This window comes from Tachyglossus aculeatus, chromosome 6 (assembly GCF_015852505.1).
Source record: "Tachyglossus aculeatus isolate mTacAcu1 chromosome 6, mTacAcu1.pri, whole genome shotgun sequence".
NCBI lineage: Eukaryota > Metazoa > Chordata > Mammalia > Monotremata > Tachyglossidae > Tachyglossus > Tachyglossus aculeatus.
In genome coordinates, this window is record NC_052071.1 from 12,042,539 (window position 1) to 12,185,427 (window position 142,889).

Below are 142,889 nucleotides of genomic sequence, written 5' to 3' on the forward strand. Positions count from 1 at the left end.
TCCACCCCAGCCTGGCTCAAAGGAGACCTTTAACAAACACTGTCATCATTATTATTATTCATTCATTCAGTGGTATTTATTGAGCGCTTTCTGTGTGCACAGCACTGTACTAAGCTCTTGGGAAGTACAACCCGGCAACGGATACAGACAATCCCTACCCAACAACAGGCTCACAGTCTAGAAGGGGGGAGACAGACATCAAAACAAGTGAAGAGGCATCAATAGCCTCAATATAAGTAAACAGAATTATACAGATATACACATCAAAACAAGTAAACAGGCACGAATGTAAATGAGGAGACTTGTAGATATGTATATATTCACAAGCGCTGTGCGGTGGGGAGGGGGTGTAGAGCAAAGGGAGCGATGCGGGGAAGCTGAGGAAAAGGGGGGCTTAGTCTTAGTCTTATTCAATGAATACGACTGAATGAATGAATGAATGAATGAATGAGGTGGTGTCATTCATTCATTCAATCGTATTTATTGAGCGCTTATGTGTGTGCAGAGCACTGTAGTAGGCCTTGGGAAGTACAAATCGGCAACATATAGAGACAATCCCTACCCCACAACAGGCTCACAGTCTACAAGGGGGGAGACAGACAACTTCCCAGCCTGATTTTAGCAAAAACTCAACTCCTCCTCCACTATCTGGATTCCAAAAATAGCTTTCATTTAATCTATGGCATCATAAGAAAAGCCTCTAGGCTGTAAGCTCATTATGGGAAGGGAACGTGCCTGCTAATTGCGTTGCGCTCTTCCAAGCGCTTAGTAGGGTGCTCTGCGTATAGAAAGCGCTCAATAAATACGATTGATTGAAACCTTCCATTCCAAATCCTTCTGAGTTCCCGGTAATCATGAATTGACAGCAGGAAATGAAAAGCATGAGACCCAACAGTAAGAAGAATTATAATCTCAATAGTTTGTGCTAATATCATCATCATCATCATCATCATCAATCGTATTTATTGAGCGCTTACTGTGTGAAGAACACTGTACTAAGCGCTTGGGAAGTACAAGTTGGCAACATACAGAGACAGTCCCTACCCAACAGTGGGCTCACAGTCTAAAAGGGGAGTCTAAAAGGGGGGAGTCTAAAAGGGGAGTCTAAAAGTCTAATATATTAAAATTGGAGGTTTGAACTTCTGATGTTTTATATTCATAGAATATTTTAGATTGGGTTATTTTGTGGAGTTAGTCACTGAAGCTGTTCCATGTTCAGTGCTTAAGAACAGTGGTCAGCGCTTAGAACAGTGCTTTGCACATAGTAAGTGCTTAATAAATGTCATTATTGTCATTATTATATAAAGTATACTACTTTATATACTGCCCTGCTCCCCTCCTCCAGGAGGCCTTCCCAGACTGAGCCCCTCTTTTTCCCTCTCCTCCTCCTCCTCCTCCCTCTGCCCTACCTCCTTCGCCTTCCCACGGCACTTGTATGTATTTGTCCATATTTAGTACTCTATTCATCTTATTTGTGCATAGTAGAGAAGCAGCGTGGCTCAGTGGAAAGAGCCCGGGCTTTGGAGTCAGAGGTCACGGGTTCAAATCCCGCCTCTGCCCATTGCCAGCTGTGTGACTTTGGGCAAGTCACTTCACTTCTCTGGGCCTCAGTTCCCTCATCTGTAAAATGGGGATGAAGACTGTGAGCCCCACGTGGGACATCCTGATCACCTTGTATCCCCCCAGCGCTTAGAACAGTGCTTGGCACGTAGTAGGCGCTTAACAAATACCATGATAATAATAATTTAAAAAATAATAATATTTATTACTGTATGTAAGGGGGCGGGGTCAAAGGGCGGGGCCAGGGGCGGGGCCACGTGACGGATTCAGGGGGCGGGCCAGGAGGTGGAGTCACGTGACGGAATCAGGACGGGGCAGGAGGCGGAGTCACGTGATAATGTCGGGGGCGGGGCCAGGAGGCGGAGTCGCGGGACGTAATAGGGGGCGGGGCCAGGAGGCGGAGTCGCGTGACGCAATAGGGGGCGGGGCCATGGCCAGGGGTGGAGTCACGTGGCGGATTCAGGTGGGGGCAGGGGGCGGAGTCACGAGAGGAGTCAGGGGGCGGAGCCACGAGGCGGGGTCGGGGACGGGGCTAGGGGGTGGGATCCAGGGGGCGGGGTCATGGGGCGGGGTCAAGGCGGTAGCAGTGGGGGCGGGGCCACGAGGCTGAGTCACGGGGCTGAGTCAGGGGGCGTGTCCGGGAGGCGGAGTCACGAGGCAGCGTCAAGGGGGCGGGGTCGAAGAGACTGCAACGGGGGGCGGAGTCGGCAGGGGGAGGGGCCACGAGGAGGTGTCGAGGGGGCGGGGCCAGCAGGCAGCCCCAGGGGGCGGGAGGTGGATTCAGGGGGGCGGAGTGGTGGAGTTAGGGGCGGGGGTCGCGAGGCGGAGTCAGGGGGCGGGGCCGGGGGCGGGGTCAAGGGGCGGAGTCATCATGGGGCGGAGCCACGAGGAGGTGTCAAGGGGGCGGGGCCAGGGGGCCGAGCAAGGGGGAGGATTCAGGGGGCGGAGTCAAAGAGGCAGCCCCCCCAGGGGGCGGAGTCAGGGGGCGGGGTCACGAGGAGGCCGCGTCTAAGGGGAGGATTCAGGGGGCGGAGTCAAAGGGGCAGCGCCAGGGGGCGGGACGGGGATTCAGGGGGCGGGGTCACGAGGCGGGGTCCTCGGGGGGCGGAGCCACGAGGAGGAGTCGAGGGGGCGGGGCCGGGAGGCCGCGTCTAGGGGGCGGGGCCGGGAGGCGGAGTCGCGAGGCGGAGTCAAGGGGGCGGGGTCGAGGAGACGGTGGCGTCAGGGGGCGGGGGCGTCAGGGGGCGGAGCCACGAGGAGAAGGCGTCGAGGGGGCGGGGTCACGAGGCCTACTCAAGGGGGAGGTTCGGGGGGCGGAGTTAGGGGCGGGGTCAAGGGGACGACACCAGGGGGCGGGGTCAAGGGGCGGGGTCACGAGGCGGAGTCCTCGGGGGCGGAGCCACGGGGAGGCGTCGAGGGGGCGGGGTCACGAGGTCGCGTCCAGGGGGCGGGGCCGGGAGGCGGAGTCGCGAGGCGGAGTCAAGGGGGCGGGGTCGAGGAGACGGTGGCGTCAGGGGGCGGAGCCGTCAGGGGGCGGAGCCACGAGGAGGAGGTGTCGAGGAGCCTAGGGGGAGGATTCAGGGGGCGGAGTCACGAGGCGGAGTTCCGAGGCGAAGCCCTGTCGAGGGGGAGGAGTCAGGGGGGCGGAGGGAGCGGGGCGGGGCGGGGCGGCTTGGGGCCGGCGGCGGGGCCGGGCCGGGGCCGGGGCTCGGGCCGGCGACATGGCGGCGGCGGGCCGGGGCCGGGGCCGGGGCCAGGGAGCGGGGCCGGGAGCGGGAGCGGGAGCGGGAGCGGGAGCGGAGGCGGGGCCGGCCGGGCCGGGGGGGGGGCTGGGCCGGGCGGCCGGCCCCATGGACCTGCTGGTGACCGTCCGAAAACTCGCCTCCGTCTGTACCATGGTGAGTGACCCACCGGGGGCGGGGGGGGGCCCGGCAGGGAGGGAGGGCGGGCTGACGGACGGACGGGCTGACGGGGCGGGGCGGGCCGCCCACCCACCGCCCGGCCAAGTCATTCAACCGCCCGCCCCCAGCGCCCCCCGTGTGCGGACCCCTGCGCCACGAATCGAGGCAACCCCCCCCCCCCCCACACACACACACACAGCGGGATCACCATAGTGTTAAGCGCTTAATAATAATAATAATGGTATTTGTTAAGCACTTACTATGTCTTCCTCCCTTCAAGGCCCTGCTGAGAGCTCACCTCCTCCAGGAGGCCTTCCCAGACTGAGCCCCTTCCTTCCTCTCCCCCTCGTCCCCCTCTCCATCCCCCCATCTTACCTCCTTCCCTTCCCCACAGCACCTGTATATATGTATAGATGGTTGTACATATTTATTACTCTATTTATTTTACTTGTACATATCTATTCTGTTTATTTTATTTTGTTAGTATGTTTGGTTTTGTTCTCCGTCTCCCCCTTTTAGACTGTGAGCCCACTGTTGGGTAGGGACTGTCTCTAGATGTTGCCAATTTGTACTTCCCAAGCGCTTAGTCCAGTGCTCTGCACATAGTAAGCGCTCAATAAATGCGATTGATGATGATGATGATGCAAAGCACAGTTCTAAGCGCCGTGGAGGTAACCAGGTGATCGGGTTGTCCCACGGGGAGCTCATAGTTTTGATCCCCATTTTACAGGTGAGGGAACTGAGGCCCAGAGAAGTGAAGCGACTTGCCCAAAGTCACACAGCTGACAGTTGGCGGAGCCGGGATTTGAACCCATGATCTCTGACTCCAAAGCCCGGGCCCTTTCCTCTGAGCCACGCTGCCCGCTTACTGTGTGCCGAGCACCGTACTGAGCGCTGGGGGAGATACAGTAATAATGATGGCATTTATTAAGCGCTCACTATGTGCAAAGCGCTGGTCTAAGCGCCGGGGAGGCTACAAGGTGATCAGGTTGTCCCACGGGGAGGGCCCACGGTCTTAATCCCCATTTTACAGATGAGGTAACCGAGGCCCAGAGAAGTGAAGCGACTTGCCCAAAGTCACCCAGCTGACAAGTGGCAGAGTCGGGATTTGAACCCGTGACCTCCGACTCCAAAGCCCGGGCCCTTCCCACAGAGCCACGCTGCTTCCGTCGAGGGAATCAGTTTTCCCCACACGGGGCTCACAGTCTTAATCCCCATTTTCCAGATGAGGGAACTGAGGCCCAGAGAAGGGAAGTGACTGGCCCAAAGTCACCCGGCTGACAAGTGGTGGAGGTGGGAACCCAAGACCTTTGACTCCGGGCTCTTGCCACTAAGCCACAGTAAAATCAGAAAATACGATTCCTGCCCTCAAAGGGGTCAACTTCTCTGGCCCAGTCCAGGGAAACAACCCCCTTCCTCCTGGGGTCCCCCCCCACCAGCAGAACCATCACCCAAAGTTTCCCCTCCACCTGCATCTCCCATCCTCCCCCGCCCGAGAGTACACTCCGACCTCTCTCCTCCCTCTCCTGAAACCGATTCTTGAGAATCCTGATTTATGAGAATCAGATTCCTGAGAAAGCGCTTGGTACAGTGCTCTGCATACAGTAAGCGCTCAGTAAATACGATGGAATAATGAATGATTCGCCCATTAGGCGATCCCCACACCCACTCCTCCCTCCTGAGAGTGATTCTCACACTCACTCATTTCATCTTTCCTGAGAGCGATCCCCACACTCGCTCCTCTCTCTCCTTAGTGATCCCCACACTCGCTCCTCTCTCTCCTTAGTGATCCCCACACTCGCTCCTCTCTCTCCTTAGTGATCCCCACACTCGTTCTTCCCTCCTGGAAATGATCCCTACCCTCACACCTCCCTTTCCTGTCTCCTGAGAGTGATCCCCACACTTGCTCATCTCATATCTCCCCTGAGTGATCCCCACACTCGCCTTCTCTTTCCCAAGAGGGAACCCCTTATTGCTCTTCTCCTGAGAGTGATCCTCACACTCGCTCCTCTTCTGTCTCAGGAGAGATTCCCAAACTACCTTTTCTCTTGTCTCCTGAAAATGATCCCCAAGCTCACACCTCCCTCTCCTGTCTCCTGAGAGTGATCTCCATCTCCTCTCTCCTCTCCCACACTCGCCTTCTCTTTCCTGAACGGGAACCCCATACTTGTTTCTCTCCTGAGAGTGATTCTCACAGTCGCTCCTCTTCTGTCTCCTGAGAGCGATCCCCCACTTGCTTCTCTCTTGTCTTCTGAGAGTGATCCCCACACTCACCTTCTCTTTCCCGAGAGTGAATCCCTTACTTGCTCCTCTCCTGAGAGTGAACCCCACACTTGCTTGTCTCATCTCCTGAAAATGATCCCTACACTTGCAACTCCTTCTCCCGTCTCCTGAGAGTGATCCCCATCTCTTCTCTCCTGAGAGTGATCCGCACACTCGTCTTCTCTTTCCCAAGAGGGAACCCCATACTTGCTCCTCTTCTGAGCGCTACCCCCCTACTCGCTCCTCTTCTGTCTCCTGAGAGCAAACCCCACACTTGCTTCTCCCTTGTCTCCTGAGAGTGATCCCCACACTCACTTATCTCATCTCTCCTGAGAGTGATCCCCACACTTGCCTTCGGTTTCCCGAGAGTGAACCCCATACTTGCTCCTCCCTCCTGAGAGTGATTCTCACACTCGCGCATTTCATCTCTCCTGAGAGCGTTCCCCACACTTCCTTCTCCCTGGTCTCCCGAGAGTGATCCCCTCACTCATCCTTCTCTCCTGAGAATGATCCCTACACTTGAACCTTCCTCTCCTGTCTCCTGAGTATTGATCCCAACGCTGGCTACTCTCCTTTCTCCTAAGAGTGTTGCCCCACTCACTCCTCTCTCTCCTGAGTGATCGTCAGCCTCGCTCCTCTCATCTATCCAGAGAGTGATCCCCATAGTTGCTCCTCTTCTATCTTGTGAGAGCGATCCCCACCCTTGCTTCTCCCTTGTCTCCTGAGTGTGATCCCGACACAGGATGCTCTCCTTTCTCCTGAGAGTGATCACCGCACTCACTCCTCTCCTCTCTCCTGAGAGTGATCCTCACACTTGCTCCTCTCTCTCCTGAGAGTGATCCCCACACTCACTCCTCTCCTTTCTTCTGAGAGTGATCCCCATACTCGCTTTGTCTCACCTGAGAGTGGACACCATACTCGCTCCTCTCCTGAGAGTGACCCTTCACTAGCTCCTCTCTCTTCTTTTTCTTGAGTGACTCCCCCCCTTCAGGATTTAGGCTGCTTTGTTGTTCATCCCCTCCACCCTTTAAACCTCAAGTGTCACAAACTTCACATTGCTAAAGATGAGAAAATTAAATGTGTCCAGCAAGACCAGGCAGAGATGGAAATGGGTGTCCGGGAGCTGGCTCACAGCTCAGTTTCCCTTCTGAGGAGGGGAGTGATGATAATGGTCACATTTGTAAAGCACTTACTGTGTGCCAAGCACTGCACTAAGCTCTGCGGTCGATACAATGTAAGCTGAACAAAGACCCCGTCTGTCACGGGACTCACAGTTTTAGAGAGTGGGTTCAACTTTTTTTTAGCTGAACGAGTGTGGCTATGAAAACTCAGTAACTATAGTACTACCTGATCATGTGTCTGTATTAAAAAAAATAATTTTTGAAAAAATATGTAATAGCATCTGTAGCCAGCTGGAACTTCCCCTCAGTCCCAGTATTGATTAATTGATGGCGCAGCCGTTACCTTCCGAGCACTGTACTAGATGCCAAGGAGGGTACGGAAGAAGAAACTAATGTGGTTCCCCAGCTGTTGAAGACCAAAACAGAGACTATTTTGATCAAGTTCGTTCATTCATTCAATCAGTCGTATTTATTGAGCGCTTACTGGGTGCAAAGTGCTTGGAAAGTACAGTTCGGCAACAGATGGAGACAGTCCCTACTGAAACAACCCAGGGTGAACCGTAGGAATTGCTTGGGACACCTGAGGTTGTGGGGGGCCTGGCCCTAATTGGGCGCTCCCGAAGAGCGTTCCTCTTCTGTTCTTCGGTCAGTTTTGGGGCATTCGATCATTTCTCTTTCGGTCACACTAGACGGGTCAATTTACTTTTACCTCCGTGTCCTGAAAGGTGCTATGACCCCGGTTAGAAAAATGATGCAGGCTTCCGATTCCCTGTCGCGCCAAAGTCACAGTCCGGGGACCTTTCAACTCACGGTCCAGTTCTCGACGGCTTGTTTCAGAATTAACGAATGTTGTTGTTCAGCCCCTGGAGTAAGCTAATTAAGGCCAGTTCCCAACAGATCTCTGTGTAATTGCAGTAAGGAAAAGAAGCCGAGTCTTCCTTCCTGGAGAAGCAGTATGGTCTAGTGGTTAGAGCACAGGCCTGGGCGTCTGAAAGGCCTGGGCGCTAATTCCGTCTCTGGCACCTGTCTGCTGTGTGACCTTGGGCTAGTCACTTCACTGCCTCAGTTACCTCATCTATAAAATGGGGATTCAAAGTGGGACGGGGACTGAGTCCAACCTGGTTAACTGATAGCTACCTCTGATCTTAGAAAAGTGCTTGGCACCTGGGAAGCAGCGTGGGAAGCAGTGTGGCTCAGTGGAAAGAGCCCGGGCTTTGGAGTCAGAGGCTGTGGGTTCAAATCCCGGCTCCTCCACTTGTCAGCTGTGTGACTTTGGGCAAGTCACTTCACTTCTCTGGGCCTCAGTTCCCTCATCTGTAAAATGGGGATGAAGACTGTGAGCCCCTCGTGGGACAACCTGATTACCTTGTATCTACCCCAGCACTTAGAACAGTGCTTTGCACATAGTAAGTGCTTAACAAATACCAACATTAGTAAGCGACAAGTATGATAATAACAAGGGTGATAATGATAATAATGATCACTATTATTATTATTATCATAGAAATCAGCCCAGGACTAAGGTTTGAAATTTCCAGAGGTATAAGGAGATATATGAAGCAGCGTGGCTCAGCGGAAAGAGCCAGGCTTGGGAGTCAGAGGTCGTGGGTTCTAATCCTGGCTCCACCGCTTGTCAGCTGTGTGATTTTGGGCAAGTCACTTCACTTCTCTGTGCCTCAGTTCCCTCATCTGTAAAATGGGGATTAAGACTGTGAGCCCCACATGGGACAACTTGATTACCTTGTATCACCCTCAGCACTTAGAACAGTGCTTGGCAAATAGTAAGCGCTTAGCAAATACTACCATTATTATTATTATTGTTATAAGGGAACCAATTAGACTGTACTTTGAAACCCGCCATCGAGACAGATAAACCCAGACAGCGTCCATCCAGCTCTGCCACCGTAAGATCAGTTTTGAAAAAATCACAGTTGTCAGTTCTGCACCTATCCCATTAGTCCTCCGTCTACCCTTCGACATCTGTTTACGTGTCCTGGGCTCTCTTTAATCCATCGGGAGCAGGTGCTCTTTCTAACGTGGGCTCTGGCTATTCTTAGCTCGGCGTTCACACAAAATACGAGCAGCCGGGAAGGCAGGTTGTAGGAAAAAGAGGGAAAACCAAAGGTGGAACCCGATCTTTACGATGATCTATTTACAGGAGGGGCGAAAATGAGTCTGACCAGTAGGTTGCTACTCAGAGACTCTGAGTTACTTGACACTTAGAAAGGAAGAGGTATGTCAGACGTTGACGGGAGTGGGGAATATAGTAAGCAGGAAGGAGGGAGGAAAGAGGAATTTGGGCCGCTAATGATTCTGTCACTCGGTGCTCATGTGACTCTGAAAAAATCCCCGAACTTGTCCTCCTTGGCTTTAGCTGCTCAGCTACTGTTGTCCTGTTCAGAGAGCACCCTTATTCAGTGTCAGCAGGAAGAGAGCGATGATGATGATGATTAGAGAAGCAATATGGCATAGTGGACTGAGAGTCAGAAAGTCACGGCTTCTAGTCCCGGCCCCTCCACATGTCTGCTGTGTGACTTTGGGCAAGTCATTTCACTTCTCTGGGCCTCAGTTGGAAAATGGGGATCGGGACTGTGAGCCCCATGTGGGACGGGGACTCATTGACTTGAATCTACCCCAGCGCTTAGAACAGTGCCTGGCACATAGCGTTTAGCAAGTGCCATAATTATTACTATCATGATGATGATGAGATCTCGCCGTCGTAAATGGCGGGCGAGCACAAGTCAAGTCACAAAAACTAAGAGACCCAGAACTGTAGAGGTTCCTTGGGGATCACTGGGCACTTAAAATAGACACTGCAGAGAGAACTCACTTATCAATCACCTGCTCCTTTTTCTATCATCTGGCATTTTTGTGTTCCCAACCCGGTGGTAAAAATCTACCCGGAGCAAAAGTCCGAAACAACAGCGTGTGGGGCTTCGGGATTGGGTTGGCGCCCCTCGGTTAGCGCAGTAGCCACAAAGAGATGGAACTTGAGCCGATTTTCCTGCAGCCATTTATCCATCACCCAGCTGACAAGTGGCGGAGCCGGGATTTGAACCCATGACCTCTGACTCCAACGCCCGGGCTCTTTCCACTGAGCCACGCCGCACGTGGGGCTCACAGTCTTAATCCCCGTTTTGCAGATGGGGAAACCGAGGCCCAGGGAAGTGAGGTGACTTGCCCGAGGTCGCCCAGCTGACAAGTGGCGGAGCCGGGATTTGAACGCATGACCTCTGACTCCAAAGCCCCTGCTCTTTCCACTAAGCCACGCTGCTTCTCATGTACTGAGCGCCCACCGTGTGCAGGGCACTGGGCTAAGCGCTCAGGAGGCCCAAGGCGGCCCCACAACCTGTATATATGTTGGGCACGTATTTATTACTCTATTTATTTACTTATTTAATTTGTACATATTTATTCTATTCATTTTATTTTGTTAGTATGTCTTGTTTTGTTGTCCGTCTCCCCCTTCTAGACTGTGAGCCCGCTGTTGGGTAGGGACCGTCTCTATATGTTGCCAACTTGGACTTTCCAAGCGCTCTGCACACAGTAAGCGCTCAATAAGTACAATTGAATGAATGAATGAATGATACATGCACCGTTGGCATTCCCATAGCTGTTCTGATCCGAGGCTCGCATCGTCTGCTATCGGACTACTAATTTGACAACGCCGGCCTTGGAAAGCATGTATTTTAGGGTGTCCGGGCCAGCACTGTGATCATTTTTGCACCTGCAGGAAATGTACCCCCGTAGGAAGTTCGTTTTGCAGGGGTTGGAGGGGGCTTTTAGGTAGTTGACAATCATCCGGGGCAGTGGGCAATCAGCATGTTCTGAGGATCCTTTTAATATGGCAGGCAAGCCATGTGACGAACATTGAGGCCTCTAGTGATAATCTCCTGGTTTATTTGCAGCAGTGGGGAAGCGTAGCATAGTGCCTAGGCTTAAGATGCGCGATGCCTCTTGATAACCTTGCCTTCCCTAAAGTTGCCGCAATTGAGGGCTTCAGCGGTGGCTCGGGTGGGCATTCTCGACCACCACAGTGGGCTTGCGGGCCGGTCAGTCAGTGGCACTTAGTGTGTGCTCACTGAGCACAGAGCGCTTGGGAGAGTACAGTAAAACAGAATTGGATTACGCGATCTTTCCCCCTGAGGAGCCTACACGGAGCTGGGTGTTTGGACCGTCGTTCATTCTCCTCTCCTTGACTAGGTTTCCACTCCCCAGGCCCTGAGGTGAAACTACTTCGTGCTTTCTTTCCATTTAAATTTCCGAACGGCGCCGTAGAATAGAGAAGCAGCGTGGCTCCATGGAAAGAGCACGGGCTTGGGAGTCAGAGGTCACAGCTCCGCCGCTTATCAGCTGTGTGACTTTGGGCAAGTCACTTAGCCTCTCTGTGCCTCAGTTACATCATCTGTAAAATGGAGATTAAGACTGTGAGCCCCATGTGGGACAACCTGATTACCTTGTATCTCCCCCCAGCGCTTAGAACAATGCTTGGCACATAGTAAGTGCTTAACAGATACCGGAATTATTATTACTTATTATTATTATCATATAATAAAAATAATTGTGGTATTTGTTAAGCACTTACTACATGCCAAGCACTGGTCTAGGCACTGGGGTAAATGCAAGATAATTGTGTTGGACATACGAGTTTTAATCCCCATGATACAGATGAGGGAACTGAGGCACAGAGGAGTGGAGTGACTTGCCCAAGGTCACACAGCTCGCAGGTGGTGGAGCCGGGATTAGAACCCACGACCTTCCGATTCCCAGGCAGCCCATCCTGAACTCTCCCAAATGTCGCCTTTCATTTTTCACGGACTGATAATATTCCCTTGGGTTCCGGGTCACTCTTTGGCCACCCACAAGGTCAGGCAGAAAGCCCAGGCACTTACCCACAGATGCATGGCTCAGTGGAAAGAGCACGGGCTTTGGAGTCAGAGGTCATGGGTTCGAATCCCGGCTCCACCACAAGTCTCCTGTGTGACCTTGGGCAACTCACTTAACTTCTCTGAGCCTCAGTTACCTCATCTGTAAAAATGGGGATTAAGACTGTGAGCCCCACGTGGGACAACTTGATCACATTGTATCCCCCCCAGCGCTTAGAACAGTGCTTTGCACATAGTAAGCGCTTAACAAATGCCATTATTATTACTATTATTATGCTAAAGCTACTTCATTTATTGCGTCGATCTTAGGGCGAATGCTGAAAATCAGTCGGGGGTAACTTATTGAGGGCTTATCTTGAGCCGAAAACCACAGAAGGGCCTGAGGATGTTGTGGAGGGAGATCAGTGGTCCTGTCAGCCCGGGATTCTTTCTCCCAGCTGTGATGATAGGATGCCCGGAGAAAGTTAATCAATCAATCAATCGTATTTATTGAGCGCTTACTATGTGCAGAGCACTGTACTAAGCGCTTGGATGTTTGTGATGTTTGTGATGTTTGCCTTTCTGGACAGCGATGGGAGGTGACGGTCATCTTCACGGTCAGGAATAGAGCACCATTTTCCCCGTAGTTGTCCATTGTGGCTCTCGTGGGCACGATTTTAGCCATGCAAACCTGACTTTGAACCTATAAGGCGACCTTAACAACTCTCCTCAACCCGTGTTCTAACAGTAATAACTTGGGGTATTTGTTAAGCGCTTACTGTGCTTAATATTCGCCGTGCCTCAGTTACCTCATCTGTAAAACGGGGATTAATGGTGGTATTCAGTAAGCCATTGCTATGTGCCAAGCACCGTTCTAAGCGCTGGGGTAGATAGAAGTTTATTAGGTTGGCCACAGTCCCTGTCCCCAGGCTTAATCCCCATTTTACAGATGAGGAAATTGAGGCAGAGAGAAGTGACTTGCCCAAGGTCACTCAGCAGACAAGTGGCGGAGCCGGGATTAGAACCCGGATCCTGCTGGCTCTCAGGCCCTTGCTCTATCTGCTACACTTCGTTGCTTCTCTTAAGGACTGTGAGCCCCTTGTGGGACACAAACTGTGTCCAACCGATTCGCTTGTGCTTACTACAGTGTCGGAACATAGTAAGCGCTCGACAAATGCCATTGAAGAAAACAAAAGCAGAGAAGCAGCATGTCCTAGTGGATAGAGCACAGGCCTGAGAGTCAGAAGGACCTGAGTTCTAATCCTGACTCCGCCACTTTGTCTGATTTCAGTCAGTCAGTCGTATTTATTCTCAGTCAATAGTATGTATTGAGCGCTTACTGAGAACAGAACACTACAATATAACAGTTAAAGGCGCATTCCCCGCCCACCACAAGCTTACAGTCTAGAGGACTGTAACGTGTGTAACCTGTGTTACCTTGGGCAAGTTATTTCACTTCTCCGGGCCTCAGTTACCTCATCTAGAAAATGGGGATTGATTGTGGGATATGGGCCTAACTGATTTCTGTCTACCGTAGTATTTTTTTAATTGGAATTTAAGTGATTTTTCTGGGCCCAGCACTGTACTACTTTCTAGCTAGCAAACATTATCTCTGGTCTCTTGACATTGGAGGACGATTTGAGAGGCAGCGTGGCTCAGTGGAAAGAGCCCAGGCTTAGGAGTCAGAGGACGCGGGTTCTAATTCCGGCTTCGCCACTTGTCTGTCGTGTGACCTTGGGCAAGCCACTTCACTTCTCTGCGCCTCAGTTACCTCACCTGTAAAATGGGGTTTAAGACTGTGAGCCCCATGGGGGACAACATGATTACCTTGTTTCTACCCTAGCGCTTAGAACAGTGCTGGGCACATAGTAAGCTCTTAGCAAATCCCATAATTATTATTATTATTGTTATAGGATCCAGAAATCCTTTGAGCACGTGCCTTGCCAGATCTTTTTCTAAAAATTCCATGTACATTAATATGATTTACATGTGGCGACTGCCATCTTCCCTTAAAGAAATTTGTTTTACCAATAAAGGTTTTTCTCTTTCCTATAAAATTAGGAGTAGATCAGAGCCCCTCATTCAATGTAGACACGTGTGTGCGTGTATGTAGACATAAAGCGAGAGTAGCATGTGCTATAGATGTCTTTGGTTCATGCCTACACTTCCAGAGAATCAGTCAATCAGTCGTATTAAGTACTTACCATGTTCAGAACAATATAGTAAGCGCTTAGGAGAGTACAATATAGCGGAGTTTGAGCACTTACTGTGTGCAGAGCACTGTACTAAGCACTGGGGAGAGTACAATATAACAGTTGGTAGACACGTTCCTTTCCCACAAGGAGTTTGCAGTCTAGACAGGGAGACAGATTTTCAAATAAATTACAGATAAGTGCGTTTGGGCTGACGGTTGGGTATTTATCCAAGGGCGAGGGTGATGCAGAGAAGGTAAGATTTATCTCAGACATTTTGTGTTCCAACCAAGGCAGGGCGTCCTGAGTGGATATTGCCGACTTGTACTTCCCAAGTGCTTAGTACAGTGCTCTGCACACAGTAATCGCTCAATAAATATGATTGAATGAATGAATCTCCAGCCCAGATGCCATTCAGGCCCCACGATGAACGTACTTTGCCTTTAGAACAAGAAATCTCGCATCTCGAACACCACGCCTCCAAGGGCCCCACCACCCTGGTCCATAAGGAAGTTTCTTAGGTGTCATTTTGAACACCGAACATTTGTGCCTCGAGAAAGGAAGGGAATTGTGAGGCTGCAGATGTGTCTTGAAAGTGCAGCTGCTGTTGGGTTCACACTGTGGAAGTGAAATCGGAGGACAAGGACCTAGAAAGGAGCGCAGGCAGCCGCTCACGGGGAAGATTTTGGTGGGTCGGTGCCCACTGTGGTGATTTTTATGCTCCAGATTCACTTTCATAACTTTTTTTTCCGGAGGCGGGGGAACTAGAATAAGAAGTCGGCTTCCAAAGGAAAGAATAAGTCACAGAAGGCCTCCCCCCGCCCTAAACGTTCATGGTGAGCGCTTGCCTGCGTGGCAAAAAACTATAAAAAAACTGGGAGTGAAAAGTAGAAAAGAAAAAGGCAGTAAAACGATTGTGATCAACTTATGCTCCTGTTGCTCCGATGCCAGTAACATTTGTGCATGTATGATATCCATTAAGATCTCTTCATAATGACACCGAAGAAGCCGATTTTCAGGAACTTTTTAGGCGTGGCTATTCGATTAATTAGCGGGTCCCCAGGACCAGTGGAAAAGTTCGTGGCATTTTTATTTTGGAGGCGTTCATTCTGAAGAGTTTTGTTGTCTTGGTGTAGCATGCCACTTTAAGATGCCAAGGCAGCGTTAGTATTGCGTTGACCCCCTGAACGGTGGCAAATGATACGTTGTGGGCATTCCCTAAATATTAGCACCACCACAACAATGCTCTTTATTTCCACACAAGAAGCGTCTGTCCTGGGACGCTGCTATTCATAGCAGGATATGGCTCTTTCTTCAGTAAGCTTTTCACCCACGCCATTTAAATGTTGAAAACCAACAGCCTGCTTTTCCATAGATGCAACTGAGTGGAGAGCCCGATTCAAATGAAAAATCCAAATAAGACTGCCAGCGTCAGCCCCCAGATACTTTGCTTGTGAGCTCTTTGTGGGCAGGGAATGTCATGTCGTGTTTGTTGCTTTATTTTCCTGAGCACTTAGTACAGTGCTCTGCACAGAGTAAGCACTTAATAAATGCGGTTGAATGAATGAACTTTAAAGGAGTTCCTTCTAAGGCTTCACCTGTGAGCTCCTCCTCTAGACTGTGAAATCCCTCTATAAAGACAATTGATTCTTCCACTGTACCCTCTCAGCCCGTTGTATTGATTACGCACTTACTGTGTGCAGAGCACTGTGCTAAATGCTTGGGAAAGTACAATATAACAGAGTTGGTAGCTGCGCTCCCTACCCAGAAGGGGCTTACGGTTCCAAAGTTTTATCTTGTCATCAGAAGCTTTGGCCTCCTAATGAACCTTCCAGACACAGAGTAATCATCAGGAAAGAGATGTCCCTATTCTCTTTCTCCTTTTATTTTTCTTAATGGTATTTAATAATAATTATTATTATTATGGTATTTGTTAAACGCTTACTATGTGGCAAGCACTTTTGTAAGCACTGGGGTAAATACAAGGTAAGCAGGTTGTCCCACATGGGGCTCACAGTCTTAATCCCCATTTTACAGACGAGGTAACCGAGACACAGAGAAGCGGCTTGCCCAAAGTCACACAGCAGACAAGTGGCCGAGCCGGGATTAGAACCCATGTTCTTTGGCTCCCAGGCCCGGGCTCTTTCCACTGAGCCACGCTGCTTCTCTGTTGTTAAATGCTATGTGCCAGACACTGTTCTAAGTGCTGGGGTAGTTACAGAGTAATCAGATTGGACACAGTCCATGTCCCACGTGGGGCTCACAGTCTTAAACCCCATTTTATAGATGGGGTAACTGAGGCACAGAGAAGTTAAGTGACTCCTCTCCCAAGGTCACACAGCAGACAAGTGGCGGAGGCAGGATTAGAACTCAGGTCCTTCCTACTCTCAGGCCCGGGCTCTCGATCCACTAGGCCAGGAATTCCTTCCTCCTCCCCAGAAAGCTCAGTCTCTAGCTTTTCCAGACTATGGACTGTAAGGTCACTGTGGGCAAGGAACGTGTCTACCACCTCTGTTGTACTGTACTTTCCCAAGCACCTAGCACAGTGCTGTGCACAGTAAGCGCTCAATAAATACCTTCGATGATGATGATGACAGATTCCATTGATTGATTGATTCCAGATCTACGGTCCTTTCAGCGTAGCTGTGAATGACACATGGAGGTTTCGACCCAAAAGTCCCGGGGAGGAGGATAGGACTCGAAACTTCATTCTCAACGCCTCTATTTCCCCGCCTTTAAGTTTAAATAGAAGCAGTCAAATTTAAATCACACCGCTGTAGGTCCGCAGTATTGCCGTCGGCAGCAATGCAGTGGTTGCTTTCATCTACTTAATAATTCTCATTTCAACCTAAGTGTTGTGTGCAGTACTGGGCATTCAGCAATCACAAACTGGAGTTATGGAGCCCTCCAGTTCCCTGTGATATTTGTGATCTGGAACTGAGCTTCCAGCGTCCTGTTTGATTTGTCGTTTATCCATTGCGGAGTGCCGCGAGCTGGGGAGATCAGGAGGAGTCCTCCTTTCAACAGAAAAGAATCCACGGAATGAACACCCTCCCCCGCAAACCAAACATGAGAGATTTTGCCTGTAAACTTGACGTGAAACCACACTTCGAGAAGTGAGGGTGTACTTTCCAAAGCGCTAATTGATGGAATGCCGGAGAACGTGTCCTTCACCTCATCTCACCGTACATTCATAGGACGAAGCCTCTGTTGAATGCTTTGGGGCCGCATTAGTCAAAGCGCTCTCCAACCCCACTCCCCACCTCATCTGATTTTTTGGTGGTTTTTCTGCACTTATATGCCACGTGATCAGGGGACTGAGGGGCAAAAACCGACTTTCAACTCTGAACCGAGCTCTTCTAGGTGGCATATCTGACTCGCCAAGGCGTCTGTTCTTCCCAGAATAAATTTAGTAAAATGGAAAGCGTGGTCCAAAGGACTGTGGCTATTAACTTACCCTGCTCCTTTGGCAGGTTCCTTCCCCCCGCGCTGGGCCTCTCTACGACAGGGACGATGACAGCCGTCACCTCCCTGGGAACCTGCCGGAGCCGAGTTAAGCGAACAGAATCTGGGCACGAGCCTGCTAAATCCCTGTCATAACTCCTTGCCGTCCCTCAGGGAATGTTTCAACACCAGTTCCAAGACTTGACTGTCGAACCAGGGGAAAAACCCAGCAGGCAGGTCCAAGGCATTAGCGGCAGCCACGCGATAATGTGTTTATTGCCGAGGCTGCTGAGAATACAGTTAGACCATCCATTGTGCCCAGGCTTGGAATGGTTTCCAAGAAAGAGAGGCTCATCTCATCATTTTTCTGCTGAAAACTTGCAGATTGTACCATAAGAGGTTTGTGGGAAGGATCTGTTTGTTCGCTGCATTTGCAGAGTTATATCAATCTTAACCCTATGCCCCCTCACTACGTCCAAAAGACTTTCAGGCAAGCCCAAGTTCTCAGAAAAGGGGTATTTCTGTTAGTGGCAGAGAAAATTGTACTAGGATTCAGACTGTAAGCTTGTTATGGGCAGGGAACATTTCTGCTAATTGTTATATTACACTCTCCCAAACTATACGGTGCTCTGCACATAGTAAGCGCTCCATCAATACCACCGATTGACTGGCTGATTGATTTTACTAAACCGAATTTCAGGAAAGCCCATCAGAAGCTTAAGCATTAAAGTGTTTCCGGGTTGAATTTTGAGGTACCAGCCCTGATCTTCAGGTACGCTGAGAAGCGGCGTGGTTCAGTGGAAAGAGCCCAGGCTTTGGAGTCAGAGGTCATGGGTTCAAATCCCGACTCCGCCAAATGTCAGCTGTGTGACTTTGGGCAAGTCACTTCACTTCTCTGTGCCTGAGTTCCCTCATCTGTAAAATGGGGATTAAGACTGTGAGCCCCCCATGGGACAACCTGATTGCCTTGTATACCCCCAGCGCTTCGAACAGTGCCTTGCACATAGTAAGCGCTTAATAAGTACCATAATAATAATTATTATTATTAACCAAAGAGCCAACCTGAATCAGGGAATTGTAGAAACACTTATTGCCCTCCAGTTTAACAGAAGCCCAAGGAAACTAAACTCTAAGAAAGAAAGAAACTTGGCTCAAAAATTGAAGGATTGTGGATAGCAGGTTTATTCAGTCTTGTGGCAGTGTCATAAGATGTACCGTTTCTGAGATTTTATAAGGGTGGGAGAGATGGTGAAGGTGGGGAGCGGGAAGGTGAGGTTTGTCTTTTGAACATCTTGTTGTGATATTTGTTAAGCATCAAACACTGTTGGAAGCGCTGGGGTAGTTGCAAGGTAATTGAGTAGAACACAGTCCCTTTTCCACAGGGGGTTCGCATTCTCCATTCATTCATTCAGTCGCATTTATTGAGCGCTTTCTGCGTGCAGAGCACTGTACTAAGCGCTTGGGAAGTGCAAGTTGGCAACATATAGAGACGGTCCCTACCCAACAACAGGCTCCCAGTCTACAAGACTGTAAGCTCGTTGTGGGCAGGGAATGTGTCCGTTTATTGCTATATTGTACTCTCCCAAGCACTTAGTACAGTGCTCTGTGCACAGTAAGCACTCAATCAATACAATTGCCTGAATGAATGAATAAATAGGAGGGAGAATGGGCATTGAATCCCCATTTTGCAAATGAGAATCTGAGGCCCAGAGAAGAGGAGTGACTTGCCCAAGATCACACAGCAGACAAGTGGCAGAAGAGGGATTAGAACCCAGGTCCTCTGACTCTCAGGCCTATCCTCTTTCCAAGAGACCGCACCACTCCTCTCTGCAATGCAAGTTTTATTTTTGAAATTTGAAAATTGCCCTCTTCTTGAGAACCACCTTTAATGATTCGGAGAAATCATTAAATCGGTTGTTCAGATATGCAGATCGTTGAACAGCAGCAGTGATTAAGAGAGTGTAAAAGCAGCTCGGCATAATGGTTAGAGCCCAGGCCTGGACACCAGAAGGACCTGGCTTCTAATTCCGGCCCCGCCACTTGTCTGCTGAAGCACAGAGATGTTAAGTGTATCCACTGGGGTGGATACAAGCAAATCAGGTTGGACACAGTCCCTGTGCCACGCAGGGCTCACGAGTCTCTATCCCCATTTTGAAGATGAGGTAACATAGTAAGCGCTTAACAAATGCCATTATTATTATTATTATTATTATTATGCTGTATCCACTAGGCAACCTTGCTCCCTGCTCTAGAACTTCTGAACTGGCAAATGGTCCCTACCAAATAAGATGTCATCGTATTTTTTTATTTTTTTAAATGATATTTTTTAAGCACATATTATGCACCCGGCACTCTATTAAGGACTGGGCAGATACAAGCCAATCAGGTCGGACACAGTCCTTGGCCCACCGTCTTAATCCCCATTTTACAGATGAGGTAACTGAGGCCCAGAGAATTCAAGTGACTCACCCAAGGCCACAGAGCCGACAAGTGGCAGAGCTGGGATTAGGACTCAGGTCTTTCTGACTCTAAGGTCCGTGCTCTATCCATTAGGGCACACTGCTTCTTTTTTTTTATGGTATTTGTCAAGCGTTTACTATGTGCCAGGCACTGGGGTGGGTAGAAGCAAACCGTGCCGTGCCCTAGGTCTCACAGCAGACAAGTGACGGAGCCTTTTTTTTAGAACCCAGGTCCTTCAGATTCCCGGGCCCATGCTCTAGCCACTAGACCACACTGCTACCTCTCTTCCAAGGCAGGATAATACGCAGTCCATTGGCATCTACCTCAGCGCTTAGAACAGTGCTTTGCACATAGTAAGCGCTTAATAAATGCCATGATTATTATTATTATCTACCGAAACTTAACCGCTGCATGAAGCAGCCCTACTTTCATAGGCAGCTTCACCCTTCTCCCTCCCCTTCCCGGTTTCCCCGGCTCTCATTTGATCGGATTCATTTGTGTAGAGAAACTCTCAGGGCCTCTTCCCATATTACTAAATTCTCTTCTCACTGGGCCCCAGCCAGATGCCCAGGTTGCTTTGAGTGACTTCAGTTCCCTTCGAATGTATGTGGTGGTGTTTCTCTCTTTATTGAAAGAATGAACGAGCCATCCTTCAGCCCCCATTCTGATGTGACCCAGTTCAGGCAACTTGGGGTTGAATCCTGGGTTGGTTTTTATACGGCGGAAAATGCAAGTTTCTGCAGACTCGTGTGGCTACTACGAGATGAGGATTTACAACTGTCGAGGGGGGTGTTTAATGGTTTTAGGTTTGCTGCGGAGACCGGAATCGGGTGAAACTTGAATATTTCATGAGCGAAGGCGCTTATGTCTTTCCACACATGCCTAGGGTTATCTTGTTCGTGTAAGACGCTTTCTGTTGAAAAGGGTGGTGGGAAATAGCAATTGGAGAGAAAGTGGAGTTGCTTTATCCATTATTTACAGCAACTGCAGTGACCTCCTGGAGACGAGCTAAAAGGTGGGAGGAGGCTATTGGCAGAGAGAAAATGAGAATTATTTTGAGTGTAGGATTTGTGGGGCATCACAACCCCAAGCTGGGTCATGATTCAGGCTCACCTGACATCTGTAAATTCCTTATTGAACCTGCGAGAAAAATTCTTAGTTAGCTTCCAGGTATTTTTGTATTCTCGGGGATTTTTTTTCCCTATACCAGATGTTTTTCTTCACCTGGGTCTGGGGGATGGTTTCCTTTAAAGCCAGCTCGGTCAGTGAAGGATAATAATAATAATCATCATAATAATGATAGTATTTCTAAGCACTTAGTATGTGCCAGGCGCTGTACTAAGCACTGGGGTGGATACAGGCAAATCAGGTTGTACGTTGTGCCCAACTGGGGCTCACAGGCTCTATCCCCATTTTATAGATGAGGTAGTCGAGGCCCAGGGAAGTGAAGTGACTTGCCCATGGTCATACAGCAGACCAGTGGTGGAGCTGGGATTAAGACCCAAGACCTTCTGACTCGTAGGGCCATCCACTACACGACTTTCCTTCTTGAAGCTGCAAGAGAAATTCTTAGTTAGCTTCCAGGTATTTTTTATATTCTCTGGGTTTTTTTTTTTCCCTTTACCAAAAGTTTTTCTTCACCTGAGTCTGAGGGATGGTTTCCTTTAGAGCCAGCTCTGTCAGTGGAGGATGATACAGGAGCCCCATTTCATCACCTCAGTCCCTTCCAGATTCATACCCAGCAGTGGGAGTGGGGGTGTCTTCAGAATAGGGCTGTGGGGTGCATGATTTGGATGAAACAGGTCTGGGTGCCTTCACCCGCAAGGCGTGGCTCTGTGAAAATAATAGTAATGATGGCATTTATTAAGCGCTTACTATGTGCAAAGCACTGTTCTAAGCGCTGGAGAGGTTACAAGGTGATCAGATTGTCCCATGGCGGGCTCACAGTCTTAATCCCCATTTTGCAGATGAGGGAACTGAGGTACAGAGAAGTGAAGTACTTCTCAAGCGCTTTGTACTTCCCAAGCGCTTAGTACAGTGCTCTGCACACAGTAAGCGCTCAGTAAATACGAGTGATTGATTGAAGTGACTTGCCCAAAGTCACACAGCTGACAGTTGGCGGAGCTGGGATTTGAACCCCTGACCTCTGACCCCAAAGTCCGTGCTCTTTCCACCGAGCCACGCTTGGGAGTCAGAGGTCATGGGTTGTAATCCGGGCTCCGCCACTTGCCGGCTGTGTGACTTTGGGCAAGTCACTTAACTTTTCTGTGCCTCAGTTCCCTCATCTGTAAAATGGGGATTAAGACTGTGAGCACCATGTGGGACAACCTCATCACCTTGTATCCTTCCAGCGCTTAGAACAGTGCTTTGCACACCATTATTATTATTATTATTATTATTATTGTTATTATTAATCAGAGGCAAGCTCGCTAATGGCACCTCTTCTCACCTGCCAGAAAAATACCAGATTTCCGATAGGAGACCCTGTGAAATTTCTGCCGAGTTAAGCCCGGCCCTTGATTAGTCAGTCATTGGTGTTTATTGAACGCATTTATTGAGTGCTCATTGTGTGCAGAGCCCTGTATTAAGCACCTGGGAGAGTATAGTACAGTGGAGTTGGTAGGCACTATCCCTGCCCTCCCTGTAGTTAGGCTTACAATCTAGAGCCCTCCCTCCTCACCTTTCCACCTCTCCTCTTCTCTCCCCTTCCCAGCCCCTTTGAGAGATGGCTTTTTAGAAGGACATGGAAGAATCAATCAACCAATAGTCTTTATTGAGCATTTTTTCTCTCCGATTTACTCAAACTGAATTTATAATAATTATAATAATAATGGTATTTAAGCCCTTACTATGTGCCAAGCATTGTTCAAAGCACTGGAGTGGATATAAGGTAATCAGGTTGTCCCATGTGGGGCTCGCAGTCTTAATCCCCATTTTACAGATGAGGCACAGAGAAGTTACACAGCGTCACACAGCTGATAAGTGGTGGAGCTGGGATTATTCATTCATTCATTCAGTCAGTCAGTCACTTGTATTAATAATGATGGCATTTATTAAGCGCTTACTATGTGCAAAGCACTGTTCTAAAGTGCTGGGGAGGTTACAAAGAAATCAGGTTGTGCCATGGGGAGCTCACAGTCTTAATCCCCATTTTACAGATGAGGTAACAGGCACAGAGAAGTTAAGTGACTTGCCCAAAGTCATTGAGCACTTACTGTGTGCAAAGCATGTACTAAGCACTTGGAAAGTACAATTTGGCAACAGATACAGTCCCTACCCAACAGCAGGCTCATGGTCTAGAAGTGAGACACAGACAACAAAACAAGTAGACAGGTGTCCATATGATCAAAATAGATCCATAGAATTATAGATATATGCACATCATTAATAAAATAGAGTAATAAATATGTACAAATACACCCAAGTGCTGTGGGGGATTAGAACCCACAACCTCTGACTCCCAAGCCACTAAGTCAAGCTGTATCCTGCTCCCTCTTCCTTGGCTTTTTCCGATCGATCAGATGGAGAAGAATTTGTGGGATCACTTGCCGTCACTCTAGGCTTGATTTTTTGGGGTCTGTGGCTCTTGCCATAGGAAAGAGATGCTGGCTGCCTTAATCAATCAGTGGTATTTATCAAGCACTTACTATGTGCAGAGCACTTCACTAAACACTGGGGAGAGTACTTTAGCAATCGTTGTTAACGTGCCATTTCCCATCTAGGGATCTGGGCCACATTCCAGTGGGAAAAATGATCTGAATCCAAATGATAGCTTTTGATTTTTCTCCCTTAGTCTATATGCTCTAGCCTAGGTTTCCCAATTAATGGCAGCTGTCAAAGTTGTGTAACTAGAAGAAAAGCAGGGATGGGGAGGCTTAAGGGTCTTCAGTCACCTGCCACTTGTCTGCTGTGTGACCTTGGGCAAATCACTTCACTTCTCTGGGCCTCAGTTACCTCATCTGTAAAATGGGGATTGAGACTGTGAGCCCCACGTGGGACAGGGACCGTGTCCAACCCGATTTGCTTATATCCACCCCAGCGCTTACTACAGTGCCTGGCACGTAAGTGCTTAACAGTAATAGTATTAATAAGAAGGGTTTTTTTTAAATGAGAAAGATAGTATATTCTCAGAGGACCCCTATAGCGTATAAGCTCTCTGTCGGCAGGGAACATGATTGCCAACTCTGTTGTACTCTCCCCAGCGCTTAGTACAGTACTGTGCAACACAGTAAGCGCTCAGTACATACCATTGATTGTTGGAACAAGAGGAGGGGAACAGGTTTGCATGGACACAGTGTGCTCAGTGTTGTTAAACACTGGCCTGGGCTCCTGAAAGCGGCCGACAAATCTCCATCTGTGGAGCCCTCTTTTTTAAAGTGGATTGTGGTATTCTTACAGCACTGGGGTTCTGTCAGCGGTCCACGTAATCACAGAACTTGAGCAGTCGACTCTTCTCCACGCAGTAGCCTCGTTGAAATCCCGGGAATTTTGAATGCATTCCAGGAAATGTCCTTCAAATTCCCTATTAGCAGGATTTCTAAATCATAAACGGTGCCTCTATCTCAAACTATCTGATGATTCTTTTGGGGGTTCTGATTTTAGTACTTCACTGGGGAATAGTGCGTTTCTTCATATCCGACAGATGATCGCTCCTCCCAACCATCAGAGCCTTATTTAGGTAGTCAGTCATATTTATTGAGCGCTTTCTGTGTGCAGAGCACTGTACTAAGCACTTGGGGAGTAGAATATAACAATAAACAGATACATTCCGTGCCCACATCGAGTTTACAGTCTAGAGGGGGAGACAGACATGAATATACATAAAGAAAATTACAGATTTGTATATAAGTGCTGTGGGGCTGGAGGGGGCGGATGAATAAAGGGAGCAAGTCAGGCCGACACAGAAGGGAGTGGGAGAAGAGGAAAGGAGGGCTTAGTCAGGAAAGGCGTCTTGGACGAAATGTCCTTTCAAGAAGACTTTGAAGTGGGGGAGAGTAATTGTCTGTCGGATATGAGGAGGGGAGGGCAGAGGAGAGAGCCAGATTGAAGGAACATCTCCTCCAAGAGGCCTTCCCACCTAGACCCTCTTTTCCTCTTCTCCCACTCCCTTCTGTGTCACTATTGCGCTTGGATTTGCATCCTTCATTCACCCTTCCCCCAGCCCCACAGCGGTTATGTACCTATCCATAATTAATTTATGTGTATTATTGCCTCCCCCTCTAAGTAAGCTCGTTGTGGGCAGGAAATTGTCTACTAACTCTGTTATATTGTACTCTCTCATACGCTTAGTACAGTACACAGTAGGCACTCAATAAATACGACTGATTGATTTCAAGGATATAGTCAGTCGATTAAGTGGTGCGGCTAAGGCCTTAAAGAAATATTCATTTGCCAGAGCTTGCTGACTGCCCAAAGAAGTCGGATTCTGGACCTGGATAATAGGACTCAAATATGTTGCTTAGGAACAGCGCAGCCTTAAGTTGCGAGGGTGATTTCAAAGTTGCATATTAATTAGAAAGTTACAATAATTTGATTTTTTCTTCAAGAATTTTTAAGATAATAATAATAATTATGGTATTTTTTAAGCACTTTCTATGTGCCAAGCACTGTCTTAAGCCTTGGGGTAGGTACAGGGTAGGGCTCACGGTTTTAACCCCCATTTTACAGATGAGGTAACTGAGGCACAGAGAAGTTAAGTGGCTTGCCCAAGGTCACACAGCAGGCAAGTGGCAGAGCCAGGATTAGAACCCATGTCCTCTGACTCTCAAGCCCATGCTCTTTGAAAAAACTGCCACTCAATAATTTCATATGATCTAAATCAAATATGTCAAATTTGCAACCTCCCCCCTGCCCCTGGGCTGGTTGCAGGGAATTTGTATCAAAACATCAATAATTTGGGTAGTATAATAATAATAATGGTATTTGTTAAGTGCTTACTATGTGTCAAGGAGTGTTCTGAGTGCTGGGGTAGATACAGGTAATCAGGTTGCCCCACATGGGGCTCACAGTCTTCATCCCCATTCGACAGAAGAGGGAACTGAGGCCCAGAGAAGTGAAGTGACTTGCCCAAGGTCACACAGCCAACAAGTGGTGGAGCGGGGATTAGAACCCGCGACCCGACTCCCAAGCCACGCTCTTTCCACTGAGCCACGCTACTCAAGGGCCGTATGCCCGATTGCAACCTGAGGAAGCAACCTCAAAAAAGTATGTCTCAGCCTCTTTTCTCTCTCTACCTTGGATTCATTCATTCAGTCGTATTTATTGAGCGTGTACTGTGTGCAGAGCACTGTACTAAGCGCTTGGGAAGTACAAATTGGCAACATATAGAGGCGGTCCCTACGCAACAACGGGCTCACAGTCTTGGATGAACCAGAGGCCTGGAAAATCCTTTCCTTCCTCTCCCCCTCGTCCCCCTCTCCATCCCCCCCATCTTACCTCCTTCCCTTCCCCACAGCACCTGTATATATGTATATATGTTTGTACATATTTATTACTCTATTTATTTATTCATTTTATTTGTACATTATCTATTTATTTTATTTTGTTAGTATGTTTGGTTTTGTTCTCTGTCTCCCCCTTTTAGACTGTGAGCCCACTGTTGGGTAGGGACTGTCTCTAAATGTTGCCAATTTGTACTTCCCAAGTGCTTAGTACAGTGCTGTGCACATAGTAAGCGCTCAATAAATACGATTGATGATGACGATGATGATGAAAATCATGACCGCGGACATTGAGCTGCTACCGCACTGACAGATCCTGCGATACGCAGCCAATCTTCAATGCTTTTCCCATTTTGGCCATTGCCATGCCCAAACCCACTCCCCGACACCGCAGTCACTCCCACCCACTGCCTTCCTTTGGCTTACTTGACTGCACATTAACACCCTTCCTGGAGGGGAAGAAAAAAGAAATGAAATTCAAAACCATCAGGTTGCTTCTTCATTAGCAGTTCTGAGGAGAAAGTTTGGGGCCACTGGTGTGGTGCCGGATGGTGAAGCGAAAACTAACAATAATAATAATAATGATGGCATTTGTTAAGCGCTTACTATGTGCAGAGCGCTGTTCTAAGCTCTGGGGAGGATACAAGGTGATCAGGTTGTCCCACGTGGGGCTCACAGTCTTCATCCCCATTTTCCAGATGAGGGAACTGAGGCCCAGAGAAGTGACTTGCCCAAAGTCACACAGCTGACAAGCGGCGGAGCCAGGATTAGAACCCATGACCTCTGACTCCCAAGCCCGTGCTCTTTCCACTGAGCGACGCTGCTTAAAGCCAAGATTTAGACAACAGACCTCTAGACTAGAAGATCAGTGTGGGCAGGGAACATCTCTACCAGCTCATTTATTCTTTCAGTCGTATTTATTGAGCGCTTACTGTGTGCAAAGCTCCGTAGTAAGCGCTTGTGAGAATACAGTATAACAATCAACAGATACTTCCCTTCCCACAATGAGTTTACAGTCTAGAGATTGTATTGTACTCTCCCAAGCGCTTAGTACGGTTCTCTGTACAAGGTAAGCACTCTCTGCCGCTTGCCTGCTGTGTGACCTTGGGCAAGTCACTTCACTTCCCTGTGCCTCAGTTACCTCATCTGTAAAATGGGGATTGAGACCGTTAGCCCCATGTGGGACAGAGGCCGTGTCCAACCCAGCTTGTACCCGCTTAGTACAGTACCTGGCACATAGTAAGCGCTTAATAAAAACTATAATAATTATTGTTATAAATGCCAAATCCTCCATAATTTTAATTAGTTGTGTTTTACAGTACTTGTGAGTACTCTCCCCCTGCATAGAACGTAGAATAGAGTCAGCTTTTTGGTCCGTAAACGGTTTTCTTGCCAAAAGTCTTCTGCGCAGTTTGTGGAGTGGCTGTGGGGAAGCGAAGCCAGGAGAGGTGGGTTTCTGTAACAGATTCCTCTGCTAAACCCCATCTCCCTTTTAACAAAAACAAAAACAAAAAATCTCCCGGAATTCTCTTCTCAAATCTTTGGGGTGGTTTATCTGCCGAGGGGATTTTCATGGTTTTGTTGAAAATCTGGTGTAATTATTCTGCGCCTTCTATCAATCTCACGCAACAAACCTTGTCTGGTGTGTCTTGGGGATGAGTGAGCTGCTGTTGAGAGGAAATAGGGACGGAAAGTGCCACCTTTCTGAACCAACTCGCACCCTGAACACAACCCGTGGGCCTGATGTAGCTTGCCCCCGGATTAGAGGTTATTTTATTCAAAGATGACACTGTTGGCATTGTATACTCTTTTTTTCAAAATGGTATTCATTAAACACCTACCATGTGCCGGGGACTGGACTAAACACTGGAGTAGATCCAGGATAATTACATTGGGCACAGTTTCTGTCCCAGCTGGGGCTCGCAATCTTAATCCCCATTTTACAGATGAGGTAACTGAGGCAAATAGAAATGAAGTGACTTGCTCAAGTCCTGTAGCAGACAAGTGGCAGGGCTGGGATTAGAACCCAGCTCTTCACCCCCTCCACCTGCGCATCCCACCCCATCCCTTCACACCTAATCAGGGCTCTTGCCCCCTCTCTTCTTCCCTCTCTGATGGCCATCTCCAACTGTTCACACTCCATTGTTGTTTTCCCCACTGCTTTCAAACATGCCCACCCCTCCCCCGTCCTTAAAGAAATCCTCCCTGGACCCCACAACTCCCTCCAGTTATCGCCCCGTCTCCCTCCTTCCATTCCTCTCCAAATTCCTTGAGCGAGTTGTCTACACCCGTGATCTTAAGTTCCTCTCCTCCAGTTCTCTCCTCGACCCCCTCCAGTCATGTTTCCGTCCCCTTCGCTCCGCAGAAACCGCCGTCTCAAAGGTCACCGATGATCTCCTTCTTGCCAAATCCAGTGGCCTCTACTCCACGACCGCTCAGCTGCCTTCAACACTGTCGACCGCCCCCTTCTCCTGGAAGCATTAGCCAACCTCGGCTTCACTGACACTGTCCGCTCTTGGTTCTCCTCCTATCTCTCCGGCCGCTCATTCTCAGTCTCTTTTGCGGGCTCCTCATCTGCCTCCTACCCACTAACCGTTGGGGTCCCTCCAGGCTCAGTTCTGGGTCCCCTTCCATTCTCCATCTACTCCCATTCCCTTGGAGAACTCATTCACTCCCACGGCTTCAACTACCATCTCTATGAAGATGATTCCCAGACTTACATCTCCAGCCCTGATCTCTCTCCAGGCTCGCATTTCCTTCTGACCTCAAGACATCTCTATTTGGATGTCCTGCCGACACCTCCAACCTAACGTGTCCAAAATAGAACTCCTTATCTTCCCACCCAAACCCCGTCCTTCCCCTGATTTTCCCATCACTGTAGACAGCACCACCGTCCTTCCAAGCCTGTAACTTTGGCGTTAACCTTGACACAGCTCTCTCATTTAACCCACATGTTCAATCTGTCACTAAATCATGTCGGTTTAACCTTCACATCGCTAAACTTTGCCCTTTCCTCCCCCTCCGTACTGCTACCACGTTAATCCAAGCACTTATCCTGTCCCACCTTGATTACTATATCAGTCTCCTTGCTGTCCTCCCTGCCTTCTGTCTCTCCCTACTCCAGTCCATACCTCACTCTGTCGCCTGGATCATTTTTCTACAAAATCATTCAGTCCATGTTTCCCCACTCTTCAAGAACCTCCAGTGGCTGCCCATCCTCCTCCACATCAAACCAACTCCTTACTATCGACTTTAAAGCACTCAATCACCTTGCCCCCTCCTATCTTACCTCGCTACTTTCATCCTACAACCCTGGCCACACACTTCGCTCCTCTAATGACAGCCTTCTCCCTGTACCTCAGTCTCGTCTACCTTGCTGCCGACAGCTCGCCCACTTCCTTCCTCTGACCTGGAATTCCCTCCCTCTTTATATCCAAGAGACAATTACTCTCCTCACCTTCAAAGCCTTACTGAAGGCCCACCTCCTCCAAGAGGCCTTCCCTGACTAAGCCCTCCTTTCCTCTTCTCCCACTCCCTTCTGCATCACCCTGATTTGCTCCCTTTATTCACCTCCCCCGTAACCCCACAGCATTTGTGAATGAATCCATATTTTATTTATTGATCTTAATGTCTGTTTCCCCTCTGTACTGTAATTTAGTGGTCTGTCAAATCTGTTATATTATAACAAGCACTTAGTACAGTGTTCTGCACACAGTAAGTGTTCAGTGTATATGACTGATTGATGACTCCGACTCCTTACCCCTCTAAACTGTAAACTCCTTGTGGGCGGGGATGATGTGTTCCAACTCTACTGCATTGTACTCTCCCAAGCACTTAGTACAGTGCTGTACTCATAAGCTCTCAATAAATAGCAATGAGTGAATGGTTACCCCCTCCAGCCATCTTGCAGTGCATGCCGTCGACTGCATGGGGCCGCTTGGCATAGTGGATAGAGCACGGGCCTGAGAATCAGAAGGTCGTGGCTTCTAATCCGGGCTCCGCCAATTGTCAGCTGTGTGACTTTGGGCAAGTCACTTTACTTCTCTGTGCCTCAGTTACCTCTTCTGTAAAATGGGGATTGAGACCGTGAGCCCCACATGGGCCAAGGACTGTGTCCAACCTGATTTGCCTGTATCCTCCCCAGGGCTTAGTACAGTGCCTGGCACATAGTAAGCATTTAACCAATACCATACTTATTATTTTGGGGCCTGGATGAGAGAGCTTGGGTGACTCAACCCAACCCATCCCCCCTATGGCAGAAATAATAATAATGATGGCATTTAAGTGCTTACTATGTGCAAAGCACTGTTCTGGGGAGGATACAAGGTGATCAGGTTGTCCCATGGTGGGGCTCACAGTCTTAATCCCCATTTTCCAGATGAGGTAACTGAGGCACAGAGAAGTGAAGTGAATTGCCCGAAGTCACACAGTTGGCAGAGGCGGGATTTGAACCCATGACCTCTGACTCCCAAGCCCGGGCTCTTTCCACTGAGCCTCGCTGCTTCTCTAGGCCTAGCTGACGGTAGGATGTCATTTCTCCCAGTCTGTAAAACTAGGAGAGAGGACTGCCCCTACTCTAGGTGTCAGCAGAAAAACCAGCAGGGTCATTCGGCCGAAGTCCAGATGTGGGTGAAAGATTCTCTCATCATGCAGAAGTTGACCAGAGAAGAGACCCTTAAGGTTTAGCTGTGGGTGAAAGGTACTCCCATTGTGGACAAGAGATGCAGAGAGACCCCCCCAGCAGCATGGTATAGTAGATAGAGCATGGAACTCAGAACCAGAAGGTCAAGGGTGACCTTGGACAAATCACTTTACTTCTCCGTGCCTCAGTTACCTCATCTATAAAATGGGAATTGGGTGTGTGAGCCCCCCCCACCATGGGACGGGGACTGTGTCCAATCCGATTTGCTTGTATCCCCCCAGCGCTTAGTCCAGTACATAGTAAGTGCTTAACACATTCCATAATTATTATTATTTCATCTCATTTCTGGAAGGAGACCATTCCAAGAATAGAGCTCGGGCTCTTGTAGGCCGCTGATCCCTTAAAACGTAATGTGTTTTTTGGAAACTGATAAAGGACTCCAAATCAATGCAGTGGAAAGGAATAAACATTTCTTTTTAGAGCCAAACACAGTGTAACTGAAGAAGTAGAAATCTTATCGAATGCATCTAAATTAAGGATTTCATCCTGCTTTGGAAACTTGAAATTGATCGTGCGGGTTTTTGAAATTCCCACCAGCTCACCAGAAATGGAACCAAACCTCCTGTCACGAGACTTCTGCAGCCTCTGCCTAAACCATTATTATTATTATTATTGAGATTTTGTAGCCCCCTTTAGGTACTTGGAGGCATTCAGGCTCCAGTTCTCCCGGGAACCCTGGACTCCTGGGTTTGCTCGGGGCTGCCCATCGGTTATTTCACTCCCGATGGCTGATAGTAACTGCCTGCCCCTGAACAAAATACCCATGCAAATGACCATCCTAATGCTGAGATGCCACTTTTACAATAGCCAAATAAAAGCATGGAGCGAGCCTTTGATCGTCAAAGTTTGGCCCAGGGACAAATGACATCAATGGTTCACTCGTTCATTCATTCAATCCTATTTATTGAGCACTTACTGTGTGCGGAACACTATACTAAGCACCTGGAAAGTACAATTCGGCAACAAATAGACAATCCCTACCCAACAACGGGCTCACAGTCTAAAAGGGGAGAGACAGACAACAAAACAAGTAGACAGGCATCAGTAGCATCAATATAAATAAATAGAATTATAAGTATATACACATTAATGACAAATAGAATAATAAATAGAATAATAGTAATGGTATTTATTAAGCACTTACTATGTGCAAAGCACTATTCTAAGTGCTGGGGAGGTTACAAGGTGAACAGGTTGTCCCACGGCGGGCTCACAGTCTTCGTCCCCATTTGACAGATGAGGGAACTGAGGCCCAGAGAAGTTGAGTGATTTGCCCAAAGTCACACAGAGTCTTTCCAGATGCCACCTGGACAATTCACACCATTCCCTTAGGGCGCCAGTGGGAGACGTTTACATTCCCTTTCATCCGCCAGTTTGACGTCACAGTAGACTGGAGTTGTAGTAGCAGTTTGTGTATCATGGCCTGCTCTGTGCTCAAATTCATTGGCCTTCCTTTTTATCAATCAGTCAATCAATCATATTTACTGAGCGCTTACTGTATGCAGAGCACACAGCGTAGCCTATTCATTCATTCATTCAATCGTATTTATTGAGCGCTTACTGTATGCAGAGCACTGTACTAAGCGCTTGGGCAGTACAAGTTGGCAACATATAGAGACGGTCCCTACCCAACAACGGGCTCACAGTGAAGGAGCCGGGTTCTAATCCCAGCTCCACCATTTTGCCTGCTTTATGACCTGGGCAAGTCACTTCACTTCTGTATGCCTCCGTTACCTGATCTGTAAAATGGGGATTAAGACTGGGAACCCCATGTTGGGCAGGGACTGTGTCCAACCCGATTTACTCGTATCCATCCCAGAGCTTAGTACAGTGCCCGGCACACAGTAAGCATTTAACAAATGCCATTATTATTATTATTATTTGTATTATTATCATTACTACAGTGGACTAAAAAGCATGGATAGTGAAACGCCAAAGGGGGCCAGCCATACTGGGGAGGGGTTGGAGTAAAAATTTAGGGGTCTCTTGGGACCCCTTGAAGACAATTAAGTCAGGGCAGGAGTTTCTTTTCAGCGTGGCTTGGCCTCGTCAAAACCTATCACATCTCCTGAATCAATTAATAATAATAATAATAATAATAATAATTTTGGTATTTGTTAAGTGCTTACTATGTGCAAAGCACTGTTCTAATTAGTTGTAGTAGATCTGACAATCTTGTCAAATGACAGTATGCCTAGGAATCGCCTTCTGCTCTAGAAACGCAGCTGGGGTTTTTTTTTTCCCCAAAGATTTCTTAGGTTCGTTTAAAATCGAACAATCAATCACAAGCACCTGACTCTGTAGAGTACTGTAGTCTGCTCTTGGGAGAGTACGGTAAAGGCAGAAGACACGATCCCTGCTCTCAAGGAGCTTACAGTCAAGTGGGGGAGACCTACACTAAAGTAAAATTGTTGGTAAGGGAATTGGCAGAGTTTAAGGATAAGGACGGTGGTGTAATCATAATGATAGCATTTATTAAGCGCTTACTATGTACAAAGCACTGTTCTAAGCGCTGGGGAGGTTACAAGGTGATCAAGTTGTCCCACGGGGGGCTCACAGTCTTAATCCCCATTTTATAGATGAGGGAACTGAGGCCCAGAGAAGTTCAGTGACTTGCCCAAAGTCACCCAGCTGACAGGTGGCAGAGCTGGGATTTGAACCCATGACCTCTGACTCCAAAGCCCGGGCTCTTTCCACTGAGCCACGCTGCTTCTCTGGTGTAGTGGGTTATAGTGGAGAGAACCCAGATGTGGGCATCAGAATGTCATGGATTCTCAGGCCAGCTTTGCCACTTATCTTCTGGGTGACCTAGGGCAAGTCACTGCACCTCTCTAGGCCTCAGTTACCTCATCTGTGAAATGGAGATTGAGGCTGTGGCCCCACATGGGACAGGGACTGCGCCCAACCCGAATTGCTTGTGTCCACCCCAGCGCTTAGTACAGTGCCTGGCACATAGTAAGCGCTCAGCAGATACCATAGTTATTATTAGGGTGGGGTGAGTATCAGCGTGCTCAAGGGGTGCATAGGCGATGCAGAAGGGAGAGCAAATTGGGTGGGGAGAGGAGCGGTAAGTCAGGGAAAGCGTCCTAGAGGAGGGGAGATTTTAGTAGGGCTTCGAAGACGGGGAGAGCGGTGGTCTGTGGTGGTCTCTCAAAGTCAGTCCAAGCGTGGGACAGCAGACATCCCCAGAGCCACAATCGCCAACTTTTTACAGGGGGCAGGGATTGGGAGGGGCCGGGCTTCCCAGAGCAAATGGGGTCTTTTCAGCCCCAAGTAGAAACTCCCTCTAATTGAGTGAGTGCTTGCAGCCCCCAAAGTTACAGGGGTGGACCACCCCTGTGGCAAGGACAGCCACACCTGGGGTCCCCAAACCTAACGGGGCTCCAAGCCACCGGTTTCCCAGTCCCCAGCCCCTGCAGAGACTTTCCAGAGCACAATCAGATTTCCGTCTGAGGTCCGCGTTTGGCAATTGGTATATGACGATTCTTCCCCGAGACACACAGTAGTTTTGTAATGCGTGGTTTTTCCCCACACATTTTGGAGAGGTCACTGTCAGGTAATTCGGTCAATCGATTGTATTTATGAAGTTCTTAACTGTGCACAGAGCACTGTACTAAGCGCTTGAGAGAGTACAGTTGAACAGAGTCGGTGGAAAGGTTCTCTGCTCACAGTGAGCTTTCAGTCTAGAGGGGGAGACCGACATAAATAACTAACTAACTAACTAACTAACTAACTAACTAAATAAATAAATAAATAAATAGATAAATAAACATACATACATACATACATAAATAAAATGTATGTAGGTGCTATGGGGATGAGGGAGGGGTGAATGAAAGGTGCAAATCAAAGTGCAAGGAAAGCACAGAAAGGAGTGGGAGAAGAGGAAAGGAGAGCATAGCCAGGGAAGGCCTGCTGGAGGAGATGTGCCTTCAGTAAGGATTTCAATAATAATAATAATGATAGCATTTATTAAGCACTTACTATGTGCAGAGCACTGTTCTAAGCGCTGGGGGTGTTACAAGGTGATCAGGTTGCCCCACAGGGGGCTCACAGTTTTAATCCCCATTTTACAAATGAGGGAACTGAGGCCCAGAGAAGTTAAGTGACTTGCCCAAAGTCACACAGAGGAAAGTGCTCATCTGTTGGATGTGAATGGTTGGGCTTTTCCAGGCCAAAGATGGGACGTGGGCGAGAAGTGGGTGACGAGATAGACAAGGTAGACGTACAAAGAATAGTTTGACTTTAGAGGAGTGAAGTGTGCAAGCTGGGTTGTAGTAATAATAATAATAATAATGATGGCATTTATTAAGCACTTACTATGTGCAAAGCACAGTTCTAAGCACTGGGGAGATTACAAGGTGATCAGGTTGTCTGACAAGGGGCTCACAAGTCTTAATCCCCATTTTACAGATGAGGGAACTGAGGCCCAGAGAAGTGAAGTGACTTCCCCAAAGTCGCACAGCTGACAGTTGGCAAAGCCGGGATTCAAACCCATGACCTCTGACTCCAAAGCCTGGGCTCTTTCCACTGAGCCATGCTGCTTCTAGACTGTGAGCCTGTTGTTGGGTAGGGACCGGCTCTATATGTCGCCAACTTGGACTTCCCAAGTGCTTAGTCCAGTGCTCTGCACACAGTAAGCGCTTAATAAATACGACTGAATGAATGAATGACTAGAATGTTCTCCAATGACGTGTGTGTGTGTGCTCTGCACACAGTGAGCGCTCAATAAATACGATTGATTGATTGATTGATGTGGCCCGCAACAGGACAGAGGAGCCCACAGAGTTTGCACGGCCACACTGCGCAAGTGTTAGGAATGCTCTGCAGTTCGGAATGTGCAGAGAAGCAGTGTGGCCTAGTGGATAGAGCCCGGGCTTTGGAGTCAGAGATCATGGGTTCAAATCCCGGCTCTGCCAACTGTCAGCTGTGTGACTTTGGGCAAGTCATTTCACTTCCCCTGTGCCTCAGTTCCCTCATCTGTAAAATGGGGATTAAGACTGTGAGCCCCATGGGGGACATGCACGGTGTCCAAACTGATTACCTTGTATCTACCCCCAGCCCTTAGAACAGTGTTTGACATGGAGAAGCAGCGTGTCTCAGTGGAAAGAGCCCGGGCTTTGGAGTCAGAGATCATGGGTTCAAATCCCGGCTCCGCCAACCGTCAGCTATGTGACTTTGGACAAGTCACGTCACTTCTCTGTGCCTCAGTTACCTCATCTGGAAAATGGGGATTAAAACTGTGAGCCCCCTCTGGGACAACTTGATCACCTTGTAACCTCCCCCAGCACTTAGAACAGTGCTTTGCACATAGTAAGCGCTTAACAGATGCCATCATTAATTATTATTATATAGTAAGCACTTAACAAATACCATAAAAAACCAAAATAATAGTTGTATCCAGTGGACTCCTGGACCAGCCTGCAACAGTGCTGAAAAGCCTGGAAATGGCTCCCTTATCTGTCCTTGTTTTTGTATGTTATTTTCATGTATTTTTCACTTCACTCTTTCCTTTCATATCCCTTATCTCTACCCTTGTCTGTTGTGTGATCTTGGGCATGTCATTTCACTTCTCTGGGCCTCAGTTACCCCATCTGTAAAATTGGGGATTGAGGCCGTGAGCCCCACATGGGACAGGGACTGTGTCCAACCCGATTTGCTTGCAATAATGATAATAATAATAATATGGCATGTATTAAGTGCTTACTATGTGCAAAGCACTGTTCAAAGCACTGGGGGGGGATACAAGGTGATCAGGTTGTCCCACATGGGGCTCACAGTCTTCATCCCCATTTTACAGATGAGGGAACTGAGGCCCAGAGAAGTTAAGTGACTTGCCCAAAGTCACACAGCTGACAAGTGGCAGAGCCGGGATTTGAACCCATGACCCCTGACTCCAAAGCCCGGGCTGTTTCCACTGAGCCACGCTGCTCCACCCCAGTGCTTAGTACAGTGCCTGGCACATAGTAAGCGCTTATTACTCTATTCATTTATTATTACTCTATTTATTATTACTCTATTTATTTATTACTCTATTTATTTATTATTACTCTACTTATTTATTTATTTTACTTGTACATATCTATTCTATTTATTTTATTTTGTTAGTACGTTTGGTTTTGTTCTCTGTCTCCCCCTTTTAGACTGTGAACCCACTGTTGGGTAGGGACTGTCTCTAGATGTTGCCAACTTGTACTTCCCAAGCGCTTAATACAGTGCTCTGCACACAGTAAGCGCTCAATAAATGCGATTGATTGATTGATTAGGAAATACCAATATTATTATTATTACTACCCTCCCCCGCACCCTGCCACCATTCTTATATCATGGGATCCCTGATGTCTAATTTATCCTCCAGTGTAATGATAATGATTATGGTAGTTTTAAAACCTGCTGCGCCGCGCCGAACATTGTGCCAAGCACTAGGGTAAGTACAGTATAATCAGATCAGGCGCAGTCCCTGTCCCACAGTGCAAAGGAGAGGGCGTGCAGGTTTTTAATTCCCATTTTGCAGAGGAAGAAACTGAGGCCCAGAGAGGTTAAGTCACTTGCCCAAGGTCACCCAGGAGGCAAAGAGCCGAGCCAGGATTAGTACACAGATGGTCCCTGGCCCGTGCTCTTCCCACTGGGCCGCACTGCCCCTCTGTTGTAGTTTCGCCCTAGCCACTTGACCCGGCGCTGGCGAGACAGCGCTGTATTCGCACCCAGATCACTCGTCTCCAAGTGGAGACGCGACAGCTGACAGGAGGCCCGAACCAGGAGGTGCAATTGTGCCGGGGCCTCCTTTCATGAGAAGCAGCATGGCTCAGTGGAAAGAGCACAGGCTTGGGAGTCAAAGGTCAAGGGTTCGAATCCCGACTCTGCCGCGCGTCTGCTGTGTGACCCTGGGCAAGCCACTTAACTTCTCTGCGCCTCTGTTACCTCCTCTGTAAAATGGGGGTGAAGACTGTGAGCCCCACGTGGGACAGCCTGATCATCATCATCATCATCATCATCAATCGTATTTATTGAGCGCTTACTGTGTGCAGAGCACTGTACTAAGCGCTTGGGAAGTCCAAGTTGGCAGCATATAGAGACAGTCCCTACCCAACAGTGGGCTCACAGTCTAGAAGGGGGAGACAGAGAACAAAACCAAACATACTAACAAAATAAAATAAATAGAATAGATATGTACAAGTAAAATAAATAGAGTAATAAATATATACAAACATATATACATATATACAGGTGCTGTGGGGAAGGGAAGGAAGTAAGATGGGGGGGATGGAGAGGGGGACGAGGGGGAGAGGAAGGAAGGGGCTCAGCCTGATCACCTTGTATCCCCCCAGCGCTTAGAACAGTGCTTCGCACATAGTAAGCGCTTAACAAATGCCTTTATTATTATTATTATTCCCCGGGAAGATGCATTGAAAAGAGGCTTATGGGTTTTGCGTGTTAGAAGATGGCAGCTTTTATCAGGACCATAATTTCTTCCTTCTGTTTCTGTTTCTGGCTCTGCTCACTGTTTCTTTCCAACTGGAGTTTTTGGGGGGGAATCTCTGAAAAGTCAGGGGGCCAAGCTGTGAAGCAGCGTGGCTCAGTGGAAAGAGCGCCGGCTTGGGTTCCAACCCCGATTCCGCCCCTTGTCTGCTGTGTGACTTTGGGCAAGTCACTTCCCTTCTCTGTGCCTCAGTCACCTCATCTGTAAAATGGGGATTAAGGCTGTGATCACTTCACTTCTCTGTGCCTCAGTCACCTCATCTGTAAAATGGGGATGAAGACTGTGAGCCCCACGTGGGACAACCTGATCACCTTGTATCCCCCCCCGCAGCGCTTAGAACAGTGCTTTGCACATAGTATGCGCTTAACGAATGCCATCATTATTATTATCAGTTTGATCTTAGTTGGTTTTCTGCTTTTTGACTAGCTGAACTTTGCTTATTTGGGGATATAGACATAATAATAATAATGATGATGATGATGGAGCCCCTTCCTTCCTCTCCCCCTCGTCCCCCTCTCCATCCCCCCACCTTACCTCCTTCCCTTCCCCACAGCACCTGTATATATGTATATATGTTTGTACATATTTATTACTCTACTTATTTATTTATTTTACTTGTACCTATCTATTCTGTTTATTTTATTTTGTTAGTATGTTTGGTTTTGTTCTCTGTCTCCCCCTTCTAGACTGTGAGCCCACTGTTGGGTAGGGACTGTCTCTATATGTTGCCAGCTTGTACTTCTCAAGCGCTTAGTACAGTGCTCTGCACACAGTAAGCGCTCAATAAATACGATTGATTGATTGATTAAGCGCTTACTATGTACAAAGCACTGTTCTAAGCGCTGGGGAGGTTACGAGGTGATCAGGTTGTCTCACAGGGGACTCACAGTTTTAATCCCCATTTTCCAGATGAGGTAAGTGATATAGATATATATCAGTGGGGATATGTGTATGTGTGTGTGTATATATATGTGCACATATATATTTAAGTATATATATATATATGAATTATATAAAAAGATGGGTTTTGAGGGCAGTATGTAGGTTTTCCACTTTGAGGATCAAGCTGGTATAGAAGACGTAATGAGATCCTCAGGTCCCCAAAACATTGCAAAGTTATGACTCAGAAAAGCACTGTTATTTCTGTGATTCACGCCCTTAAAAGTGCCGTTGGCACTATAAATAGGCGGGTGGAAATGGAAATCTGGCAAGCGACGGAACCAGTTCAAGGTAAAACAGTGCCTCCCCAAGTTTCTAAGCCGTCTCATCCGGCCCTTTCGCTCTTTCCTCTTCCTGCTTTGACTTCCTCCGGATTGCTACCTTCCCCATCCACGAAGCAGCGATCCATCCCTGCCTATTGTTGTCACGTAATGATGGCAAGACAACAAAATGCGAACGAGTCTGTGCATATTTGGGTGCTGTCCAGGTGTGTGTATAAATGTACATATAGAAATCGTTCTTCATATTAAAATATGCCATTCCCACTCGTGTTATCAACAGCCCCTTCCATGTTATTTACATAGCGTCCACTCTAACTGTTTGGATCCAGTCATTAAAAAATTCCAAGCCCCTTTAAGCCTCAAGTAAAGTGGTATTCATCACCATAAGAAATTCAGAACCAAGGCCAAATTATGGATTTCATCCTAACCCTTTTAGTGGAGTGATTTCTAATTCTTTCTTAGAGAGGCAGCGTGGCTCAGTGGAAAGAGCCCGGGCTCTGGAGTCAGAGGTCTTGGGTTCAAATCCCGGCTCCGCCACTTGTCAGCTGTGTGACTTTGGGCAAGTCGCTTAACTTCTCTGGGCCTCAGTTACCTCATCTGTAAAATGGTGATTAAGACTTTGAGCCCCCATGGGACAAACTGATCACCTTGCAACCTCCCCCGTGCTTAGAACAGTGCTTTGCACATAGTAAGCGCTTAAAAAATGCCATCATTATTATCCCAGCTCTGCCGCCTGTCAGCTATGTGACTTTGGGCAAGCCACTTAACTTCTCTGTGCTTCAGTTACCTCATCTGTAAAACGGGGATTAAGATTGTGAGCCCCACATGGGACAACCTGGTCACCTTGTATCTTCCCCAGCGCTTAGAACCATGCTTTGCACATAGTAATCACTTAACAAATACCAAAATTATTATTATTAAACAAGTCAAGTGTGGGTCATTTCACTTTGGCACACACAAGTCGTTGTATCAAATTAAGCCCTTGCCAGATTTGGGTGTTTGAAGTTCATGGTTTGGGAGGTTGTATCACCAAAGATTGTATCTCCGAAACACAACGCACAGATCTCGATTCTTAAAGCTCAGACGTCTCAATTTAAGCCGTGGATTGGCGTATGGAAAAAACTGCGATCCCGAGGGCAAGAGAAATGCCTACCAAATTTATCGCATTATAATCTCCCAAGCACGGAGTACTGTGCTCTGTACTAAGCGCTCAATAAATACCATTGATAGACCAATTGACTCCCCCCCCCCCCCCACTGCAACCTTCTTTGAATACCCATTTCAGAGTTGGGCTAATTCTGACTCTGAAACCGCGAACTCTCCTAAAAACGCAGAAGTAAGGAAATACTGCTCACTCCTTAACTTCCATCATCATACACTGGCTTTGCTTTCTTTTATGCAGTTCCGTTCTATGGGATTTTACAGTCACTCACTTGGTTCTTGAAAACTGTAAGAAAACAAGGGTCGCTGTTTTTCTTTCTATTCCTTAGTCATATTGAGTTCTGTTTCTCACGGGATAATCAAAATATTCTTTCCACATTAAAGGGCTCTCTCTCTCTCCATGCCTAAGCGGCTGGCCCTTTTCCGGATTTGCCGGAGGACGGCTGGGGAGACTCCGGGGGCTTTGTAGACTCTGAACTGTTGTTGCCACTGGGAATGTAGCGAGGAGCAATACGGTGAAATAATAATAATAATAATAATAATTAGGGTGTTCGTTAAGCACGTCTTAGTGCTCGGGAGGGGTAGATTCAAATTACTCAGGTTGGACACCGTCCCTGTCCCACATAGGGCTCCCACTCGTAATCCCCATTTTACAGATGTGGTAACTGAGGCCCAGAGAAGTCAAGTGACTGGCCCAGGAGCCGGGATTAAAACCCATGACCTTCTGAGTCCCAGGCCAGTGCGCTATCCATTAAGCCATGCTGCTTCTCCAGGGTGAAAGTGAGAATGAACCCAGATGGACACGAGTCAGTTGTCCCAGGAATGATCCCAGTGGTTGCTGGACTTAGCCCTGGCGATTTGTTTTGTTTTTCTCTCTCTACGGGGCGGCGGCCGACCCATCAACTGATCCCATTAATTCCTTCCAGGAAGCGAAGCGCAGGAAACTCCCAGAGAAAGTGATTCAGTCCCAGTCTGGCTTATAGGAGGCCTGTACTCTGAACAGGGGAGGGCAGACACTCACAGGGGAAAAAAGAGTAGGTCTGAGGCAGGTCGAGAGCAACATCAGTAAAAATAATGGTCCATTCCTGCTTCCAAGGGCTAATCCTTGATTCAGTCCATTCCTTATGTCTCCAGGTCTCCACCTTTCCACCCCAAATCCAGCAACAAGACCGTCGAGGCTTTCTGCTCCCCTCAGGGATGGGGCTTTGCTCTTCCGGGTTTGGGCTATTTTATGGTGTCTGTTAAGCGTTTACCTTAACACTGTACTGAGCACTGTACTTGTAACTTGTAACTTGTACTTCCCAAGCGCTTAGTACAGTGCTCTGCACACAGTAAGCGCTCAATAAATACGATTGATGATGATGGTGATGAGCACTGGGCTAGAAACAAGCTAATCAGGTTGGACGCAGAACCTGTCCCACCTGGGGCTCACGATAGAAGTAGGAGGGAGAGCAGGTAGTGAATCCCCATTTTGCAGTTGAGGAAACTGAGGCTCAGAGAAGTGAAGTGACTTGCCCAAGTTCCTACGTGTGAATGACCCTCTGACTCTCAGGCCCGTGGTCTGTCCACTAAGCCACGTGAAGTGACTTGCCCAAGGTCACACAGCAGACAAGTGGCCAAGTTGGGATTAGAAACCAGGTCTTTCTGAATCCCAAGCCCGTGCTCTATCCATTAGGCCATGCTGCTTCTCTAGTTGTAGAAAACAGCTTGTAACCATCAATAATTAAACTAAGTTGCACTTGTCATAATTAATGAAGATATCATATCGGGTAATAGTATCTTAATCACCCTGAATCGGGTTTTTTCCCTATTTGCCAGTTCATTAATCCACATTAGAAGTTGCCGTGGGAAGTCTGTTGGCCTTCTCAAATGCCATCCAGTGGACTCCAAAGCCGGCTGTAGATAGTGTTTGTTAAGGGAAAACATCTGTGCCTCTCAAGAGTAATTTTCTGAGCCTCTCAAGAGTAATTTTCTGAGGTTGGAAATCGCAACTGAAGATGCGGACTGTTATTTTAAAAAGCCGAGAACGGGGAATTTGGGTAATTACGCCCAGCTCCATCCTCAGCTCTCGTGTTTTTTTATACCGTCAGGGGAGTGACTGATTTTATAATGTCACTGTCCAGTGGGCTTTTCTTATTGAATCTTGTTTTATTAAAAATAAGATGAAGTTGTTCCTAACGGAAAAATATCTTTTACCTCCTCAGGGCGCCAATGCCTCTGCTTTGGAAAAAGAGATTGGTCCTGAACAGTTTCCTGTGAATGAACATTACTTTGGCTTGGTTAATGTGAGTATATTTTCTTTGGGGCTTTTTTTAAATGCTACTTTCTATTTCAACTTACTTACAAGAAAATGACAAGATTCTTTCATCAGAACTCTGTACATGGGTTTTGGTGGGGGGGCATTGAAAGTAGGAAGCGATTTAAATTCAGCTTCCTGGAACACATGTATACGAATGTTCATTTTATTTAAAAGTCTTCATCTCTGTTCTCCCTGTAAGCCCCTCTAGACCTTAAACTCCTTGTATTCAGAGATATTCACTGCCGACAGGGAACGTGCCTACCAACTCTGTTATATTGTACTCTCCCAAGCGCTTAGGGCAGTGCTCTGCACACAGCATACGCTCAGGAAATACCGTTGAGTGTTGGAGAAGGAGATTACTTGGAAGACAATTAGAGCGTCACAGTCCTGCTGCTCTACACGGATATTAACAATCACCCGCAGCTCTCCGTAAGAACTTTGCGGTGGACGCGTAGGGTGGGCTTCTCGTAGGGTGGGCTTCTCCCTCAATCCACTGTTTCTGGAATCCTGTAATTTCCTCAGATCCCTCAGGAATGTGGAAGTTCAGAGGGCATCTATTGTTTCAACTCATTGATCACCTTTCCACCTTTGTTGTTAACCAGAGCCTCCTGGCAGCAGCAGTGTTTGATCCATCATGGGTATATTTTGAGCATTTTCTGTGGGCAGAACACTGTACTAAGCTCTTGGGAGAGTATAACAGAGTTGGTAGGCACGTTCCCTGCCCACGGTGAGTTTGCAGTCTAGAGCAGCGGGCAATTCATTCTCTCTCCTGGTCTTCCAGTCTCACTTGCTGCATTCATTCATTCCATCGTATTTATTGAGCGCTTACTGTGTGCAGAGCACTGTACTAAGCGCTTGGGAAGTACAAGGCGGCAACATATAGAGATGTAGAATGTACATTAGAAACTGGAGAACCGTCTAAGGGCCTGCACCTTCTCTTCTTCTGCGGCTGCACCCAGAAAATGGCGGGGGAGTTGGGTTCCAATGGTCTTGGTATAAGGGGGAGAGAAAGGATCATCGATATGTCCATGGAATCAAAGAACTGCACTCTAGCTTTTAATTTCCCTGTGCAGGATCTCTTAGCAACTGACAGCGTTGTCAAATTTCACCCCTATGTCTTTCTCCTGCCCACACTCTGGCAGTGTTCAGATGAGCAGGGAAATGGCACCAAGAGGAAGAAGAAAAGACAGAGTGAATCATCAGCCCCTGATTAATTGAGAATTACCTCTTGGAGTTATGTCGGTTGTATTATAATGTAATCTAAAACAGTCATGACGACTGCCATGTATTTAAAGGAAAATTCCAGATGATGGGATTCTTCCAAATATGTCAACCTAGAGCCTCTGTCCAGGTTCATTGGACATTTTTTCACACCACCGCAAGCATCTCGTTATCCACAGTGTTTGCATTTCAGCCTAATGAAGTGTGACCTTAGGCAAGTCACCTAACTTCTCGGGGCCTCAGTTTCCTCATTTGTAAAATGGAGATTAAATCTAATCAATCGATCAATGGTATTTATTGAGTGTTTACTATGTGCAGAACACGGTACTAAGCGTTTCGGAGAGTACAGTACAACAGAATTAGCAGACATGTTCCCTACCCGTAAAGAGTTTACAGTCCAGAGGGGGAGGCATAAATAAATATGTGATTTATAATAGCTTAAAGATATGTACTTAAATTCCATGGGTTTGGGAGTGGGGCATATATGAAATACCCAAAGTTACAGATCCATTGGGGAAACGGGTTAATCGGGGAAGACCACGTGGAGGAGATGTGACTTCAGTAACAAAAGTGGGGAGAGTGTTGGTCTGGCGGATATGGAGGGAGGGCATGAGATAAGCGCTTAGTACAGTGCTCTGCACACAGTAAGCGCTCAATAAATACGATTGAATGAATAGACGAGCTCAGGGCACAGTGAGTAAGCCGACTGAGAACTTTAAAGCCCACGGTGAGGATGCTTTCTTTTCTTTAAATCATATTTGACGGAGGGGAGAGCAGTTGTCTTTCTGATATGAGGAGGGAGGGCGTTCCAGGCCTAAGACGGGATGTGGGCGAGAGGTCGACAGGGAAGTGGACGAGATGCAGAGGTGGATGGGAGCCACTGGAGGTTCTTGATGAGTCAGGAGACAGGAACTGAACTTTTTTGGAAAAATGATCCGCGCATCAGAGTGAAGTGTGGACTAGAGTGGAGAGAGGCAGGAAGCAGGTAGGTCAGTGAGGTGGCAGATGCAATAGCCAGGATAGGGGTAGTAGAATAATAATAATAATAATAATGGCATTTATTAAGCACTTACTATGTGCAAAGCACTGTTCTAAGCGCTGGGAGGGTTCCAAGGTGATGAGGTTATCCCACGGGGGGCTCACAGTCTTAATCCCCATTTTACAGATGAGGTAACTGAGGCACAGAGAAGTAAAGTGACTTGCCCAAAGTCACAGAGCTGACAATTGGCGGAGCCGGGGTTTGAACCCATGATCGCTGACTCCCGAGCCCGTGCTCTTTCCAGTGAGCCACGAGTGCTTGGATCATTGTAGTAGCCATTTGGATGGAGAAGAAAGGGAGGATTTTAGTGCTGTTGTGAAGGTTGAACTGGCAGGATTTGGTGACAGATTGAATGTGCGGGTGGAATGAGAGAGATGAGTCTAGGACAATGCCAAGGTTATGGGCTTGTGAGATTTGGAGGATTTGGATTTGGTGTGGTCTACAGTGATGGGAAAGACAGGAGGAGGACAATCAACCAATCAATCAATCGTATTTATTGAGCACTTACTGTGTGCAGAGCACTGTACTAAGTGCTTGGGAAGTACAAGTTGGCAACATATAGAGATAGTCCCTACCCAACAGTGGTCTCACAGTCTAAAAGGGGGAGACAGAGAACAAAACCAAACATACTAACAAAGTAAAATAAATGGAATAGATATGTACAAGTAAAATAAATAGAGTAATAAATATGTACAAACATATATACATATCATCATCATCATCAATTGTATTTATTGAGCACTTACTGTGTGCAGAGCACTGTACTAAGCTCTTGGGAAGTACAAGTTGGCAACATATAGAGACAGTCCCTACCCAACAGTGGGCTCACAGTCTAAAAGACTGGTTTGGATGGGAAGATAAGGTGTTCTGTTTTGGACAAGCTTAGTTTGGGACATCCAGGTGGAGAATTTCTGAAGGCAGGAGGAAATGTGAGATTGCAGGTAAGAAGAGAGTTCAGGGCTGGAGATGTAGATTTGGGGATCATCTGCATAGACATGGTGTTTGAAGCCAAGGGAGCAAATTAGTTCTCCGCGGAAGAATTGAAGGGAACCTAGAACTGAGCCTTGAGGGACCTCCATTGTCAGAGGGTGGGAGGCAGAGGAGGAGCCTGCAAAAGAAACTGAGGAGTGGTCAGAGAGATGGGAGGAGAACCAGGAGAGGACAGCATCAGTTAAGCCAAGTTGGGGTAAAGTTTCAAGGAGAAGGGGTGGTCTAGTGTTGAGGGCAGCTGAGAGGTTTTAGAAGGATTAGGATGGACCAGAGGCCATCAGATTTGGTGAGAAGAAAGTCATTGGTTATTTTAGAGAGGGTGGTTTCTGATTTGAAGGGGGCGGAAGCCAGATTGGATGGGATCTAGGAGACAGTAGGTGTAAACTCTCTCAAGAAGTTTCAAAAGAAATGGTAGGAGGGAGATGGGGTCAAAGGAGGGTTTTTTTTAGAATAGGGGATACGTAACCATGTTTGAAATCAGTGGGCAAGAAGTCGTCGGAAAGTGACCGCTTCAAGGTGGCGGTCAAGAAGAGAAGAAGGGAGGGGGAGAGTGCTTTAAAAAGTTATGAAGGGATGGTTTCAGAAGCAGAGGTGGAGGGGGTAGATTTAGAGAGGAGGCGAGAGATCACATCTTGAGTTACTCTACAGGGAGAATTGAAGAGGGTGGCCGGCGGGGGAGGTTGGAAAGGAGAGGAGGTTTTAGAGAGATCCCACCTGATGGTTTCAATTTTGTTGATGACATATGTGGCCAGGTCAGTAGGGGAAAGAAGTGGTGGGGTTGAGGAAACAGGAGGTTTGAAAAGGGAGCTAACTATCTAGAAGAGCTGGTGGGGGTTGGGTGTGGAAGTGAATTTGGAAGGAGACTTATTGTTATCAGGCAGTGGAGAAGGCTTAATTGAAGCAGATAGGAATGAATTTAAGGTGAGCAAGGTAAGAAATGTATCTGGATTTCTGCCAGTAGTGTTCCACAGCTCAGGTACAGGAGCAGAGGAAGCATATTGTGGAGGTGATCCAGGGTTGAGGGGTAATATTTGTTCATTCAGTCGTATGTATTGAGCGCTTACCATGTGCAGAGCACTGTACTAAGCGCTTGGAAAGTAGTTCGGCAACAGAGACGATCTCTACCCAACAACGGGCTCACAGTCTAGAAGGGGGGAAGACAGACAACAAATCAAGTAGACAGCCATCAATAGCATCAATATAAATCAATAGAATTGCAGGTATATACACATCATTAGTAAAATAAATAGAACAATAAACATGTACATGTATACACCAGTGCTGTGGGGCGGGGAGGGGGGTGGAGCAGAGGGAGGGAGTCGGTGATGGGGAAGGGAGGAGGAGCAGCGGTTAATAGTGTGTGACTGGTGGAGGGACAGAAGAACAAGGGAGTTGAGGTCATCGATTTGTGAGGCCATCGATTTGTGTGTCCGGAGAAGATAGTTTGGGTGTGGAGTCCAAGTGGGGTAAAATAGCTGTAGAATTCTTCTAACTTAGACTTTGAGCTCCATTTGGGACAGGGGCCATGTCCAGCCTAATTATCTTATACCTATCCCAATGCTTAGTACAGTGCTTGGCATATAATAAGAGCCTAACAAATACCATTTAAAAAAAAAAAATCAGATCTCGGTATTGGGGATGAGACCATAGAATCCTTTTTAGAAATTTGAAGTAGGGCCACAGAATTTGATCTTCCTGGGGGATTCGGGATGTAGAGAAAATGGGCCCCTTGGAAGGAACGTAAAAATAATTAGCCTATTCTGAAGACTTTTAGATGGGACTCCTGTTTAGGGTCTGATGTTTCTTCTCGCTGGTCCCTTTCCCAAAGTTTGAGGGGCTACTTATCCCTCATTTGTACAAAAATGGGTGACATCTCCCTCCCTTTGTCATTCATTCTACAGAAAACAACAAACGGAGACTTGGATTTGAATATTCTTAGTATTAGATTTAAATGCTTCCTGCTCTTAGTGCTTATAGGCAAGCACTGTTCTAAGCACTGGGGAGATGCAGGTAAAGGCTTATTTTATGTCCTGCATCCTCTGGTTTCTACCAGGGCAGCTAAGGTTCACTGTTAGCAACATTTAGCCCCTTGGGAGTGGGGAGATTTGCTTGAGCCACTGAACAGTGACACCCCCCTTCCCCTCCACACCCTCCAGCCCCCCGTCCCGTCCCACCTCTCTTCGTCCTATGAGCTGATGAAGCACATTTTTGGCAGTGGAGTGGGAAAATGGACTTCTGGGATGAAGCACACTTATTCAATTTCCAGAGGCCTAACACGATTACTCGAACATCGTTTGCCCCGGGCAGCACACCGAGAACTGAATTAGACTTAATTGATTTTTATATTTTTCCATAGAATATTGTGTTCTCGGACACCAGACAACGTAAGACTACTGAGCCATCTTCCTCAAGTGTTCTGTTAGTTGTTTATAAGCTTCTGAGGTTTGCACCAGTAATGGGAAAAATGGAAGGCATGTTCTATTGGACTATAAATAGGAGAGCAGTGAATAGCAGGGAGCAAAGACTATGGGTTACTAAAAATAGCCCTTTTTTCCACCCACTTGCAACACTTACAAGGACAGAAATGGTCTATCTGCGGAGGGGATCCAGCCGTTTCCTATTGCAGCGTCTTTGGGGATCTCAGTTCCTGCCAAAGAATCCAGTTTGGAATACTTTCCTTGGAAACGTTTCCTGACTTTTCCATCCGAGGGTGTAGAGAGTCAACGATGTATTACATTACTTTAGTCAGAGCGTCCTTTCTCCTGGGATTTAATCCGCAGTCAATCAATATTTCCTTCTTATCCACTCTCTTCTCCCACTGCACCCCAGCTCGCACTCTTGGTTCCTCTCAAGCTAGGCTGTTCACTGTTCCTTGTTGACGTCGCTCTCACTTCTGTCCCCCTTCTTGTACCCCACCACCCACCTGGAATCCCCCTCCCGCTTCAAATCTGCCAGACCCTGGCTCTCCCCATCTTCGAAGCCTTTCTGAAATCCATCTCTTAAGGGAGGTTTTCCTCAATCAGTTTTTTGTTCTCCCAGCTACCTCCTCAGCCCTTGGGTACTTGAGAAGTAGCTTGGCTCAGTGGAAAGAGCCCCGGGCTTTGGAGTCAGAGGTCGTGGGTTCAGATCCCAGCTCCGCCACTTGTCAGCTGTGTGACTTTGGGCCAGTCACTTCACTTCTCTGGGCCACCGTTACCTCATCTGTAAAGTGGAGATTAAGACTGTGAGCACCCCCGTGGGACAACCAGATCACCTTGTATCCTCCCCAGCGTTTAGAACAGTGCTTTGCACATAGTAAGCACTTAATAAATGCCATTATTGTGATTATTATTACTTGCAACCATAATGCTTCTGTTCATATCAACTCTTTACCAATTAAGCACTTACTTATGCACACGGCTGACTTGCCATTCTCCTCTTCCTTATCTCTGTGATTTTCGTTGTCGATCTTCCCCACTAAAGTGGAAACTCCATGAAAGCAGAGATCATATCTTTAAACTCATTTGTCCTCTCCCGAGTCCAGTGCTTGGCACACAGTAGGTGGTCAATAATAATAATTAATAATTACTATGTGCCACCAGCTGTTGTAAGTGCTGGGATAGATACAAGTTCATTCATTCATTCATTTCATTCAATTGTATTTATTGAATGCTTACTGTGTGCAGAGCACTGTACTAAGCGCTTGGGAAGTACAAGTTGGCAACATATAGAGATGGTCCCTACCCAACAGCGGGCTCACAGTCTAGAACTGGGAGACAGACAAGAAGACAGAACATATTAACAAAATAAAATAAATAGAATAAATATGTACAAATAAAATAAATGGAGTAATAAATACGTACAAACATATATACATATATGCAGGTGCTGTGAGGAGGGGAAGGAGGTAACGCCGGGGGAATGGGGAGGGGACACAGTTAATCAGATTGGACACAGTCCCTGCCCCACATGGGGCCCACAGTCTTAATCCCCATTTTCCAGATCAGGTATCTGAGGCACAGAGAAGTGAAGTGACTTGTCCAAGGTCACACAGCAGACAAGTGGCGGAACTGGCATGAGAACCATGACCTTCTGACCCTGAGGCCTGTGCTTTGTACGCTACGCCATGCTAAGCGGTTAACAAGTATCACAGTTGTTTTTACCTATTATTGTTCTCATCCCTCTAGACCACAAACTATTGGGGGCAGGGAATGTATCTGTTATATTATGGTACTTGTTAAGCGCTTACTATGTGCCAAGCACTGTTGTAAGCGCAGGGGTAGATACAAGTAAATCAGGAGGGACACAGTCTCTGTTCCACATGGGGGTGTCACACTCTTAATCCCCATTTTACAGATGAGGCAACTGAGGCCCAGAGAAGTTAAGGGACTTGCCCAGGGTCACACAGCAGACACTTGGCAGAGCTGGGATTAGAATCCAGGTCGTTCTGACTCCCAGTCCCATCCTCTGTCAACCAAGACACGCTGCTTCTCCATGTTGTCGTATCGTACTCTCCCAAATGCTTAGTACAGTTACTACTACTACTACTAATAATAATGTTGGCATTTGTTAAGCGCTTACTATGTGCAAAGCACTGTTCTAAGTGCTTGGGGGGATACAAAGTGATCAGGTTGTCCCACATGGGGCTCACACTCTTAATCCCCATTTTACAGATGAGGTAACTGAGGCTCAGAGAAGTTAAGTGACTTGTCCAAGGTCACACAGCAGACATGTGGCGGAGCCGGGATTACTAAATTAGCACAGTAAGTGCTCAGTAAGTACGATTGACTGAGTGACTTCTCCGCTCCTCCGCCCCCAGCCCTCCTTAGGCTGGGCTCCAAGGAGCCCAAGCAGGGATGCTTCCGTCCTGAGAGAGCTCCCCGTCTGTGCCGTATTCATCCGCATATCCATCTTTCCAGTCTCCTCCTCCAACCCGACCGTTTTACGTCTGTCTCCCCTGCTAGACTGTAAGCCCAATGAGGGCAGGGGTCATATCTTCTACCTCTGTTGGGCTCTCTCCAGCCCTCAGTACTGCATCTGCCTCCTGTAGGCACTCAATAAGTAATAATGATAGCATTTATTAAGCACTCACTATGTGCAAAGCACTGTTCTAAGCACTGGGGAGGTTACAAAGCATATACATTTATAATAGTTACTGAGCACCTCCTAAATACTGTGCTAAACACTTAGGAGAGTACAAGAGTAGCAAGACTATTTATTGATTGATTTATTATTTATTTATTATTATTTATTGATTGATTTATTTTACTTGTACCTATCTATTCTATTTATTTTATTTTGTTAGTATGTTTGGTTTTGTTCTCTGTCTCCCCCTTCTAGACTGTGAGCCCACTGTTGGGTAGGGACTGTCTCTATATGTTGTCAACTTGTACTTCCCAAGCGCTTAGTACAGTGCTCTGCACACAGTAAGTGCTCAATAAATACGATTGATCAGGTTGTCCCACGTGGGGCTCATAATCTTAATCCCCATTTTACAGGTGAGGTAACTGAGGCCCAGAGAAGTTAAGTGACTTGCCCAAGGTCACACAGCTGACAATTGGCGAAGCCAGGATTTGAACCCATGACCTCTGATTCCAAAGCCCGTGCTCTTTCCACTGAGCCACGCTGCTTCCCTAAGTACCATTGATTGACTGATTGCCTTTTCTCTGATCGAACTTCAGGGAAAAGTGAGAGAGGCCTGGATGTAGATGGGAAGCTCGTGGTGGGCAGGGAACCCGCCTGCCAAGTCCGTCTCACCATCCTCTCCTGAGTGCTCTGCACGCAGTAAGCGCTCAGTAGATACCATTGATTGATGTAGAAGACTCCCACAGCTGGGTTTCGTTTCAGATAGTGTGCTCCAGGATGCTGATTAAACCCCAGGGAGGGAAGAATTAGACACTGACCGCAACTTTCTTAACCCTCATCTTTCTGTTAATGGTGGATTTTAAGAAGGAGCTCTGTACATTTGATTTAGTGAATCCGGAATCCATAGCACCCTCTTGTAATTTGAAATTTCCTCCCAAACTCCGATAAGGTCTAACCTTTCCTCAGTCCCGCATTTGGAATGCTCAGTGGGCAGTATTTGAAAAGTCCGCTCACGAGTTTAGCAAAGTTTCGGGCAAGTCCATTAGATACCACGGAATTGAGGAAATAAAAATCCGCTGCAATCTCATGCTGTTCCCAGGCCAGTTTTTCTCAGGAAATTTAGCTTCCAAACTCCTGCAACTTATCAAAGGCAACCTGTCATCATTTCAGTGGCAAAGGGAGTGTGAAATAAATTGGAACTTTCTGGTCAGACCTAATAATTTTTTTAACAGGCCACTTGATTTTGTAGGGAAAAACGCCTCCACACTCACCCTAAAATTAATCAGCGACCTACTGAGTTGGAGAAAAGAGGTTTGAGTGAGCTGTGAGCCTGAAGCATGACCGGCTTCGATTCCAGTTTGGTCTGTGGCTTTATCGTATCATTTCAGATAAGTCCTTGACCTGGATTCTGGTTTCCCACTTTTAAAATTAGAGAATACTGGAAGGCCATGACAGCCGTAAGAACCTGGGGCTGTTTCTAAATTGCGTATATGAAAGGCATTATGTGGGTGCAAATTCTGATTCACTGCTCTTTTGGTGAGAGAGGGCAGCTTTCTCACAGATTTCCCACCTTTTTTATTTCCAAAATGCTTTGGCATTTTTAAATGTTCCCCTGAATATAGTTTTCCACTTAAAAGGACCGGAGTTTCTCACGCCACATACACCTTCCGGTCCCAGATGCATAGTAGGAAAGGGGCATTGTACGCAAGTGGCCTGGTTTTTAGTGTGCACGGTACTCAAAATTGATTTTAGGAGGAGGAGGTTGAATTGATTTTTAGAAGGAGGAGGTTGACTTTTTAAGCCTTGAAACGAATTTCATATTCATTCTTGCCATCAGCAAATCATCTGTTAACCTGTAATTGTTAGAGTAATTATGCCCAATTCTTGTAACTGCCCCTAAGCACCATTTTAAGCGGTTATCATTCCACCACTGAATTTTCACATTCATTCTGTTTCTAGAAAAAAAAATCACAGAATGCTTGAGTATCCAACAAAATAGTTCTATAACGATAATAAAAGTAGTAGTAATAATAATAATAATTGTGGTACTTTTAAGGGCTTACTATGTGCCAAGCACTGGGGTAGATAAAGGTCAACCCTATGGGACATAGTCCCCGTCCTAGACAGGGGCACCTACTAATAGTTTAACGAACACCGACCGTTGGCAAATTATAAGCTCGTTGTGGGCAGAGAATGTGTCTGTCAACTTTGTCTTATTGTCCTCTCCCAAGCGCTTAGTACAGTGCACTCCACTTAGTAAGCACTCAGTAAGTACCATTGATTGATGAAGCGCTTGTAGCATTACGAAAGAGTCAACATGATCCCTGCAATCTAGTGGGGACAACAGACACTAAAATGAATTACAGATCGGAAGAAAAGGGGATATATTTTCATGGGTTAGCACTCAAGTAGTAACACACGTAAAAACAGTGTTGTCATGTGTCCTTCTCAGTAACAGAATTAATCAGTCACTGAAGAGTAGATTGAAGGCGTTAGTACAAACAGTGGAAAGGAAGTCAGCGGGAACGATCAAGTCTTCCGCTCAACTTGCAGAAAGTCTTGGATTTAGCAGCAATCAAATTCTTTTTCTTCCCTCACGGAACAGTCTGGGAAGCGTCTCAGCTCCGGATAGTGTCTCCTCAAGACCCCTGACGTCCGGCTAGGACAGGTGTGAGGCAACTGCCCCTTTTAAGTCTGGGGCTTGTTTTTCGGAGAGCAGTCGAGAGTGTGTTTGGAGGGGCGCGATGTGAACACAAAGTCTTCAAAGTCATTTCCGAGGGCCAGGCTCCCATCCGGTGTTAGCGTCTTGGGAGAACTTGGCACAGAATTCCCACAGCAGTACACAGGAGGAGACTCTGGTGCTCCGGCTGAGAGCACATAAATCTCAAGCCCTCCCCGCGACCTCTCGAACATTTAGAATTTCTGTACCGTCAGGAAGAAACACTCTGGCCCTGTGCCGGTAATAATAAATAATAATAATTGTGGTATTTGTTAAGCGCTTACTATGTGCTAAGCAGTGGGTTCAATACAAGATAATTAGGTCCCACATGGGGCTCAAGGTCCAAGTAGGAGGAGAACAGATATTGAATCCCCATTTTGCAGGAGGGGGAACTGAGGCACAGAGAAGTTAGGTGACTTAAACCTCTGACGTGATGGTGAATGCAGCAGAACCATAGTCACTCAGTCATATTAATTGAGCACTTACTGTGTACAGAGCACTGTGTTAAGTGCTTGGGAGTGTACAATATAACAGACACATTCGCTGCCACCTAGACCCTTGGCCAGACGCAACCGATGCCCACCGGGGCCTTGCCAAGATACCACTCCACAGTCCTGAATGTGCATTTTCATTCATTCGTTCCTTCAGCTGTATTTATTGAGCGCTTACTGGTGCAAAGCACTGTACTAAGCACTTGGGAGACTACAGTACAGCAGGGAGAGTACAATACAACAACAGCAGCATTTCCAGGAACAGCTTCAGTTGTGGAAACCGGGGGTTTCCCTCCTCATATTTTATTTTTTCTTCCCCAGTACTCTCTTCTCCCAGCTGCCCAGACCTAGCCCAGTGGTCCTGCATCATAACCCATTTGGGGTCAGAACTTGACCGAACAATTGCAATTAACACAGATTAGAAGGCTATTCTTGTCACTTTTATTTGAAACACGCTGTTATCTTGTAGCCAAATTAGCAGAACGCAAGGCCCTTGTGGACTGATTTTTCTTTTTAAGGAAAAGCAAATTTCCTGTTGCCTAATGTGGTGATTGGAGTATGAACCGGAGTGGTTATTATGATGACTTGAAAACTGTACACATGTTTCGTTTTGCTGTCTGTCTCCCCCTTCTAGACTGTGAGCCCATTGTTGGGTAGGGACCGTCTCTATATGTTGCCAACTTGTACTTCCCAAGCGCTTAGTACAGTGCTCTGCACACAGTAAGCACTCAATAAATACGATTGAATGAATGAATGAATGGTGTCTTCCCAGTTCTTTCAGTGACTTTGGCTGACTTTAAATAAGACATTTTTGATGTCTCTGAGCCCAATTTCTTTTTCCAACCAATTCGACAGGTGACCATCCATGGATCCATTCTAATGGAGACCGAGGGAGAGCGTGATTAAGTAAAATCCACTGATGGTCGAAAAAACACTTGCAATCCTCCAGAAGCCTTCCCTCCTTCCTGTACCAAGCCCTTCTAAGGGCCGCTTGCTCACTCGCTTGTTGGAATTTTGTCTCCTCTTTCTTCACCCACGGTTAATACAGAAAAGGAAAATTCCTAGAAAGCTGAACTGGAAAGAAGGAAAGTAAAGGAGATGCATAATCCATAGCCTGATGGTCAGCTATGGATAGTGGAGACTCTGATGGGGTTAGCATCAATTCTTCTCGCAGGATTGGTGAAAATGAATGAGGAAATGTTTGGGAAATGTGATCTTCTCTGCCAAGAGATGCAGGATAAGTCTGTGCTCTGTTATGTGCAAATGAACAGTGACATTTCTAGATCAAAAGCTAACTTTTTCCTTCCTCTCTCTCTTTCTCTCTCTCCCCTTGCATTTTAACTAGTTTGGGAATACCTGCTACTGCAATTCAGTCCTACAGGCACTTTATTTTTGTCGTCCGTTTCGGGAAAAAGTTTTGGCGTACAAGGTCCAGCCTCGGAAGAAGGAGAGCCTTCTCACGTGCCTCTCTGACCTCTTCAACAGCATTGCCACTCAGAAGAAGAAAGTGGGTGTCATACCACCCAAAAAGTTTATCTCCCGACTGAGGAAAGAAAATGGTAATCAACCCTGTAGCTCGAGGAATCGTAACCGGCCAGACCCATGGTAGCCCAAAGGTTTAGGCTGCTCGAAGATTTTATTTTCCTGTAATGTCGCTGCTTGCAAAACATTTGAAATGTCACTTCTTGGGAAACAGAACGGTCTAGTGGAGGGAGTCCAAGGACCTGGGTTCTAATTCTGGCTCTGCCATTTGCCTGCTGTGTGGCCTTGGGCAAGTCACCTCCAACTTCTTTGTGCTTCAGTTTTGTCATCTGTAAAATGGGGAGTAAATACCTATTTTCCCTCCTACTTAGACTGGAGCCCCATGTGGGACAGGGACTGTGACCGATCTGATGATCTTATATCTCCCCCAGAGCTTAGCACAGTGCTTGGCACAGAGTAATCAATCAATCAATCATATTTATTGAGCGCTTACTGTGTGCAGAGCACTGTACTAAGCGCTTGGGAAGTACAAGTTGGCAACATTTAGAGACAGTCCCTACCCAACAGTGGGCTCACAGTCTAAAAGGGGGAGACAGAGAACAAAACCAAACATACTAACAAAATAAAATAAATAGAATAGATATGTACAAATAAAATAGAGTAATAAATATGTACAAACATATATACATATATACAGGTGCTGTGGGGAAGGGAAGTAGGTAAGATGGGGGGGATGAAGAGGGGGACGAAGGGGAGAGGAAGGAAGGGGCTCAGTCTGGGAAGGCCTCCTGGAGGAGGTGAGCTCTCAGTAGGGCCTTGAAGGGAGGAAGAGAGCTAGCTTTCTAGCTGGAGAGTAAGCACTTAACAGCTCCCACAGTCATCATCATCATCATCATCATCATCAATCGTATTTATTGAGCACTTACTATGTGCAGAGCACTGTACTAAGCGCTTGGGAAGTACAAATTGGCAACATATAGAGACAGTCCCTACCCAACAGTGGGCTCACAGTCTAAAAGGGGGAGACAGAGAACAAAACCAAACATACTAACAAAATAAAATAGAACAGATATGTAGAAATAAATTAAATAAATAAATAAATAAATAGAGTAAAAAAATATGTACAAACATATATACATATATATAGGGTCACAGTCATTAGAAGCTCTCAGAGTTTTTCAGGGTCAATCCAAATTTTGACACGACTGACGGCTTTCAGAGATTCTAGGCTGTCGACTTCAACATTCATTGCTTTCCCAAGTCAAAATGAACTCCGGAATTTACGACCTCTAGGAACAAAATACAAGTCTTCCAGTTTTCCAGCCATCCATTCACCCCATCTAGAGGCTGGTGAAGGAATTCTTCCCCCTTTAAAGTCCAAGGAAACTAAAAACCAGTTGCTCAAGAAACACAAACTTCTCTGTGGCGAAATCCGTGCAGCGCTTAGTCCCCTAGAGCAAATAGATTTTCAGACTGCCGCCTCACGCCGTTTCTCACGTTTCACTTTCAGAGTTGTTTGACAATTACATGCAGCAAGATGCACACGAGTTCCTCAACTACCTATTGAACACTATTGCCGACCTCTTGCAAGAAGAGAAGAAGCAAGAGAAGCAGAACGGCAGACTCCAGAACGGAAGCACCGAGTGTGAGGAAAGTGACAAGACAGAATCGACGTGGGTCCATGATATCTTCCAAGGAACACTAACCAATGAGACCAGATGTCTCAATTGTGAATCTGTACGTAGCAAACCGGTGAAACCGCTTTCGGGGTGCGTCTTAGAGTAAAGGAATAAGCAAGCCCTCTTGAGGTGCATTTTCTGTTCCTGGAAACCACTGAGCATGTGTTAGAGACCTAATGATGTTAACATTGTGGTTGTCTTCTGTGTCTGCCTTCTGCACAGTTGAGAGTGCCTTTTTGAGCATTTTTAAGGGGAAAAGTCCTCTCAATCAGTGGTATCTATTGAGAGTTTAATGTGTGTGGAGCTCTTTACTAAGCATACAAGGCAGTCGAGTTGGGCTGGGCGTCAAGGAGCTTATGGTCTCGTGGTTTGCGGCATTTCCTTTTTAAGTCAAGGGAAGCTATAGCCACACAAAGACTCCCTATGAACCATAGTCCTCGAACCCTCTTTGTGGCTGGCGAACCAACAGCCCATTGCGGGCAGGGATTGTCTCTATTGCTGAATTGTGCTTTCCAACCACTCAGTACAGCGCTGTGCACACAGTAAGCTCTCAGTAAATACAATCTGATTGAATGAATAAATGAATGAACAGCCTAGAAACAGTGTTGTCCGGCCTAGATGACCCAGCGTCTCTTTCCCATTCATCCTTCCTCCAAGTTTGGGATTTGAGCTCCCAAGCGCTTAGTGTAGTAAGCTCTCAGTAAACCCCATTGATTGATTGATCGGTTGACTGCTGCTGTTCAGCATGGCAGGAGCTCCAGATTTTTTTTTTCTTTTAAATCATTGAATGGGATTTCTGAAGCCACTTCCTTGAGAGGACAACCGTAGCCTATTAGAACCTAAAAGAGGTTATAAACCTACCCGAGGTGAAACTGTTTTTTGAAAACCTTTTTTCTTTGTTCATGTGTCTTGCCCCTCAAGGTGAGTAGCAAAGACGAGGACTTTCTGGATCTTTCTGTCGATGTGGAACAAAATACTTCCATCACACACTGCTTGAGGTAATTGAGAACTCATTTGCGTACCTTCCTCGTTCTTCTCTCTTCCCCCTCACCGCCCCCACCATCATCCCACGTAGCCAGTTAGAGCTGTGCTGTGGTGAATGCCCCACTATACCTATCTCCCCGAGAGCCTGGCTTACAGGTCGGGGCAAATTTGGCTGCTTTCAGAGTGACCGTGCTATCCGGGAACCCGCCCATTCAGTAAATGCCTAATTGGTGTTCTCTAATCATTTAACGAGCACTATTCTTCGGGAAGGGTATTTACAGGCTCGTGTCCTCATAGCCATTTTTCTGGAAGCCAAACTGGCCTTTCCATAAAACAGAGCCTCTATTTGGGTTGCTCTGCCCGCCCCCGTCGGGCCAATCCATCTGCTGCCTGACATTTCTCCTGCCGACTCCCTCGGCTTCACTGACTCCCAGGGCGCTTACTGCGTGCAAAGTAATGACGATTATAAACGAAAAGCAATGCCCACCCTCCCACGGGTAGAGCTGTAGGAGCCAGGAGGGTAAAATTGCCCACCTCACCTTGATCAGAGAGGCCCCAGATGCCAGCCGCCACCTCAGTGATTTGGCTTTTTCCCCTGAGCCCCAGCCTCCGTTTGTGATTTGTATTGCTTTCGCTCTGATTCCCACAGGGGGTTCAGTAACACTGAAACTCTATGCAGCGAATACAAATACTACTGTGAGCAGTGTCGCAGTAAACAGGAAGCACAGAAGAGGTGAGTTTGGGCACAGAGGGGGCAGTTCTGTCTCCCGGGAGAATGGGAGGGGAGAGAGAGAGAGGCGTGAGGCCAAGGATCCACCTTTCTCCGTCCCAGACGAGAGTAGGGAGGGTATCCTTCTCACCAAGGCATCAGACGGCTCAGCATGGTGGAATGAGTGGGCCGGAAACCTGACGATTCCCAGGTGTATCTTCATCGCTGACCCTTGCTCAGAGGAAGTAACCTTCAGTGCAAATTCCCATTCCTGCCTACGTGACTAGAAGCTCCTTTAGGAAGGGCCGGGACCGTTACGAGACTATCACTCTTAAACCCTGGCTTAGATTATCCATTGTGAAGCAGGGGACATGCCCTCTCGCTGAGGGCCAAACATTTGGTCTTTGATTTTTTGGGTAAAGCGTCTTGAGGATAAGGGAAACCGAGAGGGTCAACACTGTACCCCTCATAAAATAAAATGAGCAGCAGAAACAACCAATCAGTCATATTTACTGAGTGCTTACTGTGTTCAGAGCGCTGCACTAAGCGCTTGGGAGAGTATGATATAACAGTTGAAAGATATGTTACCTGCCCACAGGGAGCTTACAGTCTAGGTGGAGTTTACAGTCCAGAGGGAGACAAACATTAACATGGTAGTCGGAGGGAAAAGTAGGGGTGGTGTATATGAAGCGCTTTCTGTGGACAGAGCACAGTGCTGTGATTGTGGTGTTTGTTAAACGCTTACTGTGTGCTAGACACTGCAGTAAACACTGGGGTGGATACAAGCAAATCCACCCCTGTCCCACATGGGGCTCGCAGTCTTAATTGCCATTTTACAGACGAGGTAGCTGAGGCACAGAGAAGTGAAATGACCTGCCCACGGTCACCCAGCAGGCAACTGTCAGAGCTAGGATTAGAACCCAGGTCCTTCTGACTCCCAAACCTGTGCCCTGTCCAGTAGACCATGCCACTTCTCACTGTGGGCAGAGCAGGCGGTGAAAGAGTACACAGGAGGAAATGAGACACTGTCCCTGTCCTCTGGGGGTTTCACAATCTAAGAAGGCAGAGTGTTTATGGTTGGGACCCCCAGAAGCCCCTCTCGTCCATCCGTCAACCCCCCGGCATGTCTGCTCCAGAACCAACCCAGAAAGGGACACATCTAAACTTTTCGAGAACATCCCCTGAGCAGGAGACATCACAGCCTCCAGGAATGCGTTCCTTAATCTCACTGGAGCTCAAAGAGAGCCTTGATTTTTTTTATTATTATTATTTTTTATAGACTCTTACCGAGTGCTCATCTCTCACCTCAGCCCAGCGGCTGGGGCCGATTCAGGTTAATCAGAGATGACCCAATCCCTGTCAGTCAGTCAGTCAGTCAATCATTTTATCATATTCATTGAGCACTTACGGGGGTGGAGAACTGTACTAAGCGCTTGGGAGAGTACAGTGTCTGCCCAAATGGGGCAGACGTTCCCACTGAATTTGTCCTTTAGGACAGCATGATTGTAGGCCCTCTTGTCCATGGCCACCCATCCACCCCTGGAGATGTTCACGTTTAGAGAAGGAGAGCTTGTCGTTGCCCTCAGCTCCTGTGCTGTAGTTAGAATGGAGGCCTCAGGTTCCCCCATCCTAAATGGGATGATAATAATAATATCAATAATATAATATTGTTAAGCGCGTACTATGTGCCAGGCACTGGGCTAAGCACTGGTGTAGATACAGGTTAATCAGGTTGGACACAGTCCCTGTCGCACTTGGGGCTCACAGTCTTATCCCCATTTTACAGTTGAGGTAACAGGCCCAGAGGAGTGAAGTGATTTACCCAACTTCACACAGCAGTCATGTGGCGGAGCTGGGATTGAAACCTAGGTCCTTCCGACTCCCAGGAACGTGCTCTATCCACTAGGCCACCCTGCTCTGAGGGGAAGTGGCTGCCCGTCCCCACCCCAGCTCCCTTCTGTTTTTCTAGGCCAGGAACGTTAACTCTTCCCAGCCTGGGCTCCTCAGGGGGTCACCCAGCTGATCAGCAGCGCAGCCTCAGCCGGGGTTCCCGACAGGTCTCACTTCCACCATCTTCCTCCGCCTCGACTCTGAAGGGGAGGAGGTCTCGCGGAATCAGACGGCACTGCGGTTTCGCCGCCCCACCTGTCTTGTGAAGAGAAGCAGCGTGGCTCACGCTCAAGGGCTTGGGAGCCAGAGATCATGGGTTCTAATCCCGGCTCCTCCACTGGTCAGCTATGTGACTTTGGGCCTCAGTGACCTCTTCTGTAAAATGGGGATTGAGACTGTGAGCCCCACGTGGGACAACCCAATCACCTTGTATCCCTCCCCAGCACTTAGAACAGTTCTTCGCACATAGTAAGCGCTTAACAAATGCCATCATCATCATTATTGTTGTGCACTGTTTTACACCTTTGTGCCCTTCAGAGGGTTGGAAAGCACTCTCCCTTGGCCTTCTCTGCCCGAAAGATCATTTTTCTTTGGGATTTCTGTGCGAAAGCCTGAAAAGTCTAGCAAAATGACCCCAGGACAGAAGAGAGAGTCAAGCTTACCTAGGGATTTGTACTAAAGTTTCCTCCCCACCTCCTTCCAACCAAGAGAAACAGTGTGGCCTAGTGGAAAGAGCAAGGGCCTGGGAGTAAGAGGACTTGGATTCCCATCCCAGCCACTTGTCTGCTGTGTGACCTTACGCAAGGCACTTCACTTCTCTGTGCCTCCGTTCCTTCATCTCTAAAAGGGGGATTAAGAGACCATGAGCCTCACGTGGGACATGGACTGTATCCAACCTGATGGACTTGTATCTACCTCAGTGCTTAGTACAGTGCCTGGCACAGAGGAAGCGCTTAACAAATGCGATTTTAAAAGAAAAAAACACCTAATGTGATTTTCTCTTCTCTTCCCATATCCTAGAATGAGAGTGAAGAAATTGCCCATGATTCTAGCTCTGCACTTAAAAAGGTTCAAGTACATGGACCAATTGCACCGATATACCAAACTCTCCTACCGCGTGGTATTTCCTTTGGAACTGCGGCTCTTCAACACGTCTGGAGATGCCACCAACCCCGACCGAATGTACGACCTCGTGGCGGTGGTGGTTCACTGCGGCAGGTAACGTCTCTCTCTCCGTCTCTGGAGGGCAAGGCTAAGGTCTCGATTAGTCAGCAAATAAATGAAAGCAACTAAAAGCACATTTCGGAAAAAAGCCCTTCGAAAAGCGGACGGGATTTCCGGATGGAAGACTCGACCTGCTGTGTATCTCGCAGTACCGTGCGGGTTGGGAAGAGAAAGGAACCCAAACGTAGCGTAGATGGTAGTTCTGCCCTCTGTTTTCCTGTGTCCCCCCACATTTTCTTCTTCTCCCCTGCCATGATATCAGTCAGTCCGTCAGCGGTATTTATTGAGCACTTACTGCGTGCAGAGCACTGTACGGAGCACTTGGGAGTGTAAAGTTCAACAGTCGGAAGACACAATTCCTGCCCACAAGGAGGTTGGCCGTTGACAGTAGACACTTGTGATACTGCAAGTCACTTCACTTCTCTGGGCCTCAGTTACCTCATCTGTAAAATGGGGATTAAGACTGTGAGCCCCCTGTGGGACAACCTGATTGCCTTGTAACCTCCCCAGCGCTTAGAACAGTGCTTTGCACATAGTAAGCGCTTAATAAATGCCATTATTATTATTATTATTATTACTGTAGGAAGAAGCGTGGCCTAGTGGAAAGAGTACGGTTCTGGGAGCCGGAAGGACCTAGGTTCTAATCCCGGCTCTGCAACGGGTCTACTGTGGGACCTTGGCAAGTCACTTCACTTCTCTGTGCCTCAGTTACCTCATCTGTGAAGTGGGGGTTAGGACTGTGAGCCCTTTGTGGAACAGGGGCAGTGTCCAACTTGATTAACTGTATCTACCCTAGTGTTTAGTACACTGCCTGGCACATAGTAGGCGCTTAACGTGTACCGTAAATAAATAAAAAGATTGCCCACGCCTCGCTCTGCTGTGGGTCTTCCTAATTTCAGAAAGGCCAGTAGTATCGAGGGCATGGAATCTAATTTTCAAACGGGCCAAATGAAGAGCTAATAAGTTCCTGGAGCTGTTTATCCCTAAGTGGTTGCAGGTTGGTTCTTGGACTTTCCTAAAGCACTTTGCAGGACTCCAGCCACACGCAAATAGTAAATCCAGTTCATAGACCTAGTAGGACTTTAACTTAAGAAGAGTCCCCAGTTCCCATCGGCAGAGCAGTAGCAATTACCCAATTGCTACTTGTCATTATTACTTAATGCATCACCGGAACCTGCATACTACTACTATTAATTGTTATTATTATTATTTTTTAAATGTGGTATCTGCTACTATGTGTCAGCACTTAGAACAGTGCTTCGCACATAGTAAGGCTTAACAAATACCATCATTATTATTTTTTTATTATTATTAAGTACTTCACCAAATAATGAGTGCTCTACTCTGCGCTGGTCAGATTCTTATTAGCATCCCGGGCCCATTTTGGTCATTTTTAAAGGGCGCGAGGAAAATTCCCAGAGAAGTGGCAGAAGCAGTCAAAGAGTCAGGTCTTCTGAGGAGAGGTTAGAGGAATGGTTGTGGTTTTGCCTGAAGAAAGAAAAGGAGGAGGAGTGCTTTTAAGGGGTGTCTTTACATTTAAGAAACGGTTTGAATGTCAGGAACAAAAAATTTGGATGGGCTGATAGGGCGGTTCAGCACCAATGCAGATTAGCAAGGAAAGTTGGGGTATCTCTGTCCGTACAAGTCTCTGAGAAAAGACTGACCCCCCGGCATTGGCTTGGGGGGACTGAAGCAGGGGACTGGACCGGATGACCTCACTGAAGCAATCCCCAAAACCAAAGTTGCAGTTCACTCCCAAATCAGAACTCACCCAAGTGTTCTGCGCTCAAATGAGAGATGCTTAATATTCAATATCTTCTCCACAGCGGGCCAAACCGAGGCCATTATATCACCATTGTGAAGAGCCATGGGTTCTGGTTGCTGTTTGATGACGACATCGTAGAGGTAGGTGGATTGAGCCCCCGCTAGCCAGTGTGGGATGTTTTCCCGGAATAGGGCATGGGAATCTAACCAAGTCCTGCCGGATTTGTCTGGAGGTACACGTGAGGTGAGAGCCAGGAGGGAATAAATCCAGGGACATGAGCAGTCGCAAGATCTCTTTCGGGCCACCGGCCCAGAGCCTTTTTGAATCGGAACGTGAATCACTTCCATGAACATGCTCCGTAAAAACAAATTCTGATATAAATGGCCAGGGTGTACTCTGTTAGCTGAAACCCACCAGGAGGGAGCAATGCACGCCGACCGCACCATGTTTTAATTTTTTTCACACATATCCCAGACAGCATCTCGGATTTGATGAGGGACGACACCGAGCTGAATTTTTTTTTAAAAAAGGGAAAAATTAGAAAGAACCAATAGGCCTAGAGAGGGGCTTTACAAAGCCCCAATGCCAGCCGGCGGTGGCCGTTGAAATATCTGTGGTCGCTTCAACTGGCTAAGCTGTTGGTTTCTTCCTATTCGTCCGGATGTTGGCACCCTTTCCCACCAAGTCAGGGTCAAGTGGCACGGTTTCAAGGCGAGGTAGAGTGGTGGCGGCTCTAACAAGAAGAGTGGCATTATGCCATCCCCTCTGAGCCCTTGGGCCCAACCCAACAGTGCCGCTTTGAAAGATGGCAGCCCACCCTTTGGCCTACCTCTGAATTCCTCCCTCAAAGCTGTCCCTGGAGGCAGAGAGAAAGCAAAGAAGAAAGCGGCCAGGGCAACAGCATGCTGGTTGGCATTTCCCCGTTTACATTGGAAGTCTCGGGCTGCCTTGAGTTTGGATCGAAGCCATATTTCCTCTTTACCTGCCAAACCACATCGTCAAGGCATTACCTCTCTGGTCAGGCTCTCCCCTTCCCTTCTGGCCTCTCCGTTGCCATCGCTGACTCCAGCCAAACATTTCGGACTCCAGACTCTTCTGCTAATTAAGTGGATGATGCCTGGGGTGGCCTTGAATGCATCATGCTATTCCCAAAGCAGCTCTGGGCTCTGCAACACTGCCTTAGTTGGAAGAAATCTGGAAGGATGTGACTCAGAGCACTGGGAGGGAACAGATTGGAGAAGCCGCATGGCACAGTGGATAGAGCACGGGCCTGGAGCCGGAAGGTCACGGCTTCTAATCCCGGCCCCGCCACTTGTCTGTCGTTGTGACCTTGGGCAAGTCACTTCACTTCTCTGGGCCTCAGTTACCTCGTGGAAAATGGGGATTGAGACTGTGAGCCCAACAGGGGACAGGGACTGTGTCCATCCCAATTGGCTTGTGTCCACCCCAGCGCTTAGTACATTGCCTGGCACGTAGTAAGCGCTCAACACACAAATACCACAATTATTATTATTAAGAAATCTATCTCCCCCTGACCTTTGCCCTTTTCACAAGGTCTCCTGTTCACTCAGATTGGACCACCCCTAAATGAGGGTGTCTGGGCTACATATTGAGATGGCCCAGCCTCTCCCTTCTGTGGGCTAGGAGGATATTTGGACTTGGATCTTGGCTTTTCTCATCCAGCTTCCCCACTCGCCTGGCAGAAAGCAGCGTGGCCTAGTGGCTAGAGCCCGGGCATGAAAGTCAGAAGGACCTGGGTTCTAATCCCGGCCACTTGTCTGCTGTGTGACCTTGAGCAAGCCACTTCACTTCTCTGAGCCTCAGTTACCATGTCTGTCAAATGGGGATTCGGACTGGGAGCCCAATAGGGGACAGGACCACGTCCAACCTGATTTGCTTGTGTCTACCCCAGGGCTTAGTACAGTGCCTGCCACATAGTGAACACCTAACAAATACCACAGTCATCATTATTATTATTATTATCATTAAACGGTCCAATATAAGAGCCTTCAGGCTGCAGTGTTTTCCACCTGACAGCACTGCACAGGTTCCTTACCATATGGACCGCTTGACCGTGATGAGAAAGGTCAAGGAATTAAGTTCTTGTCAAGAAGCAGGGCCACATGGCATTTATACCACCTCAGTGACGGTCTCGGAGAGTCGAGAAGCCAGCAGGGTGTGGACATCATCACCGTCGTCGTGTTTTAGATTGATCCGGCCCTTCTGGTGTCCTAAAAACCGGGGGGATTTACACTAAAATTAATCAAAATCCAGTCCTGCCTCCCCAGGAGCCAGCGGTCTAAGCAGGAGAGGGCAGACACAGAGAACACTGAGAATATAATCCGATCCAGGGCGAAGGCAAGTCGAAATTCAGCCACCAAAAACTGTGATAAGTGAAATGTGGGGGTGAGTCGCCATTGGAGGGGTCAATCTCTGGGCACCCCTCACTGCTTGCGGCCGAACTATCTGGCGTGAAAAGGCCACAGCTTTCCCAGTATGCCCCTCCCGCCCCTCGGATGCTCCTACAGTGCTTTTGGAGGCAAGATTTCACTCTCAGGGTATGAGGACCAGAAGGATGTCACCTTCCCTTCCCACCCTACGAGAGCATAGCACCATCAAGAGAACAATCCTATTTCTGACCGAGCCGGAGGATTCTGAATGATCACCTCCTCCTTCTGTCACTCAGTCAAGCAGTCAGATTGCAGTGTAATCAGTCAGTGTGCAGAGTAATAATAATAATAATGGTATTTCTCAAGTGCTTTCTGTTTGCCCAGGCACTGTTCTAAGCGCAGGGGTGGATACAAGGTATTCAGGTTGTCCCATGTAGGGGACACAGTCTCAATCCCCATTTTACAGATGAGGTAACTGAGGTACTGAGAAGTGAAGTGACTTGCCCAAGGTCACACAGCAGAGAGCCAGATTAGAACTCATGACGTTCTGACTCCCAAGCAGCGTGGTTCAGTGAAGAGAGGGAGCCCACTGTTGGGTAGGGACCGTCTCTATATGTTGCCAACTTGTACTTCCCAAGCACTTAGTACAGTGCTCTGCACACAGTAAGCACTCAATAAATACAGTTGAATGAATGAGAGCACGGGCTTTGGAGTCAGAGGTCATGGGTTCAAATCCCGGCTCCGCCACTTGTCAACTGTGTGACTTTGGGCAAGTCACTTAACTTCTCTGGGCCTCAGTTACCTCATCTGTAAAATGGGGATGAAGACTGTGAGCCCCCCGTGGGACAACCTGATTACCTTGTAACCACCCCCAGCGCTTAGAACAGTTCTTTGCACATAGTAAGCACTTCATAAATGCCATCATTATTGTTATTATTATTACCCACTGCACCATGCTGCTAGCACTTGGGAGAGTACAACATAAGCTGGTAGACACTTTCCCTGCCCACAACGAGTTTACAGTCTAGCGGGGGAAACCGTAAGATAAATAAATGAATTACGGATATGGACATAAGTGCTGTGGAGCTGAGGGAGGGGTGAATAAGGAGAGCAAATCCAAGTGCCAGGGTGATGCAGAAGGGAGTGGGAGATGAAGAAATGAGGGCCTAGTCAGGGAAGGCCTCTTGGAGGAGATGTGCGTTCAGTAAGGCTTTGGAAGTGGGGAGAGTAATTGTCGGATAAGAGGAGGGAGGGTTTTCCAGACTAGAGACAGGACATGGGCGAGAAGTCAGCAGCGGGATAGACGAGATCAAGGTGCATTGAGTAGGTTGGCATTAGAAGAGAAGATGAGAAGCAGCGTGGCTCAGTGGAAAGAGCACGGGCTTTGGAGTCGGGTCATGGGTTCAAACCCCGGCTCCGCCAATTGTCAGCTGTGTGACTTTGGGCAAGTCACCTCTCTGTGCCTCAGCTACCTCATCTGGAAAATGGGGATTAAGACTGCGAGCCCCACCTGGGACAGCCTGATCACCTTGTAACCTCCCCAGTGCTTAGAACAGTGCTTTGCACATAGTAAGCGCTTTACTAAATGCCATCATTATTAGAAGAGCCAAGTGTGGGGGCTGGGTTGTAATAGGAGAGCAGCGAGGTGAGGTAGAAGGGGGCTTTTCTTCACATCTCTGAGCTGGAAAGAGCAGTGCCCGCCCCCGCCCCCACCTCCAACGATTATTTCAGTGTTTGAAATCCCTCCTTCACCAGGATCTCCCCCCAACCTTTCAGAGATAAACAGGGACCCCATCCATCCCTCCCTCGCCTCCCCCAGGACCTCAATTTTATGGAAAAGTTATGCACACATGTCTCTGTGGTGACAGAGACATAAATGTTTTCTGCCAGGGAATGCCGTTGGTGAGTTACCTTTTCGTGAGAAGCTTAATGGATAGAGCACGGCCCGGGAGACAGAAGGTCATGGGTTTTTAATTCCGGCACCACCACTTATCTGCTGTGTGACCTTGGGTAGGTCACTTCACTTCTCTATGCCTCTGTTACCTCATCTGTAAAATGGGGATTGAGACTGTGAGCCCCCCATGGGACTGGGACTGTGTCCAACCCAATTTACTTGTATCCACCCCAGCGCTTAATACAGTGCCAGGAACATAGCCCTTTAACACCATCATTATTATGGTGTTTATTATTATTATTATTATTATTTTCACCTCTCCTGCCCAAGAACATGGAAGGCCTTCATCGTGTGTGTTTTTTTTTTCTCTTAATGTGAAGCTGGAGGAACAGAGTCACTTAAACCAGATCCGGACTTTTCTATTAACAAAACCACTCACAGAGCAGGAAAGGCCTCAGTTTCCTCATCTGCAAAATGGGAATTCAGGTCCTGCTCTCCCCACCACCATCTTTATCAAATAATCAGCGGTATTTATTGAGCGCTTACTGTGTTGCAGAGCACTGTACTAAGCACTTGGGAAAGGACAATACAACAGAGTTGGTAGATGAGAACACTGCCCACAAGAAGCTTACAGTTTACCCTTATACTGCAAGCCTCTTGTGGGACAGGAACTGTGTCTGACCTGACACAGAGGGAACTGAAGCACAGAGAAGTGAAGTCACTTGCCCAAGGTCACACAGCAGACAAGCAGTGGAGTCGGGATTGGAGCCAGGTCCTTCTGATTCCCAGGCCCGTGGTCTATCCACTAGACCACACTGTCTCTCAAACACCAAAAACGCTGTCTCCCTTATGTCCTTCAGCTGTCTGCCTGGAGTAGTTCTGGAGAAGCCTGCCTGGAGGCAGGGGAATGGACTACATGAAGGCCAGAGGGGGCCTCTAAAGCAAACCCAGAAGTTTAGGAAACAGATCGTGTTTAGGAAAGGGAAGGAGATGGAAAAAAAGAAAGGGAAACACACACAAATAATCCCAAGAATGTCTCAGCGTTATCATCCCCAAAGAAGGCCCCAGTCAGTCAGTCAGTCAATCATATTTATTTAGTGCTTACCGCATGCAGAGCCCTCCATTCATTCATTCGATCGTATTTATTGAGCGCTTACTGTGTGCTAAGCGCTTGGAAAGTACAATTTGGCAACAGATAGAGACAATCCCTACCCATCAGCCGGCTCAAATAATCCCAAGAATGTCTCAGCATTATCATCCCCAAAGAAGCCCCCAGTCAGTCAGTCAGTCATATTTATTTAGTGCTTACCGCATGCAGAGCACTCCATTCATTCATTTGATTGTATTTATTGAGTGCTTACTGTGTGCTCAGCGCTTGGAAAGTAAAACTCGGCAACGGATAAAGACAATCCCTACCCATCAGCGGGCTCACAGTCTAGAAGGGGGAGACAAACAAAACAAGTAGCATGGAGAAGCAGCGTGGCTCAGTGGAAAGAGCACAGGCTGTGGAGTCAGAGATCATGGGTTGAAATCCCAGTTCTGACAATTGTCAGCTGTGTGACTTTGGGCAAGTCACTTAACTTCTCTGTGCCTCAGTTACCGCATCTGTAAAATGAGGATTAAGACTGTGAGCCCCCCGTGGGACAACCTCATCTCCCATCCTCGTGTCTCTCTCCACTTCAATCCATACTTCATGCTGCTGCCCGGATTATCTTTGTCCAGAAACGCTCTGGACATATTACTCCCCTCCTCAAAAACCTCCAATGGCTACCGATCAATCTGCGCATCAAGCAGAAACTCCTCACCCTGGGCTTCAAGGCTCTCCATCACCTCGCCCCCTCCTACCTCACCTCCCTTCTCTCCTTCTACTGCCCAGCCCGCACCCTCCGCTCCTCCACCACTAATCTCCTCACTGTACCTCGCTCTCGCCTGTCCCGCCATCGACCCCCGGCCCACGTCATCCCCCGGGCCTGGAATGCCCTCCCTCTGCCCATCCGCCAAGCTAGCTCTCTTCCTCCCTTCAAGGCCCTGCTGAGAGCTCACCTCCTCCAGGAGGCCTTCCCAGACTGAGCCCCTTCTTTCCTCTCCCCCTCGTCCCCCTCTCCATCCTCCCGTCTTACCTCCTTCCCTTCCCCACAGCACCTGTATATATGTATATATGGTTGTACATATTTATTACTCTATTTATCTATTTATTTATTTATTTTACTTGTACATTTCTATCCTACTTATTTTATTTTGTTGGTATGTTTGGTTCTGTTCTCTGTCTCCCCCTTTTAGACTGTGAGCCCACTGTTGGGTAGGGACTGTCTCTATGTGATGCCAATTTGTACTTCCCAAGCGCTTAGTACAGTGCTCTGCACATAGTAAGCGCTCAATAAATACGATTGATTGATTGATTGATTGATTGTAACCTCCCCAGTGCTTAGAACAGTGCTGGGCACATAGTAAGCGCTTAATAAATGCCATCATTATTATTATTGTGAAGTAGACAGGTGTCTACCATCAAAATAGATAAATAGGATTATAGATATATATACATCATTAATAAAATAGAGTAGTAAATATGTACAAATATACACAAGTGCTGGGAGGGGAAGGGGATAGAGCAGAGGGAGGGAGTGGGGAGATGGGGAGTGGATGAGGAGCAGAGAAAAAGGGAGAGGCTCAGTCTGGGAAGGCCTCCTGAAGGAGGGGAGCTCTCAGTAGGGCTTGGAAGGGAGGAAGAGAGCTAGTTTGGCGGATATGAGGAGGAAGGGTATTCCAGGCCAGAGGTAGGACGTGTCCCAGGGGTCGGCAGCGGGACAGGCAAGAACGAGGCCCAGTGAGGAGGTTAGCGGCAGGGGAGCAGTGTGTGCGGACTGGGCTGTAGAAGGAGAGAAGGGAGGTGAGGTGGTGGGACTGTACTAAGCTCTAGGGAGAGTACGATATAACAAACACATTCCCTGCCCACAACCAGCGTACAGTCCTGAAGGCCCTTTGCTTGCCGGTCTATTTAAAAGAAGAGTAGACAAAGCCATTATATTTCTTTCCCGAATAATAATAATAATAGTAATAATGACTATGGAACATGGTAAACACTTACTATGTGCCAAGCACTGTTCTAAGGACTGGGGTAGATACAAGTTAATCAGGTTGGAGACAGTCCCTGTCCCACATGGGGCTCCACTCTTAGAGAAGCAGCATGGCTTAGTGGATAGAGCACAGGCCTGAGAAGCAGGTGGTCATGGGTTCTAATGCCACCACGTCTGCCGCGTGACCTTGAGTAAGTCACTTCACTTCTCTGAGCCTCAGTTACCTCATCTGTAAAATGGGAATTGAGGCTGTGAGCCCCACGTGGAGTAAGGACTGTGTCCAACCTGATTTTTTTTGTGGTTACCCCAGTGCTTAGTACAGTGCCTGGCACATAGGAAGCGCTCAACAAATACCATAGTAAAAATGATCCCCATTTTACAAATGAGGTAAATTCATTCATTCATTCAATCATATTTATTGAGCGCTTACTGTGTGCAGAGCACTGTACTAAGCACTTGGGAAATACAAGTTGGCAACATATAGAGACGGTTCCTACCCAGCAGCGGGCTCACAGTCCCAGAGAAGTGAAGTAACTTGCCCAAGGTCACGAAGCAGAAATGTGGAGGAGCCAGAATTAGAACCCAGAACCTTCCGACTCCCAGGCCCATCTTCTATCCACTTAGACCACGCTGTCTCTCAAACACCAAAAACCACCCACTAAGCCACACTGCTTCTCGAGCCACTTAGCAAGAGTTCCGGCTACCTCAGTGAGGTCCTTTCCATCTCTGATTTTTTCCGGGGTCCCCAAATGGCAAGGCAGGGCTGGCCAGGCAGTGAGACCGCAGATATTTCTTAAAAGACCACGGAGAGGATGATTTTGTGAGCCTTCAGGAGCACTCCTGGGTGAGCGTCACAATTCTAGACGGGGAGAGAAAGAGCCTTGATTGCAGTGGGCGTGCATCTGGCATTTCAATCAAAGAGCGGAAGATGTTTTCGGAGCCGACATGGCCATATAATGAAACCTCATGGGGTATTGCCGACTCAGAGAGCGATGGGTCCAGCGTGGAGCCGGAAATCACCCACACGGGTTGGAGGTGGCCTGGGAGACATTTCCGCCAGAGCAGGATCCCTGAACACTGGAGGGAGGATTATTATTTTTTTTTTGGTTCCCCCAACAAGAGCCAACCGAACCTCCCCGCGATGGCCTAAGGAAGCGTTGAATAATAATCATGATGATGGTAATTTTTAAGCGCTGACTACGTGCCAGGCGCTGTACTAAGCACTGGGATGGATACAAGCAAACCTTGAGAAAAGAGAATCTGCCGATTATGTGGTCCAGTGGAAAGAACATTCACTTCCCTGGGAGTCAGGAGACCTGGGTTCTCTGCCTGCTGGGGCTGAGCCATCCCAGGTGAAGGCTTCGGATCAAAGTGCCAATCGATCAATGGTATCTACTGAGCCCTTACTGTGTGCAGAGCCTGAAAATAAGCTGGCTAACTTGGACGGCAAGATGGCAGTTTATTTTACTTGTACATAGTTATTCTACTTATTTTATTTCGTTAATATGTTTTGTTTTGTTCTCTGTCTCCCCCTTCTAGACTGTGAGCCCACTGTTGGGTAGGGACCGTCTCTGTATGTTGCCAACTTGGACTTCCCAAGCGCTTAGTACAGTGCTCTGCACACAGTAAGCGCTCAATAAATACGATTGAATGAATGAATGAATGGCAGTAGCCACAAAGGCAACTGCCTGCCCAGGTTAGGTTGATAAAGCCCAGCCTATGCCGCAGCCTAATCAGTACAGTTTTTTAATGATACTTGTTAATTAATGTTATTAATGTCTGTCTTCCCTTCTAGACTGTAAGCTCAGTGTGGGCAGAGAATGGGTCTGTTATACTGTTATATTGTAGTCTCCCAAGTTCTTAGTAAAGTGTTCTGCATGGAGTAAGAGCTCAGTAAATGCGATTGACTGATGGACTTAAGCACTTACTATGTGCCAGGCACTGTACTAAGCGCTGGGGGAGTTACAGTTGGACAGACAGTCACCGGCCCACATGGGGTTCCCGGTCTGTCGGAGGGAGTAGTATTTAATTCCCATTTTATAGATGAGGTAAATCAATCAATCAATCAATCGTATTTAGCGCTTACTGTGTGCAGAGCACTGTACTAAGCGCTTGGGAAGCACAAGTTGGCAACACATAGAGATGGTCCCTACCCAACAGTGGGCTCACAGTCTAGAAGATGAGGCACTGAGAAGCGAAGTGACTTGCCCAAGGCCAACAGCAGGCAAGTGATGCAGTGATGCAGCAGGGATTAGAACCCAGGTCGTCTTAATCCCAGGCCCACGTGCTTCCCACTAACAATAATAATAATAATAGTGGTATTTGTTAAGCGCTTACTATGTGCCAGGCACTATACTAAGCCCGGGGGTGGATACAAACAAATCAAGCTGAACACAGTCCTCGCCCCATGTGGGGCTCACAGTCTCAATCCTCATTTTACCAATGAGGTAACTGAGGCTCAGAGAAGTGAAGTGACTTGCCCAAGGTCGCACAGCAGTCAAGTGGCGGAGCTGGGATTAGAACCTTCTGGGTCCCAGGCCCCTGCTCCATCCGTGCTGCTTTTTCCCTGGCCGTTTACGAACAGAACCGTCCCGAGCAGCGGGCACCCACCCGTTGCACCCAAAGCCCCAGCAGGAATCCAACTGGCAGAGACGAGAGAGTGTGAGTGGCTCTGTGCAAGCCACTTCACACTCTGATTGAGCCTCGTGTCGCAGGCTCTCCCCCCGCCAAGATACCTCCGTCCCGAGGATCGGCCGTCTTTCCCGTCGGATCGCCAATCAATGACGGGCATCGCTATTGTGGCAGAAGGCCGGGTGGCAAACCCAGGGATGCAGGGAGGTTTCCTGGGGTTATAAATGAGCTTTCGGGCCTTTTATCAATCAATCAATTGTATCGTTGAGTGCTTTACTGGATGTTAAATAATAATAATAATAATGATGGCATTTATTAAGCGCTTACTATGTGCAAAGCACTGTTCTTAGCGCTGGGGAGGTTACAAGGTGATCAGGTTGTCGCACAGAGGGCTCACAGTCTTAATCCCCATTTTACAGATGAGGTAACTGAGGCACAGAGCTTGGGAGGGTACAGTATAACGGAGTTGGTAGACATGTTCCCTGCCCAGTCTGGTGGGGGAGTTTTGTTTTTTAATGGACTCTGTAAAGGGCTTACTAATCGCTGAGGTAGATACAAGCTAAAGAGGTTGGATACAGCCCTTGTCCCACATGGGACTCAGTCCTTAATCCCCATCTTGCAGATGAGGTAACTGAGGCACAGAGAAGTAAAGTGACTTGCCCAGAGTGGCAGAGCAGACAAGGGACAGAGCTGGATTAGAACCCAGGTCGTCCTGACTCCCGGGCCCTTGTTCCACCCATTAGGCCACGCTGTTTCTCTTCGTATCAAGGTTCCCCCCCACATTCATCAATCGTATTTATTGAGCGCTTACTATGTGCAGAGCACTAGTGGGAACACCTTGGGGACTGAAAGTGCTGATTTTCGAAGGGGTAGTAGCATTTTTTGATGGTCCGCTAAATCCAGTGTCCTTGATGAAGCCCTGGAAAAATACAAAATAAAGAAATATTCCTGTCCAGTCTAATGGGAAAAGATAGACCTAAAGATCTTTACAACAAGGAATCGAAGGTTCAATTGAGTAAACTCCTAGCGGGCAGGGATTGTTTCTACCAACTGTATTGTATTGGACGCTCCCAAGCGCTCTGCACCCAGTAAGCACTCAATAAATGCCATCGCTGCTTGACAGACTCATGTGCAGAAGTGCTGAGGATGGGTTTAGGTAAATCCCTAAGTTTTAGCTTGAGTCCTAAGGCTTCTCAGAAATAGCGGGCAAGGGCTCTGCAGTTGCAAAACATTCAAGCAAGCACCTTTCGGGGATTGAAACTGCACTGACTGGCAGGCGACACACTGTCATGAAAGCAGCACTTAATAATGATGATGATGATAATTATAGTGGTATTTGTTAAGCACTTACTATGTGCCAGGCACTGTATAAGTAATGGGCTAGATGCAAGATAACCACGTCGGACACAGTCCCTGTCCCTCTTCGAGCACTCTCGGTTGAGGAAACCTACTGGGTCCTTAGGCCAGGGCTGAGTTTGCCAGCGTTTCCTCATGAGGGTGGGGAGAGGAGAGGGTGGTGCCCAAGAAGATGTTCAGACCCCCGGGGTGCCTGTGGTGTCAGCCACCCCGGCCTCTGACCGAGCGGCGTGGGGAGAGAGGCAGCCTTCCAGAGACCCTAATTCTGTTCTGTTGGATTGCAGAAAATCGATGCCCAAGCGATCGAAGAGTTTTACGGACTAACATCAGACATTTCCAAAAACTCAGAATCCGGGTATATCCTCTTTTACCAGTCAAGGGACTGAAATGGAACCAATTAACTCTAATTTAAAAAGGAAAGCAAAGCCCTCCTCCACTCTCTCTGCCCCTCCCTCCCTCCACCCTCCTCCCGGCCCCCAAGACACCAACGACGAAAGAAGAAGAAAGAGGGATCACGGTGGCGTCCCATCAGGATGTTGAGAGCCATCAGCCAAGGACAGTCTTCCACGGGCGACCCAGCGGAAGGAGGAAGAAGTTTCCTCTCTCCAGCCAAGCTCAGATTGATGCCTGCCATAGCGAGATGATTGTGTCTGCTCCTCTCTTCTTCCTGGTCTGTTTGTTCACCAACTGCTCCCCTCCAGAATCCTCCTCCCTTTCTACCTGATACCCAACTTCTTATTCCAAAAGGAAAGGTTTCCCTGAGCGGCCCTGAACAATCTCCTTCGCCATCTAAGATCTGCCCAAGACGTTCTGTGGATTTTTCCCTGGCTTTTCTGTATTTTAACAGAATGATTTCAATATCCTTTGTCAGCCGAAGACATATTTTAAGATGTGAGTAGCAGCCAGTTGCTGGATATTTTTGGTGACTAAGGCATGCGGAGCAGTATAATTCTAAGACACGTTGGAAATGTCAAGCCTGTAATTTTTTTTTGTAAGAACAAAATCACTCCGCGCAGAATTATAAATTCTCCAGAATCTCCTCAGACTTGAATAACACAAAAGCGCCACTCTTTTGGTATTCATTGTTATTGTCACATCCCTTTCCCTCCTGGAAGTTGTAACTTTTTTTTTTATATGCCACTTAGTCTATTGTACTGATATTTTTATTTTTAGCAAAAGCGTTTGAGTCAGAGCTACCGGCCTGCAGATCCAGTTGGGCACAGCAGTGGATGTGTTTCTAAAAAATACCCGTCTGGCGATCAGCTAGTGGGGTAGAGAGTCTACTGCTGAGTCACAGGGAAACGCAAAATGCCCCTCGGGAAGTTTGACCTGATCCAGACCCAGACCACCCCGTTTGCCAAGGTAAATGAAATAAGGGTCTTTTTCTCAAATAGGTCCAGATATTTTTCGTCCACCTCTTGGGAGGAACAAGCATCTTTGGAGGAGGAGGAGAAATAGAAGTGCAGAATGCCAAACCTTCTAACCTTCCCCCTTTGACATTCTAGTTTGACGTCCTACACTGTCCCACAAACAGTCAGGGAGTCTCCCTTGCTGCCAAGGGCCCGGTTCACCAGTGGTGAGGGGAAGGAAGTAGTTTGGTCTGTTCAGGACTGGATGGAGTCGGCGTGAAAACGAACCAAGAATGGGAAGGGAATTCACCGAAAATCTCCATGAAACCATCCAAATTCATCTCTCGGTGGGCCGGCGGTTAGAACCAATGGCTCAGAGCTGGGTTTTGAAGAGAGTCATTTTTTTTTTCCTTGGCTTGCCTCACCTCATTAGCTAATGGGCTGCTCTTGTTCTTGTGACAGGCTACCCTGTTAGTGCCGATCCACAAAAGCATGTTAACTTTTGCAATTCTCTGGTTTGCACAGGATCCCTAGCATCCCAGTGCCCTTATGAAGACAGTGAGTCGTCTCCTCCTTCCCCTTGCAGTACTTTAGGGTGGCTGAACCCCCAGACCCGCTCTTCCATTCCACAAGCTGTCGATCCTCTCCTAGTTTCTCAAGCAGAAATAGACCCACGGTCCCATCCTCAGACTGACACTGACCCCCTTTCCCATCTGAAGGATAAAAGAAAAAAAATTTCACAGCGCAGACCATTGTTTCCTGCGACTTGATTATTTACAACACGTTTGTTTCCAGAGTCTGAGTTAAGGTCATTCTCTCCCCACCCGCCCCAAATCAGCCATCCCCGGAGAACAAGACCCTCGGTAGCAACTCCCCTGCCTTGGCTCCCACGCCCGTGCGGGGCCCACGAAATGGCACCGATCACCTCCGTGTGTCCCTCCTTTCTGCCCGCAGCAAAGAGACCACTGAGTCTAAAGCTCACGTTCTAGGGACATCCCGTCGGACGCCCTCGATGTGGATTTTGAAAACCGGGCCAGGAACGTTTTTGCAAACAAGATACCCGGTTGGAGAGAGAAATTGTTGAAAGATGTATACTATAAATAAAGTTTGTTAAAAGTGCACTTTTGCTACAAGTTAATAAGGAATCTTAATAGGTTGAGGTTGGAAGAGAAAAATGGTGGACGCTGCGTAAAAAATGACCCTCACCTGTGCCCTTCCTATGGTTTTAGTCTTACAGTACTTGACGCTCCATCATGAGGCATCTAATAAAAACCCAGAGGCTCGCTTATCCCTGCCATTGCCTTTATCGGTGCCAGAATGAGTCCTGTTGAGTGGGGATGCGGAGAAGCAGGGCTGGGAATCAAAAGCCTTGGGTTCTACAAGTGCTCTGTCGCTTGCCTGCCGCTTCTCAGTGACTTGAATGTCCCCGTGGGCTGGGAGCCCCATGTGGGGCTGGTATCGTGCCTGTTCTAATTGTAATAATAATAATAATTATGGGATTTGTTATGTGCTTACTGTGTCAGCACTAAGCACCGGGGTGGGTACAAGCAAATCTGGTTGTGAGCTTGTTGTGGGCAGCCAGTGCCACTGTTCACTGTTGCATCGTACTCTCCCAAGCGCTTAGTACAGTGCCGTGCACACAGTAAGAGCTCAATAAGTCCAATTGAATGAATGGTTGGACACAGTCCCTGTCCCGCATAGGGCTCACAGTCTTAATCCCCATTTGACAGATGAGGTAACTGAGGCAAAGAGAGGTGAAGTGACTTGCCCAACACCACACAGCAGATAAACGGCGGAGCCAGGATTAGAACCCCTGACCTTCTGACTCTCAAGCCTGTGCTTTATCCGCTACGCCGTGCTGCTTCTCTGTATCTTTCCAAAGTGCCTGGCACACAGCACTTAAACACCACAATTACCACTATTTTTATTACTAACTCACCATCCGCCAGACCATACTCTGCCCACAGTGAGTGCTCAGTAAATATTAATGGCAGCCTCATCTGGGTCAGAGAGAGAGTGGGAGGGGCAGCTATTTCTACTCTGTCAGCTGCATTTCAGATGTTGATTTCAGCAGAAATATTCCTATTTTTAACCCAACACGGGGAGAAGGGGGTCATAACAAAGCCATGAGTCTTTTCAGTCTTATTGATTAATTGGCAGAAGGGATATGGCAATTGAAAAGAAATCAGCCGTCTCAGAATACAGAGGAATTTCTGCCTGGTTTTCTTCTGAGTCATATATTCTCTGGAGGTAATTTGATGACCTTTCTAAACCAACAGAAGCAGTCAGTAGTTGGTTGATCATTTTAAAGTCCAGACTGGGAATAAGAGGTTTGGGATTTGATTCCCGTTGACTCCTCTTCTGCGATAGCTCAGGCCAGTAGGAGACTGTCGAGTCAAGCGCTTAGTGTGGTGCTCTGCACACAGTAGGTGCTCAATAAATACGACTGAATGAGTGCATTGCCAGAGTGTGTGAACAACAACCGTGCCACTTGTTAAGCTCCGGGGTAGGCACGGGATGAGCAGATCCGGCCCTTGGGGCTCAGAGACCGAGGGAGAGGGAGAATGAGTATTGAAACCCCATTGTATAGATGAGGAAACTGAGGCACAGAGAAGTCAAGTGACTTGCCCGAGGTCACCTGGTGTGCAAGCAGGGGAGCTGGAACTTGGGGACCCAGGTATCCTGACTTCCGGCCCGTAGACTGCCAGCCATTGTCATCCCTCTGTAGTTCCGAAGGCTGAAGACCCCTTCCTGAGTGTCTAACAAATTGTGGCTGTCTTAGATTTGAGTCTCCCGAGGGACAGGGATCGTATCTAATTCCCAACTGTGTATTCTCTCACAGCGCTTAGTACAGTGCACTGCAGATAGTAAGTGCTTAATAAATGCCATACTATTACTTCTCTGGTCACATCTATCCCAGCGCTTAGTACAGTGCTTGGGCACATAATAATAATAGTAATAATGATGGCATTTGTTAAGCACATACTATGTGCAAAGCACTGTTCTAAGCGCTGGTACAGTAAGCACTTAACAAATACTGCAATTATTATTATTATTATCTCTTCCAAGATGCCTTCCCCAATTAAACCCTTTTCTCCCCAGCTCGCTCTCCCTTCTGCGCCATCTGTGATGATGATGATGATGATAGCAATTGTTAAGCGCTTACTATGTGCAAAGCACTGTTCTAAGCACTGGGGGAGGATACAAGGTGATCAGGTTGTCCCATGTGGGGCTCACAGTCTTAATCCCCATTTTACAGATGAGGCAACAGGCACAGAGAAGTTAAGTGACTTGCCCAAAGTCACACAGCAGAAAAGTGGCAGCGTTGGGATTAGAACCCGCGACCGCTGGCTCCCAAGCCTGTCCTCTTTCCACTGAGCCACGCTGCTTCTTTTATCTGTGCACTTGGAGCTGTGACCCTGGAAAAAAATTTGAAATTTTGAAGTTTGAAGTTTGACATTCATTTGAAATTCGCACCACCCCCATCCCCGCAGCACTTACGTACATATCTTTAAATTATATATTATCAATTACTCGTTTATTCGTATCATTGGCGGTCTCCCCCTCTAGACTGTAAGCTCGTTATGGGCAGGGAATGTATCTGCTAATTCTGTTGTAATCTCTCAAATGCTTAGTACAGTACTTTGCCTGGGTTTGGGAGTCAGAGGTCGTGGGTTCTAATCCTTGCTCCACCACTTGTGTGCTGTGTGACTTTGGGGCAAGTCACTTCACTTCTCTGTGCCTCAGTTACCTCATCTTTAAAACGGAGATTAAGACTGTGAGCCCCACATGAGACAACGTAATCACCTTGTGTGTCCCCCAGCGCTCAGATCAGTGCTTCACACATAGTAAGCGCTTAACAAATACCATAATTATTATAGTGAACGCTCAATAAATACCATCGATTGATTGACTGATGTTCATCTTTGCTAGAGTCGGGGCACATCTGAGAGAGTTGTGGTTCCTGCGCCTTCACTGGGAAAGGCCTTGTAGAGAAATAGATCCAACTGGAACTCCATCAATCAATCATCAGTGGTATTTATTGAACATTCATTGTGTGCAGAGCACTGTACTAAGCGCTTGGGAGAGTACAATACAACGTTCCCTGCCCATAATAAACTTACAGTCTAAGGCTTCTGGCATGAGCTAAGACTTCCCCATGCTGCTGGACAGGTCTTCCAGGTGAATAAAACGACACAAACGCTGGAAGTTCAGTTAATTCCTTCCCTGACCCTTGCAAACTCTTGAGCAGGGTAGAAGTGGTGTGGCTTAATGGAAAGAGTCCGGGCCTGGCTTCTAATCCTGGCTGTGCCACTTGCCTGCCGCGTGACCTTGAGTGAGTCACTGCCTCATCTGTAAAATGGGGATTAACTGCTTGTTCTCCCTTCTGTTTAGACTCGGACCGTGTTCGACCTGTTTGCATTGTATCTACCTCAGGGCTTAGTCAACGCTTCATAGATCCCTCAGTGATATTATTACCGAGCTACACCAAGAATCAATCAATCAAGTGTGTTTATTGAGCTCTTACTGTGTGTAGAGCAGTGTACTAAGCACATGGGAGAGGACAATTTAATAATATAACAGAGTTGGTAGACATATTCCCTGCCCACGACAAGCTTACAGTCTAGAGGGGGAAACAGTAATATAAATAAATGACCTTCAGACTCCGAGGCCCGTGCTCTATCCACTACGCCGTGTTGCTTCCCAATAAATGTTACAGATATGTAAATAAGTGCGGTGGGGTTGAGGGAAGGGTGAATAAACGGAGGAAATCCAGGCACAAGGGCGACGCAGGATTGGGAGAAGAAGAAATGAGGGCGTAGTAAAGGAAGATGTACCTTCAATAAGGCTTTGGAGGTGAGGAAAGTAATTGTCTGTTGAAGATGAAGAGGGAGGGCATTCCAGGCCAGAGGTAGGATGTGGGCGAGAGGTCAGTGGTGAGATAGAGGAGATTGAGGTCCAATGAATAGGTTGGAATTAAGGGAGTGAAGGGTGGAAAGAGCCCGGGCTTTGGAGTCGGTGGTCGTGGGTTCAAATCCCAGCTCTGCCACTTGTCAGCTGTGTGACTTTGGGCAAGTCTCTGTGCCCATTACCTCATCTGTAAAATGGGGATTAAGACTGTGAGCCCCCAGTGGGACAACCTGATCACCTTGTAACCTCCCTAGCACTTAGAACAGTGCTTTGCACATAGTAGGTTCTTAACAAATGCCGTTATTTTTTTTTTAAGTGTGTGGGCTGAGTTGTAGCAGGAGAGCAGCAAGGTGAAGTAGGAGTGGGCAAGATAGTTGAGAGCTTTGAAGCCGATGGTAAAGAGTTTCTGTTGGATGGGGAGGTGGATGGGCAGCCGCTGGAGGTTCTTGAGGAGTGGACTGCAATGTTTTTGTAGAAAAATGATCCGGGCAGCAGGCTGGTGTGGGGAGGCAGGGAGGTCAGCAAGGAAGCTGACAGAATAATCAAGGCAGGATATGATAAGTTCTGGGATTAACATGGTAGCAGTTCGGATGGGGAGGAAAGGATGGATTTTATTGATGTTAAGAAGGTAGAACCGACAAGGTTTAGTGATTGAATATGTGGGTGTAATGAGAGGTGAGTCAAGGATAACGTCAAGGTTACAGGCTTGTGAAATGGGAAAGATGGTGGTGCTATCTACAGTGATGGGAAAATCCAGGGAAGGACGGGGTTTGGGTGGGAAGATAAGGAGTCCTGTTTTGGACATGTTAAGCTTGAGGTGATGGGAGGACATCCAAGTAGAGATGTCTTGAAGGCAGGAGGAAATGAGAGACGCAGAGAGGGAAAGGGATCACAGCTGAAGATGTAGATTTGGGAATCATCCAAATGGAGATGGAAGTTGAAGCCATGGGAGCAAATGAGTTCTCCAAGGGAGTGGGTTAGATGGAGAATAAAAGGGGACCCAGAACTGAACCTTGAGGGATCCCCACAGTTAGGAGACGGGAGGCAGAGGAGGAACCTGCAAAAGAGACTGAAAATGAGCCACCAGGATCCAGGAGAAGGAGGTGGTTGACTGTCAATGGCAGATGAGCGACCAGGGGAGAATAGATGGAGTGGAGTCCTTTGGATGTGGAAAGAGGAGGTCATCGGGGAACTTTGAGAGGACGGTTTCCATGGAATGAAGGGGATGGAAGCCAGATTAAAGGGGGCAAGAAGAGAATTGGAGGAGAGGAACTTGAGGCGGTGGGTGTAGAAAACTTACTCAAGGAGTTTAGAGAGGAATGGTAGGAGGGAGGAGATAACTGGAGGTAGCTGTGGGGTCAAGGGAGGGTTCACTGGAGAGTGAACAGTTGAGGATGGTGGTCAGAGAGGGAAGAAGGGCAGAGGCAAGTGCTTTGATAAAGGTGCAAATGGATGGAGTTGGATGCACAGCTTGAGGGGGTGGGTTTTGAGAGAAGCCACGTGATCTCCTCTTGAGATACTGTTGGGAAATAAGGGAGAGGTGAAGAAGGAATAACAGAGGCACAGAAAAGTGAAATGATTCGCCTGAGGTCACACGACAGACAAGTGGCAGAGCTGGGATTAGAACCCTGCTCCTTCTGATGCCCAGACCCATGCCCTATCCGCTAGGCCACGCTGCTTCACTAAGTGACTTGCCCAAGGTCACACAGCAGGTAAGTGGCGGAGCCAGGATTAGAACCCAAGTCCTCTGGCCCATGCTCTTTCTACTAGGCCACAGATGGTTTCAGTTTTCTCAATGAAGTACGTGTCCAGGCCATTAAGGGCTAGAGTTGGGGGACACGGCAAGACGGGGGGTTTGAGGAGGGAGTTAAATATCTGGAACAACTGGCGAGGGAATGGGGAATGGGAGTCAAAAAGGATGGAGAAATAATTTTGCTGGCAGACGAGAGGGCAGAGATAGGGCACGCAAGGATGAACTTGATGTGAACTAGTTCAGCCTGATACCTGGATTTCCACCATTCATTCATTCAGTCGTATTTATTGAGCGCTTACTGTGTGCAAAGCACTGTACTAAGCGCTTGGGAAGTACAAGTTGGCAACATATAAAGACGGTCCCTACCCAACAACGGGCTCACAGTCTAGAAGGGGGAGACAGACAACAAAACAACCGCGCTCTGCACAGGACCAAAGGAAGCAGACTGTGGAAGCGATTTAGGGCTTTGGGTTGCCTGCTGTGTGACCTCGGGCAAGTCATTTCACTTCTCTGTGCCTCAGTTTCCTCATCTGTAAAAAGGGACTTGAGACTGTGAGCCCCACATGGAACGGGGACTGTGTTCAACCCGATTTGCTTGTTTCCACCCCAGCCCTCAGTACAGTGCCTGGTACGTAGTAAGCGCTTAACAAATGCCAGAATTATTATTATTCTTTTTAGTGGTATGATCTGGATGAAGGGATAGGGGAGCAAGTGAGTTGGGTTCATTAGAGGGGGATGTCAATTTGATCGTCCAGGGAAGGTATTTTGAGTATGGAGGCTAAGCGGGGCATGATGAGTTGAGAAAATTGGATGGGGTCATTCATTCAATCATATTTATTGAGCGCTTACTGTGTGCAGAGCACTGTACTAAGCGCTTGGGAAGTACAAGTTGGCAACATAGAGACGGTCCCTACCCAACAGCGGGCTCACAGTCAAATGACGGCCAAATGACGGTAGGTCTCTGTTGGGGAATGGGAAAGATTTGAGAAGCAGTGTACCTCAGTGGAAAGAACCCGGGATTTGGAGTCAGAGGTCATGGGTTCAAAGTCGGCTGTGTGACTTTGGGCAAGTCACTTCACTTCTCTGGGCCTGTTACCTCATCTGTAAAATGGGGGTGAAGACTGTGAGCCCCCCCATGGGACAACCTGATCACCTTGTATCCTCCCCAGTGCTTAGAACAGTGCTTTGCACATAGTAAGTGCTTAACAAATGCCATCATTATTATTCTCTATACCTCAGTTTCCTCATCTGTAGAGAGGGAATTCAGTACCTCCCACCCCTTTAGGAAGGGACTGTGTCTGACCTTATTGCCATGTAACTACAGGGCTGTTACAAGGTAATCAGGTTGGACACAGTCCCTGCCCCAAATGGGGCTCGCAACCTTAAACCCCGTTTTGCAGTTGAGTTAACTGAGGTACAGAGAAGTTAAGTGACTTGCCCAAGGTCACACAGCAGACAAGTGGCAACGGAGCACAAGGGGCTAATTCAAGAAGCGCGAGGGTCTACAGCAAAGATGGGGAAAAAAGAGTTTAGGCTCAGCGGAACTCCATTCTCCAGAAAAGCAGCTGAAGAACCAACTTCTAATTTTTAACACATGGATGACTAACCCAAATGCCACAATACAGTGCCGGTGTTTAAATATACGGCTCGTCCTTGGCAGGCTGAACTTGCGGGTATTTTCTACCTTTGACGGAGCCCTCTCAAGAGGGTGGTGTGCATGGCGGGTTTCCAAGGGCTATTCGCTTGCGAGGGAAGTCACAGTATTGCTGGAGAATCAAAGGGCTTTGCACATAGTAAGCGCTTAATAAATGCCATCATTATTATTACTATTATTATTTAGGATGGCCCGCCCACCGGGGAGGGAACAGGAAGGGACCCAGGGACCCACCGCCTCACTTCACTTCTTCGGGCCTCGGTCACCACAGCTGGAAAACGGGGGTAAAAGTAATAATGATGCCCTCAGTTAAGCGCTTACTACGTGCCCGGCACCGTTCTAAGCACCGGGGGCGATCCAGGGTGATCAGGTCATCCCACGTGGGGCTCACCGTCTTCATCCCCACTTTCCAGATGAGGGAACTGAGGCCCAGAGAAGTGAGAGGCCCAAGGCCACACAGCGGACAAATGGAGGTGGTAGGATTAGAACCCAGGCCCGTCCTCCATCCATCCTCCATCCCTTCAAAGCCCTACTGAGAGCTTACCTCTTCCAGGAGGCCTTCCCAGACTGAGCCCCCTCCTGAGGGAGAGAAAGGTGAGGAAAAAGGGAACGGACTGGAGAAAAGGGAGGAAGGAGGGAAGAAGAAGGAAGCAGAGAGGAGACACACACAGACACACTGTTCTTGGCGCTGTGGAAAAGACACATCCCCCTCCCCATCCCTCCTCCTTACCTCCTTCCCCTCCCCACAGCACCTGTATATATGTTTGTACGTATTTATTACTCTATTTTATTTGTACATATTTATTTTATTTTGTTAATATGTTTTGTTTTGTTCTCTGTCTCTCCCTTCTAGACTGTGAGCCCGCTGTTGGGTAGGGACCATCTCTAGATGTTGCCGACTTGTACTTCCCAAGCGCTCAGTACAGTGCTCTGCACACAGTAAGCGCTCAATAAATACGATTGAATGAATGAATGAAAGGGCCCAAAAGCCAGGAGGCCGCCCTGTCCACCTCAGAAACCACTGCTTTGGGGCCGAGTTCTCTGCTCTGGGGGCTTGGTCCGGGTTGTCATGTCCAGAGGGTGGTTTGATGTGTCGGGTGGGAACGTGTGTGTGCATTTGTGTGTGTGTGTGTTTTCTCCCTCATCTGTCAGGCTCCTGAGGGCCGGGACTCTGGACTGTAATCTCATTGTAGGCAGGGTATATCTACCACTTCTGTTGCATTGTACTCTACCAAGCGCTTAGTACAGTGCACTGTACATGATAAGTGCTCAATAAATACCATTGATTAACTGTAGCTCCCTCCTTTCATTCATTCATTCACTCATTCAATCGTATTTGTTGAGCGCTTACTCTGCACAGAGCACTTTACTAAGGGCTTGGGAAGTACAAGTTGGCAACGTATTGAGACGGTCCCTACCCAACAGCGGGCTCACAGTCTAGAAGGGGTAGACAGACAACAAGACAGAACATAGTAACAAAATAAAATAAATAGAATAAATATGTACAAATAAAATAAATAGAGTAATAAATCCGTACAAACATATATACATATATACAGGTGCTGTGGGGAGGGGAAGGAGGTAAGGCGGGGGGGGATGATGAAGGGGATGTGTCTCTTCCACAGCCCCAAGTACAGTGTGTATGTATGTGTCTCCTCTCTGTTTCCTTCTTCTTCCCTCCTTCCTCCCTTTTCTCCAGTCCATTCCCTTTTTCCTCACCTTTCTCTCCCTCTTTTTTTCCTCCTCCTTTCCCAAGGACTAGGAAGAGACTGTTTCGGGTCAGCCTTTAACTTCCAGAAGGATGCTTCTCTGCCCCAACCATAAAATAACTTGGCCAAGGAGAAGCAACGTGGCCTACTGTTGGGTAGGGACCGTCTCTATATGTTGCCAGCTTGTACTTCCCAAGCGCTTAATACAGTGCTCTGCACACAGTAAACGCTCAATAAATACGACTGAATGAATGAATGAATAGTGGAAAGAGCACGGGCCTGGGAGTAAATAGACCTGGGTTCGAATCCTGCTCTCCACGACTTGTCTGTTGTGTGGCTTTGGGCAAGTTGCCTGGACCGCACACTTTGCTCCTCTAATGCCTATCTACTGACTGCTCCTCAATCTGGGGTATCTCGTTGCTGACCTCTCGCCCACATCCTGCCTCTGGCTTAGAACACCCTCCCTCATCGTATCTGACAAACAATGACTCTCCCCACTTTCAAAGCCTTATTGAAGGCACATCTCCACCAAGATGTCTTCACTGACCAAACCCTCATTTCTTCTTCCCAGACTGAGGCCTTTCCAGACTGAGCCCCCTCCTTCCTCTCCCCCTCCTCCCCCCTCCATCCCCCCCACCTTACCTCCTTCCCTTCCCCACAACGCCTGTATATATGTTTGCACATATTTATTACTCTATTTATTTATTTATTTTACTTGTACATATTTATTCTATTTATTTTATTTTGTTAATATGTTTTGTTTTGTTCTCTGTCTCCCCCTTCTAGACTGTGAGCCCACTGTTGGGTAGGGACCGTCTCTATAGGTTGCCAACTTGTACTTCCCAAGTACTTAATACAGTGCTCTGCACACAGCAAGTGCTCAATAAATATGATTGATTGATTGATTCTTCCCCCACTCCCTTCACCCTTATACTTGGACTCGCTCCCTTTATTCACCCAAAGCACTAGGTATATATCTATAATAATAATAATGATGATGATGACATTTGTTAAGCGCTTACTATGTGCCATGCACCGTTCTAAGCGCTGAGGTAGATACAAGGTGATCGGATTGCAGTCTTAATCACCATTTTACAGATGAGGGAACTGAGGCACAGAGAAGTGCATTGACTTGCCCAAGGTCACACATAATGATGATGGCATTTGTTAAGCACTTACTATGTGCCATGCACCATTCTTAGCGCTGGAGTAGATACAAGGTGATCAGATTGCAGTCTTAATCCCCATTTTACAGATGAGGGAACTGAGGCACGGAGAAGTGCATTGACTTACCCAAGGTCACACATAATGATGATGGCATTTGTTAAGCGCTTGCTATGTGCCATGCACCTTTCTAAGCGCTGGAGTAGATACAAGGTGATCAGATTGCCGTCTTAATCCCCATTTTACAGATGAGGGAACTGAGGCACGAAGAAGTGCAGTGACTTGCCCAAGGTCACACAGCAGACAAGTGGTGGAGCCGGGATTGTATTTATACTAATGTATTAATATATTAATTAGTATAATAATCAATATATTAATGTTGTTCCCAACTTGTACTTCCCAAGCACTTAGTACAGTGCTCTGCACACAGCGCTCAATAAATCAATCAATCAATCGTATTTATTGAGCGCTTACTATGTGCAGAGCACTGTACTAAGCGCTTGGGAAGTACACATTGGCAACATATAGAGACAGTCCCTACCCAACAGTGGGCTCACAGTCTAAAAGGGGGAGACAGAGAACAAAACCAAACCTACTAACAAAATAAAATAAATAGAATAGATATGTACAAGTAAAATAAATAAATAAATAAATAAATAAATAAATAAATAAATAAATAAATAGAGTAATGAATGTCTGTCTCCGCCTCTAGACTGTAATCTCGTTGTGGGCAAGGGACATGTCTACCAACTCTGTTATACTGTACTCTCTTGAGCTTAGTACTTGACTGTAGCTTCTTCTCCCTACACATAGTAAATGCTCAACAAATAAGATTGATTGGTTGAGTAACTTCTCTGTACTTCAGTTTCCACATCTGGAGATTTGAGATTAAATGCCTGTTCTCCCTCCCCTTAGGCTAAACCCCTTTTGGGACAGGGACTGTGCCTGATCTAATTATTTTGTATCTAAGCCAGCTCTTTGTACAGTGCTTGTCACAGAGTAAGGGCTTAACAAATACCACAGGTTATTATTATTATTATTCGTGATGAAAGAAATTTTAAGGGCTATCTTTAACCCTCTCAGGGTCGCACCTGGAGGGTTTCCATTTCTCTACCAGTCTTGACTATAGGAGGGAGAGTCAAGCAGAGGCCCACCCATTCCATTCCTAGCTTGGGCAGTGGCTAGCGAGTGGAAGGCAATTTGTTACAAGTCAAAACTCACCAGTGCCGGGCAGCAGCGGCGTCGTGGGAGAGAGTCAAGGGTGGAGGCTCGAGTTTACTGTGCAGAAGGAGGCGACGGTAAACCGCTTCTGGATTTTTACCAAGAAAACTCTCCGGATCCACAACCAGAAGATTGCAGACGGAGGTGGGGCGTTCTGGGAGCGGTGTATCCACGGTGGGTGGATGGGTCGGAGACAACTCGACGGCGTAAGACAGGACCTTATCTTTATATACCACTTTCATTCCCAAAGCGTGCTCACATTATTTATCTCATTTATGCCCTCACAACAGTCCTGGGAGGTAGGGAGCAAGGCAGGTATTATCATCTACAGCGTGGCTCAGAGAAGCAGCGTGGCTCAGTGGAAAGAGCACGGGCTTTGGAGTCAGAGGTCATGGGTTCAAATCCTGGCTCCGCCAGTTGTCAGCTGTGTGAATTTGGGCAAGTCACTTAACTTCTCTGGGCCTCAGTTACCTCATCTGTAAAATGGGGATGAGGACTGTGAGCAACTTGATCACCTTGTAACCTCCCCAGTGCTTTGCACATAGTAAGCACATAATAAATGTTATTATTATTATTATCCCCATTTTCCAGATGAGGAAGATGAGGCACAGAGCGCTTATGGGACTTGTCCAAGGTCACACAGCAGGCTGGTGACGGAGCCTGGACTCAAACCCGGGTCCGCGGCCTGTGATGTGGCCAAGGTGGGGAGGGAGGGCAGACTGGGCAAGAGGCGAGCCTTAGGCAATGGATGGCAGAGGTGGGATTGAAAGGATCTCTTGGGAGGAATGAAAAGCAGGAGCTGAGGTGGAGTGGGAGAGGAGAGTGGAGTGGTCAAAGAAAATGTTGATGAAGGAGGCTTGCAAGCCTGTTTGTACCATAGCAGTAGGGAAGCCACTGGAGGTTTAGAGAAACAGGGTGAGGGGGTGCTGTCAGAAAATCCAGGGTGGGAATCATACTAATAATTGTGGTATTTGTTAAATACCTACTGCGTGTCAACCGCTGTACTCAAGTGCTGAGGTAGATACAAGATAATCGGGCGGATAGTATTGAATCATTTTACAGATGAGGAAACTGAGGCCCAGAGATGTCAAGTGACCTGCAGGGAAGGGGAGGATCCAGGATTAGAACCCAGGTTCCCCGTCTCCCTGTGATCCTGTCCACTGGGGGCTTCCATGGCAGCTGCAGGGACCAGAGAGGCGGGGGAGGTTGGTGGGAGGAAAACCCTCAGGAAAACACAACCTTTCTATGATCTCATGAGTGACCCACCGATCTGTACAGATTCCTTCCTTGTCTCTGTCAGTGCTGGATTTAGCTGGAGACTGGGAGGGGTGTGATGTGAGGTGGGGGGTGGGAGAGGTATGTATGTGCTTGCACGTGCCCCCACGGGTGTCTTGAATCATGAAAGACAATTAGCCACGTTAGGAGAGTCTCCCTCTCTCTCGGCGTCGCCTTCCCCACCCTCTGTCTGTCGCGCCTCCTCTATCCCACCTCTGACTGTCTCTCTGTCTCTCTCCCCCATCCCTCCCCTCTCCTGCTCTCTTTCCTAGGAGAGGATGGGAGGATCTCCATGGCAACCCACCGGCTGGGCCTGTTAGGCCCGTGAGTCATCAGATTGGTGGCAGAGGCAGTGAATTATGGGCCCCGGTGAGGAGCCCGGCTTCCCTACGAGGACCCCCAAACCTAGCAGTGTGAGAACAATGTTGGAGCAAGACCTGAAAGCATCCCCCCACAATCCACTAAGCAGGGACCCGGGGGGCAGTTGGGGATCCCATTTCCCACCCCCACCCCTGCCCTGCAGCTTCCTGACCTTCTTTGGGATTTCCCTGGGATTTCTGGGAGGCCTCTGGCCTCCAGGAATGGTTGCTTCAGCCTCCTGAGGCACACGCAGCCTCATTTGCCGACCAACGGGCCTCAGACAGGAACGGGAGTAATTACAATAACCGAGGTAATAATTGTGGCATTCGTTAAGCCCTTATGTGCCAGGCACTGTATTTCAGAGCTTGTAACAGTGCTCAGTGCTTAGAACAGTGCTTGGCACATAGTATGCGCTTAACAAATAGCCCAGTGTTGGGTAGGGACCGTCTCTATATGTTGCCAACTTGTGCTTCCCAAGCGCTTCGTACAGTGCTCTGCACACAGTAAATATGATTGAATGAATGAACAAATACATTCATTATCACTAAGCACTGGGGTGGATACAAGCACACTGGGTTGGACAGGGTGTCTGGCCCCCGTGGGGCTCACAATCTTAATCCCCATTTTACAGAGGAGGTAACTGAGGTATAGAGAATTTAAGTGACTTGCCCAAGGTCCCACAGAAGCAGCATGGCCTAATGGATAGAGCAAGGGCCTGGAAATCAGAAGGACCTGGGTTTTAATCCTGGCTCCACCATTTGTCTGCTGTGTGACCTTGAGTGAGTCACTTAACTTCTCTGTGCCTCAGTCACCTCATCTGTAAAATGGGGATTAAGACCGTGAGCCCCATGAGGGACAGGGACTGTGTCCAACCTGATTAGCTTGTATCTATCCCAGCGCTTGAAACAGTGCTTGACGCATAGTAAGCACTTAGCATTGTGGCTTAGTATAAAGAGCACGGGCTTGGGAATCAAGGACGTGGGTTCTAATCCCACCTCTGCCACTTGCCTGCTGTGTGACCTTGGGCAAGTCACTTCACTTTTCTGTACCTCAGTTACCTCATCTGTAAAATAGGAATTAAAAGTGGGAGCCCCACGTGGGACCACCTGATCACCCTGTATCTACCCCAGCACTTAGAACAGTGCTTGGCACATCGTAAACATTTAACAAATACCATAATTATTATTATTATTATTAACAAACCCTATCATCATCAGCAAGTCATTGACAGAACCAAGATTAGAACCCAAGCCCTCTGATTCCCAGGCCCATCTTCCTGGCCATGGAAGGACTGCCTGGCTTTTGGGAGAGAGAAACCTTGGAGCAAGGGCGGGGGGGTGTCTCCATCCCCTGGGAACTCCCAGGCATCCATTCTAGACTGTAAGCCGTTGTTGGGTAGGGACCGTCTCTATATGTTGCCAACTTGTACTTCCCAAGCGCTTAGTACAGTGCTGCTCACACAGTAAGCGCTCAATAAATATGATTGAGTGAATGAATCCCTCTCCCTTCCGATTCCCAGGCTGCATCTCACTCCCCCTCTGCTGCTGGCTGCTGTGGTCCCCCGAGAGCATCTCGGAGGGCTGCAATCTGAGAGTGACGCAGGATCTGCTGGCATCTCGGGAAGAGGGATTTAAATCCGACATGGAGACGTACTCGACTGCCGAGGCCAATGGGTGGACAAGGACATTTGTCCTACCAGATAGTGGGAGGAGGAGGAAGCGTGGCTGTCTTGCTGCCCAGGGCCATCATGCCAGGCATCTGGGAATTTAGGATTCACTTGAGAGAGGGGCCTCTTACCAGTTGGCTAAATAAATGCAATTTAATAAATGTTGATGTGCAAATGTAATCAAGTCAAAGCTGGGCCAGTTCTTAATCACTGAGCTTTCTGGTCTCTCTATGCCTCTCTGTGTGTCTGTCTCTGCTTCTGTGTTTCTGCCACTATCTCAGTTTCTCTGGTTACCTATGTCCCTCTCGATCTCTGGGTGTCTCTCTGCCTCTCCTGGCCTCCAGTTTGACCTTCATCTACCTCCATCTGCCTGTGTGTCTCTGCCTGTCTCTGTGTCTATTTCTCTCCCTGCCTTTTTGTCTGTTTTCTCCAGTCCTTGCCTCTGCCTCCTCTCTCCTTCTCTTCCTCCCTCTCCTCTCTCCTCCATCTTCATTCCTGTCTCCTCCCACTACTCACCCTCTCCTTTCCATGCTCACTCCTCTCCCATACCTCTCTTCTCCCTCTACTCTCCCTCTCGTCTCTCCCCTCTTGTCCCCGGCACAAACAGAATGGGCCCACCCTGGGCTTAATTCTGAGATTATTCTGGGAAGGAACAAAGCCCTTTTCAGCTCCCGTTAGACTGTAGACCGTAAATCTAGGCTGTAAGCTCGTTGCGGGCTGGGAATGTGTCTGTTTATTGTTATTTTGTACCCTCCCAGGTGGTTGTTTCAATGCTCTGTACCCAGTCAGCACTCAATAAATACGACTGAATGAATGAATGAACACTTTGAGCTTAGCAGAAAGAAGTAGCAGTTTGTAAGGATCCTGGGTGTTGTAAGCAGACAACTCCTCTCCTCACACCCTGATAGGGAGAAGAGGGCCTTCCCAGAGCAGAAGGAGCTGGAAGTGTGGAAAGCTGTGAAATCTAAGTAGAAATCCCCTATTTTACAGATGAGGTTACTGAGGCCCAGAGAAATCAAGTGACTTGCCCAAGGTGACTTTCTTTATGTTAATTCTGTCTCCCCCTCTAGACTGTAAGCTCACGGTGAGCAGGGAATGCATCTACCGACCCAGTTGCACTGTACTCTGCACGTAGCTCTCAGTTAATACGATTGATTGATCAGGAGATAGAAACTTTGGAGCAGGGGACCAGGGAAGGGTGACATGTCTCCGTCCCTGGGGATTTCCAAGAAAAGGTTCAGGCCTCACTTGCCTCAGGGACTTTTGCAGACTGAGCAGAACAGGTAGGGCAGGATTGAGGGGCATCCTTAGCGGTCTATGGCCATGCAGGCCTGCAAGGGTCATCTTCCTGGCTGCATCCCAGAGTCCCAGATCCGGTCCTCCGGCCCCTTTCAGCACTGGGGCACTCAAAACTTGGGCCTGGTGGCAGTGAAGGGCTTTGAGCAGCGCTATCGGGGTGCCAACCTGAGGAGAAGGGGTCATACCCCCGCTTACTCTGCCGTCCTCCACAAAACCGTGCGCTGTTCAGCACGCAGTAAAGGCTTAGTAAAAACCTTTGCTTGATTGATTGAGGAGGGTCATAAACCAGGAGAAAAAGGGGTTTAGCAATGGAGTGTGGCGAACAGAAGGGACGGTAGCTCTGCTTGAAAGATTCCAAATTCCTCCCTGTCTGATGCCCTGGGAAAAACCTTCCAAATAAAATCAGTGAGGGGAGAAAAGGAGCAGGAAAAGGACGGGAAGGGGACAAGGAACTAGTCTACACACACATGCACCTCAAGGCTTGTATCTATCCCAGCCTTTAGAACAGTGCTTGACACATAGTAAGCGCTTAACGAATACCGTCGTCATCACACACCTCACCCTGCACTGCCCAGTTCAATGCTCTTTGCCCGTTACTACCTGCAGAGCAGGTACCGTACTAAGCGCTGGGAAGCAGCATGGCCTAGTGGAAAGAGCCCGGGCTTTGGGCGTCAGAGGACGCTCCGCTTGTCTGCTGTGTGACCTTGTACAAGCCACTTCACTTCTCTGTGCATCAGTTCCCTCATCTGCAAAACGGGGATTAAGACCTTGAGCCCCATGTGAGACAACCTGATTACCTTGTATCTACCCCAGTGCTTAGAACAGTGCTTGGCACATAGTAAGCATTTAACAAATACCATTATTATTATTATTATAGAGTAAAATTAGATCAGACATAGTCCCTTTCCCATATGGGGCTCCCCATCTAAGCGGTGGTTGAGGAGAGCAGGTATTTCATTCCCATTTTACAGATGAGGATCCCAAGGTTTAGAAAAGTGAAGTGACTTGCCCAGGGTTACCCAACGTGTTCATATGTGTCTCACCCTTCTAGACTGTGAGCCCGCTTTTGGGTAGGGACCGTCTCTATATGTTGCCAACTTGTACTTCCCAAGCGCTTAGTACAGTGCTCTGCACACAGTAAGCGCTCAGTAAATACGATTGAATGAATGAATGAATGAATATGTGATTTGAAGAAGGCAGGTTTAGAGCTCCTATTCAATCAACCCTATTTATTGAGTGCTTTCTGTGGTTAGAACAATGTACTAAGCGTTTGGGAGAGTCCTATATAACGGTTTAACAGAGTCAGCTGACGCATTCCCTGTCCACAGTGAGCTTACAAGGCTAGAGGACTTTCAGAGTTTAGAGTGGTTATTCTCCTAATTCCCCTATCTGTAATCGAGTTTAATCTCTCTCTCTCTGTAGACTGAAAGTTCCTTGTGGGCAGGGAACCTGTCAACCAGCTCTGTTGTATTGTACTTTCCCAAGCATTTAGTACAGTGCTCTAAACACACTAAATGCTTAGTAAATGACATTGATTGATGGATTAAATAGCATTTCATTCATTCATTCGATTGTATTTATTGAGCGCTTACTCTGCGTGGTTTAGTGGAAAGAACACGAGTCTGGGAGTCAGAGGATGTGGGTTCCAATCCCGGCTCTGCCACTTGTCTGTTGTGTGACCTTAAGCAAGCCACTTAACTTCACTGTGCCTCAGTTACCTCATCTGTAAAATGGGGATTAAGACTGTGAGCCCCACATGGGACAACCTGATTAACTTGTAACTACCCCAGCTCTTAGAACGGTGCTTGGCAGATAGTCAGCACTTATATTTATTTATGTATTTATTTATTTGTATATATTTATTCTATTTATTTTATTTCGTTAATATGTTTTGTTTTGTTCTCTGTCTCCCCCTTCTAGACTGTGAGCCCACTGTTGGGTAGGGACCATCTCTAAATGTTGCCAACTTGTACTTCCCAAGCGCTTAGTACAGTGCTCTGCACACAGTAAGTGCTCAATAAATACAATTGAATGAATGAACAAATACAACAATAATAATAATAATAATAATAATAATAATAAACAGACACATTCCCTGTCCTCAGCGAGGTTACAGCCAGTCCTCTTCTTGGCTCCCATTGTAGACCGTGTTAGACCTGGACCATCCCAGCAGATGACTCTCTGCCCTCTTTCTAAAAATCTCTGGGGAAGGAGTTTCCACGCCCACACCAGAAAGGCATGAGGCTCTTCCCAGTCTGACCTAAATCCCTTCTGCTGCAATCAGTTTCTAGTGTTAGTAATTGTGCTTAAGTGCTTAATAATAATTATAATTATGGTATTTGTTAAGCGCTTACTACGTGCCAACCACTGTTCTAAGCACTGGGGTAGATGGAAGGTAATCAGGTTGTCCCAAGTGGGGCTCACAGACTTTATCCCCATTTTACAGATGCGGTAACTGAGGCCCAGAGAAGTGAAGTGACTTGCCCAAAGTCACACAGCTGACAAGTGGCAGAGCTGGGATTAGAACCCATGACCTCTGACTCCCAAGCCCGGGCTCTTTTCACTAAGCCACAACAAGCTCCTCCTTTAGTGGGCAGAGACTGTTTCTACCAACTCTGTTACATTGTACTTTCCCAAGTGCTTAGTACAGTACTCTCTAGACAGTAAACTCATCGTCAATAAATGATTGAATGAATGAATACTCTGCACACAGTAAGTGCTCAATACATAGGATTCATTCATTCAATCATGTTTATTGAGCACTTACTGTGTGCAGAGCACTGTACTAAGCGCTTGGGAAGTACAAGTCGGCAACATATAGAGACGGTCCCTACCCAATATAGGGAAGTTCATGGGTTCTAATCCTGGCTCTGCCACTTGTCTGCTGTGTGACCTTGGACAAGTCATTTCACTTTCTCTGTGCCTCAGTTACCTCATCTGTAAAATGGGGATTCAGAATGTGAGCCCCATTTTGGACAATCTGATTAAGCTTGGCTTAGCGGAAAGAGCTCGGGCTTGGAAGTCGGAGGTCCTGGGTTCTAATCCTGACTCCGCCGCCTGTCAGCTGTGTGACTCTGGGCAAGTCACTTAACTTCTCAGTGCCTCAGTTACCTCATCTGTAAAATGGGGATTAAGACTGTGAGCCCCACGTGGGACAACCTGATTGCCTTGTATCTACCCCAGCGCTTAGAACAGTGCTTGGCATGCAGTAAGCGCATAACAAATGCCATAATTATAATTGTTAAGCACTTACTATGTGCCAAACACTGTTCTAAGCACTAGAGTAATAACAAACACCATTATTATTATTTTTTTATTATTAACTCAATTTGCTTGCATCCAACCCAGTACTTAGTACGGTGCCTCGCACATAGTCAGCGCTTAACAAATACCACAATTATTACTATTATAAGGTGCCAAGCACTGTTCTACACACTGGAGTAGATACAAGGTAATCAGGGCAAACTCAGTCCCCGTCCCACATGGGGCTAGCAGTCTTAATCCCCATTTTACCAATGAGGCAACTGAGGCACAGAGAAGCGAAGTGACTTGTCCAAAGTCAAGCAGACGCAGCAGATGTGTGGCGGAGCCGGGATTAGAACTGGTGTTTTGGGTCAGCGGTAGAAGGCTTTCCTTGAGAAGGCCTCCTCCCCAAGCCTCTTGAAAGCCCATACGGATCCGGAGGAGAAGACTTGGGGAGCTTTAAGAATTCATTTTAGACACCCCCTTTTTCCAGGTGCAGTTAGCTCTTCTCTCCCACCTCGGCCAGACCCTCACCCTGCCAGATCCCTGGGCTGGGGAATGTCAATCCCTCTCCCCTGTCCACCTGAGGAAACAATTAGCTTTCGCTTATTAAATCACTGCACTGACCGCCGCTTCCAAATGGCCAACACCCCTCCCCTCTCGCCCCTCCACCCTCAAAGAAGCCCCCCACACACACAGCGTGGCCCTAAATGGGCTCTCTATTCAATAATGATAATGATGATGGCATTTATTAAGCGCTTACTATGTGCAGAGCACTGTTCTAAGCACTGGAGAGGTGATCAGGTTGTCCCACGGGGGGCTCACAGTGTTAATCCCCGTTTTACAGATGAGGTCACTGAGGCCCAGAGAATTTTCCCAAAGTCACACAGTTGACAGTGGGTTTTCCCTACGTGGATGGGGCTGATTTTAAGGATTCAGTCGTCAGGGCCCGTTAGGCCAGAGGGTTGGGCACTACACTCTCACCCCTTCTCCGCTTTCCCTTAGGTACAGTCAAACCCAGCACCCCTTGGAGAAGCAGTGTGGCTCAGTGGAAAGAGCCCGGGCTTTGGAGTCAGAGGTCATGGGTTCGAATCCCGGCTCCGCCACATGTCTGCTGTGTGACCTTGGGCAAGTCACTTAACTTCCCTGAGCCTCAGTTACCTCATCTGTAAAATGGGGATTAAGACCGTGAGTCCCACGTGGGACAACCTGATCACTTTGTACCCCCCCCAGCGCTTAGAACAGTGCTTTGCACATAGTAAGTGCTTAACAAATGCCAACATTATTATTCCTGAAGGCCAGCACTGCCTGGTGGGGGGGGGCGGTGATCTGAGCAGGGATGCAGGGAGGAGGAAGAGAAGCAGCGTGGCTCAATGGAAAGAGCCCGGGCTTGGGAGCCAGAGGTCGTGGGTTCTAATCCCGGCTCCACGGCTTGTCCCCTGTGTGACTTTGGGTAAGTCACTTCACTTCTCTGGGCCTCAGTTACCTCATCTGTAAAATGGGGATGAAGACTGCGAGCCCTACGTAGCACACCCTGATTACCTTGTATCTACCCCAGGGCTTGGAACAGTGTTTTGCACATAGGAAGCGCTTAACAGATGCGATCATTATTATCATTATTATTATTTAAGAGGAGTGGGAGAAGGAGGAAGAGAAGTAGAAGGAGAAGGAAAAGAGGAGGAGAGGAGGTGGAGGAGAAAGAGAAAGGGGAAGAGGGGAAGGAGTAGGAGGAGGGAAGAGGAGGGGAGGAGGAGGAAAGAGTAGAGGTGGGATTCACAGGGTCCCTGTCCTCCTTGGCTGTGGGGAGCCAAGGCAGTGGCGGCAGCTCAGCAATGGGACTGACAACCGAGATCAGCCCCGCTGGACACTTGGAGGGTTGGAGGGGGCTGGAGAGAGGGGAAGAGGGGTGCAGGGAGGCCCAGAACCAGCCGGCCAGGGGCCCAGTGCTTAGAACAGTGCTTGACACATAGTAAGTGCTTAAAAAATACCATTATTATTATTATTATTATTATTATTATTATTATTATTATTATTACTAGGGTCTCTCCTTCCCTCTTGGCCAAGGCTACTCATAGACATAGACATATAGATTCTGGGTGGATGCGTGTGTGCACGTGTTTTTGTATGTGAAAAATGCGTGGTCTTATCTGTGTACCTGTGGGTATATCTATGAGGAAAGTCCGGGGGAGGGGGGACGCTCAGGTTCAGAAAACATGTGGGGGAAAATCTTGGTTGGTGGTGGGGGGACCCCAAACAAACAAGCTTTCCCTTTAGGTTAAGTAGTAATGGGGAGGGGGCAATCAAAGAAAGGGGGAGGGAGGCTGAGGGTTTAGCAGTACTACGTGGCTCAGCGGAAAGAGCCTGGGCTTTGGAGTCAGTGGTCATGGGTTCAAATCCCGGCCCCGCCAATTGTCAGTCGGGCAAGTCACTTCACTTCTCCATGCCTCAGTGACCTCATCTGGAAAATGGGGATGAAGACTGGGAGCCCCACGTGGGACAACCCGACGACCTCGTATCCTCCCCGGCGCTTCGAACAGTGCCTGGCACCCAGTAAGCGCTTGCCAAATGCCATCGTTATTATCATCATTACTGCGGGGCTGGGCCTGGCGGGGTTGGGGTGGGACTGGAGAGGGGAGGGAAGGGGGAGGGGGTCCTGTGGGATCACACACACACACACACACACACACACACACACACACACACACGCACGCACACTCACTGGCCCCCCGCCCCTCTCCCTGGGAGCGTCTCCAAGGTGACAGGAGGCCCGGGGCCAGCCTGGCATGTTGGAGACACGGCCGGGGAGGAGGAGGAAAAAAGAATCTCCCCCCAAATTTATGAATGAAATTCCAGAGCAGGATTTTCCTGCGCGTGCGCGCTGCTGTGTGCGTGTGCCCGCCGTGGGCGGGGGTCGGAGGAGGAGATGGGCTATATAGGGCGAGGGAGCGCGGTGCCGAGCTAGCCAGCCCGTGCCCGAGCCCACTGCGGGGGCCCTGCGCGCACCGGGCGGCCCCGCAGCCCCCGGGCCGGGGCCCCAGCCGGGGATACTGGGCTCCCCAGCTGCCCGCACCCCAAACCACTGGCACCCCAAGGAGGCTGCGCCCGAGGCCGAGGTAACTGGCAGGCCCCGGGGTGGGAGGGGGTGGGGGGCGTCCTGGCCAGCCCGCGGTCACCTTGGGCACCGGCTGGAGGGCGGCCTGGGCGGAGGACTGGACCGGGCGGGAGGGCCCGGGGACCGGCCCCGCCGAAAGCCCGGGCCACCGAAGCCATCTTGCACCAAAAGGAGGGCAGAGATGATGCTCCACACACACACACACCACCCGCACAGCCTGCCAAAGAGCCCCCGCCCCCCGCACCGTGCCAGGCCCTGAGGCAAGAGACGGTCCCGATGCGGGCAGACCATGGGCCGCTGCCCTGCGCCCCCCAAGCCAGTCCCTCGCACCCGCCTGGCGCGGAGCGCCGGGAGGGAGGGAGGGAGGGAGGGAGGCAGGGGCACCAGGGGGGATGGGGGACAGGGGCACCTGGGGGAAGGGGGTCGGGGAGAAGGACACCTGGGGGACAGGGGCACCCGGGGGAAGGGGGGTGAGGGAGAGGGGCACCAGAGGATGAGGAAGAGGGGCACCCGGGGGAAGGGGGTCGGGGAGAAGGACACCTGGGGCACGGGGGCACCCGGGGGAAGGGGACGGGGGAGAGGGGCACCTGGGGATGGGGGAGAGGGGCACCTGGGGGAGAGGGGCACCCCGGGGAAGGGGGGTGAGGGAGAGGGGCACCAGTGGATGAGGAAGAGGGGCACCCAGGGGAAGGGGGATGAGGAAGAGGGGCACCCGGGGGATGGGAGAAAGGGGCACCTGGGGGACAGAAGCACCCGGGGGATGGGGGAGAGGGGCACGCGGGGGAAGGGGGGGGTGAGGGAGAGGGGCACCAGGGGGAAGAGGGATGAGGGAGGGGACACCAGGGGATGAGGGAGAGGGGCACCCGGGGGAAGAGGGATGAGGAAGAGGGGCACTGGGGATGGGGGCACCTGGGGCACGGGGCACTCGGGGGAAGGGGGATGAGGAAGAGGGGCACCGGGGGATGGGGGCACCTGGGGGACGGGGCACCCGGGGGAAGGGCGATGAGGAAGAGGGCCACCGGGCGATGGGGGCACCTGGGGGACAGGGGCATCCGGGGGGATGGGGGAGAGGGGAACCCGGGGGAAGGGGGATGAGGAAGCGGGGCACCGGGGGATGGGGGCACCTGGGGGAGAGGGGCACCCGGGGGAAGGGCGATGAGGAAGAGGGGCACCGGGGGATGGGGGCACCTGGGGGACAGGGGCACCAGGGGATGAGGGAGAGGGGCACCCGGGGGAAGGGGGATGAGGAATAGGGGCACTGGGGGATGTGGGCACCTGGGGCACGGGGCACCCGGGGGAAGGGCGATGAGGAAGAGGGACACCGGGGGATGGGGGCACCTGGGGGACGGGGGCATCCGGGGGATGGGAGAGAAGGGCACCCGGGGGAAGGGGGATGAGGAAGAGGGGCACCCGGGGAATGGGGGCACCCGGGGGACAGGGGCTGGGGGAGAAGGGAGAGGAGCACCCGGGGGAAAGAGGATGGGGGAGAGGGGCACCCGGGGGTCTGGGGTCGGGGGAGAGGGCGAGTAGCCGTTCCCGGGTCCGCTCACCCTGTCCTTCCTTCCTTCCCTCCCCTCGCAGCCATGCCGCCCAGCCCGGCCGTAGCGGGCGCCCTGGATCGTCCTCCTCTTCGTCCTCCTCAGCCTCCGCCTCCCCCGCCGCCGCCCCCGCTCCTGCTGCTGCTCCTCAACGCCTCGTCGCCCCCTCCGTCCCGCCCGTCGCCCCCCGCGCCGTCGGCCCGTGGCCCGTGGGCGTCGGTGAGCCCCTGGGCCGTGGCCCTGTGCGCCACGGGCACGGTGGTGGCCAGCGAGAACGCCGTGGCGCTGGCCGCGCTGTGCGCCTCCCCGGGCCCCTGCGGGCCCACCTGCCTGCTGCTGGGCAGCCTGGCCCTGGCGGACCTGCTGGCCGGGCTGGGCCTGCTGGCCGGCTTCGCCGCTCGCCACGTGGCGCGGCCCCCGAGCGAGGCGGCCGAGCTGGGCGCGGCGGGCCTGCTGCTGGCCGCCTTCTCGGCCTCGGCCTGCAGCCTGCTGGCCATCACGGCGGACCGCTACCGCTCCCTGGCCAGCGCGCTCACCTACCCGGCCGAGCGCACCCGGCCGGCCACCTGCGCCCTGCTCGCCCTGCTCTGGGCCCTCTGCGCCGCCGGCGGGCTGCTGCCGGCCCTGGGCTGGCACTGCCTGCGCGCCCCGGCCGCCTGCAGCGTCCTGCGCCCGCTCACCCGGGACCACGCGGCCCTGCTGGCCGTGGCCTTCCTGCTGCTGCTGGGCCTCATGCTGCAGCTGGACCTGCACATCTGCCGCATCGCTCGGCGACACGCTCAGCAGATCGCCGGCCAGCGCCAGCACGCGCCCGGGGCCGCCCCGGCCCGCCGCGGGGTGTCCACGCTGTCCCTCGTCCTGGGCGTCTTCGCCGCGTGCTGGACGCCCTTCGCCGTCTACGCCCTGGTGGCCGACGCCTCCTCGCCGCCCGTCTACACCTACTGCCTGGCCCTGCCCGCCGCCTGCCACTCCGCCATCAACCCGCTGGTCTACGCCTTCCGCGACCCGGACGTCCAGAAGTCGCTGGGCCTGGCCCTCGGGGGCTGCGGTCCCTGCTGCCCGCCCAGCAGCCTCTCCCCTCCGCCCCGGACCTCCAGCGACGTGTAGAGCAGGGGCCCGGGGGGCGAGATCCGGTCACCCCCGGGGCCGGCCGGACCCGGAGGGCCTGTCCGCTCTCCCCTAGGACCCGGGGAGGGTGGGGGAGAGCAAGGAAGCCGAGGGAGGGGAGGGGGTCCCGAAACCCTCGGCTTGAGTGGGGAGGGGGCGAGGACCCTTCCTCCGAAGCCGGTCGGTTCCGCTCCCCCTCCCCTCCCGCCCCACGCCGGGGCTCACGGCCCGCGGAAAGGGACAGGCCCGAGGCGCTTCGAATCAGTCAGAGGGGTTTATCAGGCCTGCGGAGCACCGACCTAAGCGCCGGCATGATAAGCGGGGGGCATTTGTTAAGCGCCGCCAGGGTAGATGCGCGCTGAGCGGGTCGGACCAAGTCCCCGGCCCGCGTGGGGCTCACGGTCCCCGTCCCCGTCTTACGGGCGAGGACCCTGAGGCCCGGAGAAGTGAAGCGACTTGCCCGCGGTCACTCGGCAGACGTGCGGCAGAGCCGGGATTAGAACCCATGCCCTTCCGACGCCCGGGCCTGTGCTCTTTCCACTAGGCAATGCTGAAGACGCCCCTACCCCTTCTCCTCTGGGCCCAGGGGCGCTGGCACCGCACAGTTTTCTGTCCCCGGGGGAGTAGGAACAGATGGCGGCATGGCTGTTAAACAGCTGCCCACTTCCACCCCAGAGTGGCTGCAAGTGGATCATGCTGGGTGAACCCCCACCCCCACCCCCGGGGTAGTCTAGAAAGCTCCTGGATCCGGGGACGGCCTCTCCCCTCACTCCCCTAAGCGGCTTCCTTTCCTGCCCGGCGAGTGTCCGGTTTTCCTTCTACCTTGGGGGGAGGAGAGAAACACCCCTCCTAAACACAACTAGGCCGAAGAGCTGGTGTGGCTCCTTCAGATTGAGGAGTCGGGGTCCCTGGGGGGACGGGAGAGGACAGGAGGAGGAGGATGCCCTTTCCGTTTGTCCCCCAACCCTGAGACGTCAGTGATGCCCAAAGGAGAAAAGTCCTTCTGGCCAGCACTCACAACCCATCGCGTGTTGCGTTGTCGTGATGGCCAATCTTAGAGAGGGCCCTTTACCTCGGGCTGCCCCCCTCCACACCCCCGTCCCCCATAAAGCCACCATGTAGGGGTGACTAGGCCCGAGACCCCCTAGAATGCAGTCCCACCCCCGCAGGTCATTCAATCGTATTTATTGAGAGCTTACTGTGTGTGCAGCACTGTACTAAATGCTTGGAAAGTACAGTTCGGCAACACGTAGAGACGGTCCCTACCCAACAACGGGCTCACAGTCTAGAAGACCGAGGACTCCGGGCTTCTCTGAGAGGGAGGGGAAACCGGCGTGACCCACCCAGCTGGAGGAATCTCTGAATCCAGATCTTCCCCAACTCCCTCTCTCGACGCTTCGGCCATAGAGACGGTGGAACCTGAGCTTCCTCCAGGAGGCTGGGACGGACCAGATGGTGGCCGCTTCTCAGAGGACACGGTGCGCTTGCGTCCTCAGGCTTTGGGCCGACGATGTTTCGACGACAGAAACGGGCCACGTGTGAAGCCGACCTTCCTGTCACGGCTGACTGAGTCCGTGACCAGACTCAAGCCCCGGAATCATTTCCCCGAAAGCTCTCCCCGCCACGGTCGGTCCTGACCCTAGGGAGCCGGCCGCGGGCACCGAACTCGTCTTTGGATTTAAGGGTCGACCTTCTCTCTCCGTCGGCCCGGGACCGCTCGGCTCTCGGGGTCCGCTGGCCGGTAGCCCTGCCAGGCCTCTGGCAGCTCGGAGCTGAATTTCCAGACCCGTGCCCGGTTCCCCATCTGCCCGGGCAAGGGCCGGCCTCCTCTGGGTGGCTTTCTCTGGTTTCAATCTGATGCCACTTGTGGATCGTGAACTCCAGACTCCCACCATAAGGGGATTCCAGACATTTCTCTGGCCTCTCCCTAGCTCCGGCTGGACTTATTGGGACTCCTCCCCGTTGGTCCCCTGACTCTGAGATTCTCCCAAGTGGGCAGAGTTCTCGGTAATCGGCAGAGGGGTCAGGTCAGGGTCCGTCCTAGGCGGCTGCGACTCCACCCCCATAAATCCAGTGCTCTCTTAGGGTGAGGGAGGGGGGCAGGGAGCCTTGGCCACCGGCCCGACTTCGGGACCCGGGATCTGGGGAGAAAACACACTCTTGGCCTCTGAAGAAGAGCAAAGAGTCGTGGGAGGACTGGGGGAGATGCAGTACTGACAGCTACCTGCCCACAGGGTAAGGCCCTCTCAGAGGTCCTGGCTGCCTGCCTGCTGCACCGGTCATCCGAGTGGCCCCGTCGAGGGTCAGCAGGATCCCGCTCCTATGCTGAGGCCACAAAGCGGGATCTGTAAAAGGACGCGGGGATGACCCAGCGCCACCCCTCTCCGCTCTCAGAGAGGTGACTCCGGGGCACGGCTGGCTGAGGGCAGGGATTCCCAAAGTTCCATAGGCAAGTTCCACTTTGGAGTGGGGAAAGGGAGGGTTGGGGTTAGGGGTGCAGCTCTCACCCCCATCCCCTGCAGGCCCCGAGGATCAGGGAAGGAAGGACACCCCAACCCCCATTCTTGCAGGGGGAGAGAAAGCACAGGCCCTGGCCGAGTCCAGACCGCAGAGTAGCTTTCCAGGGGCTGGAGGAGAAACTGACCGATTTTGACTCTGGATCTGAGCTCCTGATATCTGAGGGGACTTCTGTCTGCGTCCCCTCACCAAACCTCTTCCCTGACAAGCTCGTGGCCATAAGTGTGCCCAGACAGGGACAGGGCATCCAGTGCCCACAGACTTTTCCGACGTTGCTAGCCACAGAGATCCCCCCACCCCCACCCCCGGCTCCTGGGCGGCAGCTCACGGTCGACCTTTTTCCTTGACCCAGCTGGGTGCCATCAGGGGCACCCCTGCCCAGCGTGGCCTCCAAGCAAAAAGCTGGCAAAACAGGAGGAGCTTGCTGACTCTGGGGAAAAGACCTCTGATCCCCCGAGTCCCCTCGTAGAGACCAGATGGGATCAGAGTACGGGGTTCCTACTTTTCCACCCCTCTGGCCAGCCCCAGCACCACCCCGCAGCTCGGAAAATGTTCCGGAGCCACTGATGGGAGTGGGCAGGGATCCGTGTTTTGAGACACTATGGGGGCTCGGCCGGGGGGAGGAGGGGGTGTCTGTGATTCTAGACCCGCTCCTGCATGGCTTTGCCTTGGGGGTTTCCAAATCCTCGGCCCTCCAGCCCATCCCAGCACCTGCCCCCACTTCAACAAGAGCCCTTTCAAAGACTCTGCCCCCACCTGATCCTGGGATGGCAGGTGAATGGGCAGGAGGCCCCCCAAGTCCTTCTGTCCTGGGAGCGGAGGCCAAACCGGGCCAGGCACAGGGGAACTGTGTGGGAGGGGGCTGTAGGGGGGAGAGAGTTCGGAGGAGAGGCGTCAGTGGGGGATTCTGCTGCAGGATTTGCTGATCACATTTGCTTCTCCGATCATTGATCCATCACTGGTATTTGTTGAGCGCTTACTATGTTCAGGGCTTGGTCCCAAGCTCCAGCGCCCACGGCATCCCCACTCGGGCCCACCAGGCCGCCTCTGATAGGCCCGGACCCAGGCCAAGGAGCCCCTCAGACACTGGCTCCATCCGGATCCGCCTGCACCCGGGGAACAATGCGGTGAACCCGCGGAAGGACATGACACGTGTCTGTTAAAGGGAATTTATCTTTCTCTCTGGAAATCTGTGTCAGCGTCCTGTTCGGAGGCAGCCCGACTCAGAAAGCAGAGCAGATATTGGTATTAAAACCATTTTGGAGACCTGGGAGGAAACTGCTCCCACGATGGGCCGTTTATGTGCTTGGTGTACGGTAGTGTGAGTGTGTGTGGGAAAGAGAGAATAACAGTGGTATTTCTTAAGTACTTACTATATATCAGGCACTGTACTAAACGCTGGGGTGGATACAAGCAAATTGGGTTGAACACAGTCCCTGGCTCGCGTTGGGCTCACAGTCTCAATCCCCATTTTACTAATGAAGTATCTGAGTCCCAGAGAAGTGAAGTGACTTGCCCAAGGCCACGCAGCAGACAGATGGCAGAGCTGGGATTAGAACCCATGACCTTCTAACTCCCAGGCCCGTTCTCTATATACTATGCCATGCTGCTTCCCATGTATCCAGGAGATTTGGAGAAAGGGAGTAGTGGCAGGGGTTTGGAGATAGGGCTGAGATGGGACGGGGGGATCCGTCCCACTTTGAGTCCTTTCCATCTTGGTTGGAGAGGCAGTCTTCCAGCACAGACAGCTGTGGGGAGACCACGGCTTCACCCCAGAACTGGAAGCATGAGCCCCTATAGCCCCTGGCATGGACCTAGAGTTCAGAAGGAGCGTCCAGGAGGAAGAGAGCAAGCTCGGGGAATCCGACAGGGGTGTCCATGTGTGTAGGGAGGAAGGGAGAGAGAGAGGAAGAAAGCAATGGAGATTCCCTACAAAGGTGCCACCACCCTCTGGAAGATTCATAGCATGGTCTGGGAAACCTCCTTACCCCTGAACCCTACGGTTTGGATATCTTCTGTCTTTGTCCTCAGCCCCTGCATCGTTCCCCTGCTCTCAGACGCCGCCCCCACCTTCCACCTCACGGGTGTATGAGTCACACCAAAGTGAGTCACGATGACACCAGCGGTGAAGTCATCTCCCCAGTGACGTCCCTGCTTCTGGGCCATCTGATCAGGGGAGGGGAGGGATGGGGAGGACCCCTTCCTTCAGATCCCTCCACACCCCCTCAACCAGTGCCCTTCCACCGGAGCTGAAGTGGCTGGTATCCCGGGTCTCGGACCCCAGTTCGGAACCGTTTGGGCCGGAAATCGAGAATGAGCAGGTGGCCCAGGAGGGCCTGGGTAGGCAGGGTTCCCGGGGCAGCCTCGCGGCTTCCAGGAGGCAGCTCCAGTCAACCCCGCAAGCCACCCTGTGGGCCCAAATGCACCAGACAGGCACACGGCAGCAGTTCCAAGGCCTGACACCTAGGTTCAAGCCATACTCTCCGGCCGACGAACCCAGACGCTTCACTGCCCATGCCACTTTCAGAGCGTTTCCCTAGGCCCTTCTTGTGGCAAATTCAGCTCCAACTCACTGCAGGGGGAGCCATGAGGGCCTCTTGACAGCTGGAGAAACTGAGGTTCAGAGAGGGGAGGCAGGTGGTTCCGGGTCACACAGCAATTCTGGATCGAGACTCTCCTGGGACCACAGGTTCGGATGTTCGGAGGGGCTGGGAGATCTGATCGGGTAGCCCCGGAGAGGACGCGGTGCCCTGCAAGTGGGGGATTGCTAGCAGGGCGGCCACTCGGGTGTCTCCCCAGGGGCAGCGGGGAGGTGGAGGAGTGGGGGCTGCCTTCCCCCTAATCCATCCCCCTGCACTCAGAGGCTGCCGTAGCCCATCAACCTCCTCTTCCCCCTACCCACCCCCATCTTCACCCCTCACCAGCTGCAGCAGGCTTCCCTGAGCCAGGAAACGGAGGCTCTGGTGCTGTCAGTCTGTTGTTGAATTTCAAGAGAGAAGCAGCAGCCCCCTCCCACCACCCTGTACCCACCACATCCTCTGTGGGATGTACGATGGAGGGCTGCAAACAACTGGATCTAGGGGGCGGGGGTGGTGGGGAGGGCTAGTCAGCTGGACTCTTGGGGCAGAGCATCTGAAACATCTGAAGGGGGGCCGCTCTCCAACCCCTCTGGTGAGTCCTTGGGAAGCCCTCTGCCTCTCTGTGCTAGTCCCACTCCCACAAGTCACAGCTCTGGGCAACAACTGCTCTCTAGCAAGGTGAGGTCACCGGCGCGGGGGGTCCTTTGGGCCATCTCACCAGTAGCCCTCTCTCTGGTGGGCTTGGAGAACGCTGCAGCGGAAGCCGGGAAGGAGCCAAAACGCCACACCCTCCCTCACGCCTCCTCGGCGAGCATCGCTGGGGTCCAGCTCCGGCCAAGAGACTTGAACCCTGTTGCCCTGTCCATCAGCAGCAACCACCTGCCGACCACCTCACCGTGTCCCCAGGAGGCAGGGTGAGTGGTCACTGGGTGACCGACTCATCTTCCTCACTGGTCCAAGGCATTGGATGGCAGCGAGCCGGACTCCGAGGCTGACGGACTGACCCTCCTTCAGGGCCGTGGTAGGGTGACCTTGTCTTGTCATTGGAGGTCAACCCGTTCGGGATGTTTCAGAAGCGTCTAGGGCTCTGAGAGGATGGAAGATCTCTGCAGCATGGCTCAGTGGAAGGAGCACGGACTTTGGAGTCAGAGGTCAGGGGTTCAAATCCTGGCTCCGCCAATTGTCAGCCGTGTGACTTTGTGCAGGCAAGTCCCTTCACTTCTCTGGGCCTCAGTTACCACATCTTCCCCACAGCACCTGTATATATGTATATATGTTTGTACATATTTATTACTCTATTTATTTATTTATTTATTTTACTTGTACATATCTATTCTATTTTATTTTGTTAGTATGTTTGGTTTTGTTCTCTGTCTCCCCCTTTTAGACTGTGAGCCCACTGTTGGGTAGGGACTATCTCTATATGTTGCCAACTTGTACTTCCCAAGTGCTTAGTACAGTGCTCTGCACACAGTAAGCGCTCAATAAATACAATTGGTTGATTGATTGATCTGTAAAATGGGGATTAAGACTGCGAGCCCCCCGTGGGACAACCTGATCACCTTGTAACCTTCCCAGCACTTTGAACAGTGCATTGCACATAGTAAGAGCTTAATAAATTCCATAAAAAAAGGCTGGATCTCTTCATTACAGTCTCAATCCCCATTTTACAGATGAGGTAATTGGGGCCCAGGGAAAAGAAGTGACTTACCCAAGATGGCACAGCAGACAAGCGGCAGAGCCAGGATTAGAATCCATTGCCTTCTGACTCCCAGGACAAGGACAGAAGCTGGGAAGCAGTACTTTTAGTCTGATGCCTCCTGGACCCCTTAGCTGGCCAGCCACGTTATCTTCAGGAATTCCCAAAGGAATTCCACATTCCTGAAGAGAACTTCTGGCTTTCTCCAGCCAGTTTCCTCCTTCCTTGTCTAATAGTGATGTCCGGGTCGGAGCTGGGATTCAAACCTTCAGCTCCATCTTTGTCCACAGGTTCCCTGATCCAGGCCGGAACATATCCAGACTTAATGTCTTTCCGCGACTTACGTGGATTCGGCAATGAATGGATTTCCGGAATACGGACATCAAAAAACAGTGGTCCCTGCAAGGAGTAGTACCCCAAGGGTTTCTGCTGATAATGACCGTGGCCCTTGAGGTTGGCGGAAGTCTCCGGAAGTTGAAGAGTGTATTCTAACCCAAGATTCAGGACTCCCTGTTGCCTCTTTAACGGGGTCTGCGTGAAACATCCACTAAAACTCGACTCCATGGGCCAAATCGAAATGAAGTGAATTGGTGAATGTGTCGGGGCAGACAAAGTTGTTTAGTGGCTGTTGGAGCTCAGGGCGACCAGTGGGGTGAAAAATGCCTCCATGCAACTGACGAATTACAGGAGATGCCAAATTCCGAGCGGCAAAAATGATGTCCGCTGGGCCGTCAAGGGAAGACCAAGGCCACGGTGCGATTCCGGAAGCGCCCGGGGGCCGATCCCGTACTGCCTTGAAGGCCTCTGGAGGGGATCTTGCCGGTGATGGGAGGGGTGGGTGAGAAGCTGAGAGCTATCTCCGTAAGCTGGGTCCCCTATCGTCTTTAAAATGGCAACCAAGAGGGGAAGCCTGGATGACTTGTGACACTTCCTTCTTGGAAAGACCCTTAGAGCAGGAAATCATCAGTAGAAATGACTGAGCGCTGAGTTTGGGAGAGGATAATAACAATAGTACTAATTATTAATATCATTAATAATTCGTACTTGTTTATTGTTAAGTGCTTACTATGTGCCAAGCGCCGGGGAAGATACATACAAAATAAATGGATAGGGTGGATGGAGCCCAGGCATGGAAATCAGAAAAATCTGGGTTCTAATCCCCACTCTGCCACTTGTCTGCTGTGTGAACTTGGGCAAGTCACTTCACTTCTCTGCGCCTCAGTTGTCTCAACTGTAAAATGGGGATTAAGACTGTGAGCCAGCCCCATGTGGGACAAGGACTATCTCCAACCTGATTAGCTTGTATCTGCTCCAGTGCTCAGGACAGGGCCTGGCACAGAGTAAGCGCTTAAGAAATACCAATTCAAAAAAAAAAAAGATAATCGGGTGGGGCACAGTCCCTTTCCCACAGGGCTGATGGTCTCTGGGGGAGGGAAAACACGATCCTTGCTCTCAAGGAGCTTGACTAAGCCATTTTAGTGGTCAGGAGATTCTTCCTTTTATCTAACCTAAATCCCTCTTGCTGCAGTTTGCCACCTCGTCCTCCCTCTGGGCGTAAGAGGTCAGCAGATGAATCCAAAGTGATGTCAAGGAGAAGCTTAGCTTTCCAAGAAACTCAGCCAAGACCTGGGTTCCTCTTAAAAGCTTTATTTTCTCTGTATTACCACATGCATAAAGTGTCAACAGTTTGGGGATTTTACCGAACCACACTGGGCAATGGTGAACGAGACACGCCCGGACATTCATTCGCCTCTTCTCCCTCCCGCTCCCACCCGATGGTCCCCGATGTCAGATTTCGCCCCGAGACAGCCCACCTCACAACACGTGCTGGAACACGCTCGCTCACACGTAGCAAACCAGGCACAGAAGCTAGATACAAGCGACAACACGGACCCATCTACTGACGGAACGCGCCCGGTCTCGGGCCCTGCCGGCCGGCGTGGATTTGAACGTTAGCTAAAGGGCAGTGCCCACTGCCGTCAACCACCGGTGCGTAGAAGCGTGTGCAAATTCACGAGGTTTGAAGACCCCCGCCGCACCTCAACTCTTCCCGGCTCCCCGCCAGCTGGAGGACTGGAGGCAGCTGTTCCCTGCTTGTTCGTCTGGATTTTCCACTCATCCCTCTGTGTGACCTTGGAAAAGTCACGCAACCTCTCCAGGCTTCCACTTTTCCAGAGGTGGAGGGGGTTCAGGCAGGAGGCAACAGTCACGTCGAGGGCGTCGTCGTCCCTCTCACAGGGGCCTACCAGCTTTGAACACCACTGGGGGGGTTTCCCAAGACAGAGTGGTCTGCAGGATGGGACTCGGGGAGCCTGGATTGAGGGAGAGCCCCAGTACGGATCTCCCACCCCTCCGCTGCGTCCTACTTGGCGTCTGCGGGGCCTCCCTATTGTGGCAGAAGGCAAATAACACAACCGGATCAATCCACGATGGGGCTCGGGGGGGGCCAGAAGAGGCTGTAGTTCTCTCTACACAAAGCAGAAGCATCCGCCCAAGAGACCATTGTCCACCCAAGAGTCCCTCCATTTTCCCCAAGCCACCACCCCTGAGAGATGTGGGACAGGCAGCGTCGGCGCCTACTCCGAACCATTCCTCAGCCACCCGGAAGTCTTAGTACCAGTCAGTCGATCGTATTTACTGAGCGCTTACTGACCGTGGGCGAGGGCCCGGTCTAGGCCTGCGGAAATCCCCCTGGCTCCTCCGGCTGACCCAGCATATTGAAAGCTGGCTCCCCTGACTAAGTCTGTGCAGGTGGCCCGGCTGGGTTTGAGGCTGGCGGGCACCAGTTTCTCAGGATCTAGCATCCTTTAAAAGACGGCCGGCACCGCCCATCCCGTCGTTGCTGGGCCCCGGGCCCTGACTGTCACTTATCTTCCAGAATGTGCTGCTCCCCCATCCACCTGCACTTGACAGAGACACCCCAGCGGGTCCCACAGAGAGAGCAAGGATGGTCTATTTTGGGGGTGGCTGTCCTCGCTCTGGCCGGACCTGACTGGGCTCAGCTTGAGGCCATTTCTCTAGTTCAGCAGAATGAGCTAGCCACCCACCTACCTGTGGCAAGCAGATATTTAGGCCCGGGGAGTGTGAGCCCCATCCCCTGTTTCTGTTTCATTCCCTAAGTCTCTGCATCTGCCAGCCAGATGGGGCTGGGAGCTTGAGACGGGGCAACCGAGGCCTCCTCTGACTCTGAAATTAGGCCTGACCAAAGGGAAGGAAAGAGTCAACCTCAACAGCGGCTGAGACCCGCGCCCACCTCAAGGCCCAGAAATCCAGAAGGCAGAGCACCCTGTACCCATTTGCCCCCACCCAGAGGGACGGAGGACAAGAGTCCACTCCAGCCGGGTCATCGCTAACTCAGAGCGTGGCCCAGAAGTGAAGAGGTGAGAGCAGAGGGAGGAGGCGGGCTTGATGGATGCCCATTCCAGTTGTTCACCTAGAAGACAGGTGGCAGACCCCTCTAAGGGTGCCCTGTCCCTGCTCACCCACGTGGCAGGCTCTGCCACCCTAAGGGGTGCTCCTGGGAGTTACTGGGTCTGCTGATAGCGTCGGAGACGGAGCTAAGCGGGCTTGAAGATTGCCTTTTGGGTACTCGGATGGCAGAGGATGAGGAAAACGATGGGCTCCAAATAGGGATCTTCAGCAGGGGAAGGCCCTTATATACAGTGGGGGTAATATACCTGAAAGGACAGTTTAGAGCATAGGTGCCTGTCCTATTGAATTTAATGATTTGGACCGGGGTGGGGGGGGGGGGGTGAGAGTGTGTGTGTGTTTGTGTGTGTGTGTGAGAGAGAGAGAGAGATAGACACTGCCAGTCATGCCAGGGGGGAGAGAACCCTCACGGATCACAGATGAATCCAGGGGCCTGGATTCGCTTCTTACTCCAGAGTCACGGCTTAAGCTATTCCACCATGAAGGGAAGGGAAGAAGACTGCTCCCTGACAACCACATGAAGGATCCCAGGACCTATTTCAGTCAGAGAGAAGTGGGGTGGGGAAAGGGGGCAGAGGCGTGATCTTCAAAATTCTGTCTGGAGGCTCAGTCTCTCTGGCAAACCCTCCCTCAACGGCTATGAACCCCGGGGTCTTGGCGAGGAATAGGATCCTGCTGGCCTCTTAGGCCGGTTCCTATTCCAAAGCTGGGTTTTCCACCTTTTTAAAGAAACAGAAACAGAACTTCTGCAAAATCTGACTGCAAAGGCACTTGGACAAAGACTGAATTTTGATCACGGATATCTACGATTTCCAGTTCGGTAAGACAGCGAGGGGGAAACTCGGCTTTTGGCCCGGTTAGTGGGAGCTGGAGTTCGGATTTCGATTCCACCATTAGTTTTCTGTGTGACTTTCCAATCGTCACTTGCCCTCTCTGCACCTCAACATCCCCCCTTGTAAAGTGCCAATGACCGACTCACAGACGGCAGAGAGAATCTTAAGCGGATCGCTCAGAACTGCTTTGGAAAAGATTAAATACGATTGAATGAATGAATGAATGAATTAAATACAACAGAGGCACTAAGAGCGGTTAACAGGAAATCAGATTTCTTTCGGCCTGGAGTGGTATGGGGGATCTCTCTCGCAATAATCGTCTCCCCCACCAAAGCTCCGCCCCAGCAGAGAGCATGTATTTAGCAAGAGAGCAGAGCGGAAAGCCCACTCCCAAACCCCAAGTCAGAACCAATGGTATTAATTGAGGGCTTACTGTGTGCAGAGCACTGTACTAAGCGCTTGGGAGAGTGCAATGCAGCAGAATGAGCAGACCCGTTCCCTGGCCCTAATGAGTGATCAAATCTCCATCCCAACCGAATCAGCGAGAGCTCGCTATGGGACCCAACTCTGACCCCAGGCTCTACTTGGCCTCTCCCAGCGGCTCCAGGCCCACTGACTTGGAATCGACGAAGAGGATCACGGAACCAGTTCGGATGAGGGGATGGAATGATGGGAGATTTTTAGTACGGTAAGGGGTGGCGGGGCCGCTGTTGTATGCAGACGTCCCACACAGCGCTCTGCACCCAACAGCATCCACTACAGCACTCTGCACCCAGCAGGCAGCTAGTACAAAGCTCCGCACCCAGCAGATGCCCTGTACGGTGCTCTTCATAAAATAGGCACCCAGTATAGTGTTGTACACAAAGTAGGCATGCAATGAATGCTGATGATGGCTAAGGTTGGGAGACAGTGCTCTGCAAGTGCTCCTTCTTCTCCCCCCTTCTGAGCTCCTTCCTGCTCGCTACTCCGACACCCAACACTTCCCATGGCACGGCCGGGATGGGTGACCAGGGGTGACCGTGGGGTCAAAGTGTACGGGGGCGACTGGACGGATTTTAGATGGTCTCCAACCTCGGATATTCGCTCCAGCCGATGACCGTGGGAAGAGCTGCAGGCTGCCCGAGGCAGAGGTCTGGAGGGCATGTAGTCCTGCCAGCTGTGGGAGTTGGAGGATGGCCTGGTGAGGGGGCAGAGGGCGGAAGTGCCGCGAGAGCCAGGCATGGGCCGGCTACGACGGGGAAGAACAGTCTTCCCTGGAGCTGGCTCCGGGGGTGCCCGCGGCTTCATCCTGTAGGATGGACCAGGAATGCCACCTCAGGGAACACAGCGTGGCCCGTTGCTGGCACACTGTCCAATAATCGTAATAATAATGATAATAATAAGGGTACTTGTTAAGTGCTTACTATGTGCCAAGCGCTGTTTTAAGTGCTGGGCCGATACAAGTTAATCAGGTTTGACACGGTCCCCGTCCCACGTGGGGCTCACACTCTTATCCCCATTTTACAGACGAGGTCACTGAGGCCCAGAGAAGTGAAGTGACTTGCCCAAGGTCACACAGCAGACATGCGGCAGAACCGGGATTAGAACCCAGGTCCTTCTGACTCCCAGCCCCGGGCTCCATCCACTAAACCATGCTGCCTCCAGGCAGTGTCACCTGAGTCCAGACACCTCCGAGGAGGTTAGCGGCCAAAGGGAGAGCTTCCAACGTCTCCCTCCTACTCAGACTGTGAACCCCTAGGTATTACAGCCTTTCTTTCCATGAGTTTTAAAGGACCAGTCACAGGGCCGGGCGGTCTCAATCTTGGACGGGAACTCGCCAATAATGATAGTCACTGTGACATGTTAAACACCAACTACAGTGCCAAGCACTAGGGAAGATGGAAGAGGATCAGGTCAGACAGAGTCCCCGCCCCACGTGGGACTCCCAGTCTGAGGGGGAGAAGGAACAGATGCTAAATCCCCTTTTCAATCAATGAGGAAACCGAAGCCCAGGGAAGTTTCAGTGACTCACCCAAGTTCACACAGCAAGCAAGTGGCGGAGCGGGATTAGAACACAGGTCTCCCCACTCCTAGGCCCGGGTTCTTTCCACTTTGCTTCCATCGGTCTCTGAGGGCTGACAGTGTGTCATTCCTTGCCCCCTCCGCTCAGAGCCCAGTTCAGGGGGCTGCATCCCCAGGCTCTCAGGCTCCGACAGAACAAGTGGCTGGCCGTCTCCCCCATCCCCCTCCACCTCACTGAGTGGGGAAGGGCCCTGCTGGAGGGGAGAACCCTGATTGCATGGGGAATCCAGATACCCGGGTTCAACTCCTCTCATTCCACCCCGACTCACTGTGTGACCTGGAGTACAACTTTAGGCCCCTCTGGGCCTCAGCCTCCCCGTGGACAGAATGCAGCCACCCACCTGGCTCCTCTCTCCTGGCTTAGCGGGGTCATGAAGATGAAGGCGGTAAAGTGCTTGCAGCTCCTCGGAGGGAGAGAGCAGCTCCATGAAATACCAAAATGGTGGTGGAAGGTGATGAGGCAACACTCAGAAAGAGAAGGCTGGGGGCCACCACCCCCACCCCAGACCCCCCCTGACAGATCCCTTTTTGAGGGTCTGGATTCTCCCTCCCCGAGGGAAGAGTGCCACAGGGCCTCTACTTCCTAAATCCCTCCTGAAGAACTTGGAGAGGGCCAGACCTGAGGGGCTCTGCGAGGCATGTAGGCACATCCAGAAGACTCAGGAGGAGGGGAGCCCAGCTCACCCCTGGAGCCTCGAGCCCACAAGGGCAGCTTGACAACCCAGAGACCTTTCTTCAGAGGCAGGTAGCTGGGCGGCCTTGCGCGACTTCCGACCAGCCTTGCTGGAGGGAGTGTTTTCTCTGACTTGAACGCATCCAGAGTTGGGGGAGGGTATGGAGCCTCGGAAGGGCAGAACACAGGGGGCTCCGGGGGGGTCGCCGGTTCCCAGAGCCAAAGCCCCATCTGCTCCCCGAACTAGCTGGGCTCATTGGTGTGTCAGATGCCCCAAATATAAATGATGCGACCACAGCCATCCAGGCCAAGGCAAAGCCTTTGTATCCTCCAAAAACTCCCCCTCCAGTGGGCCGCGACTGCAGGCAAGAGGAGGCCCCTCTTGCAATGAGAGAACGCCACAAGGGTACGGTGAAAGGAAACTCCTTCCGGTCAGAGCCCAGCCTTCCCCCTCAGCAGGCCTCAGTGCCGCTCCTCGGAACCTCTGGCCGTAGAATCCTAGACCCTCCTAGTCCAAAAGACCTGTCAAGGTCATCATCCAGTCCATCCCTCTGCCTCTGGAGAGGACCACGCCTTTCCCTGGCCCAACCTGATGAGATACAGATTTCCAAACCTCCAAAGCAGGAGAGATTCCTCGATTTCCCCTTCCTTCCCCGAATTGAGCCTCTATCTCTCCCGGGCCCCGAGCCTTCCCTAAATCTCTCACTGTAGCCACGTCCTCCCGTTCTCCAGCAGATGGAGAAGAGTGGCCATGGCTAATGGAAAGAGAAGACCGTGGCAACTTGAGAGAGAGAGGGAGGAGGAGGGTTGGGAGGGGGGAGATACCGAGGGACCCACTTCCCGCCTCCCAACAGTGAATTTCCTGGATTATACCAGCTGGATCCAGTGGGATGACCACACTCCTGGCTTCCGGCTCCTACATCTGGGAGGTGGCATGGATTCCCGGGGTAGGGCAGGAGGGGACAGGGAGCGTGCAGGAGGGAGGTGGGAGAGGTGGGGCAGGGACGGACAGGGGCAGGGAGGACACGCTCAAACCCTTGGCACCGGCCCTGGGCGTCCTTAGTCCGACCACTCGTTCTCGTCCAGCTCGGAGTCGTCGTCGGACTCGCTGTACTCCACGGCGATGCGGCGGGACAGGATGGTGGCCACATCATTCCCCACGGGCTCCTTCTTGGCCTCCTGTTCCCACTGCTCCTGCACCTTCCGCAGCTGAATGCCTGCTCGCGGCCGGCGGAGCGGGAGAAGAGAGGAGGCGTCAGAGTCCTGGGGCTGAGGAGATCCTCTGGGGGAACTAGCCACAGTAGCCCCCGGCTTCCGGAGGGAAGGCTGGCTTTAGGTCTTGGCTGGGGAGGGGGCCATCGGCTGGGCCCCCGTCTAATAAGTGTGGTGGTCGTTCTACGTCCCGGGTCGGGAACTGACCCCCACCCCTCCCCCAATCTTCCCTCCCACTGCAGCCCCAGACCACCGGAAGGCTCTGAAAGGCCAGCCCCCTGTCCCTGAACTGGTGACACCCAGCCCGTTCCCATTAGGCAGGGGGACTCTAACTTTTCTATTATTTTCTTTTTAAAACGGTATTAAAACCCCAGAGAACCTAGTTTCTAATCCCAACTCTGCCACTTGTCTGTTGTGTGACTTTGGGCTAGTCAGTTCATTCATTCATTCAATTGCATTTATTGAGCGCTTATTGTGTGCAGAGCACTCTACTAAGCACTCGGGAAGTACAAGTTGGCAACATATAAGTTGGCAACAGTTAACTTCTCTGGGCCTCGGGTCCCTTATCTGCAAAATGGATACCCCCTTTTCCATGTGGGACCTGATTATCTTGGATCTATCCCGGTGCTCAGTAGACTGCTTGTCATGTACTAAACACTTAACAGATACCACAGTTGTTCTTCGTTTAGCACTTTCCAGGTGACAAACACTGTTCTAAACACTGGGGTACTTACACATAAATCAGGCCAGACACAGTCCCTGTCCCACATGGAGCTCACAGTCTAAGATGGAGGAAGACCAGACTTTGAATCCCCCTTTTACAGACGAGGAAACCGAGGCACAGAGAAATGAAGTGACTCACCCAAAGTCACACAGCAGGCAAGTGGCAGAACCGGGATTAGAACCAAGGTCCTCTGACTCCCAAACCTGTGCTTTCTCCATTAGGCCACTCTGCTTCTTATTCTACTGCTACGGCTCCCTCTCCGGATAGCCACAGCTTCTCTCTCCCACTTGCTGGCCTGCCCAGAGTTCGCTTGCTCTCTCTCTCTTTATCTGTTAAGCGCTTACTGTGTGAAAGGCACTGTAATAAGCGCTAGGATAAGTACAAGCTAATCAGATCGAAGACAGTCCCTGTCCCACATGGGGCTTGCAGATTTTATCCCCATTTTATAGATGAGGTAAAGCTAGGCCTAGAGAAGTGAGGTGACATGTCCACGTTCACACAGCAGACCAGTGGCAGAGCCAGGATTAGAACAAGGTCCTTTGACTTCCAAGCCTGTGCTTTTCCCACTAGGCCACACTGCTTCTTCTTCCCTCCCTCTTGCTGCCACTTTTTCTTCAGTCCCCTTTCCTCCATCCTCTATCCCACCCCCTCCATCTGTCCTCCTGCCCCGCCAACTTTCCTCGGGTCATTGTTTCTCTCTCCCTCCCCATCCCCCAGGCCCACCCCAGTGCCCCCAGCCTGCCTCTCCAGCCGGCGGCTCCCGGCCCACTCACCCCTCCGAATGGCAGCAAGGAGGTCGCTCCGGGCATCGCTCATTGGGATCAACGGGATCGGAGGTTTCCGCAGGTCAGCCGGCAGGGCGGCGGGGGTGGGGCCGGGGACCGCTGGGGGCCCGGGAGGCGGTGGTGGTGGGGCGGCGGGGGGGCCGATGGGACCAGTCTGGGGGGGAGAGGTGGAGTACGGGCAGGGCGGAGCAGGTGGTGGGGAGGGGGCATAGGCTGGATGGGCCAGGATGGCTTGGGGGCCAGGGGCCAGGGTGGGCTGGGCTGCTATGTGGCTGTCGAAGGCTGTCTGGGCAGAAGGGATGACCGGAGGTGGGGGCGGAGGGGCTGGGGGGACGGCAAACTCCACCATGGGCACTGGCTGGGGTCTGGGGAGCGGAACAGAGACAGAGAGATGGACAGACAGACACACAAACACACACAAAAACATACACACAGAGCAGACCATCAGTCACTCTGCTTCCAGAAGAGCAAGCCAATCCCCACATGCTGCCCAAACCCCACCAGGACATCTCTCCCCCGCTAGACACCCTGGGGTTTGGCCCAGGCTGAGGTTGCCAGGAATGTGGCCCAGGTTATGGCAGTCTGCTTCCACGTGGGCAGGGCAGGGTGGCCCAGGGGCTGACCGACCCCATGGGCCACCGAGGTGCCAGCAGGAGCCCCCACGTGCTGGGGCGGATCTCGTCAAGGTCACCATCCTCCCCCGCCAGCCCACTGAGACCCGGAATGGGGCAGGGCAAGCCACCCTCCTGCCCTCTCTGTGCAGGCTGAGATGCTAAATCCAGAACTCCTGGGACACTGGATACTGGACTGGAGCTGAGGAGGAGCCCGCCCCAAAGCAATCGAGGAGCTAGGGTTGCCCTTTCCCTCTGGGCCTCTACTAGCCCATTTATGCGATGCGGGCAAACCCTTGGGATTGGCACTGGGGGAGAAACAGGCCAGGCAAAAAAAAATGCACACCGAGCAGGGAATAGGAAGAAGGCAGTGTGGGGTGTGGGAAACGGATGTCGGTAATCATCGTGGTCACCTGGCACAAACACTCTCCAACATCATGGTGTGGCACTGTCCCCCACCATCCGAACCTAGCCAGGTGGCTCTTGGGGGGCTCTCGTCCCCCGCTATCTGACCCCTCACTTCTTGCCCCAGGAGAAAATGACCAGTCACCCCTCGCCAAATCCTCCGTGCCCCCTCCCCGAGATTCCACGGAGGCAAGGAGGATGACCCCTACCCATATTCCTTGACCAGCTGCGGCCGGGGTCCGTTGAGGATGGCCTCTGGGGGCTGCTGGACTCTGCTCAGGCTGTTCTGCCGGCTGCCCGGGGCCCGGAACGCCAGCTCTGGGGGTGGATGGGGGGCTGGGGAGATCTCCTTGCTGTCCGGGGGCAGGCTGGGGGTGGGCCCCGGCGTCTGCTGGGTGGGGTGGTTGGGGCTGGCCGGATAGGAGCGGTCGCCGACGTCGGACGCGTAGGACCTACAGCAGACACAGATGCCAACAGTTGGGGCCCGGCTTGACTGTGTGGGCAGGGAGAGGGGTCAGAGGAAGGCCTCTTTGGGGGGGCCGGTCACAGGGCAGCCACCTCCTCTGAGAAGCCACCCCCAAATCATCGCCACCGCCCCGGGCCACATCATCCCAACAGGACGAGGGCGCTTCAGATCCACACACAGCCCCTTATTTATTCATTCGCTCATTCCTCTCTCCAAACTCACACCCTTTCAGCTGCCTCTGTTGCTCCTCCTCTGCACACTAACTGGTGAGAACCCATGTCTGCCCGTCTGCCCGTCCCGAGGGCAGGGATCACATTCTCCCCTTCAACTGCACTCTTTCCAGCAATCGATGCAGCCCTTGGTACTATGAATCTGACCGACAGCTGCCTGGGTGAGTCGGGAAGACCATGTGACTGGACTACTGATCCTCTAGTCTGTAAGCTCGACGTGGGCAGGAAACATGTCTACCAACTCTGTTGTGTCATACTCTCCCAAGGGCTTAGTACAGTGCTCTGCACATGGTAAGTGCTTACTACATACCACTGATTGATTGACTGACTGATTATCAGGGGAATTATCCCAGGGAGCTGGGCTGGTTTTCCAGCTTGGACGTGTTCTGGAAAAAATATCAATGATAGGCCTTGAATTCTGTGCCTTGGCGATACGTGTCCTGGTTGTCAGGCTGGGTAATGATAATGATAATAATGATGGGATTTGTTAAGCACTTACTATGTGCAAAGCACTGTTCTAAACACTGGGGGGATACAAGGTGATCAGGTTGCCCCACGTGGGGCTCACAGTCTTAATCCCCATTTTGCAGATGAGGTAACTGAGGCACAGAGAAGTTAAATGACATGACCAAAGTCACACAGCCGACAATTGGCGGAGCCAGGATTTGAACCCGTGACCACTGACTCCAAAGCCCGGGCTTCTTCCACTGAGCCACGCTGGTAGGGGGCTTTAGGAGGGGGCGGGAGGTTGGATTAGCATGGGAGAGGAGGGCAGAGAGGGACTGGCAGAGGCAGGAAAAACCACGGAGGAAAGACACTGTCTTCTTTCTGGTTGGCTCCTCACAAGGACCCCGCTGCCTTGCTGCCCCCAGCCTTAAACACCCCTGGCATAACCCATCGCGGACTCCGTGCTTGTCAGTGTTTGCTATTACATGACGGCCTAATCACTGCATGAACGTGAGTGAGGAGATGGGGCGGGGCAGGTCTCACCTCTTTGTGGATGGGGTTGGGACTCTGGGCTTTAAAAAGCTCCAGGGAAAGAGATGCTTCTGTTCCCACTGTGGGTCACCATTCCCGGGCCCAGCCTTGTTTCTGCCTCCCGTAGCCTCAGAGTATTTTTGTTCCATCCTCAGTGGAGTCGGCTTCCCGGGGCTCATACACTCACCCCCTCGGCAACCCCAACCACCCCCGTCACCCACACCCCAATTCAAACACTCGGAAGAAAACAAAGGCGCATCTTCTACGCGACTACATCTCCCACATTCACACAGCATAAATTTGAAGGAAAGCGACTGCCCACGTCTACACAATTGCGGCTCACACCCAGACACGTCGGAGGCTCCTTGAGGGCAGGAATCGGGCCTACTAGCTCTCCTGTACTTTCCCCAAGTGCCTAGTATAATGCTCTGCTCACAGCACGCACACAATAGATCCCATCGAGAGTCTGGCAGGTTTGGACGGTGGGCACGACGGGGGGAACACCTGCCTGTTGTCGGGGGACAGAGACCCCTCGGACGAGGCCATGTGATACGGCGATGGTGAGAACCTGCTCTCCGGCCGGAACTCTTTGTCGTAGGCCATCATGTTCCACTCCAGGCGCCGGTTCCGAGCCTTCCGCACCTTCTTGACTTCCCGCGTCGTGTCCTCCACCAGCCGCTGCTCCTGAGAGGGGGAGACACGAATCGGGGTGCTGTTCTTGGTGGGGGGCCCTCAAGGCAGAATGGGGTCAGCAGCCGGCAGCCTCATTCTCTACCCCGGGAGCGCTCCTGGGGTGGACGCTTGTGTTGGTCTCCTCCTCACCCTGGTTGCGGCCAGTGGTTGCCCTGGGGCAGAGCGGGTTCCGGAAGCGGGTCTCGCCAAACTTCGGGGGGCCAGGCTGGTGGGAGGACCCCCGCCGGAGGTGCCCTGAGAACCCACCGGGCGGCAGAAGGATCGAACTCGGCTCCCGCACCAGAGAGGCTCAGACTGGATGGCGCTTGGGACGGGTCATCTGATTCATTTCCCTGCCTCCACCTCAACTACGTCAGGCAGCTGAGATCCTCTCCGGGCTTCAAAAACCTCCAGGGAAGGAGATGCTGCTATTCCCACTGTGGGTCACCATTCCACGGCCCGGCCCTGGTTCTGCCATTCTGTAGCCCCAGAGCCTTTTCTCCTGTTTCATCCTCTGTATATATGTATATATGTTTGTACGTATTTATTACTCTATTTGTTTTACTTGTACATATCTATTCTATTTATTTTATTTTGTTAATATGTTAATATGTTTTGTTTTGTTCTCTGTCTCCCCCTTCGAGACTGTGAGCCCACTGTTGGGTAGGGACCGTCTCTATATGTTGCCAACTTGTACTTCCCAAGCGCTTAGTACAGTGCTCTGCACACAGTAAGCGCTCAATAAATACGATTGATTGATGCTCTGTGGAGACAGGGCTTCCTGGGGCTAACACATTCACCCTTTGGGCAACCTCAAACAACTTCTCTGTCCCTTCTCTCCCCCCATTTCTCTACTTATCGGTCTTGCTTTCCTGCTCTTTCATCCTTTCTCCAGTTCTCCTCTAACCCCTTCTTCTAGTTCCCCATCGCTCCCCCATGTTGAGGAGCCCAGAACCAGAACAGTGCTCTGTAGAAAAGGGAAATGCATGTCTCTTTCAGACCCAGTTCCAATCCTTTCTTTCTTATCTTTATTTAATGGCATTTGTTAAGCGCTTACTACGTGCCAGGCACTGTACTAAGCGCTGGGCTAGATTCATTCATTCATTCATTCAATCGTATTTATTGAGCGCTTACTGTGTGCAGAGCACTGTACTAAGCTCTTGGGAAGTACAAGTTGGCAACATATAGAGACGGTCCCTACCCAACAGCAGGCTCACAGGCTAGATACAAAAGTTGTCAAGTTAGACCCAGTCCCTGACCCACATGGCACTCACAGCCTTAATCCCCATTTTACAGATGAGGAAACTGAGGCACAGAGAAGTGAAGTGGCTTGCCCAAGGTCACCCAGCAGACAAGTGGTGGGGGTAGGATTTGAACCCAGGTCCTCCCGACTCCCAGGGCCGGGCTCTATCCACTAGGCCACACTACTTCTCAAGGCCATGCTGTTTCAGTGCTCCCCAAATCAGTCAACTGCATTCCATTACTACTTCATGTGGTCCACTAGGGCCGCTTAATCTTCTCAAAGAGAACCAGTCACTGTCTGACTGGAAAATCTGTGCAAGTTTGGCTTTCTTGAAGGGCTCTGTACTGGTCAGGGTCCTGTAAGGGCCTGCCTTTCCACCCTAATTTAGCAAAACACAAAGTATGTCATTTCTTACCCCACCACTGCCTCTCCTTCTGTAGGAAAGCCACGCCTTAGCGCCATGTACTTCCCAAGCGCTTAGTACAGTGCTCTGCACACAGTAAGCACTCAATAAATATGACTGAAAGCATGAATGAATGAATAATGAAGGTGTTACCCTGATTCTAGGGAAAGCTCTTTATTCTCTTTACAGCTGACGGGCATAGTGAGGTTGGCAGAAAATGGCCGAAAATCGAAGCTCTGAGGCCCTTCAGCTTCGACACTCCCACTGACCTGGCTGGTTCAATTACAGCAAGAGGGATTTGGGTTAGAGTTAGAGGAACTTCCATTAGATTAAGGCCCTTCAGGGCAGGAAATGAGTGTCTTGCTTCTGTTGTCCTCTCCCAGGTGCTTAGTACAGGGCTTCACACTTAGTAGGATTCTATAAATATCATTGCTTGCCTGTTTGCTAGATTGACTGGGGTTGGGGGAAGGAAGCGGGAGGGGTTTGACATCCTGGAACGGGGCATCAAAGGAGGTGGTGGAAAAGCAGATGGACACATTTCTGTCTGGGTTGGTTCAAGGGCTGCCTTGTCTGAAGGCAGGGGGTTGGACTTGTTGATCTTTGAATGGCCCACCCAGCCGGAAGCGCTCGTGATTTTCAGCAACGTCCGTTTCACCCAAATTAAATACTTTCCAATCCGGTCTGGAGTCCCTTCCCTAGTCCCTTCTGCCAGGATCCTGCCCTCCTCCTCCTAGGGGGAGCCGCCTGGTAAGGGGCTTTCTTTGAGTTGCTTAGTGGAAAGAGCCCGGGCTTGGGAGTCAGAGGTCATGGGTTCTAATCCCAGCTCTGCCGCTTATCAGCTGTGTGACCCTGGGCAAGTCACTTCACTTCTCTACTGAGAGCTCACCTCCTCCGGGAGGCCTTCCCAGACTGAGCCCCCTCTTTCCTCTCCCCCTCCTTCCCCTCTCCATCCCCCCCACCTTACCTCCTTCCCTTCCCCACAGCACCAGTCTATATGTATATATGCTTGTAGGTATTTATTACTCTATTTATTTATTTATTTTACTTGTACATATCTATTCTATTTATTTTATTTTGTTAATATGTTTTGTTTTGTTCTCTGTCTCCCCCTTCTAGACTGTGAGCCCACTGTTGGGTAGGGACCATCTCTATATGTTGCCAACTTGTACTTCCCAAGCGCTTAGTACAGTGCTCTGCACACAGTAAGTGCTCAATAAATATGATTGATTGATTGATTGATTGATTGATTGATTCTCTGGGCCTCAGTTCCCTCCTCTGTAAAATGGGGATTAAGACTGTGAGCCCCACATGGGACCGCCTGATGACCTTGTATCTACCCCAGTGCTTAGAACAGTGCTTGGCACATAGTAAGTGCTTAACAAATACCAACATTATTATTATTATTATTCTCCCTGGGATGTTGAAGCTATGGGATTCAAGTCAGAGGGCATTACCATAGGAGAGCACTGGGCAGCCTGGAGTGGCTCAGTGGAAAGAGCACGGGCTTTGGAGTCAGGGGTCATGGGTTCAAATCCCGGCTCCACCAACTGTCAGCTGTGTAACTTTGGGCAAGTCACTTAACTTCTCTGGGCCTCAGTTACCTCATCTGTAAAATGGGGATTAAGACTGTGAGCCCCCCATGGGACAACCTGATCACCTTGTAACCTCCCCAGTGCTTAGAACAGTGCTTTGCACATAGTAAGCGCTTAATAAATATCATTTTTTTTTAGAGCAAGGGGGTTATCTGGGAAGCAGGTGTCCCCAGATGGACCCTTGTGGGATTGGGTCCAACTGGTCTATAACCTGAGTCTCTCATCAGCCCACAGGCATACCTTCTGCCTCCGTTTCTCCTTCCTCTTGTCCTCGGTGGCCTGAAGCATCTTCTCCTTCCACAGGTTGAAGAAGTAAGAAGGGTCAGTGTAGAATTTGAGGCCATCTTTCTTGTCATCTCTGGAATGGACCCCGGTGGGGAAGAAAGAGGGAGGAAGAAAAAAAGGAAGGGTTGGAAAGGGGTCATAAAACTGTCCAGATTCAGAGACCTGGGGAAAAAAAGCTGACCCGCTCTGCTGGACTCTTTGTGATACCCAAATGTGTTTCACTGGACTCAAAGTAGTGAACCACCACTCAGTGACACTCGTATACTATCCATCCACTGCCTCTTCACGCATACACTGTCCAGCCACAGACTCTTCACTGAGACAGTGTCCATCCGCAGACTCTTCGCCCATATACTGTCACCCACAGACTCTTCTCCCATAGAGAAGCAGCGTGGCCCAGTGGAAATAATAATAATAATAATGTTGGTATTTGTTAAGCGCTTACTATGTGCAAAGCACTGTTCTAAGCACTGGGGTACACACAAGGCAATCAGGTTGTCCCACGAGGGGCTCACAGTCTCCATCCCCATTTCACAGATGAGGGAACCGAGGCCCAGAGAAGTGAAGTGACCTGCCCGAAGTCACACAGCTGACAAGTGGCGGAGCCGGGATTTGAACCCACAGCCCCTGACTCCAAAGCCTGTGCTCTCTCCACTGAGCCATGAGAGGAAGGCAGCGGGGATTTTCTCCCCCTTCTAGACTGTGAGCCCACTGCTGGGTAGGGACCGTCTCTATATGTTGCCAACTTATACTTCCGAAGCACTTAGTACAGTGCTCTGCACACAGTAAGAGCTCAATAAATATGATTGATTGATTGATTGATTGATTTTCAAGTCCTGTAACGAGGAAAAGTTGTGTTCCCACATCGTCTTATGCTATCGCGTCGCCCCATAGTGCCCGGGCTTGGGAGTCAGAGGTCATGGGTTCTAATTCCGACTCTGTCACATGTCCGCTGTGTGACCTTGGGCAAGTTCCTTAACTTCCCTGAGCCTCGGTTACCTCATCTGTAAAATGGGGATTAAGACTGTGAGCCCCCCGTGGGACAACCTGATCCCCTTTATCCCACCCCCCAGCACTTAGAACAGTGGTTCACACATCGTAAGCGCTTAACAAATGCCATCATTATTATTACTCTGTCCTGCCACAGACTCTTCACACATACACTACCCTTCCACAGACTCATCGCTCATACAGTATTCCTCTAGTTAATTCTCATTCATAGCTGATCCATCCATTCAATTAGCAAGCGAGTCCGGATGGCCTGGCCTTGTCTGAGATCCTGGGGAAACCACAAGTGGGTCACCTCGCTTGTTGACAACAATGCCGGAGCGCTTACCCCCGGAGCCCCTTACCTCCCCTGCTCCCTCGAGTTCAGTCCCAAACCCTCTTAATCTCCAGGTGGTCTCCCCAGAGCAGCCCCACTGTCCCCAAGAGGCCTGTTCCAGGGTACGGACCGACGGACGGAAGACGCTTCTTCCAGCACAGCCAGGATCCCCCCAGCCTGCCCCAAATAGGAAGCGAATGGGAGCAGGGACCATGGGTGTTTGATGACACGGGGAGCCATTTCTAGGGATTCATGACAGGGTCTTTATCCACCCCCATCTACTCCCACCCTTGACCCCTAAAGACGACACCCCCGGCCTCCACAATCAACCCTAGCTTGTCCACTCCAACCGGCACAGCTCTTCACAGCCCCCACCCCCCGTGCCAAGACCCCCCCAGAAACCTCGCCTGAGGTGAGTTTCACCCTCAACCAGCCCATGGGCGAGTCCTGGCTTGGGATGACTAAGGCAGAGCTTGGGCAGCTAGCATCATCCTACCCCTTGGTCCCAGGCTAGCCCCAGACGTTGTCCCGCTTCCAGGGGAACTGGGAGACCCCCTGGCCACCCCCCGAACCTGTAGGCAGTGAGGATGTTGAGCGGCGGGGGCTTGTCGCAGCGCTGGTACATCTCCATCACCGGGTTGGGGATGGAGCCGCGGGATACCACCTGTTGGTTCTGTATCGTGGCGCTTCGGAAGGCCTTCCTCATGTTGATGTCCTGCAGAGACACTGTGGGCAGGGGGAGAGAGGGCCATTATCCTGACAGTCCAGTGGTTGCCCATCCACCTCTGCATCAAACAAACTCCCTACCGTTGGCTTTAAAGCAGTCAATAAGCTCACTTCCTCCTATCTTACCTCACTGATTTCTTAGTACAGCCCAAAATGCACACTCTTTTCCTCTAGCACCAACTTCTTCACTGTGGCCAAATCTCATGTATCTCATCGCCGACCCCTTTTCCATGTCCTCCCTCTGGCCTGGAAACCCCCTCCCCCACATATATTTATTCCTTCTTTCATATTTATTGAGGACTTACTATGTGCAGAGCATTTTACTAAGAGCTTGGAAAGTACAATAATGCCAGACCACCACTCTCACAACCTTCAAAGTGTTATCAGAGAAGCAGCATGGCTCAGTGGAAAGAGCCCGGGTTTGGGAGTCAGAGGTCATGGGTTCCAATCCCGGCTCCACCACATGTCTGCTGTGCGACCATGGACAAGTCACTTAACTTCTCTGAGCCTCAGTTACCTCATCTGTAAAATGGGGATTAAGACTGTGAGCCCCACATGGGACTCCTGATCACCTTGAATCCTCCTCAGCGCTTAGAACAGTGCTTTGCACATAGTAAGCTCTTAACAAATGCCATCATCATCATTATTATTATTACTATTGAGTTCCTATCTCCTCCAAGAGACCTTGTCCAATTACGCCCTCTTGGATATTTAGCATTTGATATTCGCCCACAGCACTTCTGAACATCTGTATAAATTATTAAATTATTTATATTAATGTCTGTCTCCCCCTCTAGACTGTAAACTCACTGTGGGCAGGGAGCGTGTCTCCCAACTCTGTTATAATTGTACTCTCCCCAGTGCTTAGCACAGTGCTCTGCACACAGTAAGCCATTAATGTTGACGATGATAAAGTCTTTCCTCAGCATGATGGAGAGAGTTACTTGCTTCACCTCTATTAATCAATCAGTGGTATTTGTTGAGTGCTACTTTGTGCAGAGCACCTGACTAGGTGGTTGGGGGAGTACTAATAATAATCCTAATATTTGTGGTATTTGTTAAGCACTTACTATGTGCCAAGCACTGTGCTAAGCACTTGGGTAGACAGAAAATAATCAGGTCCCACCCAAGGCTCCCAGTTTAAGTAGAAGGGAGAACTGGTATTGAAGCCCCATTCTGCAGATGAGGGAACTGAGCCGCAGAGAAGTTAAGTTAACTGCCCACAGTCACACAGCAAGCAAGTGGCTGAGCCAGAATTAGAACCCGGCTTCTCTGACTTCCGGACTTGTGTTCTTTCTACTAGACTATGCTCCTTGGCTACAATATAAGAGAATTGGGAGACATGATCCCTGCCCACAAGAATCTTACAGTCTACAGGGGGCTACAGACATTAAAACAAATTACAGGAACCCATCCTCATATATGTGTATCCATGATGTTAACTGCTCAAGTGTTTTGTCTGCCTTCTTTGCTAGAGTGAAAACTCCTCATGGGCAGAGACTGTGTCCTTTAGTTGGGCATTTCCCAAGCTCTTAGTGCACTATACTAATCACACCGCTCCAACTTCCTCGAGGACTCAGCCGACTGTAGTGAGGTGGGGGGACCCAGATAATTAATGTCAATCAGGGTGTCACTGCGAGAGTCTGTTGATCTGTTGAAAGATCAGACATTGACTGGTGTGTGTAAATCTGGGGCATCTTGCCAGAGGCTCTGCATGACTATTTAAAGGAAGAGAGGAAGGTTGAATGGGGTCAGGGGAAGCTAGGATTGATCTGCGATGAATATCCACAGACCAAGGACCCTTCCACAGGGACTTGTCTGCCTTTTACCCAATAGCCACCCCACAAAATCCCTAAATCCAACTCTTCCCCCTTTCCCTAGACTGTCCTGACCCCGCTATATGGTGTACTCCTCAATTCCTTGAACTGTCCTTTCATTTTTCCCAAGTGCTTCCAAGACTGCATGCCCATTGTATCCTCATCATAGGTTGGCATCTATGGTGAAGTTAGTATTCTTCTTATTTCACAGTTGAGAAAACTCAGGCACAGAGAGCTTAAGTGACTTACCCAAATTCACCCAGCAGGGCAGTGGTTAGGCTGGCTCCCACCCAGCCTATTTCCCCACCCCCAACAGTGGTCTCTGAGTGGGAACAAGCTGCCCGTCACAGTGACGCTCACGGGCCAAGCGTCTGTGGCTCTGGCACATCTCCCTGTGGGCTACTGAGACTTTGGACTGTATGGGAGTCCCAGCAGTCTCATGGGACAAACATACCTGCATGATCCTTGAGCGGAAGGAGGGGGAATATGGAATTTTAGCCCTTTGTGGGGAGGGCAGGAACCAGTAGATGGAAATCTCTGCTGCAGGGAAATCCCGCAACCTTCCACTTTGGCTCAACCCCATTTCCTGCAGGCCCCTGTTTGGGCTTATTTCAGTGGTTGACCCTGTTAGTGAAAGCTTCCCATTCTCCTGCCCCAAAGAGCCAGTGCCCAGAGGCCAACAATCCCTCCCTCTGCCCTTCCCCACCACCCCCAACAATGCACTTGTGTATATTAGTACATATTTATTACTCTATTTATTTTTATTAATGATGTGTATATGTCTATAATTCTATTAATCTATTTTGTTGGCTTTGACACCTGTCTACTTGTTTTGTTTTGTCATCTGTCTCCCCCTTCCAGACTGTGAGCCCATTATTGGGTAGGGACCGTCTCTATCTGTTGCAAAATTGTACTTTCCAAGCACTTAGTACAGTGCTCTGCACACAGTAAGCACTCAATAAATACAATCAAATGAATGACTGAATGAATGCTGGGGAGGTCGGGGGTTGGGAAAGATCCAGAGACCTTTGAAAGAGGCAGGTGACCAGAATTGAGGGAGAACCAGGAAACCAGAGGGAGTGTTGGAGGGGAGGGAAAAGAAGAGGAGAGGATGGGATTTTGGCAACCCGGGTCTTCTGTCCCCTCAGCTTTGAGGCTTGGGGCAGTTGTGAGGAGGTGGCAGGAAGTCATGAGGGAGGTAAAGAGAGTTCCTGAGCTGGAACAACATTGAGGGGACATTTTGTCCATCCCACAGCCTCCAGGCAGAGCCACCCGATCCTCTCAGGCTACCAGGGCTAGAAAGAGACACCACCCCCGCCCCCCAGGAGTACCTCACAACCCATCACATCCCTCCCTCTCTGAACTCGGGACCCCCACCCGACCCTAGCCTTCCCTGGGGTGCTGTGTTTGGGACTCCAAAGCCGCTGCAGGAGAAGGTTGAGTTGAACTGGGCTGCCGCCAGGCCAGGAATTTAAACCTCTTCTGAGTCTCCACAGGGGAGGCCCAAGTGCCAGGCAAACTAGCATCCCTGCATCACGGCTGAGGAGGCAGCCAGGGATTTGTGGCCTGGTCCTGGCCAAATGGGGCACAGCTGGAGGCGAAAACAGGGCATCCGTCCCGTGACCAAAACTGGGCGGGCGATTACTGGAGCACCTTCAGGAAAAATGCCCGCATCCACCCCGCAACCAGCTTAATCTGAGAAGCAGCATAGCTTAGTGGAAAGAGCACGGGCTTGGGAGCCAGAGGTCATGGGTTCTAATCCCAGCCCTGCCACTTTCATTCATTCATTCATTCAATCGTATTTATTGAGCGCTTACTGTGTGCAGAGCACTGTACTAAGTGCTTGGGAAGTACAAGTTGACAACATATAGAGACAGCTGTGTGACTTCGGGCAAATCACTTAACTTCTCTGGGCCTCAGTGACCTCATCTGTAAAATGGGGATTAAGACTGTGAGCCCCACATAGGACAACCTGATCACCTTGCATCCCCCCAGCACTTAGAACAGTGCTTCACAAATAGTAAGCGCTTAACAAATGCCATTATTATTATTATTATTATTATTTTTATTTTTATTAATCTGCTGAGACCACATCTTCCTCTCTGCCCATATCTTTCCCTCCACGGGCCGGGATGTGGGCCCAGCAGAGAATGGGAAGAGCAGAGACCGGCTTTGCCCCAGGTTGGGGCAGCTCTTACCTTCCTCCACGGTGGAGTCCAGCTGCGTGACCTTGAACACCAGAAGATCCACCCGCTCTTGCAGGGAGCTCATCCGCAGGTAGAAGCTGTTGGCCTCGTTGAAGAGCTCCCCGAAGATGTCCTCCGCGTGTCGGCCTCGGGGATGGAGCGAGAGCAGGAGGAAATACAGAGAAGAGGCAGAGAGGGGCAGATGTCAGGGTTGCCTCACCTACTTTAGGCTTCGAACTCAGGGCGGGACTTCCTCTCCAGGAGCTCACCGCTAAAGGAGATCCCCTGTGGATGCCGTTATGTAATGGGCAGACCCTCTGGGAGGATTTAGGGCAGGGGAATAACCAGGATGATCCCTATATATCTATCCTGGGCTAAGGTTCCTTCCAAGAACATCAGAGCCTTGGGGCCAGACGCCAAGTCTCCAGGAGGTCTTCATAGAGTCTGAGACCATGTGAGCACTCGGCTGAAGAAGAGGAGGAGGAGAAGTCCGGAGAAATCACTGCTGGGAGCTGGAGGGCTTGAAGGAAGGCACTTGAAGATGGGGACCTCACGGATTTGCCCAAGAGACTTTGAGAAACCACCTTCATTCATTCAATTTATTGAGCACTTACTGTTTGTCGAGTGCTGTACTAAGTACTTGGCAGAGTACAATACTCTGATAAATGGACACATTCCCTACCCACAATGGGTGGAACTTTCAACGTCAAAGGTCAGTAATACTAATAGTGGTATTTGTGAAGCGCTTACTATGTGCCAGGCACCGTATTAAGCGCTAAGGTAGATACAAAAGAAATCAAAGGTCAAGAATCAGAATCTCTACTGGGGGAGGTTGCCCCCACCCCATCCTTCCAGTCTCCCCTGGCCCCCCGCCCGGCCCCTCTCCACTCACTGAGACTTCCCAGCTGCTTGATAATGGCAGCCAGCGTGCTGTTGGTGACACATTCCAGCTCGCTGGTTACTCCATTGGGCAGTGCCCCCCGGCACAGATGCCGGGGTTCAATGTTCCTCTTGACCAGTGGCATTGTTCCAGGGTGGGCACCCTCAGCCCGGTAGGCGTGCGGAGGCTGCGGGAGGAAGGGTGATTGGGTCAGAGTCAGGACGAACCCGGCACCCGACAAACTGACAAACCGACAAACCGGCTCTGTTGTATTATACTCTACCAAGTGCTTAGTATTTATTCATTTATTCATTCAATCGTATTTTTTGAGCGCTTACTGTGTGCAGAGCACTGTACTAAGTTCTTGGAAAGTACAATACAGCAATGAAGAGAGACAATCCCTACCCACAACAGGCTCACAGTCTAGGGGGGGAGATAGACATCAATGCAAGTAAACAGGCATTAATATAAATAGATGCCCATTTATATTGGCATCTATTTGGAATTTAGATATATACATCAGCGTTGTGGGGCAGGGGTAGGGGAGAACAAAGAGAGAGAGCAGTGGTGATGCAGAAGGTGTGGGGGAGCTGAGGGACAAAGGGAGCTTAATCTGGGAAGGCCAGTAGAGCTTCGAAGGGGGGAAGAGTGATTATCTGGTGGATTTGAGAAGGGAGGGCATTCCAGGCCAGAGGTAGGACATGGACCAGGGGTCGGTGGCAAAACAGGCGAGATGGAGGCACAGAGAGAAAGTTACCACCAGAGGAATGGAATTTGCAGGCTGGGATCTAGAAGGAGAGAAGAGGGGTGAGGTAGGAGGGGGCAAGGTGATAGAAAGCTTTAAAGGCAATAGTGAGGAGTCTTTCTTTGATACAGAAGTGGATAGGAGATTTTTGACATGCCCTGAATATTTCTGTAGAAAGATAGTCTGGGCAGCAGAGTGAAGTTTAGACTGAAGTGCGGAGAGACAGGAGATTGGGAGGTCAGAAAGGAGGCTGATGCAGTAATTCAGTCGGGGTAGGATGAGTGATTGTATTAACAAGGTAGTGGTTTGGATGGAGAGGAAAGGGCAGATCTTGGCAATGTTGTGAAGGTGAGACTGACAGGATTTAGTGATGGAGCACAGAGCTCTGCACACAGTAAGCACTCAACAAATGTCACTGACTGATTGGCTGCTCTGGGGGCACAAGCCTGGGTGCCTCCATCACTGCCCCTTAATAGTTGGGGGGGGGGGGGGGTTTCTTGCTCCTCGAGTCAGGGGACTGCATAGCACTTTGACACTCAGGTAAGGTTTTCCTCCCATTTTACAGGTGGAAAAACTAAGGCTCAGAGAGGGTAAGGGTACCCAGCTAGTTTCCGGGGTTAGTAAGAGCTCTGGGGTAGGGTGGGGTGGGGAAGATGACCAGGAGTACTGGAGTTATCCAGATTTTACATTACTACCTCTTTTATTAAAAAAAAAATGCTATTTGTGAAGGGCTTACTATGTGACAGACCCTATACTAAATACTGGGGTAGATAAAGGGTAATCCGGTTGGAGACAGTCTCTGTCCTCCATGGGCTTACAGTCTTAATCCCCATTTTACAGATGAGGTAACTGAGGCACAGAGAAGATGAAGACAATAATAATAATAATAATTGTGGTGTTTGTTAAATGCTTACTATGTGCCAGGCACGGTACTAAGCACTGGGGTAGACACAAGGTAATTGGGTTGGACACAGTCCCTGTCCCACACGGGGTTTACGGTCTTAATCCCCATTTTGCAGATGAAGTAACTGAGGCACAGACAAGTTAAGTGACCAGCCCAAGATCACATAGCAGACAAGTGGTGGAGCCAGGATGAGAATGCAGGTTCTTCTGACTTCTAAGCCCCTGCCGCCCCAACTTTGTACCCAACCAATCATATTTACCAAAAAGCAGTTTGTAGACACGTTACATGCCCACAAGGAGCTTACAGTCTAGAGGTCAAGCCTCCAATTGTCAGCTGTGTGACTTTGGGCAAGTTACTTAACTTCTCTGTGCCTCAGTACCTCATCTGTAAAATGGGGATGAAGACTGTGAGCCACCCGTGGGACAACCTGATCACCTTGTAACCTCCCCAGTGCTTAGGACAGTGCTTTGCACATAGTAAGTGCTTAATAAATGCCATTATTATTATTATTATTATTACTCTATGCCGAGTACTGTATTAAGCACTTGGGAGAGTACAATATAACAATATAATGGACACATTCCCTGCCCACAATGAGCTCGTAGTCTAGAGGGGGAGATTCTAAAATGAATCAATGACAGATATGTACATAAGCCCTGGGGGAATGGGGACAGTGAATGAAGAGAGCAGATCAGGGTGACACAGAAGGGAGTGGGAGAAGAGAAAATCAGGGCTTAATCAGGGAAGGCCTCTTGGAGGAGATGTGTATGCATAGCACTATACTATGCGCTTGGGAGAGAACAATAGATCAGAGGAAAAGAAAATATAACAGATGAGGAAGCTGAAGCATGGAGAAAATAAAGTGAGCTGTTCATGGTTCCACAGCTCTTCCACTAGGAAGAGGAGTGGGTTGAGGAAGGAAAATGAAGCAATTGGTTTTGTTGGTATTAAGTTTAAGGGGCTGGTGGCTCAGTTGGATGGAGGGAGGTGGAAATATAATTCTGTAGACCAAGTCAGATCCCCCCTCAGGATGGCACCTGGAGAGTTTCCAGTACACTACCAGTCTTAGCTACGGGAGGGAGAGTCACGAAGAGGCATTCCCATTCCGTTCCTAGCTTGGGCAGTGGTTAGTGAGTGGAAGACAATCTGCTACAAGTCAAAACTCACCTGTGCTGGGCAGCAGCGGCATGGGAGAGAGCCAACGGCAGACACTCAAGTTGACCTCATGGACGCGGGCAATGGTTAATCGCTTCCGGATTTTTATCGAGAAAACTACGGATAAGCTACTGGAACGATGGCAGACGGAGGTGGGGCATTCTGGGAGAACTGTGTTCATGGAGTCGCTATGGGTCGTAAACGACTCGACGGCATAAGAAAAGACCAGGTCAGAGCTGGAGATGCGGACTCAGAAATCTCCCGCAGAGAGGCAGGATGGCTTAGTGGAGAAAGCACAGGGCTGGGAATCAGGTGACTCGTGTTCTATTCCTGGCTCCACCACTTCCCCGCTGTTTGATCTTGGACAAGCCAGTTCACTCCTCTGTGCCTCAGTTTCTTCATCTGTAAAAAAGGGGGTTGAATATCCTTAGACTGTGAGCCCTGTGTGGGACAGGGACTGTATCCACTCGGATTAGCTTGTATCTACCCCGGCACAGTAAGCGCTTAAACAAATACCACTGTTTCTGTATCTGGCAACCAAAATCTGCACGGAGACCGTGAATGTGGCGTGTGTTCTGAGTGTTTCCTAGCTTAATATGGAGGTCTCCAGCTATGGCTGAGGCCAAGTGGGAGTCTCCGGTCCAGCAAGCGACAATGCTAGTGCTTGGCCCTGCTGTCCTGAGAAGGAGGGGAGGGGGAGAGTTGTGAGGTCCTTGACGGTGTCTGGAGGGCAGCCTCCGGCACGGCTCCAACCAAGCGGCCACCCACGCTGCTCTGGAAATTGTACCCCAAACAGCCTCATGTGGAGGCAGAGGAAGGCGTTGGCGGCTGGGGGCCAAGAGGAGGGACCCAGAAGTACCACAGAGGATGTGGGGGATGCCCACACAGGGAGGTGGTAAGTGACCCTTAGCCAGCGCCTGACAGTCTGGAAGTGTTGGCACACCACTGGTAAATGGGCCAAGAGTTGCTAGTGCCTGTTCACTCATTCAATCATTCATTCAATCATATTTATTGAGCGCTTCCTGTGTTCAGAGCACTCTACTGAGCACTTGGGAGACAACAATACAACAATAAACGGACACATTCCCTACCCATACAGTCTAGAGGCAGGGGGGACAAGCATTAATATAAATGTATTACAGATATGTGCATAAGTGGTGTGGGGCTGGGAGCCGGAAAAACAAAGGGAGCAAGTCAGGGTGATGCAGAAGGGAGTGGGAGAAGAGAAAAGGGGGCTTAGTGTGGGAAGGCCTCTTGGAGGAAATGTGCCTTCAAAAAAGCTTTGAACGAGGGGCGAGTCATTGTCTGTCGGATTTGAGGAGGGAGGGGGGTCCAGGCCAGAGGTAGGACGTGGGCGAGAGGTCAGAGGCGAGATAGACAAGACTGAGGCACAGTGAGAAGGTTAGCATTAGAGGAGCAGAGTGTGTGGGCTGGATTGTAGTAGGAGAAAAGAGAAGTGAGGTAGGAGGGGCCAAGGGGATTGACTGCTTTAAAGACAATGGTGAGGAGTTTTTGTTGGATGCAGAGGTGGATGGGCAACGACTGGAGTTTTTTGAGGAGTGGGGAAACATGTCCTGAACATTTTTGTTCAAGATATATTCCTGTGGATGTATCACCCTAATAGAAGTCCCTCTTCCTTCCTCTTTTTTTAAAAATGGTATTTGTTAAGCACTTACTATGTGCCAGGCACTGTTCTAAGCGCTGGAAATATATGCAAGGTAATCAGGTTGGACACAGTCCGTGTCCCACGTGGGGCTCACAGTCGTCATTCCCATTTTACAGAGGAAGTAACTGAGGCCCAGAGAAGTGAAGTGACTTGCCCAAGGTCACACAGTAGACAAGTGGCAGAGCTGGGACTAGAGCACCTAGTACAGTGCTCTGCACACAGTAAGCGCTCAATAAATATGATTGAATGAATGAATGAACCCAGGTCCTTCTAATTCCCAGGCCCGGGGTCTATCCTCTAGGCCACACTGCTCCTCCTTTTCTTCTGGGAGGCTCCCACCCACACCCCCACTCCGGCTCAGAACTCAAAGCTTCTTGTGCCCAGTCTCGCCATTCCTTTCCTCATCGCCGGGGCAACCACTGAGGTGCCCCCAGAGCCCGCCACCCAGGCCTAGGGCAGGTCAGCAGGGTGTAGTGGCTAGAGCCCGGCTGGGAGTCAGAACGTCACCGTCTCTAATTACGACTGCTGTGTGTCCTTGGGCAATTCATTTCACTTTTCCGGACCTCAGTTACCTCATCTGTAAAATGGGGATTGAGACTGGGAGCCCTATGTGGGACAGGGACTGTGTCCAACCCGATTTGCTTCTATCAACCCCAGGGCCTAGTACAGTGCCTGGCAAATAGTAAATAGTTAACAAAGACCACAGTTATTATTACTATTATTATTATTAGGTCACCGGAAGCCTGGTCGAACAGCAGGAGGAGGCCGGGGGATAGGGTTTAATGGACTGCTGTCAGGCAGCAGAAGGCGAGGAACAAGAGGGTCATTCTCTTTCCCTGTTGGCAGACTTTGGGGAGGGAGGGTGGGGGCATGAACAGGGGCACCGGACTCCTGCCAGCTGGGCCTGGGGCCAGAGGGCCAAATGACAGGGGAGTGGGGGTAGAGTCACAGGCACCGATGAAAAGGCCTCTGAGCAGGGGCCAGGCCGGTCAAGCACGGCTCTGAAAAGCTCTGGCCAAGGGAGAAAGAGGAAGGAATCTATATATTCCTGTACAGGAATGTACAGGAAACTGTACATATGTATATATGTTTGTACATATTTATTACTCTATTTATTTATTTATTTTATTTGTACATATTTATTCTATTTATTTTATTTTGTTAATATGTTCTGTTTTGTTCACTGTCTCCCCCTCCTAGACTGTGAGCCCACTGTTGGGTAGGGACCGTATCTATAGGTTGCCAACTTGTACTTCCCAAGCACTTAGTACAGTGTTCTGCACACAGTAAGCGCTCAATAAATACGACAATGAATGAATGAATGAAAGGAAGGAAGGCAAGGTGGCATGGGGCAGCAGAGATGGGCAGGCGGTCGCGGGGGCTTGGCCACCTCTCGCTGGACTTGCTGTGGCCCCCTCCAAACGGGGCCATGGAGAGAACAGGGGGTGGGGGGCCCCAAGGACGGAAGCCAGGGAAGTCCAGAGCGGTGAAGCGGCCGACTGTCACCAGCCTGACACGGGCGTGCCACTGGGTCAGAGAAGCAGCATGGTGGAGTGGTTTGAGCAGCAAGGACTTGGGAGTATGAAGGGCCTGGGTTCTAATCCCAGCTCTGTCACTTGCCTTCTCTGTGACCTTGGGCAAGTCACTTCACTTCTCTGGGCCTCAGTTCCTTCATCTGTAAAATGGGACTGTGGAACGTGAGGGGCTGTGCCCAATCCAATTTGCTTGTATGCAACCCAGCACTTAGTACAATGCCAGGCACGTAGTAAGTGCTTAACGAATACCATAATTATTGGTGGGGAGCTCTGTCCTCAGCCCTACCAGGAAGGGCTGAGGGAGGAGAGGACAAGTGGTCTTTGCCTTTGAGGGGTTGATGGTCTGACCGGGAAACACCTCCCGCCCTTCAATCACCGCACCCCCAACCCCCAACAGTACTTGAATGGTGGAAAGGGGCAGAGCAGAGGATATAGAAAACTCAGTTCCTGCTCTCAGGAGATGGACATTCTGACAGAGGCAAAATGGACATCGGACACATAAAGAACACTGCCAAAAACCCAAGTGTTATTACAGAAGCAGTCTGTTCTCTGCTAAATCAGGGGCTGAAGAACCCCACATTAGGGAAAACCCGTGCCGTAGGGTGTACCCCATTGAGCAGTCCAAGGTCTCTCTGTTGGGGAAAGTCATGACAGAAAGTCTCCTGACTCGGTGAAGATCCCAGCTCTGGCCAGACCGTGTGCCCTTGGATAAGTCCCTTGACCCGACTGAGCCTAAGTTGCTCCTGATTTACAATTTCAGTCATCCTGTAACGTCTCCATCTCTAAGACTGTGAGCCCCACGTGGGACAGGGGCTGGGTCCAACCTGATTTGCACGCATCCAACCCAGCACTTAGAACAGTGTCCGGCACACAGTAAGCTCTTAACAAATAACGCAATTATTATTGTTATTAATAATGGCATTTATTAAGCACTTACTATGTGCAAAGCACTGTTCTAAGCGTTGGTGAGGTTACAAGGTGATCTGGTTGTTCCCCGTGGGGCTCACAGTCAATCCCCATTTTACAGATGAGGTAAATATTATTATTACTATTATTATTATTATTATTATCCCTACAGAACATCGAGAGTTAACTGCTAGCTCCCGAGAGCCTTAGGAGAGAAGGCCAGTTCGGGGGATCAAGAATAGGCAGGGAAGGTGGAGATGAAAGCGGGCCAGGACTGGAGGAGGCTCGGCTTGCAGGCCAGTAATGTGCCAAATGCAGCAGAGGTTGCCACGGCGACGGAATAAAAAAACGTGGCCGTCCTCGGCTGAGGCTGCTTGTCTTCAGGCACTCCTCTCAGGGCACGATAGGGAATGGAAGGCGTGACTGAGGGGAAGGAAGGCAGTGTGGCCTAGGGGATGGAGCACCAGCCTGGGAGTCCGAAGGATCTGGGTCCTAATTCCGGCCTCCACCACTTGTCTGCTGTGTGACCTTGGGCAGAACAGTTCTCTTCTCTGGGCCTCAGTTCCTTCGTCTGTAAAATGGGATTAAAACCGTAAGCCCCATGAAGGATGTGGATTGTGTTCAATCTCACAACCTTGTACCTATCCCAGTGCTTAGGACAGTTAGATGTCACCCCGCTCCTCAAAAATCTCCAGTGGTTGCCATCCACCTCCAGACCCAAACAAAAACTCCTCACCATTTAGCTTTAAAGCACTCCACCACCTTGCCCCCTCCAACCTCACCTTGCTACGCTCGTTCTACAACCCAGCCTGCTCACTTTGCTCCTCTAATGCTAACCTTCTCACTGTGCCTCGATCTCACCTGCCTCACCGCCATCCCCTCGCCCACATCCTGCCTCTGACTTGGAAGGCTCTCCCTCCTTAAATAAGACAATGACTCTCCCCCGCTTCCAAACCTTACTGAAAGCACATCCCCTCCAAGAGGGCTTCCCAGACTAAGTCCCCCTTTCCTCATCTCCCACTCCTTTCTGCGTCACCCTGACTTGCTCCCTTCATTCTCCCCCACAACCAGCCCCACAGTACTTATGTACAAATCTGCAATTTATTTGTTTGTATTGATGTTTGTCTCTTCTGTCCTAGACTGTAAACTCAATGTGGGCAGGGAATGTGTCTGTTTACTGTTGCAGTGTACTCTCCGAAGCGCTTAGTGCTCTGCACACAGTAAGTGCTCAATAAATACAATTGAATGAATGGATGAATTAATGAATGGCACATACTAAGCACTTAACTTATAGAATGAAGAAAAAAAGGCAGCTAATCCCCATCCCCGCAACCCAGACACACCCTCTGTCCATAGAGTAACCAGTCCACAGAGTGCACATCACAGCCACCGGTTGCCCCTCTAGTCCCACTAGGACTTTCTCCCGCGGTCAGTCGTCTGGGGCCTGGGGTCACTGGAGGGGCCATCAGAGGCCCCACTTCTTCCCCTAAATTCTCTCTTTCATCCTTTCATTCTTTCATTCAGTCAGTCGTATTTATTGATCACTTAGTGTGTGCAGAGCACTGTACTAAGCGCTTGGGAAAGTAAAATACAACAATAAGCAGTGACATTTCCGGCCCACGATGAGCTCACAGTCTAGAGTCGGGGCGACAGACATCAATCTGGTTAAATAAAATTGCAGATATGTACATAAGAGCTTTGGGTGATGGGCGTGTGGAAGGGCAAAGGGATAAAGAACATGACAGATATGTTCATAAATGCTATGGGGCTGGGAGGGGGGAAGAGCAGTCAGGGAGACGCAGAAGCGGGTAGGAGATGAGGAAAAGCGGGGCTTAGTCTGGGAAGGCCTCTTGGAGGAGATCTCGGGGGGCTCCACTCGTTCTGGGGGGAACCCCAGACCATAGACCGGATGCCCGTTGTGGGCGGGGAACGTGTCTGGTTCTATCGCCCTCTCCCAAGCATTTAGTACAGCGCTCTGCATGCGGTAAGCGCTCAATAAATGCAACTGGATGAACGCGTGATCGGCAGGATTTATTGGGGGCTGACTATGGCCCGAGCGCTGTACTAAGTGCTTGGGAGAGTCACGTTCCCTGCCTATGACGAGCTGATAGGAGAGGGGAGGATGGGTGTTGATAGAAATAAAAAAACTGACAGTGTAGTGAGTGCCATGGGATACGACTGAATGAGTCAGGGACCTGGGTTCCAATCCAGGCTCCATGAGGCAAGTCTCCGTGTTTTGTTTTGTTGTCTGTCTCCCCCTTCTAGACTGTGAGCCCGTTGTCAGGTAGGGACCGTCTCTATATGTTGCCGACTTGTACTTCCCAAGCGCTTAGTACAGTGCTGTGCACACAGTAAGCGCTCAATAAATACAATTGAATTAATTAATTAATTAATTAAGGCTTTGAAGCAGGAGCGAGTGGTTATCTGTCAAATTAGAGAAGGGAGGGCATTCTAGGCTGGAGACAGACGTGGGCCAGGGGTTGGCAGTGAGACAGGCGAAATGGAGGCCCAGTGAGAAGGTTAGCACTAGTGAAGTGTGCGGGTTGTGCTGTAGAAGGAGAGAAGCGAGGTGAGGTAG

General features: G+C 50.0%; 3 protein-coding genes and 1 non-coding gene across 4 annotated transcripts; 3 read left to right on the top strand and 1 right to left on the bottom strand.

Moving 5' to 3' along the window:
- The first annotated feature begins 3,385 nt into the window (after positions 1–3,385).
- LOC119929832 (ubiquitin carboxyl-terminal hydrolase 12-like) lies at positions 3,386–78,176 on the top strand. The gene is made up of 9 exons (XM_038748146.1): positions 3,386–3,458; positions 43,013–43,093; positions 55,977–56,190; positions 57,624–57,850; positions 58,714–58,790; positions 59,426–59,509; positions 62,396–62,593; positions 64,426–64,504; positions 75,994–78,176. Exons 1-9 carry the CDS (start codon positions 3,411–3,413, stop codon positions 76,093–76,095), a joined length of 1,110 nt encoding a protein of 369 aa, XP_038604074.1. The 5' UTR covers positions 3,386–3,410; the 3' UTR covers positions 76,096–78,176.
- An 11,146-nt stretch (positions 78,177–89,322) lies between these two features.
- LOC119930189 lies at positions 89,323–89,460 on the top strand. The gene has a single exon (XR_005451677.1). It is a non-coding gene; the product is annotated as a small nucleolar RNA SNORA7 (small nucleolar RNA).
- A 10,850-nt stretch (positions 89,461–100,310) lies between these two features.
- On the top strand, positions 100,311–103,215 carry LOC119929997 (G-protein coupled receptor 12-like). The gene is made up of 2 exons (XM_038748402.1): positions 100,311–100,426; positions 102,007–103,215. Exon 2 carries the CDS (start codon positions 102,009–102,011, stop codon positions 103,068–103,070), a length of 1,062 nt encoding a protein of 353 aa, XP_038604330.1. The 5' UTR covers positions 100,311–100,426; positions 102,007–102,008; the 3' UTR covers positions 103,071–103,215.
- Positions 103,216–117,311: 14,096 nt separating this feature from the next.
- Positions 117,312–136,573, bottom strand: LOC119929739 (wiskott-Aldrich syndrome protein family member 3-like). Its single transcript, XM_038747992.1, has 9 exons — positions 136,217–136,573; positions 133,413–133,587; positions 132,533–132,667; positions 128,364–128,517; positions 126,423–126,540; positions 122,781–122,956; positions 120,808–121,050; positions 119,571–119,947; positions 117,312–118,078 (listed from the first exon to the last, which is right to left on the bottom strand). The coding sequence occupies exons 2-9, from the start codon at positions 133,543–133,545 to the stop codon at positions 117,921–117,923; spliced, it is 1,494 nt and encodes a 497-aa protein (XP_038603920.1). The 5' UTR covers positions 133,546–133,587; positions 136,217–136,573; the 3' UTR covers positions 117,312–117,920.
- Between the last annotated feature and the right edge of the window lie 6,316 nt (positions 136,574–142,889).

Excerpts from the sequence above, each read along its gene's own strand:
- LOC119929997 (XM_038748402.1), top strand. The coding sequence starts at position 102,009 with ATGCCGCCCAGCCCGGCCGTAGCGGGCGCCCTGGATCGTCCTCCTCTT.
- LOC119929739 (XM_038747992.1), bottom strand. The coding sequence starts at position 133,545 with ATGCCACTGGTCAAGAGGAACATTGAACCCCGGCATCTGTGCCGGGGG. Across the intron at positions 122,957-126,422 it reads AGGAGAAACGGAGGCAGAAG|GAGCAGCGGCTGGTGGAGGA; the intron begins GTATGCCTGTGG and ends TCCCCCTCTCAG. Across the intron at positions 121,051-122,780 it reads TCTCTGTCCCCCGACAACAG|GTCCTACGCGTCCGACGTCG; the intron begins GCAGGTGTTCCC and ends TGTCTGCTGTAG.
- LOC119929832 (XM_038748146.1), top strand. The coding sequence starts at position 3,411 with ATGGACCTGCTGGTGACCGTCCGAAAACTCGCCTCCGTCTGTACCATG. Across the intron at positions 58,791-59,425 it reads TCCATCACACACTGCTTGAG|GGGGTTCAGTAACACTGAAA; the intron begins GTAATTGAGAAC and ends TGATTCCCACAG. Across the intron at positions 64,505-75,993 it reads TTGATGACGACATCGTAGAG|AAAATCGATGCCCAAGCGAT; the intron begins GTAGGTGGATTG and ends GTTGGATTGCAG.